The sequence below is a fragment of the Numenius arquata genome, chromosome 5, assembly GCF_964106895.1.
Source record: "Numenius arquata chromosome 5, bNumArq3.hap1.1, whole genome shotgun sequence".
Classification (NCBI taxonomy): domain Eukaryota; kingdom Metazoa; phylum Chordata; class Aves; order Charadriiformes; family Scolopacidae; genus Numenius; species Numenius arquata.
Window position 1 is genome coordinate 9073222 of NC_133580.1, and position 124070 is coordinate 9197291.

At 41.6% G+C, this 124070-nt stretch overlaps 3 protein-coding genes across 5 annotated transcripts; all 3 read right to left on the bottom strand.

The window, feature by feature from the left end:
• Positions 1-8712: 8712 nt before the first annotated feature.
• On the bottom strand, positions 8713-44261 carry TBC1D8B (TBC1 domain family member 8B). Of its 2 annotated transcripts, none has more exons than XM_074147028.1 (21): positions 44035-44261; positions 36140-36250; positions 32283-32401; positions 31306-31531; positions 30133-30373; positions 28519-28726; positions 26766-26933; positions 25583-25732; positions 21925-22075; positions 20332-20546; positions 19765-19882; positions 18780-19065; positions 17450-17579; positions 14061-14159; positions 12820-12888; positions 12370-12610; positions 11409-11474; positions 11030-11113; positions 10108-10164; positions 9708-9805; positions 8713-9382 (listed from the first exon to the last, which is right to left on the bottom strand). In XM_074147028.1, exons 1-21 carry the CDS (start codon positions 44162-44164, stop codon positions 8972-8974), a joined length of 3378 nt encoding a protein of 1125 aa, XP_074003129.1. In that variant the 5' UTR covers positions 44165-44261; the 3' UTR covers positions 8713-8971. The 2 variants fall into 2 exon arrangements, with proteins under 2 accessions (XP_074003129.1, XP_074003128.1); XM_074147027.1 differs by having other exon boundaries at positions 8811-9382; positions 9708-9808; positions 44035-44210.
• Positions 44262-51946: 7685 nt separating this feature from the next.
• On the bottom strand, positions 51947-92351 carry RNF128 (ring finger protein 128). Of its 2 annotated transcripts, none has more exons than XM_074148034.1 (7): positions 91946-92351; positions 64368-64615; positions 57927-57998; positions 57255-57337; positions 54564-54660; positions 53548-53716; positions 51947-52065 (listed from the first exon to the last, which is right to left on the bottom strand). In XM_074148034.1, exons 1-7 carry the CDS (start codon positions 92349-92351, stop codon positions 51947-51949), a joined length of 1194 nt encoding a protein of 397 aa, XP_074004135.1. The 2 variants fall into 2 exon arrangements, with proteins under 2 accessions (XP_074004135.1, XP_074004134.1); XM_074148033.1 differs by lacking the exon at positions 91946-92351 and adding an exon at positions 78727-79186.
• Positions 92352-94179: 1828 nt separating this feature from the next.
• RADX (RPA1 related single stranded DNA binding protein, X-linked) lies at positions 94180-120574 on the bottom strand. The gene is made up of 16 exons (XM_074148310.1): positions 119980-120574; positions 118799-118941; positions 116246-116438; positions 112910-113018; positions 112665-112756; positions 112452-112574; positions 111177-111284; positions 109355-109522; positions 108626-108786; positions 107923-108128; positions 106677-106745; positions 101262-101341; positions 98996-99289; positions 97579-97761; positions 96524-96672; positions 94180-94278 (listed from the first exon to the last, which is right to left on the bottom strand). The coding sequence occupies exons 1-16, from the start codon at positions 120572-120574 to the stop codon at positions 94180-94182; spliced, it is 2772 nt and encodes a 923-aa protein (XP_074004411.1).
• Between the last annotated feature and the right edge of the window lie 3496 nt (positions 120575-124070).

Genomic DNA, 124070 nt, shown 5'->3' on the forward strand with positions numbered 1-124070 from the left:
TGGCTGCAGGGAGGTTGTTTATCAGGTCTCCACGAAGATTGCTTTGCAACAGAGAGAAACCTTTTCCATTCAGGACTTCAATGCTGAAAGTCACTGTGAATTTAAGCCCAGCATTTGGAGCACATACAGAGACTGTACCAGTCCGCAGGACGCCGTTGGATTACCATGTACATAACTCAGTTTGCTGTAGTAGGTCCATTGTGGATTTTTTTTCCTTTTTTCTATACCTCAGTCCCGCAATTTTTTGTTTTCCAGGAGATTGGATAATGCTGCTAATTTACATAACACCACTTTTGCCTGAATTTCTTACTGTTGTTATACCAGCTCACATCGCAGCTAGTAAGATATTTGTCATGTTTTATTTTGGTTAACAAGAGCAGATAAATTTATATGGTTTTTACTTCCTGTAGCCAAATATTTTTCAGGTTACAGACAAAGAATCCTTACTCCTTCTTTTTTTGGCTGTTTTGTTTCCAGTGATGTAGTTGCATATGTTTCTATACATGAAAACAAACAAACAAGCATAGAACAGCATATGACGGCAAACTTTGTGGTTTTGCTAGGTCATGCTTCAATTTGGCAAACGTGAAATGTATGGTCATGACACAAGTGATATTACAAGCCCGTAGGGTCAGCAATAAATTGTATTTTTGTAAATTGTCAGTTTTTAACTATAAGTTTATATTTATGAATTGAAAAACCAGTTTATTCCTCAGTGGGTGTATAGTCAAGTGTCCCTACTGTTTGTGTCTTTCCAAAGGAAAAATGAAAATGTACATTTTTGGGGCGCTAGTAGCTGAGTAATAACTTTGGGCACTGTTAGAGCCCAAGTGTAGGTGATGAGTTAGGCCATTAGCATAAGCTTTGCAAGAAAATGGTTAGGACGAGGTCTATCCATCTAAACAGCAAAGCTCCACCTGGCAGTCAGAACAAGGTCTAGGGACGGGTTAGTTTGTAATCTCTGTCGAATCCAAGCAAAGCGCGCCTTTTTTTATTTTCTTTTTTGGCATTTGTTTGCTTTTTCCCTTGTGGGAGCCGCTTTCTTGGCTCTTCACACCACCGCAACACAGCTGGAGGCTGGTGCTCACTGATGGAACAGCCACCAGCAACCCCAAGCAGCCCTGGGTTTCAAGAAAAGGGGGAGAGTGGGAAAGTTAGCATGCAAAAAAAAAAAAAAACAAATAGGTATAGCTAAGGGTCCATATATCTATAGCATTAGATATCTAATGCTAGCTAGAGCTAGAGGTACCTAATGCTGTAGATACAGCTATATCTATAGCTAGCTAGCTCGCTTCCCCCCACCAGCCACACACGTTTTCTGTGCTGCAGCACGGGGAGGATTGCGTTAGCTTTGGGGCCAGGCGTGAGGTGAGTGCTTGGGCTCGGTAGCAGGGGGAGCAGAAAATCCCGACTCTTTCAGCCTGACTGAAACAGGTTGTGGCAGCCCGAGTTCCGTGGAGAGCTGAGGAATGAAACAGGAGGGTGACAGAGCTGCCCCAGTCCCGGGTTTGGCCGCAGCCTTCGGGGCCGGCGAGGCAGAGTGTGATTCACCGACGGTGACAGAGCCTGCCCCAGCCGTGCCCCGGCCCCGTTGCACAAGGGGCTGTTTCCCACTCGCCGGGTTTTTCCTAAGGAAGGGAACGGGGTTTTGACGTGCTGCATTGCCCATGGTGGCGGAGGGAGGACAGTCTGCCAGAGCAGGGTGGGAGATTTTGTGGGGCTGGTGTGAGGCAAGGGGCTGCCTCGGTGTTTTGGCCAGGGCAGGGGTGGCTATGCAAACAAAAGCTGTACAAGCCCCCGGCTTTCCACGGGGCCCCCTCCCTTGGCTAAAGCAGCGGCATGGGGTGGCTTTGGCTGGAGCATTTAGGCACACACCCCCCAGGGATGCCCGCGGTGATGGCGTGTGGGTGGCAGAGCAGCCTCCTGGCCATGAGCGGCATTCGGGGGAGCACAGTGGGCCAGAGCATGGAGCCGAGGAGGTGCCCGGCAGCACATAGCCCTGGGGCTACAATATGGGGCTGAGTGCCTTGGGAGTGCAACCCTGGGCTGGGACCCAGCCCAGCCGGCACACGCAGACCCTGGGCGCTGGGAAGGCTGAGCAGATGCTCTTGGGCACAGCCTGAACTGCCCCCCCCCCCTTTCAAACCCATAGAAATGACCGTGGCTACAGCAGGGTCGTGGGCCAGAGCCACCTCACTGCTGGCAGTGGGATGTGGAGCATCTGCCCTTGCCGTGTGGTCTGGAGCTGAACCAGCAACAGCCTCAACCCTTGGGTCTTGGAGCCCAGGTCCTGAGGAGAGGTCTTTCTTTGGGCTGCGGTGTCACGTGAGGGGACACAGCAAGGGCCAGCAAGGGCCTTTGAGGTGGGAAATATTTTTTTAAATTTTTTTTTAAAGCACTATTACTTTCAGGGCCTTCCCCTCCCCATTACCCAGGACGGTAGGGTGGCTTATGAGGTTGGGGCAGGAAGGGTTGCTGTATTTTGGGGGGTTGTTTGTGGTTTTGGGTGTTTGGGTTTTTTTCCCCCCAACCTTGACACATAGTGGGGAGGCAAATACACACCCATTGATGTTGGGGCTCCACTGTTGTACGCAATTTGTGGCCTGCCGTGGCTGGCAGGAGGGGAAGGCCATGCATCTCCCTCTCTTGCCCATTAGCCCTGCAATTGCCCCAACACACCGCCATGGCTGTTCTGCAGGGTCCCGTCGCCGTACGTGAGCCCAGGCATGACAAGTGTCCATCAGATGTATCTCGGAGGTGGCGGTGGTGGGGGACAGTGGCTTTGGGGGCTGTTTTTTTTGAACAGGGCTTGGTAGGGAGGTAGGCAAGGCAGAGTATTTTTCTGGCATTGCTGTGGCTTTGAAAGCAAGTCCAACCACAGGGGGTTGGGAAGGGGTTTGGGGGGTCGGGGGGAGGGGGCAGCAGGTGTGCCGGATGGGGCTGTGCCATGGACACACGGCCCTTCTGATGGCAGCCCTGGGCTGCAACAGGCAGGGAGGGCTGAGGCAAGGGGGGGGGCACTGCTGCCCCTGCTCAGAGCCTCTCAGCGAGGAGCACAGGAGGTTTGTGAGGATGTTTACACGTTAGATTGGCCTTGCTAAAACAAGAGACCTAAAATGCACTTTATCACGTGCCCCCCACCCCCTCCCCTTTATTCCCAGTGGCCTCCCCAGCCGCTCGCCGAGCTGCTGGCGGGCGGTGGGTGGCTGCGCCGTCCCCGTCGCACGGGAAGAGCCGTGTTTTCCAGACATGCTCCAAAGGACAAAATCCCACAGTCCCTTTTTGGGGCGTGCTTGGTCCCTGCTCCGTCTGCCTCCAGGCTGGGGGAAGGCTGAGTCAAGGCCGTGGGATTTTTGCCTTATACTGTCGCTCGCTCTCAAAAAGTATATGAATAAATAAATCTCTTTATTCAGGTTGATTTGTATTTGTTTACCTCGGTGTTAGCTATGACCTGTGTTTTTGGGACCCATTTGGAATTGAGGGTTGCTGGTGGGTTTGGTTCACGCTGCCCCCGGGTGCTTACAAGAAAACAGAAGCATGAGGTGTTGGTGACAGGAGGGCAGGAACGTGACTGATGCCGCCTGTGTCGGGGCTGGGCTCCAGTGTCGGTGTTGACCTATTAGTCATTAATGTTCTGAGGCTTTCTAGTACACAAGCACCTACATATAATCTCTCTCTATATATATATAGATATACAGATATATGTATTTTTAATATACATATATATATTACGTACATGTATATCTATATATAAAAATATATGTATAGGCCACACAATTCCAGACCTCTGAAAACACAGGCAGCTTTACTTAATAAAGTCTTGCACTTTTAGCGTATTTGTACATATAAGCTAAAGCCTGGTGGGTATAATCAGGCTGGTTTGACAAACACAGTGAAAAGTTACTGTATATATTGTATATACTCCATGTAAAAAAAAAAAAAGGAAAAGAAGAAAAAATCTTAGAATTGCATATAAATCTTGGCTTATTTTATATGATGTTGAATATAGATACATTTATAAATGTTACTATTCTTAAAAGTATTTTGTAATGGGGAAAAGGAAGTGTCTTATGAAGATGAACAGTAAAGATATTATTCTTGTCTTGAATCTATGTCCCTGCACAACTCACCAGAATGGGAGCCCGTGCATTTTGACAAGCTTTAAACAGATTGTATATAGTATTTATAAAAAAAAAAAAAAAAAAAGAAGATGAAATAAAATACTACTTGTAAGTTGTCTTATACAATATGTGCTGTTGTTATTCCCTGGGTGGTACGGGTCTGTTGGGGAGCAGAATCTGCTCCTTGCTCTCCAGGAGGCACAAGAGCAGCAGCCATTGCCTACACATGTGTATAAACAGCTGAAGGGATGGGGCTCAAGGCAGACTGGGATTTCCATGACCAGTGCCAGAAGCAATAGGGGCAATGCATATATTGGAAAGAACAAGGCATCAGCATCAGTGTAGCCATGTCTGCATGCTGTAAATGTTTTCATGTGAAAGCAAAAAATGAGTAACAGTCTTCTTCCTGGGCTAGCTCACTTGCCATCGCAAGCTCAGGCTCTATGCAAGGCTAAACTACTCCCAGGCTTCAAAATCTGTCTCCTCTTCATTTTTCCTCCGCTTCTGGGGAGGCTGGCATCCTGGCATGGTTTTTGGCTTGGTCCTTGCTTTAGAAAGCACTGCCTAAATGTGGCTTTAACAAGACCAATGCTCTTGAAGGAACTTCTGAAGCAGTCCATCATGAGAAATAACAGTGCCTCAAAGAAAGATACTACTTTTTTGTTAAGTGAAACAGATGTTTATTTAAGATCCCATTTGTCTTACAGTACCTCTGCATACAATATATTGTATAAAAAGCCAACCTGCCAACACAAATGTGTTGCCTTCTTGGTAAAGTGACAAAGTTATAGCAAAAAAGACAAATTAGCCTATTTTTCTGGAAACAAATTTGAGTATTTCCTTTTGTTTTAGTCCAGGTAACAACTGCAATCGCAATCAAGAACCTTGTACAGTACAATTGGATGAGAAACTTCTAATAAAATCAACATACAGCTATTTTTTTAGTCACTATGGTAGCAAACTCTTCTAAAAATACATCATTATCTATCCTTTAGAGTGATGAACAAGTGATTTGTTCTAGGAATGGACACCGAATGCTTTTTTCTGAATCACAGGGCACCATTTTCATGTGCCGGGAAATGCTACCGGTTGAATTACAAGCAGTTCTCCCCCACGGTGGAAAGGGCTCATATTCTTATTCCTATTAGTTGAGCTATTTCCTCACCTTGTGCGTTCAAGCCCTGAACTGGGCACAGACAGAGGTCAAGCAGCCAGGTCCTCCTGGTTGCCAGGGCTGCCACCATTCACCTGGGACAGTGACAGGCTCCCTGAGCCACAAGCCAAGACCCAGAAAACATCGTGGCTCTGCTGGCCACCCCCCGGGCTAACGATTACGTTTGACAAAAGGCATCTTATGTGCAAAGCAACAATAACAATGGCCCAGCCATGAGAAGGGACGGTGCGGTGCCTGCTAAGAGCCACCGCGAATGTTTGAGGGTAACTCACCAGGGCAGAGCTGCCAAGTCACACTGGTGACACTGCAGCAGGTAGTGCAATTTTAAAACTGTATAAACAGCATCACTAGTGTTAGCGATCTAGACCCTACCTACAACTGTCTATTTTGTACGGTGTTGGACATTCATTTATTTCCTATGATCAAGAAAATAAAAAGACAGATAACTTCATGAAAACTGTTACAGGAAAAAAAACCACCCACCATAGATTGTGAACTGACACATCAGTACCAGTACTCTCTCACGCTGCTTCCTCTTTGTGCATGAACTGTTCAAGAACACCTCTAAAAACTTCCGAGTTACAATCTGAATGGAAAGTCCCCCACCTTGGGAAGTGGCTGAGTAATTCTGGGTCAGACACTCTGCAACTCCTTGCTGGCACTTCTGCTTTGTTCCCAGCTACATGTGGCAGCCGATCTCCTGTCACAGATGTGTGCACACCCGCAGCAGCCTGATGCAACAGGATGTGAATCTGGGGTCATCTTTGCATCACTGAGAACTTCAGATGGCCAAAAAGCTGTATCGCAGCTTTTGGGGAGTTCTATCCCTGACTATGCAGGGCCTTGAAGGCAAGGCATCACCCATTGGGACTGAAGAGCTTCTATTGCTCTAGCTCTCCCGGTCCCAACTGGGCCTGTGTGTATTTGTGACCCAGCCTGTTCCACAGTGGGAAGGGAAGGAGCGGGACACTAACTCCAGAGTTACTCCACCCCAAGCAAAGCACAGGTGTCCCTCCGTGTTATGGCACACGGTGGAAGCAGCCCAGCAAACACACCTCTGGGTCACACTCCTTGGAAATAGCTGGCATTTCCTACATCTAGATCTACCCCCCTCCCCCAGGATCAGCTTGGGATCCAAAGGCTCCCAAAAGAAGAACCTGCCAGGGAGGCAGTTGCCTGAGTGCTGCCAGCCTACAGCCTGCAAATTAAACACAAACCCCATGCAGTTAATAAAATTTAGTGTTCCCCTACATACCCTAACTTTTCACCTTAAATCTATTTTTTTTTAATATATATGTGCTGGTATGCTCTCTTTATACATGGATATGCTAGCTGACAAGAGCTAATACATAATTGGTAACGGCTCTACAGTCTCTTGGATTGACACTAATAGAAAACAGTATTTTAAAAAGGTGCTCAGTTTTTCATAATGAGACCAAGTAATGTCACAAGGCTACTGTATTTTGCATGTTCCTTCAACTTCCACGGCTGCTTCCGTACTTAGAGCTTATCTTGGCTGTCAATCAGTAAATGTCATTGAGTTTTAAGACTTTCATATCTCTGGGCTACCTTGCTTAGCAAATAGTCCATATCTTTGACTACTTCTTAAAATTAACAATATCAGTCGTAAACTTACAAAAGCTTTTTGGATGGGCAGCTGCATCTATTTTCATGGGGCTCCATTAATTTCAGCACAGCTGTTCGCAGAAGAATTACTCACTGAGCAAACCTTATCTGAGTACGTCCTGGACCAGAACAACAATATCATCTGCTTTGTATTTCTAAAACAACATCAGGAAAACAGCGAGTAAATACATTTTTAAAAGTAACACAGTGTTGCCCTACTTTGCCTCAGAAACATAGCTATATGAATGGATATATTAGTTTTTATATAGTATGCATACAAATACAAATCAGTATTATATTGTATCAAGTGTAATAACTTGTGAAGGTTTCTGAAAAAAGCTTTCTCGTTTCTCACATATATGATATAGTTTTTGGAGTTACTGTTCATTCAATAAAACTTTATTTTACATTAATACCTGAGAGTATGGGGGAGAGTAGAAGAAATAATTCATAAATTCATTGCTCCTGATTAAAACTGTATTCATTAGAAGCAGCATGGGAACTTTAACACCAATTGCAATGATGGATTTCACCAAGTGCTTATAACATAAGTCCGAATCTCATTTTACTCTTCATTCATATTAGTATTGCAAGAAAAGCTTCTGTGAATGATGCCATCCCCATTCTGCTTCTTTACAAAAAAGCATGCACAGTATAAAAATAATGCTGCTCTGCAGAGGAAGATTGTCATACAAGCTCTAGAAACAGCCATTTTTAACTAGTTTAGCAGAAAGTCTCAGTTTACTTTTTTGTTGTTAAAATACAAGCTCTTCCCCTCTTTCTCTAAACCCATTCTAGCACCAGCTACTGATCAAGGTCAATATTTATCAGCATTAACACTGGCAGAGCTGGCCTCCACAGGAACTTTACTGTATCATTTTTTATATATTAAAATTTCAAGTCAGATTCCAAAGGATTTTCTTGTTGTCGCAAATCCTGGCATATAGACAATATTACAGCAGCAATAATCCAGAGAGCTATAGAAAAGAAAATATAATTACTAGGTTGAGGTATGGACTCAGGGTAGGCAAAGGAGCAATTGCAGTCTGTCCCTAGCAGCTCGATAGCCAGCATTCAGCTAACTATGAAGCAGCTAAAGGTGGTCTGGATTTGGGCTTTCCAAACACAAGCAAAACTATAAATTTCATCAACATGGTCCTAAAAAGCCAACAATGGCTCCTCTTGCAAGATGAATGACAACCACCACATGGTCAGACAGATTTAGCCACTGCTTTCTCTTGATTTCAACAACCTATTCTAGCTTTTGCTACACATGCTTGCTGGTGTGCAGCCTGGATAACCAAACAAGCTTCCATCCTTTTCACCTCTACTGTAGGAGGATTGGTATGAAAATGGGAAAGAGAACTCACAAATAGGCTGAGCTAGAAAAGGAGGAAAACAGCTGTTTGCTGCAAAAACTGAGATGTGGGCTGGGAGAATGCAGTCTGCAAACTGTCAACAAGGGGCTGCAATCTGCAAGAGTCCAGGACCATCCATAAGACCAAAGCAGAGGAACTGAGAGCAGGGCAACTTTCTTCTCTAACCTCACACTCTTGTGCCCACCATAGCCTCTATTCTTAGTCTTCACCCTGCTTTGATCCCAGTCCACGTGCAAGTTTGGAAATAACTAATTAAACTAATCTGGAAGACAACCTCTAACCTGTTGATACTCCTTTTTAGTGAAAATGGCTGGAAGTCATTCCTTTTATCACAGTAATAGAAATGAACCTGTCACCCACACTGTAAAAGCTGTCATTCAGATAGGCTTGCAATAGGTCACATCCAATATTTCCAAGCAATGTTGCATATTTTAATAACACAGTAAAGACAGTTTATTATTCAGTACTTTTTGGGGGAGTGAAAATTATGAACAATGCATGAAAGTGATTGTGCTTCAAACTATTTTTATTTACATCACATACCAGTAATCTGATATTTAAAGCTAACTCTTCAAACTCCATTCTCTATGTAAACACCAGACTCAGTTTCCATAGTAACAACCTTCATTTTTAAGTGCTTTATGCTGTGGTCAATTCAAAGGAAAAGAAAATTACACGCTGATTCTTGCTTTAAATTGTAAATTTTTAGCACTCTCTATTTTAACTTTTATGTCATGAGGTTTCTCAAAAAATCTCACAAAGGCTGGCTCGTTTAATAAGGATGCCAGAATCTGTTCAAAGGCAAAAGACCATTCATGGTTCCCTCTCAAACCCTGTGATCTGCTGCCTTCAGTCTGCTCAGAGCTGCTTTCCTCCTGCCCTTTTCTGGGGCTTTCAGCAGGCACTTCCACAATGGCAACTGGACTTTTGACTGGTGACGTGGGACTCTGCAGTCTTCTCCCAACTTCTTCCATTTTCAGCAGGAGGCTGGTAACCACCGCTATAGCCCGATATAACAGCTCCTCCTCGGGATCCCCATGGAACAGATTGTACAGAGTTTTTGAGAACTGGATGAACTGAGACTACAGAGAGATACAGAGGAGATTATTCAGCAAAAACACAACTGTCCTGTTTCACTACACATTGTGAGCTCAATCCAGTGCCTGCTGCTGCTGGGCACCTGATACAACAACTGCTCTAATGACAATATGGGCGTGGACCAGCTCTGATAAACCTAAGTGTGCCTGAAAGTCCCCCTCTTCATAAGCTTACAGTTACAGCCTAATGATTAATGTAAAGGTCTGAAATTTAACGGATCCTACAAATCCTTTAGAAGACTGCTAATAGGACTTAAAGGATAAACAGCAGTCAAAGACAGACTTAAACAGACTCAGACAGACAATTTACCTGATTCATTCTTGGCAAATCCTTAATGTTTTCTTCTTTTTTAAGAAGTTCATCTTGCCATTGCTTCAGATATGCCTGAATATCAACCCTCCCCTTCCCTACTTGAAAAAAAAGAAAAAAAAAAGAAGGAAGTGAACAAACAAGAACTAAGAAGTTCCTGTGAGGGATGATGAGCAAAAGAACCGGCTCCCTTCTCAACAGAGTGGTGGGACCAAGGACTAAACAGGATCAGAGTTTCCATTACCCTCTTACCCCGCAGTTCTAGACTTATAGAAGTGGATATAATGTTAGCACTATGCTAGAGATAACACTATTCAGTATATTTTGTCACCACACACTTTCCCATCTCTACTCCACCAAAAGACACACAGTTACCAAATGTGTCTCCAGAATTCTTTACCTTTCTCTGGGCTGCTCTTCAAGGAATCACTTTCAAGACTATCCCCAACAGGTGAAACTACAGTTTAGGGGGAGAAAAAGAAGAAAGAGTTATTTATTAGAGAAAGGAGGACCAATGGTTCATTTGCTTTTATAAAAAATTCCTTCCTTAAGGAGCATGACCCTCACTGACCCCCATGTTCTCAACACAGATCAGGCCAAGAAGAAACCACATGGTAAGTTTTGTATACTTTCTCTAAAAATAGAAGCCACCGTGAGGCTGGAGATCACAAAAGAAACTGCAACCAGTTATATCAAGCAAATAATCTTCTTAATGTTCATGGCCCATGTCTTGAACAGTGTTGAGAACGGTACTCATGTATTATAGATAAGATACTTTTGGATAGTTTTTAAAAACCAAAAAGGATTAGTCTTCCAAAGAAGTAAAACCACACAACTTTCCAAACAGAATATTTTATCGACTCCATAAACTTAGACCCCATAGAACTTTTTTCAGCTTACTTAGTTTAAGATGGAAGCAAAGGATTTTGACATACGTGCTTACATATCTCAAAATAATTATGGATTACAATATTTTATTTCTTGAGGTAGAAAATATCATCCCTTTATGCTTTGAATGCAAAAGTGAAATGGCCATCACATCAACCACCACGGCAACAGGTTGCCCATTACGCTGCAAAATGCTGACCAAATACACTCCCCTGTTTCCATGTAAACACCCTTGGCCTTTGAATTCAATCATCAGACCAGCTATCCACAAATTCTGTACTGCTTCGTAAAAATGTAACTATCTACAGAAGATCTTTGCAGAGGATTCGTGTTAACAGTGATACGACTTACTGGATTTACTAGTTCTCAACATAAGATAATTAATAGATTACTTCGAATAGTCTGCAAGCAAAGCCTCATACTCTGGAGCTTACCACTGAGTTGGCTGAAGTGGATCAGTTCTTCTTTTGAAAGATCACCACCTTTGGAAGGGCTTAGAGATTCTACTTCAGTAAAAGCTACAATAAATAAATGAATAAAGTGGTTTAGGGGCTCCCAAAACAGTGACAAAAAGCAAAAGCTTTGTACAGACAAATGGTCCCTATGAAGAGAAATGGTGTTGGAGCAGATTGGTCCTTCCCAAAGAATATATAACTCTGGAAGAAATACATATCTGCATTACAACTATGGGACTGTACTGTATCCAGGACTGGTGGCAACAGGAAGAAAAGTAAAGCTAAGGAAAAAAAAAAACACGCAAAGATGATAAAAGCCAGCAATAGCCCTCCCCGAATGCCAATGTCTCTCACTTACCTGGAGGGATGTGCAACTTAAAGAGAAGCTTGAGTTTGTCAGTGAAACTTCCATTATACATGATATCTGTTAGAGGAAAGAGGCAAGACAGTCTGTTCAACTGGACCAAAATTGAAAACACCCTCTTCACCTAATCAAATACAACCCAGGGAGGCTGGATCTGTACATGTGTTCTACCTTATGTGGAGTATAATTAGAGACGAAGCTTAAGGAAGGCAGTATCACCTGCAGCTGAGCCTAGGGTTTGCCTACACTGAGGAAAGAACACTGTCTATGACCCAACTAAAATGAAACCACAGCACCAAAGAAATATAGCACTAATGTCTTCTTAGAATTTTCCCTTTAATTTTTGCTTCCTGAACAATACCACTTCAAAAACAAGATGAAAGGAACAGAGTAGTAAATCAAGAAAACTTTCAGTTCCCCAGAGATACAAGGCATTGGTCATCTTGCACGATCTGTGCATGAGATAGCTTAGTATGAGGAAGCATTTATCATCAACCAGACAGCTGGGAAATGAGATCATACCATTTCCTAAATTTCTGGTATTTTGATGGTAAAGCCACATTTTAAATTTAATCTCAAATAGGAGATTATTCTCCAGGGGATTAATGTCTCAGAAAAGTTACTACTTTGTAAAGCATTGTGTTAGCTATTTCATGGTGAAATACAGCCAAGAAAATGAGAACACAGTTCTGTAACCCAAAGCCTTTATCATTCACCTAAACAGTGTAGCTCCTATTCTCAATCTTATAAATATACTTTGAGTATTTGGCTTGCCACTTTTAAAGTCTTTGCATTGTAATGTCACATGATAAAAATCAGACTATTTGACCCTAAGTTAAGAGGCTGGTCTCCTGAGGCTCTTTATATAGTGTATGGCAGGCGATATACACTCCTGGGCTACTCCCAGGATGGAGTTCCCTTGTGAATACGCTACAAACATGTGTTGTTCTCATACCAAGAACACAGGCAAATTGTTTGAAGTTTATAAGGCAATCGGAGCTCTCATCCATCAGTCTGAACGTCCACAATGCAAGTGAGTCTCTGTTTGCACAGTGTGACCAGGGGCTCAAGAGATGACAGAGAATCCTGAATTGCTGGCAATCAATCCGATACTGGTCAAGATATGGCAGACTGGCATCATGATGTTGCAAGACAGGACTATTTACATTCCAATAACAGGAAAGAAAGTGCTCCTTCTGCAAAGGAAAGATACAATGTTAGATTTTCTGAAATAACAACTTTGGGTGAAACGCAGGAAGTTAGCTATGTAATTTGCTTTAAAGCTGACATGTAAAACATACGTTGAATCCAGCTTCTACCTCAATTTGTTAAAACTGTTTCACGTTCATAAACACAGTCCACCATTAAGATGGATGTCTGGTAAGTGAGGAAAATGGCACATTACCTTGAACAATTCATAAAGCTCTTCAAGATCGCTAGGACTGAATTTTACATCCTGGGCCACAACACGTAGCTGAAACAAAAATAAGAGAAAATTAATTGATGAGTCTTCCCTCTTTGGAATAAGCCTATAGAATAAAGTAATGGGAAACTTAACCTTACATTAAAAGACACTGTTTGAATATTCCAGGTTTTGGCATGTTATAATTAGGAGTAAGAACAGAACTTCTTTTTATAAGCAACCAGAAGATTATAGACTGAAAGAAATAATTTCTCCCAAAAAAGGGAGCTTAAAGCTAGTCACATTACTTGCATACCTGGAGCCTACACTATGAAACTCAGGAGACAAAATTCAAATTATTTATAGTGATATAACATATAGCTTCCTGTATAATGGGCAAATGAATGTTCAGCTCTCAACAGGGAAGCTGAATCCTCATTTTTTAAATTTAAAAAAAAAATAAAATTGCTCACAGCTTTTTAAAACAAAGTTAGCTACAAGACCAGGTTCCATCTTCACAGTATGTATGTTTGCAAAATGAAATACAACACTTATCATCTTAGCACAATCAACAGCATTTAGTATCAGTTACTACAAGCTACATTTACTACAGAAAGAAGCACTGCTTTTACTATCATCAGTTATTGGAAATGAGCTGCTGAAGAAAATAAAGGAAGCACCTTGCAGTCTCCACCCTCTTGCAGGAGTCTGAACCTAAAGGATGATATTGGCAGCTGAAGAGCCACCACACCACACACGTGTTACCAGACATCCCCACACACCACAGACAAAATGCAACCCTTGTTGAATAAGTACAATAATCTCTTCTGTGACATTTGGGATTGCTTCCCAGAGTAAAAAAGCAGATGATTAATTGTTTTACTGTAGCACTGTGGACATTTTACGGCGCTCTATGCCTCCAAGAGAAATGCATTAACAATTTAACAACAGCAGATAGACATACAGGTCAGCCTGTTCCAATCAATGCAGTCTCAGAGGTATTCCAGCCTTTAGAAGTTGTCTGCGATGATGTTACTTGTGACAAGACCAGAAGGTCCTGCTGTGATTCACAGACTGAAAACATCACATGCCAAACCTCAGTTAACAGAAACCCTGTAGACGAAAGGGATTTCAGCACATAAAATGAAATATTTGGCCCTGGAAAATGTAGCTCTTCTCAGAATTTTCCAAAAGGGAACAAAATTTTATTTTATATTTTTTTTTAGCTCTTCCAAGTCACTCACCACATTCTGCTTGGTTGTAGCTTCTAACGTCTGGATCACATAAAGCCTGTTCCTGCAGCGCATGCTCTCAACATCCTCATATCGAATATCGCCATATCTCTAAGAAGAAAAGCTTTATTCCATGAAATCAACTATTGCTAAACACATCTAAGCAGATATTTTTTGTCTTTCTTGCATCTAAGTACAATTCAGGTATGGACACAAAGGAAGATCCCAGAAACTCTGAGCAAAAAATCATTTATTAAAGCACTAACATTCTCCCTAAAGAGTGTAACTTTTGAAAGGGCAAGTGTTTCAAAGAGTGATGGAGAAAGAAGAAACTGGAAAGTTCACTGTGTGGGAAGACAAAGGAAGGCATTTTACTGTGTGTCAGCTCTTTATCCAGCTCTGCTGTCACGTGGTGACTGCTTCTGCAGGGTAGCAATGTCTGAGATGTGTATGTTATCAGGGCTTGAAGTTCACTCTAGTGAACTTCAGAAATAAGCTGAAGTAATTTCTGAACCTCTGGAATTTCTGAAGGAGACAGGGAAGGTGTCTGCGCATTGAAGTAGAATAACTACATTTACCTTTAAAGAAAAGTGGGATAGTAGGCAAAAACTAGAAACAAATTCCCAGAGAAATCATGGAACAAATTATTAAACAACTAAAATCTAAATAGAAACGGCCAAGATAAATCAAAACAGACCAACATTCTTTATCAAGATCATGTCAAGTCAATTTAATTTCCTCCTATGAGGAAATTCAGTCTAGTGTGTAGAACTGGAACAGTGGATAAGACGCATCTTTACTTCTGTAAGTTTTTTGACACTCTTCAGCAACACGCAACCAGGAAGACATGGCCTAACCATGACCACCATGCACCATGTGCACAACTGGTTCCAATAACAAACTTTGAGAACAAATGAGTGATAAATGACCAAATGAGGCAGGATTTTCAAGAGTTTTTCCACAGTGTGTTCTGCTCCCCTTTTTGGCAATGCACTTTAAACAAGATATGAAAAACTGCAACACAGCCGTAAAGAGTCTGAGCACATAAGCTTTGAGGAAAGGTTAGAAAAACTGGTTGTGGTGAATCTAGAAAAAGAAAATATCAGAATTAAAGGGGTAAGTGATGAACAAGAACAGCCTAATAACAACAAGGAATTGCAGAGAAAACTGCAGTTGACTATCCTCGATAATGCTTTATGAGCATCCAAGAGGAACTATACTGAATATTAGGATATTTTCTGACAAGGGCAGAGACACCCTACAATGGGCTAAAGTTTTTACAGATTTTCTTTTGTTGAAGAGTTTTAACAACATTAGATGTTTTTCAAGGATGATCTGGCTGTATGCTGGACAGGGAGCTGAACTGGATGACCTGTGGAGTTCTCTTCCAGAACTGCATTTCTGTGTTCCTGTGAAGACCTCTACCAGCATTCTTCTGACTTGGAACAAAGAGGAAGCAGAGAAAAATTGCGTCTCTGAGCAACTCATTCACTGGTCTGGCTTCTGGGCACTGATATTGTGCAATGGCCTCAGTAAGAATATAATCTAACTGAATTACTGTGAGGTGACAAAATGTTACACGTTCTTCCTTTCACTAGTTACACATGACTTCTTCATACCTGATTGGACTGCCAAAGAACGAGTCTAAGACATTTGTGTCTAAGCCATAATGGCATGAAATGAACATAATTTTAAAAATTTAACTCTGTATCTTTTCACTTAATCTCATTTACCTTGTGAACACCCACGCAAAGCAATAGGATCACACAAAGAACATGTCTGTTTACTTATTCATGATTTGTAACTAGACCTATCTGCAGAATGACAACTCTCCATTGCAGCAATCTTCCCATTTCACAATTTGTTTCATTTTACTTCCACAGTGATATGAAAATAAAACCCTTCACCAGAACAGAATTGTGTTGAAATTAACTGTCTGGTCAAAATGGGAAGCAGGAAATTGACTCTCACTTTGTATCAGCAGTACTCAAACAAGAGGTTGTGACACTTACCAGCATTGAAGAAATTCAGTTTCAACTGAAGATAAAAATTTGCATCCAAAAAGATCCAAAAAATTTGCATCTCATTTCTATCTATGAGATAGAAATGGGGAACAGGGCTGTCAACTTGGCAGTGGGAGATTCATGTTCAAGGATCTGCCTAAATCAATGTTCAAAAGCCATACCAAATCAGAAGCTATTGCTTTGGTCCAGTCACCTGCCTGCAAAGGCAGGGGAAAAAGAAAGAAAATTTGTTTTGCTTTGTCTTTCAGTAATGATTCCATTTCTGTGAAAGCTTCAGCTTACACTTCAGAATGCAATATACAGCACTTCATTATTTACCATCTCTGTTCTTAACTCTCCTTCTTTTGAGATTCTTCAGACTTTTTATATCATTAGCTCAATGCTACAAAGACACTTCAAAAGAACTTGAATTTCTGATTCTTGTCTTTGTTCACCCAACTAAAGGCAAAGCCCTCTTCTCAGTAAAAAGCATAAGAGACAGTTCCTACATTGTACAAATTATGGTTACTTAATGTTTTCTGAGTCAAGGCCAGGACATTTTTCCAAAAGAGATGCACTGCAAATCTTCCACTAGACACACACGACTGAGAATCATATAAGAAAAAAAAAGAAAAAGTATCATATAGATAAAAGAAATTAGCTAGTAGAAAAAGTGAAACGTGAACAAATCTTTTCTCTCAACTTGCCTTTCACTTCAGGTGGGCTGAGGAGAAACCTATCTCCAAATGGATTAATACCCTGATACAAACCATGCCAAGGAAGGAAACGCCTCATGAAAATCTGAGGACAAAAGGAGAAGGAGAAGCCAGACCTACCTCCTCCCTAGAGCAGAGCTGCAAAGCTAGATGCTGCAGAAATCAGATGTGCAGATTGAAAGTGCTAAAAGATCATAACTGGTCTTCCACACTCAATGCATCTCTAAACAGTCATTTAACCCATACAATAAACTACTCAAGTACACAGTTTCCTGCACAGGTTGTTATGTCAAATGTTACCACTACCTGCAATGTGCAATAATCAGTTTCAGATTAGTAAATGCAAGGGCCATTTTTGCTGTACTTTGTCATTTAGCTGACATACTAATAAAATGAATGAGAGATGGCAATACATGACCTGTGATGAACCTAGGGAACTCCACTCAGGACAGCTTACCAACCACGTTCCAGGCAGTTAAAAAACCAAAACAATACAAAACCAAACCTATCCCAAAATCTATAAGGTTTTCAGTGAAGCTCAACAAAATACTGAACCCAATTTCTACCAATCTAGACAGATTTTCTACTCTAGTTTGTACAATGCAGCTGCACTATTTTTAAGGTAGCCCATGCAACATAAACACTGCATGGGATGTGAGAACATACCCACAAGAACACATACTTCATTTGACTCTCGGATCAAATCAGTAATGTCCACTTTTGGATGGTCACTCTTCGTATCACTGAGGTTGGAGCCCTGCTGCACAGCTGGAGGCAAAGGACTGTCTTTGTTAGTGACACTCTCAAAAAATCTGCACAAAGCAAACACACGAGAAATCAGCAGGAACCAGTTTATCACAACAAAACAATAACAACAACATGTACTGAAGAAAAAGCGTGCAGAGAATGGGAAACAGCAAAGAACATCAGAATGAGTTCTAATAGTAACAACAGTACACAAACATGGGAACCGGCTACCCGGAGAAGACAGATCCATCATGGAGGCTGGTCAATTCTTATGCCAGCATTGAGGAACACGTATCTACAGACTGATGGCCTCTTTTTCTTGAGGAGAGGCAAGCTACCATAATAATTTCTTAAATATACCAGCATCCTGCAGGCTGGATTAACTGTGCAACAGAAGTGTTAAAACCAGATAAAATGCTGACAGCAAGAGTTCAAAAGGAGTTCATAATAATCATCAAAATCTTGGGTGTCAAGTGGAAACAGCAGCTTGTTTCATTCACATGAAAATTAAAATTTCATCACACTTCTAGATTTCAAATTTTAATAGATTTAAACTAGGTGAATGTGCTCTGTTAGGTTTTTTAAGTGTTAAATATTTAAATGAGTACAGCTAGGTTTTACAATAAATACCAGGCCGCATGGTCTCCTATAATAAAAATTATATTTTCCTCATTAATTCTGTAGCTCTTACCCTATTCAAACATGCAACATTTAACCGTATCACTAAAAGGAAATTCTTATTATCAGTTCTTAACAGTCATAACTTGGAGGCTCCTATAGCACTGTCGTTTTGCTGTTTTAATACTCCTTTTGTCCTCACTGCATTTTTCTTGTCTTATTTCTATTTTAAGCCATTAGCAGCGGAGGTGCCTGTAGCCTAGACTACAAGAACTGAGCTGTGGAATACGTTGTCAGTAAGCTGATGCCTGAACTGTCTTAGTGTGCTCTAGATTCCCTCATCATTAAGGAAAGCCACCTTCTATAAGTGATATAAATTCGAAGTAAAAATCACATTGCTTCTACTTTAAAATACACAAAATGGCAATGGCTTTAGACGAACTTTAATGGAGGATGGGACTTTCAGAGGTTCCAGGCACACTTTCCAGCCCCCCCTTCCAGAATTCCAGCCCAAGATGAACACTTAATTCCTCTGAAGCCTTTGGAAGTCTTGGCCCGATGTCTTCTCAGCTGCCCCAGAATGACTTATCTGTTTGCGATTATAGCAGCTGCTACACAGCCTGTAAGAATAACAGTTGCACTGATACCTGTTGAGAACAGTGACTGCTTCTGCATCATCCTTACAAGTCAGCAACTTCTCCATGTTGTATTCCAGCACTGCGAGACCCAGCTGCAAGATTGCCTTTATTCCATCATAGAAGAAACAATCCACCACATTGACTGCACTTTCAATGGGCAGCACGCTGATAAAAAGGGTAAGGAACCAGGAGAGAGAGACCGAGGAGAAAAATGTCATGTCCGTCATGTGGTCTGTCAACTGAGGCAGGTGAACCCTGATGAGCTCCTCAAACACTGCCTGATCTACCAAGGCACCTGCAGGGAAAGGATAACAAAACCACCACCCAAATCTTAATACAGAGAAGCATACTTTTCTCAGAGCACTGGCCAGAAATAAAGCCCCTCTTCTCACACAACTTTGTTGTAAAAGCAGACACAGGCCCAGCTGCGTGGAACCATTGGCTTCCTTCCCTGTGCTGGAAGCTCTGCACTCTGTGCACGGCTCCAGAGCCTTGCCACATGCTGTAAAGTGTGTTAGCCCTTTCCTGAGCGTGTGGCTACTTCCAGTGATTCTCTTGAGAGCCCATACATCCCCTCTGCAATTAGAGAGAAATTTCACATCCAATTTTCTTCTAGGATATACACCTACAAGTAGTGAGTTCCTGAGATCAAAGACTAAGTCTGAATCTGGAGTAACTCTTTTTCCTTTATTTAAGCTAAGTTTCAAACGATAGTATGAATTCCAAATAGTTCTAATTCCAAAAGAACAGTCTAATAGGCTACTTCCCGAGTAGTTATGCCTAGAGTAATGACAATATCTGAAAATCATATCCACTCCCGCTTAAGGAGCCATCTTAGGACGTTCTCTGTAACTTCCATTTTCTACTTCACAATACTGAACCAAATGCAACAGTTTCTCTCCACTGTTCAGCTTTCAGCTCATTCCTTATTTGTTCTTAATGAATCCTCATTTACATTCAATTCTAGATAGATAAAAAGACAGACGGATGTTACCAATGATTCGACGATTGAAATAATCGGGTAGCATCCTTTCACACACAGCAACCAAAAGCCAGAATGCTTCCTCCTCTTTAGCGTACAGCAGAAGTACTGATGTCAAAATATTCATTGCCTGTAACATTTAAGGAAAGGAAGCATTTAGGAGGAAAGGTGGTGAAAACACAACTGTTGTCATTTGTAAAATTTGTTATTTCTGAAAGCACTTTGCAGCACATTCTCAGAGTGCTAGGACAACCTACAGCCATATCCAGTATAAGACTTTTACCTCTATATTATTAAATACAGCGCATAGTATTTAAACTACATAAAAATATTTTAAGTGCTGAAGGTCTAATAAGAATGCAAAGGCATATATGAAGTGGACACAACAGCATTTATCAACAAATTCAAGCAAAATGTAAAAACTCAAGTTACATAGTGGGATGAAATTAGCAAAATAAGTGAACCATTGAGCAAGAAACCATTACATATTTATGTGATTTATTTTGTGAGGTGCCACTATACTGACGTCATAAACTAATATTTAGGCAACCAACACCAAGAGTCTCAAAACTGCTGTACCTGACAATATCCAATTTGGGGGTTCCTGTATGCATAAGCTGTCAGAACTCTCCTGAGCGCAGAAATTCCTGTGTCACTTTGAAAAGCAGGATGCTCGGGTAAGGAGCGACGTAAATCTCGTTCAATTTCATCAGTAGCTAACGTGCATGTTCCTAGGGACTTTTCCACCAACTCAGTGTAATAACCAGGGTTGGATGCCATATCATTTACAGCACCTGTCAACACATTGTATTGCACAGTATTAGAGGACAACAGTAAAGTAGCTACATGATTGTCTGCAATTTGTATAAAAAATTTTGGTGACTACTGAGGTACTTCATGAATCTCCAGATTTTACTGCAGCAATATATCAGAGTAATTCTACTGAAATTAAGGGAATTACTCTGAAATGAAAATAAAAAAGCAAAACAAAATAAGGCTTGAAGGAAATCTAAATAACTTTCCATTATAATTGATTTTTACTTACTTTTTTGTTTCACTGGGGGCAGGGGGAAGCTTCCTTTCACCTACAATTTTGCCCAAGTTTTCTGGCAAACACAATACCTTTCCATTTGAAGAGCTGGGAACAGATTGGAAAAACTAGGCAAAGGACTGATATTTACGTAATTAATTCCGTAACTTTCACATCAACCCCTTCCAAGACGGAAATATCAGTCTGGTAACAGAAGCATAAATGCTTATGTAAATGCTCAAGGAACACTAGCAAAGATAAATCCGTGTTCACATATCCTCACATATAGGGTGAATGAAGAGTATAAAATGCATGTTATGTTAAACAGATCCTCTGGAACAGAAGGAAGCTCTGCCCAGGGGAACACAGTGGGTACAGCTGGCAGATAAGGTCCTGGGTGGCTCCTCAGAATCTGCAGCTCATTTTCTGAATCTGACACAGGCTTCCTGTATGACCCTGATCAAGTCAGTGGCTGTTGCTTTTCCAAGTGTTTCAGTGAACAGGAGTAGAGAGCACACAGAGGTGTTGTAAAGCACCGTCTTAATTCCCTGGGCCTCCATTTCCTCAAGTGAAGTGCTCTGACACAGGTGTGTTCTACAGAAAAAAGCCCCAAAAGCACATTCAGAGCTTTGGCAAGAGACCCCATGTGTGCAAGAAAGTCCACAATTCCTGTATATCTCACTCTTTAAACCAAGCAACAGTGTATAGCAAAGAGCTGCCAATAACTGGGGCCGAATTCTCTGTCAGGAAAACATTTTTTTGTGCATCTGGTAACACTATCCCCCTCTCAGAAAGCTTAAACCAAAACAATTGAAACACAGTCCCATAAACATGCTTTTCTTTTTAGCAAGTAAAGAGGCTTTGCTGAAACTGACTGTCCCCTGGAACAGCGTGTATTCTTTTCCTTATTTTTCCATTGGGTATGTTGTAAAAGAAACAGATGCAGGTTGAGTTTGAATCAATACAAAATAAATAATAGACAAAATTATCCTGTTCATCATTTTGAAGTGCACTTCTTCAGAAAGATTTGGATAAATTGCCAGAGGTAACAGCACTTTTTGTCAGGCTACATTCAGTCAGTAACTAGAACATCCATACAGCAGAGTCCACAAAATGAATCAATTTTACTTGCTATGCAATACCTGAGAAGAGTAGCCAGAGCTCTCCTCTTAATGCCTCTGGGATCCCTCTTACAACTAGGTCCCGAGTCTTCTTTGTTCGAAACATACTGACACCATGTCCACGTTCAACAAAGAGGATGTTCCAGGACTGTTCTTTCATTTTTTCTTTCAACTATGAAGACAAGCAGCATTAAGTAGACTGAAAGATTTTCCTCACATTTCAGAGAATAAAACCAAATTTTGCTCCCAGTTATATTCATATAAACTGGAAATGACAGCATTGGCACCCATATTGATATATGAAATAAATGTTGATGCAAATCAGAGCAAAATCTAACCTGTGCATAGTATAAGTTTGGCATATGCAAGCTCCTACAAGACATACTATTCTTTAAAGTATATTATTACAAGAATGGCTACACCAGATCAGACAAAAGGTAAATCTAAGCCAGTATCCATCTGATAGAAACCAACAGCAAGTGCCACAGGACAGTAAGGACAAGCAAACATCTTCAAAATTCTCCTCCACCCTCCAGCAAACAGAAGCACAGGCACCTCCTCAGCAGGGGCAATCTCTGGATTTAACAACATACAGCAGATTTTTACCTGCAAATTGCCGTCTGAACCCAGACAAACCTGCTGCCTCCTAACTTCATTTGAAGCCCCCTTGTTGCTGCATTAAGACAGCAAATAATCACTCCCTTTCACCTTTTTCAAGCCATTCCTAAGATCTAATTTTTTCCTTAATTCCCACTTGAGAATGATTCCAACCCCTAAATAGCAATAACTGTATGCAAGCTGGATTTTCATTTTAAATGAAGTCATCACTATCTATGTTATGTTTTATTGTTCACTATTTTGCTAAACCATTTTTTTTAAAAATAAACCAATAGGTAGACAGTCCTATTTGTTACCTCCAGATTGAACCATTCGCAACTTTGACACCACATCAGCAAAAACTACAATATTATCCAAGGACCAAAAAGTACTAGGGTCAATGGCCAGTGATAAAGCTGTAAGACAGGTCACCTGTGCAAGGTGCAACTGTGCAGACAAATTCTGCCATCACAGCTCTCTGAGGCGTTCCAAAAATGCATTGCCAGTGGTGACTAGGACTCGCGAGGTGATCATCCCCCTGTACTCGGCACTGGTGAGGCCCCACCTCGAGTGCTGTGTCCAGTTTTGGGCCCCTTACCACAAAAAAGACATTGAGGTGCTGAAGCGGGTCCAGAGAAGGGCAATGAAGCTGGTGAGGGGTCTGGAGCACAAGTCTTATGAGGAGCGGCTGAGGGAGCTGGGGTTGTTCAGCCTGGAGTAAAGGAGGCTGAGGGGAGACCTTATTGCTCTCTACAACTACCTGAAAGGAGGGTGTAGAGAGGCGGGGGTCGGTCTCTTCTCCCAAGTCACAGGCAACAGGACTAGAGGAAACAGCCTCAAGTTGTGCCAGAGGAGGTTCAGGTTGGATATGAGGAAGAATTTTTACACTGAAAGGGTTATCAAGCATTGGAATGGGCTGCCCAGGGAAGTGGTTGAGGCACCTTCCCTGGAGGTGTTCAGAAGATGGGTTGACATGGTGCTGAGGGACATGGTTTAGTGATGGTTTTTTTGGTTTTTTTTTTGTCAGAGTCAGGTTGATGGTTGGACTAGATGATCTTGAAGGTCCCTTCCAACCTAGATGATTCTATGATTCTATGATTAGAAAATTTAATATGTGATATAATTCGTATGGCAAAAAAAAGAGGTACATTAAAACTTCCTCTTCTAAGACTCTTTTTCAGTTATTTCCATGTAAATATATATATGTTTGCATGATACATACATACAAACAAATCTGCTTATTGTAACTTGGGCCAATTTTAGAATATCCCATTTTTTGTTGCTGCTTTGTGATAAACAGCGTAACATTTTCTTGGTAAAGGGTAAATCAATAGAAGAAGGAAAAAAGATGACATTGAATGAAAACAATAGAAAAGACAAGAAGGAAAATCAGGGTGAGGAGAAGGTTCAAGATTGCTTATGTGTGGTGGCAGATTTCTCTGTGCTAATTTGAGATCTCTAAAAATCAAACTATGAGAACAATTATTTGGCCGTGATGGCACAATGAAATCAAGCAAGTGATTATTTGCAAAGTCAACTCATTGTCACAGACACCTGCTTAATTACTCTGATAAATTAACATATTTTTATTTCAATGTGTCTATGAACTGTTCTTTGCTAACAGCAAAAAAAATGTACTAACTCTGTTATGGATGAAATAATATTCCACAGAAAATGAACAAGCAAAACAGGTTGCTTCCTTTTTTTGATTCATCATGCTTTGTTGCATTATACTAGTTGACAGATTTGGAACAGAACAGCTACAAATGGTGAAAAGCACACAGAGGGATGGCATGACATCAGTGACATTATTCTCCCACAGTTTCTCAATCTTTCCTCAGTTTATTTACGTGAGCTCCAAATAGCACTAGGAGAGAATAAATAATCACAAAAATTTGCAGGAGAATGAAGTTTAGTTGCATTAAGGAGGGGAATCGAATAGCTGAAAACACTTATGCCCGTATAGGTTTTACATTTAATCAAATATTTATCGACCAGATAGCATGTTTTTACAAACAAGCAATTTCTGTCAACAGAGAAGATAACACTGTATGCAGGTAGGACAACAATGTGAGTAAAACCTGCTTCACAGAAGAAAAACTGGCAAAAACTCCCCATTCAAACAAAATTGAAGTTACAGGCATTTTATCTGCAGAGTAGGAGGCAGAGATTGTAGAAAGAGCAAAATAGATCCTTTTAAAATTACAAGATTACTTATAAACTATTGACTATGCCCCAAAACGCAATTCAGTTTCTCTGGAGCAAAGCAACTGATGATCAGATGCTCCAACTCATGCAAGGCTCCAGGGCTGAGACAGGGTGAACGTTGCCACTGCATCTCTGCGCATGCAGCAGTAAGATTTAACATTAGTAAAGCAACTAAAGGTGCCAAAAGGAAAAACAGATTTAGTCCACTTCTGTTTAACGTACTACAAAAAGCAGAACTTAAAAATCTGGACTCCCTTTTCTCCTGCCCAAAGGGTGTATATAGTTTGATACTTCTAATATCAAAAATTCCGTAACTTAATTTACCCAATTCTGCTGAAAGACTTAATTTTAAAAAAAACCTTTCTGTCTTCTTGCACACACCATGGAGAAACAAAAATAGGATGTCCTACTGCAAAAAACATTAAAAAAAAACCAAAGAAAAAAACAATCTCCAGAGGATATCTGTTCTAGATGGAAGTGCAAAAGAATGAAGCAAGGAAGAAATGAAGTCAATTTCTTGATAACATTTTCCTTGCCCCCAAAGAGTTTGTAGCGACTTTGTATCTTGACAATTCAGATAGATATGAAACATGTTCACTACCACAAAACAAACAGCCAACTCTTCCCTGAGGGGTGGAAGAGCAGGAGGAATTAGCTCCATGAAGATAAGGCATATCATTATTGAACAAGATGAGCAGAAAATTGAATGGAGCCATGAAGAAGCACCCTGTGGACTCCAAATACAGAAAATGCAGATGAAAGAAGATTGGCAAAGCCCCAGAGGAAATCAGCACCCTTGCTGGAATATATTTTGAAGACACTTCAGTCCTTTCCAATTAAGACTCCAAAAACTGTTGGCCATTTTATCCCTTACCATTTTAGAGTCTAGATTCTCAGCGTCCTGAGGATGGTAGACAGTCATTAGGGCTTCTGTACTGACAGTTTTGCTGTTATCTCTCTGACCCATCTTTGACGGTCCCGCATCAAAATCCTTTGGACCATCAGAGGCAGAACCAGCTGCAACCTTGAAAAAAATTTAACAGTGGTGTTTACAAATGCCAAACAATCCTTCAAGAAGCAGCACTGATAGCAGAAACCATTTTGCTTCTAGACCATCATTGCTCATTACATTAAGTTACAGGTACCAGATACAGACTTCAAAATAAATGAAAAACAGCAATCCCTGCTCTGCACAGCTGGGCTTTCAGAAAGCTGCACTTAAAAAAAATAAATCCATCTCTTCAGCCAAAAACTTAATTTTGAAAGGACAAATATTAATAATAAGAACTGTAATAGATAGGGAGGCCTGACCATCCAGCACCACTGCAGTCAGAAGACACATTAATTTAAATGGAGCTATATACTGAACTATACAGAAATGCTGAGAACATTTAAAAAACAACATTAGAACCTGGATTGCTTTTCAAATCCTGATGGAAAACAAAGTAAAAGAACCCAAACCAGAACGCATTCACAGTAGTGCCATTGTTTAATGTATTCTTCTTCATAGGGGCACAGAGTTATTTATTTTTCCACACCTTAAAACCAGAGGTACATGACTTAGCACGGTATGTCAAAATAATCCACAGGAAAATCAGGGAAGAGATACAGCATCTATAATAAGTAATGCTTGGTAAGGATATTTTGTCATTGTCATTTCTTATTTCTCATGCATGAAACTACACATGCAGATTTCTTCACAGCTAGAATCTTACAATCATTCCATCAACTTCCAGAGTCAAATAGTCAGCTAGCAAAAACAGACACAGCTACACCTAATATTACATCAGACTGGCAGACTTTCGTTTTAATGTGAAAGGTCTGAAGGCAAGAGATGGGAACATGATTTTTTAAAGAGAAAAAAAAAGATTTAGACAACTTGAAATCTAGAGGTCCAGCAGACATTGTTACTTATCTTGTGTCTAGACTCAGGCTTAAATATAACTGTATTGCATTACACAGCAAAACACTGACAATGACACATAAACTCTTAGTAAGACTACACACCTTATTCTTAGGAACACGTACTAAGAAATTAGAATTAGCAGAGCAGTTACCTCTGTGTTTATGACATGTTGTGGACTTGAAGTTGCACTGCATTTCATTCTGAGCTTTGCCACAAGCTGTTCGAAATCTCTGACCTCCGTGAAACGAAAAGCTGTTTTTCCTTTGGTACTAATGCTGACTCCTCTGTTGGCTGGATCTGCTTTATCCACCCCTGTGACCTACAGAAGCAAGGATAAATAAATTAGGCAAGAAATTTTACCAGCTTACTTCTAAAAGAGAAAAATCTGTCTACATGAAACAGTTAGTATGAAGCACCACAGAAGCAGAATTAGTAACTCAAGTAAAAAACTCACTACTTTAAAGCTCAGTAGTCTGCAGCTATTTTAGCACAGGGTAATAAGTATTATGTGATAGATTTTTGACAGAGTACCAAAAATCTTTGAAAACATTTTCCCAGCTGTGAGTGCTGAGCTTATTTGAAAATCTTGCCTCCTTCTACCTGCTCAAGCTGTTACTTTTTTTCTTACCATCCAAAAGCAGACAAAACATAGCTTTTGCAAGTAATCAAATGAAACAAGTTTCACAAGAACGAATTTCCACTGAGAATACCCTTTCAAAGATAGCTGTCATAACACATGACAGCTGGAGCTGATTTTAATTGCCATGACGGAACAGTTACAGATTAGAGCAGTTAATACACTTTAATAATGCAAGTACAAGTAAGACAATAATGAATAGCTAGACTGACTGCTTTTGCAGATGTTTTTACGCTGTTATAGGTAAAGAATGAAAGACCCCTGAAATAAAGTAACTGCAGTACTGTAGAACAAATAGTGGGAGCCTGACAATCTACAAGCATAAATTTAGAGTTAGCTCCTTTAACACAGCCTCTTCTTGTTTTTCATGTTATGGAAGTCTCTATTGTTTGGGAGGACTATTTATAGACGATCAAATAAATTGCTTTATCTGGGCAGGGAACACCAAGGGTATTGCTGAAATTAGCTCAGCTTGCCCCCCTATGTCAGGCAGCATGTACACAGAGAACGTAGAGCAATTAACAGAACCTGGTTCATTTTCAGGCTACTGTAAAATATGTCTGGTGCTGATGAAGAGCTTTTAACACTGGAAGACTGAAATGTGGCAATGTCCCAGATCACATAAAGTCAAGAGACGGATGGAGAAGCTGGTTTTTTTTCCCCAGAGGTTACTCCACAGTCTAGCTGTAGTGCTCTGTAGAAATATGAATGCTGTGTCCTTCACAATACGGTCTTTATTGAGTGTGTTGAGACTATCAGCTGTAATGGCACTGAGACTCGTTCACTGACTGTCGATGGATTTTCCTATAGACTTTTGAACAGACAGCACTGTTGAGCTGCTGCAAAAAACACTGCACTACTGAGCTAACGAAGAAACACAGCAGAGCAATTCCCAGTCTTCAAGACCCTCTACCCTCTCCAATTATTTATATCTTGAGAATCTCTCATTAACTCAACATCAACAATTAAGTAAAAGCTTTTTCATTAAAAAAAAAAAAAACGGTATTAAAAATTTTGGATTCTGTACCCAGCAACAGAAATCAGAGTAAATACAAAAGGGAAAGAGCATACAGGGAACAAAGCTGAAACTTGAAAGCAGTTCTATAAATCTACAAACAGATTTCCTACATGCAGTATCCAAGGTAGAGGGAAATGTATGACATCATGTAAAGTAAGCAGATTCTAATGAAAATCTGCTATACTGGCATTAAACTACTCAAGTGCAAAACTTCTGGTATAACTGTCTCTGACTGGAAGTTTGCATTACCTCTCTTAATGGAATGATTACACTGCACAGGCTGCCATCCTGGCTAGCAAAACAGATGTAGTTTTCTGAAATGCACATTTTCCCATGGGTGTTGTAATGACTGAAAGGAACCCATAAGAAGCACTCATGAACTTCTTTCAAGGTCTCTTCTTTTGGTAGCCTGAAGAATGCACTAAACTGCTCACTGTGGGCACGGCTCTCTAGGCCTCTAGATTAAAAACAAAACAAAAAACAGGGGAGAAGAGAGAAAAGAAAAATTAAATAAGTTTAAAATGTCTTACAAATACAGAAGTTAAAAAAACCTTGGGAAAAGACAGTAAAGCATCATGGTGTCCCACAGTCCGTGGGGTCGATCTGGAGGGTTCAATGTTTTGCTTGAAGAGGCAACAAAGGGCAGGACCACAGACATCTATACATCCACTTAACAAAATACTTAAAACACTTCACTAAACAGGAACAGATTCAAGCATGTTCTTACACAGTAAAGCACTTTGCTGAATCAGGGCCTACAGGTAGCGCAGAAAAACATACTAATAGCCTAATCTGCTCTGTTTCCCAAGCCATCAGAGTAGTCCATTTAAACCTAAAACAAGTTTTGGCTTGACAGAGGTTAATTAGCTAGAAATGTAGCACATGTTGTAAACATCTGCCATGGGCTAATTCTTCACAGGTAACTGCAGCCAGAAACAATGTTTTGGTGGTAGAACAAGATCCCTCTCCAGCATTGCTACAAAACCGAGATATCAATTACCCAGGAAATACAACCCAAACAGGTTTTATTATCAGTGTACTATAAAACTAAATAGCTTTTTTTTTCTTAAACCATAGCGGCATGGAGCTTTAAGTAGGCAACATTTTCCAACAAAGATTTAGTCCCTTTATGTGAATTTAAATTACCTAACAACAGACTTGCTTTTCCTGGTTACTTTTCACAGTAAATAGCTGCGCTCCGCAGATCAAAACCCGAGCGTTTGAGTGAGAATTTGGACAGCTCTGAGGAAAAGGCAATTATCTGCTTCAACAGAAACCAGAACTGAAGAGAAACCATAAAATTACTACAAGGAATAATCACATACCTTCCTTGAGAACGAAGGACATTAACTATCAGGTTACTTACATACATATCTTTCCCACTGCCTAAAATACTGTCGTAAATAAGGAAAGCCATGCACCCATCTGCAACTCATTGATTTTATCACCCATTTCCAGTGGCAGAAAAGCCATGCAGTTATTATTTATACATGTTTACCAAATGATTTATTCTCCACATTCTCCTTCTTCACCAGGTCTCTTTGGAGACACTGCAGCTCCATTTTTAATTTTCTAATCCCAAATGCTGCTAGGACACCTTTTGAAAATTGAAACTACTATAAAGCCTATAGTTGAAGACCAGCTCTGAAGGTTTAATCACTTCCTGCCTTCATATAGACTTTTGATACTGCAAACAAGAAGTTATAATGCCCCACATTACTTTGATCCCAAATTTTAATGAGACACTTAAGAGAACACCAGCTTTGTTGATGTTTACATATCTCCTTGAGACAAGCATTCTCTTCACCTTTGCCTAAAACAGTACAGGGCCCAGAGCAGGTAAGACTCAAAGGAACGTATTACCTCTTGGTGATCTGCAGGGGGTCATGAAGGACTGGGTCATTTTCAAATGTCTCCTTGTCAAAAAGTCTCCTAACAGCATAGTTTGCCAGCTGCTCCATGAGAAGGAATGTTTCACTAATGTGCAAAAACATGGAAAAATAGTGATCCTCCCCATGAGAGCACACGTGAATGCTCTCTGTCAGAATCACATTGGAAGTCTTCTCAAGTTTTGATATTTCATCCCAGGAGATAATAAGTTTTACTGAAAATACAAATACAGGCAGATGTGAGTAACTTCTCATTAGCTGCTACCCTCATATTAAAACAAGAAAAGTAGTAGTCAGCAGCCCTAATAAAATATAATTAAGCGATGTGGTTAAATAACCCACTTGGAAAGGGCTATAAATTCATAAGCTCAAAAAACACTCTCTTCAAAATTCCTGTAAAATAATTTCACTAGAAAGAATTTTATAGAAAGAAAAGCATTAAAGAGACATCCTGTATGAAAATACAAACTTACATCACCTTTTCTTTGCTCTGATGTGAAACTGCAAATTGCAAACAAACATCATCATATAAGCTACCCCATTTTACAGTTTACCAATAGGGCTTCTTAAAGTAAATCGATCATGTATTGGCAAGAGGAACCGTGCCCAGTAGCTATGACATTTCCCACTACAAATGAGCAGTATCTTAGAAAGGATCCTACTTTCTTTATGCTTTCTAGTTTTCACATAAATACAGTTATAGCTCACATTGTTAGAGGCATTTGATTGGGCATTTCAAATTAACGTTACACAGGAAAAAAAGATATGTGCAATTATCACCAGTGCGTAGTGCACTCGTGAAATATCAAGTCTGTGTGTGAAGGAATAACGGTAATCCTCACAGACCAAATCAATGTGCAGCATGAACTAAAGATGATGAACATCTTTTAGTTACAGCCAACTGCAACATGTCTGCCTTCTCTCTGAAGCTTATATAGAGGAAGAAAACTAATGGACATTGTGTATTAAGTTACACAAATGTATTCATTTCCATAAAGTATTTTATGTTTGCAGTTTTTTCTATTCTGTGTTGACATCTGCTCACATTGCAAAATAGCTCCCTTAGGACATAGGAAGAATTCTTCCAAATCTGAAAGATAAACGGTAAAATGTGATGGGACCAAGCTTAGTATCGAGGCTTACTTACTTTCTGCTCCTAGCAAAAATGAGTAAAAGCTAAGGAAGTTGGTACTAAGATAAAGCCAGCCTTGACAGGGCACTCTGCCCTTCCAGTAACTGCACGAGTAATAGGTAACCAACTTCTCCTGCTCCGGTAAACCAAAACACTTTTCAAACTTCATAAGACCTTCACGGAACTTCTCAGGATCTTCTTCTTTTACAAAAGAACCTTTTCCCTCTTCAGCAATTAAACCCTAAAACAAAAGAACCAGTTACCTTATATATGCATCCATGTGGGTGGGTGTCATATATGCACCCATATGCATACAGCATGGCATTCTCCTAACAAGATAGTAAGTTTTAGAACAGGAAGAATAGTCTGAGGATCAAAACACAGGTCACAAATCAAATGTGCTATTTCAGACTCATCCACCAAGCTTCCCACACAACTTAGGCAAGCCCAGGTCCCCTCTTCTGAAATAGATGTATTTTCCCCACTTAATCACAAGAATTCCTGGGCTAAATATATAGCATATACAAAGTGCACCTTCACAAAAATATATCATACGTTTCCCAGGCATTATTAAAATTATTGGGAAATAATTTATCAACCGTTTTAGCCCACTATCTAAAGGAATTTGGTGTGTCATTTACCAAGAAGAGTTTATGTCAACCAACCGTACTTAACCATGGGACAGATAAACAAGAACCATGGAGTGTACTGAAGTTAACAGGAACATACTACTCAATAAGAATTACGTAGCATTACGATGCTGTCCTTTGATATTCTAAAGAGGACATACTATTTCATAGAATCATAGAATGTTTAGAGTTGGAAGGGACCCTAAAGATCATCGAGTTCCAACCCCCCTGCCATGGGCAGGGACACCTCCACTAGAGCAGGTTGCTCAAAGCCCCATCCAGCCTGGCCTTGAACACTTGTGTACATTTAGAGGGAAAAAAAAACTTAGCCTTTCCCAATTATGTTATGTGCCTGTTACTTACTCTTATCTTTCCCTGGACAAAGCTCGTAATATCTTCATTTGAATCAAATACTGATAAAGTCTTCATAACATTGTGTTCTAACCAGTTCCAGTGCTCTGTTATTTCTTCTCTGCTGGATCCTGATTGAAAGAGAAAGTTAGCATTACTTGAAACTAGAATAGGCTTTAAACTTTTCACTAAAAAAATAATCAAGAGAATACTTAGCAAATTCCCAATTCACAAAGTTAAATAATCAAGTCCAAATCACAAGTCTCAATTTTATTGTCCAACTCTTCTGTACACTAAAAATATATTTGGTGTACATTAAAAATGTACACTGCTGTGTTTTTATCTTTCAAGCCCTTTATATTTCTAGTCTTTACATCCAGAAGCACCTCAGCTTTGTCAACGTTGTGTGGCTCAGTGCTGTAGCCTGTACCGCCCCAACATGGACACGGCAGAGCATCGTTAGAGCACTCCCAGTCTAATAGTCTAGAAGGTGAGAAATGTGAGATCAAATTCATGAGAGTAAGAGGAAGATGAAATCTGATCCTTAGACATCCTCAGCTGTGATCACTGGGACACACAATTCTCCAGAGTAGAACTCCAAGACTTGGACCTGCTGTGCAAATCCCTTCTAACAAATGTAAGGATATAAGTCACACATCACTGTAACCAGGAAGGTAGCAAAGATTTACCTTTAGATACATGAAACAACTATTTGTGCTACTGACAACAAACAATCAATTGCTACTTCCTTGTACTCATTATAGGCCATGGTTTTATCTCATTCTATCTATCAGTTATATTTCTAACCACGCTAAAGCTTAGGCGACCATTATTCAGGAAACAATGTCATCCTGCCTGCAATAAAGTTCTGCTTATGATATAATTCCAAACAACACATTGTTTTCATGCAGTTGCAGGCTTCTGCAAGAGGAGAGAAGCACATCTGCACCCCATATGGAAACCATACACCAGAGCTAACTCCTGATGCAGAAAAAAAGGCTCAGTGATTTATACAAGCTGAAAGATCCTTGAAACAATGTTTGGCAGCACTAGAATTAGTATTTTTTTCTTCTGGACCCTCTGGGACTCAAACACATGGGAATAAGGACTGTTCTCTCTCCTCTCATTACATATGTGCAAGAGGAGCAGTAACTTAAAACAACTTATCAATAACTGTAAGGAATGTATTAACCATAGAGCAAAGACAAAATTAAACATACTGCATTTTCAAACACCTTAGAGAGAAGCCAACCTTGTTACTTTATTTACTTTACACTGCTTTTCAATCTAGGTTTCAGAGAGCTATCCCCTACTAGATGGTGAATGTCACTGCAACTTTATAGCAGAGAAAAAACCCTCTCACCTGAACTTTCCAGAAATACATTTCGATTACTGGTTTACTTTAAATACAAAGTAACACTCTTACTCACTAGTTACTTCAATAATTAGAGAAATGCGGTAGGGCAACTTCAAAATGCTTATGTTAATTCATCTTATTCTTTCCACACACTCAAGTTACAAATTATGCAAGTGGTAATTGGTAATAAGCAGAGATGACACCAGTGAAACAACAGTAGAGGTCCAGCAAATTCAATACTGAGTCAGTTCTTTAAAGACAGGTGGCTCCTCATCAGATGGTGGGAGGCAGGGAGAGGGAAAAAGAGGGAAAGCATTTACATAGGTTTGAATAAAAGGATTCTAGAATATAAATTAATTGGCAGTTTCATCCTCCACAGGAATGCTCACAACTAAAATCAGCCAGTGTAATCACATACTATCAATAACCCTAAGCAAGAACACACCTTTAACAACTTCTTTTTTCTCAATTTACTTTGTAAAGACTAATTAAACAACTTTCAACGGGCTCCACAGAATTAGTTAAAGTTGCCTTGGGAATGAATAGAAATTGTTCTAAATATGGGTGGATCCGCAACAACACTTTAAAAAATTATATGAAGTGTAATTAACATAGCAATTAAATTGCAAACTAATTATTTTTCTCAGACTACACATGTAGACCAATTATTTGAGTCACAGTGTGAATCAGAGGCACAGATGTGACACAGTAAAGATGAAACTTTTTAATAAATATTTAAATGATTTAAGAGCACCGCTTCAGATCCTTAATATGTAATAGCAGGAACAAAATGTAGTCTATTCAATTTCTTCACTTCACAGAAGGAACAATCTGTTTTCTAACACAAAGTACAACTACATTATGTAGCCTTTTGTTGTAAAGTATACTTGTGCGACGCAGAATTGATATAAATTCAATCCTAAAGTGAAGATTACCCTTTGTATTTTCCCAAGGGCTGACCTGATGACATGAGAATTCCCCAGAGTAGATTTTGAACATACTTATCAAAGTACCTTTTGATAGCCCACCACCATCAGTTCTGAATTCTTCAGAAGTAGTCTTAAAATTTTATTCACTGCCAATTCACAAGCTGTTCAAATTCTACCAACGTTATAAAGCTGTCCTTTTAAAGTGACATGTAATGAATTACATTAAATCATTATTAAACAGTTTTCTCACTGACAATGCCTTTCAGAGAAGTCCTTGCACAATGTGAACAGGAGCAGATCAGCATTACAGCAAGAAATGTGTAAACTATTCACTAAACACCTAAAAGAACAAATCTGTATTTTTAAAGTAGCTAACTGTATAGAAAAGACAGCAAGAGGCCCAGTTTTTCATTTAAGTTGAAGCAATGAGGATTGATAATAAAGCAATAACAGCAAAGTTGAATGTAACAACAGCACAGCGCTTACTAGTGGAATTACTCATGCATGTAAGTGTTTTCAGAACGATAGATTTCCTGCAAAGCTCCTCTTTTGCCACAGGCAACTAAAAGGAAAGCCCAGAGCCCAGAGAATTCTAGATGGAGTCTTGTTTCTTTAAAGAACACTACTACTGAAAAAAAATTAAAGCATTGAAAAATAAACTAAAATATATGGTTCTTTTTTACTGTAATTATTGATGTTTTCAATAAGCCTAAGAAATAGATTAATTCCACAACAATGACTTTTTAGCATTAGATCAAATGACAATATTAACTTACTTCAATATAACGACAAGACCATGCCTCAGAAAAAAAAACAATGATGCATGTACAGAATAAAAGAGTTCTCTTTTGGAATGGAGGTCTCTTTGGACACACAGAGGTTAAGCAGCCTATATAATGGAATTAAGACTGTTTTCAGGAGAAGCTGTAAAACTTAAAATAAATTTAAAAACCCACAACAAAATAAACCCATGTGCGATATCAGAAAGCATGCTCCAGGAAAAATCACATACTCGACTCAAGGTCAATTTTCATTTCCATTTCCTACTGATTAATAACACAACATGAAAAAGAGGAAGAACTTCTTAAACTACGAGAGCGACAGATATGAAGAAGAATTCAGCTCTGACCATGACTGGAAACCTGGCTCATTTTAACAAGCAATGATAAAGTAGAAATAAACATTTGGATAAGCAGCTCCTGTTATTCCTACCTACGGCACACTTAGTACTCCCAAGGGTCAACTTATCCCTGTCATCCTGAACTGTCCCAAAACACACTTGCAGCTGACAGAAGAAAAGATGGTTCCTCTGTTGGAGCACCAAGGCAGTTCTTCAGTACTTCACAGACTGCTGCAGAGAGCAGGCAATCGGAGGCTGTAATATGAAGAGTCCGTAGATACATCCAGAAAAATTGGAACCACACACTACTGTCAACCACAGGTTTTCAAATAACTCTGAACCACTTACTCATTCACAGGAATGAATAACGATGTGAGAGAACTAACCCAAAAATGGATCCCGTACTTTGCACCCTCATTTTTCACTTTATAAACTCAGTTAGCTTCTAAATCATAGTACGTACCACATGCAATGGACCAGTAGACTTGAGAGTCTGGTGTCTGATGCAGGATGCGAAATGGGGCGACTTTCGATGTAGAATCCAACACCGCATCTAGTGTTCCCACCAGAAGACCTGTTGTGTTCAAGAAAATGTATACAGCTATACATTTACAAACTAAGGCTTTTGAAATGTGCACTCACTTCTGATTCCTTTCTTAGTGAATAGGAATGCTACCCAAGTAAGGACTAATGAACCCCGAGAAACTGAAAGCAAAAAGTGCTCCCAGAGGACCCTCTTTGGAAGGTGATGATACTTCGATCCAGTAAAAGTCATTATAAACACAAACTGAGGGTGAAGAACTTTTTCAGGATGACCCCCTTGGAAGCAATAGCCATGTAGTACAGTAAACCAGAGGACAACCTGAAAAGCAGCACAGCAGTTCCCAGCCTTCAACGAGCACAAGCAGTAATTGAACTACTTCTTAATTAGCCATGTACTGTTCTGTTTTCCAGTCGCAGGAAACAGCTCTTATATCTGATTTTTATGAAAAACCCACCGTTTTTACATGCACTTTCTGTACATCCAGAAGTTTTGCTGCTCATGGCTAGAAAATGCCTGCCATTCTTCATAAACAGTCTGTCAGCCAACTCCTGCATAAAGTCTGGAACACTAATGTTTCATCCTATTACATAAAGTGTGTTATTCTCATATAGATTATACACCCAAGATACAATGGCCATCTCACCTCCCTGCCACTAAATACTGAAATAGTTCCTATTAAACAGAGTTCAGATGAAAACATACTAATTTCATTAATGACACATACTTCATCTCTCCATAACTTGGAGCAAAAAGTTTCCTGAGAAAATGAGTATGCATTTTATCTTGGTGGCCAAAATCATTCTTTCTCCACACTAATAAAAATATTAGCCCAGGAATCTTAAAAGTTCCTTTCAAATCTAAGAATCGGGCAAACCTAAAAGAGGAAGAAAACTGCATACAGAAAATAGATAAGCTCTTGCATCCTGATGCACAATTAATCGTTTTTCTTGTTGTTACAACAGAAACAAAAATACAAGCAACAATAACTTATGCTTTCTTCCTGGATTTCCTAGGCTTGCCATTCTTCTAGCACAGCCACATAAATGCAAAACAATCGCACACAGCTTGTATGCTCCTACAGAAGAACTGCAAAATAAGAGACAAGATTACCCAAAAAAATATGAGAGATGCAATTACCTAAAGAGATGCTGTAAAGTCGGTTCCGTGAACCGGCTGAGATGATGGATACAGGATATTCCCAAAAAAATGCTATTAGCATCGAGAGCTCATATGCAAAGTTAACATATCCCTCATAGCACCTCTAAGTACCCTTCCACGTTGGATGGAAAATGATCTTTTCATTCAGGCTTTTAATATTCCATAGAAGCATTAGATTTAGATAATTTCAAACGCGTCCCTCAAAGGTATTTCAGAATTTTTAGGTTGGTTTCTGATACTTTTCTTTCCACTTTCTTTCCATTAACCCTCTCTCAAATTCTGAAAAATATCAATTGTGAGAATTACAAGAAAGCAAAGTAAGACAAAATTGTGTAAGTCTACGCAATCATCCTCAGAACACGGTTTTCCTAAGGATACACTGTGTGACTCCCTTACTGTGGCTATTCAAGTTTCAGAATGCTTTTGCTTCTCTTAAAAAAAATGGAAGTGAAAAATCATGAAAAACACACAAAAAAACCCCAAAGACCAGTACATTACATCAATGAAAAATACTATCTTGTCTTGTTTGCAATTCACAGATTGTAAGTTACTGTTGGAAAGTAGATTTTTTTTGTAGTTTCTAACTGAAGTCAGCCATTGAATAGATAACCTTTATGTCTGTTTAAAGAGCTTTGGGTACTGAATGAGTCTGAGAGACTCAGACTCAATGAGATCACTGAGCTGATCTCAAAGTTGGCTTTGCTTCAGCAAATGTTTTATTATTTCATTCACAATTGTCCTAATAGCGTTTTCTGTTACGATATACAGTACAAGGACATTAGTCACCATTTATAAGCTTAATGCAACTGCTCAGCTTGAGAGAATGATTACAACAGCGCACTACAGAGCAGCGCTCCTCAAAATGCCGTAACGGCTTCCCTCTACTTGGAAGGTCATTAGATTTTAGACACAATAAACTGTATCGGGTTAGTATCAGTTCAACAGTCCCACTAGTCAATACTGCTTTGTCCACGAATGTGATATAGACTACAGGTTTGCACTTAAGCTGATAAATGCTCAGTACATGATGAACTAATTCCATGGCTATGAACACTAGCATAATTGTGAGGAATCAGCAGAGTCTCACCTTCTTACCCTAGTTCTGAAAGCGCCCTAAGAGCTGAAAGTTTTTTGAATACTGTATTATCAGTCAGGGTTTCCATAACTACAAGTTGTTGGGTGATTCTCAGCAAGCACTCCTTTAATTGCTATTTCCCAATGGGAAATGAAGGACCAGGTTCACCCCAGCTAGTAAGGTCACTGCTGAGCAGTTTGCTGGCACTCTGCTAATGCCATTCAGAAAAAAAATAAAGAATGATTCACTTCCAGGGTAGCAGAGATTTAAAATTCACCTGTACAATGACAAGGATATCAACTGTAAAATAATGGAGTAGGTAACAAAAAAATCAGTAACTGCTCAGCCCAGGCACTAACATTATCTCCACAAGGGAGGCAAGGGGGAAATGCAGCTCAGGCGATACTTGCCAACCCCTCACTAACGAAATGCAGTACACGTTGCTCTCAAACAACCAATTTTAGGGACAACCTACAGAAGGGCATCTACTCTCATCTCTGCTCAAAGCCAGACCCGACAGTTTCTACTGGGGACTCCACCTAAATCGTCCTTTTGCCTCATGCGGGGCATGACTTCAGCTGTAGATATGGAAGGAGATGCACATTTACATGGAGAAAGTGCTTTGCTTTTAGCAAACATTTTCGGTTTCATAGCTATGTGAGTAAAAGTCGTGGGAAATGCCCTACATACTTAAATAAATAGGGTAAAATGCCCTAAAAATAAAATAAAGGGCCAGGAATACAGAATAGCTTTGAAATAAGGATGTGTTCTTCCCAAGAGTTTCTAAAACAATTGGTCAACTAAATATCAACATAAGCTGCAGAGACATGCACCAAAACATATCAGCAATGAATTATGCTCTCATTTGTACTGATGTAGGCAATAGAGCCATGACAATAATTGCCCAGCATTTTGCCATTTGGGGGCAACACCACTTTGTTCTTCTATATTTATTTCACCAAGTACATCAAGAGACTACTCATATTCGGGGGTTGGGGGGTGTTGTGGTCCTTTACAACCCACAGTCTCAAAGATTATTTTTTTTTTTCCTGGAATAGCTGTCAGTTACACCTTTTTTACTGCTGACAATCTTCTTTATTTTAAATACGTATATCATACCCAGCAATCTGACTACTTCCTATCCTTTGTGGGACTACTGTAATGCAAACAGAATAATATAAGTTCCATTTTACCAATGAAGAATTGGAAGCAAAGAAAATGTGCTGCTGGCTTTTTTTAAAAGAGCACTGTTGTTCTGAAGCACAAGCCTGTTCTCTCCTCTAATGCGTAACAGTACCTTTGAGGTCAATAATTAATTATATTAAAACTGGATCAGACAGCCTCCCGATTTGCTACATGAGAAGTGTTAAGGGACATTAAATATTTATAAGACTGTAAGAATTCCTTACAAACAAAAATGTTCTATTAGCACAACACTGGTCGGGCCCATTACACTAAGGATTTTGAAAACTAGACACTTTGATGTACAACTGAGTTCTCACTCTTAGTTTATTTACATCATCATAAAAAGGAGCTGTTTGAAAATACTGTAAAAGCTTTCCCTGAGTGGCAACAACCACAGAAAGTGATATTCTGCAGCTACAGTTATTCGGCAATAACTTCTCACTTCTACAAACTGAAGAGTTCAAAGGCCAATCAGAGCAGAACCAAAGGGAAAAAAATACTGTAAAACAAGTAAGTTTGTGATAGATAGCTGTGGTGGGTTGACTCTGGCTGGACACCCGCTGCCCACCAAAGCCGCTCTATCACTCCCTTCCTCAGCTGGATGGGGGAGAAAAAATATGATGAAAGGCTTGTGGGTCGAGATAAGGATAGGGAGAGATCACCCACCAATTATCATCATGGGCAAAACAGACTCGACTTGGGGAAATTAGTTTAATTTGTTGCCAATCAAATCAGAGTAGGGTAATGAGAAATAAAAACTAAACCTTAAAACACCTTCCCCCCACCCCTCCCTTCTCGCCGGGTTCCACTTCACTCCCGATTCTCTACCTTCCTCCAAACTCCTGTGCCTGCGAGCCAGCCAGCAATAAAGCAGACAAGCTACATCCTTTGAAAGGCAGGAATACCAGCAGGAGCCTTCTATACATTCAGGATGGCAATAAGTGCTGCAGGAAATCCAGTACTTCAAGAGTCAGGGTTTTTTCCCTACCGTTCCAACCTCGGCACATAAAACAAGCAGGGAAGACTAGTTCCAACCATGTATTTCACTGATAAGTTTTTCTCCTCTCACAGTTGCATTTCACTTAATTTTCTCAAGCAGAAAGAGGTGAATTGATACAATTGAAGCAGAAAACAAATAATTAGTTTTCTGACATTTCAGTGGAAGATTGGTATTTTATGACACCAAATACTCGTTTGTATAACTACTCCAGGAATACCCACCTCCTAATTAAAGTCCTGTCTAAACTATAACCAAAGAGACTTCTTTGTGATGAAGATGCTTAGTCTCACTAGACCCTGGTTACAGCAGATGCATTCACAACACAGGTTTTGTGTCATCACAACCGTGCTTCAGCAGACAGGCCATTTTGCCTAGCTATATTCTTATCAATACACTCTAGAAAACCTGAGCAGCTCTCCCACAGCAACTCTGCAGAAGACAGACCAACCAGAGGACATGGTGACATGGTTGCACTGCCAGACATACAGCAACATACTTTGGAGAGCCTATTGCATGCTGAATTATCAGGAAGTAGAACCAGTCAAACAGGTTACAGTACCGGTAGCCTTAGGTAAGCTCTAAGAAAGGAAAGGGAATGAAATGTAAAGGTAAGCAGGTGCACACCCGCAGGAAGAGAGCCAAGACTGAGCCTCAAAACCAGCACAAGATATTTCTGTCCATTTTTATCCACACCAGCCAACTCAGAACTATGCTGTGTGATGGCACAAGTCAGAAGAGCTAACCGTAGCACCTACAAACTAGTCCTGCTGTAACAGTCCAGAAGGGTCATACAAACACATCCAATTGCAGCCTTTTCTCTAAACCTAGGACAGCACCAGAATTCCCAGTCTTCCTTCCAGGTAAGTGTCTCTGCTTTCATCTATCTTTTTCTCCTTGGTCTGCACCTTCTCCAGCTATCGGCTGCTTCCTCAAATCTCCCCTTCCTTAAAGTCTGTCTTACCAAGCGTACTCCTGTATTCTTGGGAATCCTTTGCTACTGCCTCCTCAGCTAGTCCCCATTACTGCTGTTCAAACCCTGCAGCACCGTTCAGCTTTATTCCCATTCCTGCCTTGAGGTGTTGCCCCTCTCTTCCCTCAAGACACAGTCTCCCACTGCTGCCTCCCTCTTTTACTCTTAACTCCTCAGCCCCTCAGTGCTGCCAGCCACCTCTAGCTTTGTCCCACCAGCTGAAAAATGCTGTTCAGAACAAGATTGTACTTGGCACATTTGCAATGATCTCAGAAGATAATAGCTGTTCGTTGTTTTTTTCTAAAGCGCTAATTTTCTTGAGTGACACACAGCAATATAAAATTAAAATCAGGCACAGCAAATTACTCTATCTTATACCTAGGAGGTTTGAATATTTTCAAACCTGCAAACCCAAATGTAACTGCATTTTTTCCCATTTTTTGTTAATCTTTCTTAATCACAATTTTAATTCAGTAACACCTCACTTTCTTTGTTTCTGTCCAGTGAAAAACATAACTTTCACAGATGAAATCTGTATGAATCTGACATTATGAGAAAAACTACAGAAATAAAATGTGCAATGCCAGATTAAAAAAAGCATACTGCAGGAATTATCCCATTCAAGTGTTTTTCCACGCTGTCAAATGTCATCAAGGACACAAGACTAGTGATAGAAGCCTCACTTTCAACAAAATCCAAAGGGCACTAGGAGGCCCCAGCTGCCTGTCCAACTGTCAGCCTACAAGGATGTTTTAAAATGAACACCTAATTCTAGGTCTTACTGTTTTCCTTTAGTCACAGTTCTTAAATGAATTTTATCACACAGAAAGACAACCCTCATACCAACTCAGCTTCCTTGGCTTCCAAAGATACCAGGACAGTAGATATAGGACAGAGAATGGCCCATTTAGCCTAATGACCACAAGACTTCCAAGGTTGCAAAATATCACCCCTGGTTCTAAGTCGAAGCTTAACATTCATCCATCTATCTACCTATCTATCTACCTATCTATAATATTATGACATACCTAGAAGAAAATCTGGGATTTTTTGATGCTTTCTTTTCACACTTTCCTTGTGCCCACCAAGTGGTTAAGAGGCCAATGAGGAATGCCCCACCTCCGCCTGGGAGGGCTATATCTACGTGTGAAATTCATGAGCCAAAAGTCTGGACTTTGTGTTTTTGTCTGGTAGAATGAATACATGTTTCAACAAGACAATTATGCCTCACATTTAATACAGCTTGCTTTATGATAACACAGTAAGAGAGAGCCTAGAAAACCCAGAGAGATGCAACTCATGCAGAACACCCAAGAACCATATCCCACCCAGGAACAACTTTACTCTGCTTCCCTGTAGCATTTCTCTTTGACAGGGTCAATGACAGACACCATCAATCTATGAAGGAGTCAGGTCTAGTCTGAATAGCCACCACCACAGCAGAGGACTCAGTGGCAGCTGGGGTCCCTGCAGTGTGTAATGATACAAAGGCAAGAATTAAAAATAGAAACTCAGCTCCATACCTGGAAGTTCTCATGAAATAAAGTTTATTATATGGTGGTCAATGCCTTGTCACTTTCCTGACCCACACCTCCTGACAAGCTCCATCAAAGCACATGCTTGTTTTTAAAATAAGTGATCAGAAATGCCTGAGCAGGAGCTCACTTCAGGCAGCCTCAGATGCATGCGGGAAAAGGGATTTGGAAATGAGCATCTTGCCAAAGCAAGGCAGATCCGTCATTTCTTCCGACGTCTCCTCTTCCAACGAGCTACAAATCTAACTCTGTCAGGGTGTCCATTGGAGCAAAGGGCTGTTACATTAGGACTAAGTGTTGGGCTACGCTGACCTCAGCTCCATGTACCACTCCCAGGGCGGCTGCTGGCCCCGGGCAGCCCGATGCCCCTGGCCCTGCCGGGATGCACATTCCCACTGGGCTCCCCCGCTACCACGGGCACAGCAGGGCCCATCCCACGGAGCGTGCCAGAAACTTCATCAGTCCCTGGAGGTGTTCAAGGGGCTCTGAGTAATCCGGTCTAGTGGGAGATGTCCCTGCCCATGGCAGGGGGGCTGGAACTAGATGATCTTCCCTTTCCAACCCAGACTATTTTACAATACCTTTTACCAGTGGGATTTCTTTGGATGTGCATCTCTCATGCAAGGAAAATAGGAGAACGGAGGAAAAAGAGAACCACATGAGAAACCCCATGAAGGTCAAGGGCTCCAAAACTCGGCCAGGCAATACCCCCCCCACCCTCCCCGCCTCTCTAGAGCCGGGGTGACCCAGGACCGGCAAACGGCCACCCTCCCCCTCCAGCCCTTCCTCCGACCCCTTCTCCCGCCGGTTCCCTAGGGACCGGGCCTGAGGCGACCCCGCCGCCGAGCCCCCGGGAGACCCTGCCCCAGTCCCCCAGGGGGTGGGCAGTACCTGCCAGCCCGCCTCCGCCCTCCTCGCCGTAGCCCCGCCGCCTCTGCAGCACGAAGTACTGGTTGGAGCGCTCCTGCACCCACAGCTTGAGGGCATTTTTCAGCAGCACCTCCTCGGGCTTCAGCCACATCGCGACGGCAGCCCCCTCACTCCCCGCCGCTGCCGCCGCCCATGCCCGCCGCGCCGCCCGGCCTCCCGCTCCCACGTACACAGCCCGGCTGCCAGCCGAGCCCGGGGAGCAGGAGGAGCGCCGCTGCCCCGAGGCATGCTGGGAGATGTAGTCCTCTCGGGCGGCCGCCCGCTCGGCTCAGCTGCCTCAGGACTACAGCTCCCGTCGGGCCCTGCGCGGCCGCCCGCGCCGGGTGGTTGGAGCCTGCCCGGCCGTCAGGAGGGAGGACGGCGAGAGGCCGCTCGCAGCCCGGCGGGGCTCACCTCCGCCTGGGGAAGCGACCCGAGAGTTGTGGCTCCTTCTATCCCACAGGCTCGAGGAGGGATTCGTCCTCCCGCTCCCTGCACACGGCACCTCCCCCGCCGCTGTCCCGGAGCTGACCGGCCCCAACTCTGCTCCTGTCAGGCAGGGCCGCAGTAGCATCCGGCCTCCCCCACAGGCCTCCAGCGTGTCCCTAAAATGCCTTTATAAAGCGGGGTGGGTTGGGTTATTTTGTTTTTTTTTTTTTTCCTCTCGGTCAGTCAGAGAAGGCCCGTTCTCAATTTTGGCCAAATGTCATTCCATGTCCGTATTCCAATCCACAGACAGGCAGCACCAGAGACTTGGCTTTTCTGTTTGTTTTCCTGTCAGCACTAAGCCTTACACTGCAGCAGGAGGCCAGGGCACAGAAAAAATGAAACCCACAGGAAAAACCTGCCCCACAAGGAAGGGAGCCATGGCCCCCACCTCCATCGGCTACAGCACCCCAGTCACAGGGCCTGTGTGTGTCCCCTCCCTGGTCACAGGCCACACTGGGAGCAGAGGAGTGGCCCCACCAGCTGCAGCAGCAGACATACTGTCAACATTGTCTTTTTATAATGTGAAATGTAAATAGGCAATCTCCCTCATTGCTTCTATCACCCAACACGATTCAGCGCTAATTTGGAGTAGACATTTTGGTTGCCTTAACAACAACTTGACTTGCGGTCTCAGTATTTTCATAATTTGTCTGCAAGACCTCCAGCATTTGTCCTCAATGACTAGCTCTTCAGATTATTTGCAGACTGACTTTACCAGTTGTTCTGTGCTAGAATAAATCAATCTATCCTGTTAAGTAACAAGACAGCGGCTTTCATGGTTGAAGGAACTGCACTTGAGTATCTGCTCTGACTCCTGTCTTCTGTTGCCGTCTCCTCCTGATTTAAAGAGCAGTTCTCTCACAGCCAGGTTTCAAAAGAAGTCAGGTGCTGGAACTATTCTGCCATATATACCTGGCAGCCCAGGATGTCCCAAGGCTGTGGGACAACTTGCTTTCCATGAGCACTGTTCAGCACAACGTAACTCCCAGTTGCCCATTAAGTCACGATCACAGGTCAGTCTGCCCATTATTGAGCCCCCTCTCTTGCTGTTTCTTCTCCAACTTCTTCACTATGTCCCAAAGATCTCCAGATCTCTCCCTGAGACCTTAGATTTGATAAATGGTACCTTTTCGGGGCTGAGCAAAAGCACAAATAAAAACCTTCCAGGAGCATAAGCCTCACTGCCGCCGCCTCCTCCGCTCCAGATACGTCTCAGGATTACCATCTTTTCCCACTTCCATGTTAGATTCACTCCTGGTCCTGACACAATCTGTCATTCAGTACAAACAGAACAAGTAGGACATTCCCATTTCCCAGGAACTTCTCTGTGGTTTGCTGTCCTGTTGGATCCTTCCCTTAGCACTCTCTTTCCAGCATAATTGACCTTCCTAAGATTTTCAAGAATAATGCTTTATTGAATGTGTATCATATGAAAAATTCAGCACACAGTTGGTTACACTCAGCCTCTACTTCGAGCCCTTTCTAAAAATTATGCGCATCATGCACTAACTACAGGATGCAAACTTGGCACTTTTGCTTCATCCTGTCTTCCTTTCATCCCTTTCAACAGTCCCAAATGTGCTTCACTACCAAAAATGCTTCTGCCAGCACTGATCTATTTGCGAGCAGAGGCACAGCGAGATTTTGCCAAGCTCTCACCGAAAGATGTTTGGCGATGCCCGTCCAGTTCCAGCTGCGTAAGGAACCACCTACCCAAAGGCACTAGTGTGAGAGCTGAACCGAGTGTGTGATCGCATTTAACTCACTGGAAGGCTTCAAAAACAGGTGAATTGCACTGCTATGAGACTCTTTTTTTCTTTTCTTTCAATCACTCATTGCACCACAGCAAGGGAAGCTGTAGTATTAAAAGGTTTTATCTTTGGGACTGAATATAGATTTACATAATGCTACTATTCTTTTTACCTGTTTTTATAACAGAGTAGAAAGCAACAAATTTCTGATGCTTTACCTTTACTAGACAGGAAAAATGAATTAAAAGTCATTAGCCAGCATGTGGTAACTAACACAGCTAAAACATTAATGACACAAGGCAAACAACTCCTAGATAAATGAGCCCATCACTCTTCATGAGGCAGTTTCTTCAATCCCCCCCACATGAAGTGACTGAGAGTAACAGACATTAGCAGGTTCCTGGAGATTTACCAGCTGAACTGACAGAGTGATTGCTGCATGGATACTGCTCTTCTAAGAGCATTCCCAGAGAGAGCTTTTACCATTTAATTTTCCACAATTAGCCAAGCCCTTGGATAGGAAATACCCATTAAGGATCTACACATGTCTTCTAATTCCAATGCTAATTGTACAGAGAAATGCCCTTAGCATTTCCGACCCAGAGCTTGGCTTTTGGCATCTCACACACACTGGACATGTTAGGACATATGTTACTTTCTTATGTAAGATTCAAACTTTGTTAATTAGATAAAAATTTAACAGTAAAATGCTACTGCTTGGAAAACGTCTTGTTTTGTTTTCCTCTCCCTTGTTCAAGGTCTTCAATGTCTTTTTTTTTTTCCAGTTCCCTCAGGCACTGGATTCTTAACCGAATACTGTTTAGATGCAAGAGTGCGCCGCTTTTTGCTTGAAGGAATTTATTTATAGGCACTTAAATTCTTTCTTAATCAGTGCACAGTCATCCTACAGTCTAATCAATGCATTCTACAGCAACAGAGATCCATTTAGCACTGCAGAATTTTTCTTTCACTTTATTAAAGGCCTCCTAGAAATGGTAAATTACTTCCCTCAAGTAACCATAGCCAAGATTATATAAATAGATAAATAGCTATATAAATACATTTTGGCTTCACTCAGTTTAACCAACAGTTGAACACCCAGTGGAGAATTACATAGTTGTTAATTCACAATGGGTGAACACTGCAATTTGGTTTCAAGTTTCCCTTAAAGCCAAAATTAAATTGCCAAATCTAGTAGATTTTCTTTCATCTATTCCAAAATGCGAGGCATTACACCCCCACAGGAGTGGAACTCTGTTCCAATCTGCACAGTAAAACCATCAGTATAAACCTGGGTGAAAAGGCAGGGCTACCTGGTGAGCTGCTGTATGTTAACCACAGAATGAAATTACATTAAATCACACAGCCAACGTAGACATGTATATTTATTCTGTCCAACTGTTAGGTCATTCGACAAGTGCGGATCTTTCCATCTATAGACTGAGATGGACCAAGTTTCTCCATTTTATGAGAAGAGTCCAACTGCCCTTTTGATTCAAACTGCTTTTGTGTGTTTGCAGCCCCTCATCACAAGTCCTGCTTTTCTCTTAAGCAAAAATCTCAGCTATAACTACATTTCTATAGGGACACCTGAAAATTTTCATCGGTATGAGAAAATAGTACTATTTTGATTTGGGATTTAAAATAAAATCCCACTGCTGTAAAGCCTGAATTACAAGAAAGCACAGAAATCCAGCACCAGGTGACAAGGCTTCCTCTCCTGTAGGGATAAAAAATTTTTCCCATTCCCCATTTGAGCCCATGCAAGCGCTTGAGTGAGGTGTCTAGATCAGAGCTTTCCCGTGGGAGAGATAAGTGACAGCAGTGAGTAAACACCCAGAGATGATGCTGGAGCCTGTTCTGCTTTCTCTTTGGGAGCAGAATAATTGACATATCTGCATGACTCAATGGGAATATTAACAGAATCAAGAGGCACACGTTTTTAGCAACCATTACCACTCGTGGGCACATAATTTCCAGCATCTTACATGAAAACATTACTGTACATATAGCAAACCCCAAAACTATTGCAGAGTAACAGCAAGCTTGCATCACATTTCAGGAACAACCCCGTCCCCAGGCACATTGCTGTTTGCCTCTTGCTTAGAGGACAGTCTATCATGCCATAGTGCACATACATATGTGTACCTAACACAGAGCCATTCAAGCCTTTAGCATCATCAAAAGGAAAAAAAAAAAAAGTCTACTGCACAGTGCTTTAAGCAGGGTCAGCTAAAGACAGATGCTACCTGTGGAAACTTGAAAATACAAAGTGAGAGTGGAGCTTTGAAATTTCTTTAAGGCAGGTAAGACTAGCAATGTTCTCAAAGGGGAAAACCTCTGCAGAGTTCAGTGAAATAAGCAAGTGTTTTTTCCCCCAAAGTCAGACAGCAACAGACCCAAGTTCAGCATCACAGGCTGTGTGCATGAAATTTGCACACCATTTTTAAACAAAACCCCTTGCATAGTTAATATTTAGAAATAAATTAGCACACACAAGAACATGGCAGACTCTCAGGCTAAGCTGCAAAACCAGAAAAGCATTAAGTTCTTCTGCTTACCAGTAACTCAGATACTGTCCAGGTACAAGTGCTGCATTCATTCTTTTAGCAGTACTTCACATGCGCTACAAGAATCTTAAAAACCTGGAAATTAGTATAAGTGCCTTGAGCTCTGTCATGGTTTAACACCAGCCAACAACTAGGACCATGCAGCCGCTCACTAACTCCCCCCTCTGCCAGTACAATAGGGAGAAGAAGGAGAAAAGGAGGGGGGAAAAAAAACATCGTGGGTTGAGATAGACAGTTTAATAGAACAGTAGCACAAGAGGAAAACCATAATGATGATGATAATAACGGCAAAAGAATATACAAAATAAAGTGATACATGATCAGTTGACCAGCTCATCCCAAGCAGCGATTGCCAACTCCTGTCCCCCAACCCACCCCCAGTTACATGCTGAGCACAGTGTCTCTGGTACAGAATATTTCTTTAGCCAGCTTGTCCCATCTACGATCCCTCTCAGCTTCTAAGTGAAGCTGAAAACTTCCTTTGACTAATGCAAACATTACTTAGCAACAACTAAAACTATGTGTTACCAACATCATTCTCATACTAAATCCAAAACACAACAGCTACTAGAAAGAAAATTAACTTTATCCCAGCTGAAACCAGGACAAGCTCCAAGCAAGTCCACATCTTTACAGAACACATACACATCATCTGATCCTACAGCAGCAGGAGTTCACTGACATGAACTGCTGCACCCCCCAGCACCCTCAGGTGCATTCCTTGAGAAAACGCTGTATATCCACCTGACCCTTAGAAATATCAGTACTGGAAAAGAGGCAGGTTTATTGCTCTTCAAAGACAGTAAATAGAAAAACTTGAATCCTATAAACAAAACAACCCAAATGTGTAAATGTTAAAGCATTTTTCAATGTATTGAATTGATGAACCACTGCCTCGCCCCCCCCCTTTTTTTTTTTTTGAAGGTCAAATCTTGTTCTTATTAAATACAGAAAACTGGCAGCTGATTTCATGAGAGCATATCATTGTGAAATTCCACTACGTTACAGCTTACACACCACAATACATTTATAAAAGATAGTTGAAATGAAAAAATGAAGTTAAGCATTCAGAGGTTGTATATTTACTGCTTGGCTGTTACTTTCTCTGCTCAGCACTTCAGAGGTAGAACAGAAATGTGATCACAGCAAAATACAGCTTCAAAGTAAAGTCCAATTACACTAAGTTTTGCAATTTGAGCCCAGAACCAACCAATGCTTCCCAGACTAGACTGGGAACTGAGATAAAAAGCAGCAAAAGACTAACTACTACCTAACTGGCCAGGGGAGTGACAAGTTTTTACTACATCTAATAGTATAGTACAGAACAAAGGGCATTTGATTGTTTTTAAAATGCTTTGTCTTTCAAAGCAAGCGTAAACTGTCGAGTAAGGGAGGGATGCTGAGCAACCTGGCAGAGGCAAGTGAGATGCAGCCTGTCTGATCTGAAGAGTTCACGTGAGACAGCCTTGTGCTGAACGTGCCTAGAACAGTTCAGAGGGGTATCAAGCAGCTCCCTGCACACACCCTAAGCTGCTTGGTTTTTCTTTTATATAAAGTACAGTTACTAGGCTTAAGCCTCTCAACACAATCACAATCCATGTAACAGTAGCACCCCACACAGAATTAGCATTCCCTGGTAATCAACATTTAGTGTCAGTCAGGGTCATCAAAATATAGTTTTATTTACAATTTCATATTCAAATTCAATACAAATCATGAAATACTTACAACAATTTTAATTATACTATAGATAAGAAAATGCATTGCTTTTCCCCCCCAGATTCAATAGTACTTTATTGTGGGCTTTAAGACAAAGTTTTGCTAACATTAGAAACAAGCCATAGATACAGAGTTAAAAAAAAAATAAAGTGCATCTGTAAGATGTCCTTAATTACCTTCGCTGGGCAAGGCCCTACACTTACTATTGAGGCACCCCATGTTCCTCCTCGACCCCAGTTCAACTCCCCACCGATGACAGACAACTTCTCCCATCCTCTGTTACGATTACAGGATGCCAGCTCTCCTTGCAGCTTTAGCGCACAGACAAGACAGTGCACAGCAACAATCCAACATTTCTCAGAGGCTGGATCATTTTCTGAACAAAACACAGCAGATCCTCTGGGAAGAATCTATCTTTTCACCTTTAGTTCAGTCTTCCTGAAGTTAGCCCAGACTCAAAAAGCCAGGACTCTGGCGTATTGCTGGTGCTAGAGACGGTTGTTACTCCAAAAATCATGGAGGATCTTTCAGACTGTCTAATATTAACAGGTTTGAGAAGTTCCTACAATTGCTCCCTTTACAGTATTGTGCAAGTCAGATTTGGCCTGTCATCTTGAAGCTCTCTTTTTCCCTTTAGGAATGTGTGGTTGGCAGTTTGGAGTTGAGAGGTAGAGTATCAATCGGTTTACTAGAAAACCAAAGACACTGTGGGCAAAATCCAGTTTGACAGGCATTAGTTTGTACTCTCTATCAAATTAGTGCACCTGCGAGAAGGATAAGCAATCCTCTGATGGTTAACCTTATCTCCAGGGAAAGTGTGCAAGTATCATTCCCAGTATTGTTCCTGGAAAGGGAAAACAATACAAGTCTCAGCAGGAGCAAATTAGTGCACAGAAATATTAAATACAGTGTTGCTTTAAACTAAACTGTGTCTGGTAGATGAGTATTAGACCAGATCAAAATAAATTTGTTTACAATGAAAATCCACTTGAATTAAAACAATAAACAACAAAAAAAAACAAGTCAAAAGAATTCCCAGTAGAAACAGCTACAACAAGGAATCTTCTCCTTATTTAAATGACTCAAACACTGAAGAGAAGCTTTGCTGAAGATGGAACTTTTGTTAAAATCTGATGTTTTTCTTTATTTTTAAGACAGCTTTATCTGAAGAGTGCTAAAACTAAATTCCACGTGGGAGATGCAGTTTTAAGAATTGCAAACCATACAATTATGATTTGAACAAGTCCATTTGATCTCAGCATTGCCAAGGCAATATTCTTCTGCTACAGTCTTGCAAGGTTTGGTGTATGCCTGACAGCAGCAGGCTCCTTGCAGAAGGCTTACACCATGTTGCTGGGCATGTTCTTAGGACTTGACTTCACGAACTTGTGTTTCATCTGCCTCAAAACTTGGGTTGTCAACATGGGGAAGGACATTCACACTGGAGGGCTGGGATTCGTTGTTTACAAGATGCATGTTGTCATCTGTCCAGAACAAAACCAAGAGAAGACAGGTTAAGAAGTGTCATAGGAAAGCTCTACAACCTTAAAGCAAACCATGCTGCTTTTATTTCCCCAAGCTCACTGCAGTGGTCTTTTCCCAGCACTTTTCTTGCGGAGTGGGGAATCCAAGGCTGTGCTCCAGCTACTGCTCTTCTGCTGCCCCTCATTAGTTTGCGAGCCCATTCTTGACACTACTCATCATTTCTAGTGGAATCTGCTCAGCTCTGGAGTTCACTTCTCACTAATGCTGAGCAAGCCCAGGTTGTGTGCTCAAATGGCAGAAGGCTGTACAAGGCTACAAAATCCAACTAGGAGACTGGCAATTCTCATGTCACTTTAGGGCTGCTGAAGACAGGCACCAGGAGCCACTTCTAGAGACTAGAGTCAGGATAAACTGAGGGACATGGGCTGATTCAGAGAGAAAGGCCTTCTCCCTACAGACTAACCTTGTTAGGCTAATGTTAGTGTGTGTCCTTGCCACTCAAAGTGAGAATACACAAGGGCCTGAGCCATATAACTCATCCAGCATCACTTCAGTTGCTTACAGGGAGGCAATTTTGATTTCTGACGTTCAGCTTATAGGAAGTGCCCTCTGCTCTACTGGAGTGCCTAACGGGGCACTCCCATACACATGGCACTCACTGGAGCAAGGTGTCCCACACGAAGCAGGCAGGAAATCCTGCACTTCCCTATCAGCTGGGTTTCCCGCAGGAAATCTATGCAGACACAGACAGAGCAGCACTTTCACCTCTGAAAACCTCCCCACTCACTCCTGTTCCCAGGGCCATTCCACAACCTAGAATATAGTTACTTTCCTTCGTTTACCTGGAACCTTTCAATCTTTAAAATCAAGAGCAGCACTGAGCATGTGTTGGCAAAGTTGAGCACTGAAAAGACATTTTCAATTAGTTTGCTCTTCTTCAAAAAGATAAGGTATTTGGAAAAGCTGATAGTCTTTTCCAATTAAAATTCTCTGAAAGTGTTCAGGGATGACTCAGCCTTGGCAAAATCTGAAATTCAATTGAAGTATTTATCATCTCTATTTTGCATCATCTAAGCTACAGCAGGGCTGACTCCCCAAGTTTTCTGTAAGTAATTAACTACTTAAAGCAGACAGATCTGGTGGCAAATCAACACTCACTCTTCCAAATGAAATCTCCAAGGAGACAATAAGATGAGGGATATCTTCAGAAAAAAAAACTTTGGCCTTTTAAGTAGTAAGCCTCCGATTTTCAACTACTCTTTCTATAGACTTCGGTTTTTAATTCATGTTTAGCTTGTGTTCAATTTCAAAACAAAGACCAAGCATCAGAGCCAAGTACCAAAACAAAAGGGGAGATTAAGATTACCCTGAAAAACAAGGTATTCAGGCACTGTGAGATGTTAAGGCAAACACCCCTAATTCACATTATAAGCAATGAAGTGCAATGCAATCTAGCAAGACAGATGAAACAGTAGACGCACTTTCTGGTGGTGCATGTTCCTCCAGCACAGATTCATCTGCTCCTTGTACAGAAGCATATCCAGATGATGCTGTTTCACTATGATTATCCTCTTCATTAGCTGTAGAGATATTTGATGTCCTACTGGATACTGTGGCTTGCACAGACTCAGTGCCTTCTTCTACATCCTCCTTTGTGAAAAAAGGAGAAAACAGTTAAGTTACAACTTTGTAGGAAGCTGCATCTTTCCAAGAGACCAATCCCTGCAAGGACTGGAGTCTAGTGAACTTTTACCCAGGGAAAAAAAAAAATTAAAACAAAAAAAAAAGCCCTGCTGTTAACTTCCATAGGCAGCATCATAGGTGAAAACCAGTTACTGCCTAATTCAGTGGAAAGTTCAGATGCAGCTTCTACATTCTTAAGCCAGCTCTTCCCATTTACTGCCCAGTACCAGGAAAATAGATTCCTCCTTCCACTCAATGTAGGTCTCCCTCCCCCAGGCAAACTCTGGCATACATTTTAGCTGGTCCAGGCAGTGTCAGGCACTGGCAACAGCATCCTCCTCTGGCACTTGCCACAATGAGCACTTGCAGAACACGTCAGAAATTCCTTATATATCCTAGGAAGTCATGTGGCTCCAGGAAAGTCTTACATGCTAACACATTTGCTTTACAAGGACACCGTGTACTTAGTAACTGAATAGAAGCTGGTTTCAAGGACAGTATGAATGGTCAAAGTCTGCCTGAAGCTTTGAGAAACACCCTAAACTGCAAGCACAAGAGCAATTCTTTAGTCATACATTACAATCAATTTTGGTTGACATTCTGCCCAAGGCTTTAGATGATTCCAACTCAGACCAGGTCAACTGCAGGCTTTGCTAAAGGGGCCACAGCAATTTGTCCTGTAGCATCTGACCACTGACACAGCAACACTTATCACCTGCGCTCTCGAGACAGCATGAAATAGCTCAGTATGTGGTTACTATGCTAGCGTAACACCAATAATGGCATCTGCCACTAAGGCAGACTACAGGCTTACCTCAACACCCAAAGCTTTGAGTATGTCACATTTGCACATCGGGCATGTCCTGTGTTCCAGAAGCCAGGGGTCAATACAGCTCTTGTGAAAGAGGTGGCTGGTGGAAGAAGGTAACCAACACATTAGGTTTCACACCAGGGAAACTGTTTATGTGGCAGCTGTGAAGGCCTATTTAAAAACACTGAGAATGTATTCATTCTAGAATGGATTACCTTATTTTGCCACAAGTTCTAGTTGATAGTTATGGATAGCTGATCTCTCAACCTGTAGCTGGTTTATGCTTATTAGCATCTCTATACAACTTGTCAGAATTCAGCATGATCAACTTTGCTACAGTCTTAAGCATTTGGTTTTTGTTGTTTGGTTTTTTTTTTTAAATCTGTGCACAATACATTCGCAGCTGATAATTCACTAATACAAACGTTGACATCTCAGCCTTAGCTTTAAGGTTAACTTCTATCATGCAGATGCAGATGACTAAATATCACTTGTTTCTGTTAAAACTACATAGAAAAAGCATCTCAGAGTTATGCCTTCAAGACAAACTATGCTCCCACACATTTACTTTGTCTATGCAGTCACTGTGTATTCCAAGTGGATATTTGGCAGGCTGTGTACTCGAGAAAATAAATATAGTTCAGCCATCACAGATGCAAATGCGTGCTCCTATGAAGACACTCAATTACACAATGGGTCTGAATTAGGCCACAGATTTAGGAGGATGACTTGAAATCCTGTAATCTGCCTGTTCCCTCAGCCTGAATAGAAATAGCAAGGCAGACAGGCACTGCTCAATATTAATCAGAGCTCTATTATGAGACAAGTGCAGAGATCACCCCATCCAGTACTCAGTATCCTATGCCCCACTATGATACCAGGATTCTCCAGCCCACATAATCTGCACCTCCTTCCAGCTGCATCAATGTAATGTCTAGAGTACAACCTGACACTTCCTTGATGCATGACTAAATATTTTAAGTACTTGGACTTAATACTTGTGTATCTCTGCTACTATAAATGCCTTCAGTTTGACTATCTGAACAAGAATGTCTTCTGCAAATACACACACCCCAGACACTTAGATACCACTGATGTGACTCACAGGAGCATTCGATTGCTTGCTTCTTTCGTGGATATAGTTAAATGCTTTCAACAAGTAGGGTCTTGGTATTGAGGTCAACCACCAACATCAAGAGTATGTTCTTGCAGTAAATATCAATTTATAATTCATTGAGAGAGAATTTAATATGGTTGATACTGGCAGAGATCACCACTGGTGAAGATTATCAAGTAAATGCAATCATCTTAACCTAGTGCCTCTTAGAGTTACATTTGGGTCAAAGAGGAATGAAAGATCAAAAATGTATGTAAAAGCAGTCTCAGAGCAAAGCATAACGCAACAGACTTGTATATACAGAATACATGCAAAAGAAGTTAGTCCTGTCTTAACCCAATAAGTCATGCTTTGTTTGCAAGTTAATATCAAGATTAGCAAGGTTTATAGGAAAATAATGAGAAGTCAAGTCTCCTATCAGGCAAAAGTATCTAGAGCCTGTCTAAATGCTTCTGTACTCATGGGACTCGTTTCATTAGTAAACAGGACTACCCACGAGCATAAACCTGACAAGACAACTGAATAATCGTTAACACACATCCCTGAAAGCTTATTAGGTTTTGGTTTTTTCTAAACTATTAAGCATTAGATCAAGGAAGTTTGTTGATAACACCTTAACAGCCAACTTTCTGGTATCAAAACATCTTAGAAGTTGTACTGCTTGGGAGCAGAGAAAGCTCTGGCAAAACTGTAACCTGGTGCAAAGCTAGCCCTGGCTCAGATTTGATAGTGTTTGATAAGTAACACTGCTCAGCAGCTACAGATTTTTCCATTCTTCAGAACTTGGTTTTTCCTATATCAAAATTTTTCCAAGTGCTTTTTTTGTAACACTCAAAGGGTTACAAAACTCTTCCCATACAAGATTTGTGCAGTTCACACTGCAGCCCTCTGATTTTAGAAGCTTTGCCAGAGTAGTCCTATCCAGCAAGCACAGGGGGAAGTCGCACAGAACAAGTTTCCTTAAGCCCTGAAAGGGCTTCCTTGCTCATCTTAGGAGCAAAGTCTTAGTGCTACAATACTGGGCTTCCACAGAAGCACAGCAATGAGATACTACAGTAGAGAATTTTAGAAAAGTAAACTGCTATAGAGCTATTTTGGCCTTTAGTTCAGATGCATAGAAGAACAGAAATGCTTTCTTCTAAACTACCAAAGTTAGCATGGTTTAACAAGTTTAGCAGGAGCACCATCCTCTTAGTAATCAGTAAACTAAGTGACAATAAATGGGCATAGTTTTGCCAGTTATCTGCAATTTGGAGGTAACGATCTCACACACCAGCAAAGGAAGGTATCTTTAAAAAAGCCCTGGCATCCCCTGGAGAGGCACTGTGGTCTGCCAAGTTATATCTCTCAGTCCACTCACAGGAGAAGTTATGAATACAGGCCATCAGGGCACACTACAAGCGTGTATTTACACAGTTCCTGTTGTTCAAAACATTGTTTAACAGAGATTCAAGAATTCTTGCTGTGCAACAGCTTGATTAAAGTTTGATCAGCTTTGTTAACACAGCAGAAGGAACAAGCAGTAAGAGGCATGCTTCCAGATTTTGGCTTAAGGAGCAGTTTGGAAGACAACTTACTTGCAAGTCAGAATACGCACTACTTCGTTGGGCTTGTACAGCTCAATGCACACAACACAGCTGTCTCCATCAGGACCGGTTTCCTAAAGCAGTGAAATGAATTTACAGCATTAACAGACTTTGAAAGCTTCCTTTGAACTACAGTCAGATTTGCTGCAAAAGGGGTCTATCTGAAGTAATCCAAGCTCCCTTCTATAATCTTACATAAACACATCATGTGGATTACTCATAGTCAAGCTGACACTTTAACAGAAGCATTGAAAGTTTAATCCCATGGTTTAGAAACCCAGCTGCAAACCATCATTGGATTATTTGAGGCACTACTATAGAGGTTTAGAAACTGCTACCTGCAGTTTTAGTTACAAAAAGAATAGCCAGGAAAGCTGATTAGATATACTGATTTACCTTTAAGCATCCATGCCAGCAAATTAGGACCTCTCACCTCAGCAAGACTACAAGCAAGCAGCTAAAAAGATATTCTGATTTATGAGAATGTGCAAATTGGAAAGTTTTGCACCCCGGAAAAAGACCTGAAAGAGGAACTGTCTCCACAAGAGACAGTTACAGGGCTCAGAGGGACTTCTGCATCCTGCTCCAGTACCAAGGACCACTCTCTGAGTGCTGTGCAAGGGGTGTGCCATAACGCTTGGAAAATTATAGGATCAGTCCTACCTTGTCCCCTTGCTTCAGGGTGCGCAGCTGTAACTGCTCGATGGCCTTCTTAGCCTTGGCCTTTAGCTGTCGCTGTAACAGAAAGTGGTCCTGTTAAACAGTCATTTTTCCCTTAAGTGGTGGCTACTAACAATTACCATGGCGCTTACTGCAAGCAGGCACCAGTTTTATAACCCAGATGTTATCAAAACAAGCCAAGTAAGCATGACCATGCTATTTAGAGACAACATGAAACCAAGCTTCAGGACATATTGACTCTGGATGACACACCAACAAGGCATTTGCATATGCTTTGTTTTTACCTAACCTTTTCACAAAGCCCAGGAATTTCAAAGGTTTCTTCTTCTTTGAAAAGATGCAAGGTAATACCTTGATCAGATTAGACCTAGCCAAAACAAACAGAAGCCTTCAAATTGACTTAGTACAGAAGACTGAACATCGAGTCCTACAATCAATAATTTTAACTACTCACTTTATGACAATTTCCTGGCACAAGCTCAGGTCCTGATGAAAGGTGAGATTCTTTACCAATCAGCTCAGCTCGCACCAACACACCCTGAACTAGTCCTCTGCCATTACTACTTTACAGAGCACACAAACAGCTCAGGAGCCTCCTAGCACCGACCGCTCCTGTCAAGTGGAAGAATGCAGTTTTATCTCAATATTGGTTCAAAGTAACATGCACAAAGGAAAAAAAACAAAACCAAAAAAAAAAAAAAACCAGAAAAAGTCTCAGAGCTATTTTTCCCCCTCTCCATGACATAAGGCATGAAACAAATGCAATGACAAGCCCCAGGTGGATTACCTGCCCCAGGCAGCTTTAATGAAAGCAGAGGAGGAAGCTTTTCCCTTCACACAATAATTTGCCTGCTGCTGTCAGGATGGCAGGGCAGAGATGAGCAGACAGCAGAAGCCAGTTCGCCTGGCAACTGTTGCTTCCCAGCTGTCACTGCAAAGCATTTAATTAGCACTGGAGCCAACATCTCAGTTTAAAGGTCACAGGTTGGTGCTGTTCCACCAACACAAAGAATATGACTGTCCTCCTCCTCCTTCCTGGTGCATCTATTGCCTCGGGACATGGCGGTATCAGAAAGTGCCATCCCAACATGGCACTTGTCTTGGGGACAGACTGGACTCAAGTTTTACAGCTAACCAAAAATCCTCTTCCTAATTCAGCTGCTCAGTGCAGGAACCCTGCTTTCCAGCATTACTTCCCCTCATGCATTTTAGTTCAGTTACAGAATCTTTTCTGAGATGAAGGTGCAGTGCTGGTGGCACAAGTGCAGAAGGAACAAGTGGGCAGAAGGCTGCTGCTGCTGCCACCCAACAAACTCAAGGAGAGCTGGTAATTCAAGTCCGCATAAGATTCCCTGTGCTGAAGCAGTTAATGTCAAACAAGTTAATTCATATGGTTCACTGTGATCCTGCCAGACAATTTGGGTGCAAAAAGACCTATTTGTGTATCAGTTTTGTTTGGGGATCCTAAGATATAGCATCAATATGCACAGATGAAGGACACAAGTTTTCAGGTATATTTCTTCGGAACAAGAACTAGTCAAGTTTTCTTTGAAGCTTATAAAGTTGTTCTGCTGAAGACAACACTATATGTTTCTGTATGTCACTTAAGGTTAACTTCAGAATGATGCTCCCCTTGGCATGTTTCAGACTGAAGCCACAGAGAAGCAGCCACATACTCATCTGGTAAACAGAGGCCCCCAAAAGTTTCAGCAGCAAAGGTGGTACCATCAACAGAGCAGGAATGCAGCAATGTTAGTACTTCTCATATGCAGCCAGAACTATCTGTCACTGCTGCTTGTTATTAATTGAAAACTAAACTTTCTAGGAATGTACTCCCTCATCAGTATCTAATCTACACATCTAATGTCAGGCCAAGCATATTAGACAGGACCCAACTGGCTGTATCGTTAATAATTTACTGAAACAATATTTTAAGTTTTGCCTGAGCACAAGTTTAATTGCTCTTCATGAAATGCACCAATGGCAAAGTCACCTTTAACATTGATTTTGGTAAGTACAGCAGAACACCCCTCCGGGGAGATGGAAAAGGTTGCAAGAGGAAGCTTTCTACTGAGTAGCCTACCAGGAGATCTAGGATACTCGAGTTTGGAATGTCAAAGTGTTTTGTGAAGCCAAGTTTTTCAAGCAAACATTAAATGTTAAAAGTTTAAAACCCAGCAACTCTAGAAAAAAATAGCTAAGTTGAGGCAGGAAAAAAAGAAGAGAAGAATCAAGAAATTACAAAGCAGGTCAGGTCCCAGCTTCTGTCCAGGCTCTGGCATGTCTGAAGTAGAGAGATACCTAGTGGGAAAATTAGGTTTGCTGTTGCTTCATCCTCTATCTTCCCTAGTCCAACACTACTGATTTTATCTCCTTCTGCATAGGAGTGCCATCCTGGCACTCTGCAAGCACAGTCATGGCAATGCAGACCAGCAAGCTCTAACAACATCAGGCACTCCTGCTTTTCTCCTGTAAGCTAAGGAAGTTCTTCCCCACAGGTAGCTACTGCCATGAAAACAGTTCTGAATTGTGGAAAGTTGAGCAACTCACCTCCTCCAAAGCCATTAGTTAGGTCATTTCTCTGCTGCAACATCTAATCTTTATGAAATCAATGGAAGTGAAGACTTGAGCTTAAATTAGAAACCAGGCCACAGATAACATCTCTGGCCAGTTTGCATTATTAAGAAAGGTTAATTTATTGAGGAACTGAATTTGCCAGTACTCTGCTGGCTAGAAAGTTAGCAAGCCACCTACCACGCTGCTCTTGTTTTTCCACCTTCTTGCTCACAGACCTCACGATGCAGTAAAAGATGGCAGAGGTGGGGACTTGAATTTCAAGTCCAGAAGAAAATATGCATTCAGATAGGAACTAGCAGGTTGTAAACAGTTAGCTAGCTGGCTCAGGAGGAAAAAGCTACTCTATTTTAACTCTGTTCAGACAGATGTGCTACTAAACTTGCATTTTCACTTGGACTGCAGGACAACATGAAAGGCTCTTCTCAGTAGTCACTCAACTTTTTAAAGAAACCCTTTGCAGTTTTACATTACTGACTTGCATACAATTCCTGCTCAAGCTGAGTAAGAGACAGGGTCTGCTGCCTTCAAGAAAAGCCTGCAGAGAACATGTTTAAAACCTAGGTTACATGTGATCAAGCTATCAAGAAAAAGTGCTTTCACCAGAGGAACCAAGTAGTCATACAAAGAAGTACAGAAACTGTATTGGCAAACAGTGCAGTTTAAAGGTACTCAACAGCCTGACTGTCTATAGAACAAGAGATTGCTTCAGAAAGCACTGAAGATTTTTCTCAAGCCAAAAGAGAAGGGAAACATATTGCCAATATGTTAATACCTGGAAACTATCCAATTCAAGCAGAGGTTGCTACTAGTCCCATGCATGAATGAAACATGTATCTAGCCAGGCTCTTCTTTTCAAGAAGCCTTTGCAGAAGAGACAAAGCACCTAGAAAGTGTTCTCCCCTCTTTCTGTTCTACCCCTCAGTAAGCAACTGGGACTCAGACTTCATTGCCCTTTTCAGTCCAGGGCAAGAACTCTCCTGGGGCTGTAGCTCAGTCCCCAAGAACGAGCCAAATATTCAGGAACTTAAACATAAAAGGAGACAAGCTGCATATAACATATCACAATTAGCTCATCATAGCACTCAGAGCAATTCAAAACGCATTTGTTTTGATTCAAGTGGTCAACTGACACTTTAAAGGACTCCTCACACAACAGCAATATAATCCCACAGGAAAGGTCAAAAAAGCAGACATACTTTGAAGAGTAGTAACACTGACTAAAGGGATACGTTCAGAGCAGCAGTTCACTTCTGAAAGGAAAATTTTTAATACTTAACTATCAACACACTTGACTGTGTCCCAAAGGAACCTCCCAAAAGAATGTATAACCCTTCAACATCTGTGCAATAAAGGAGACAAAACACACTCCTTTACTCCACCAAATAACAGGCTGAAGTCCAGGCAATCCAAGTTTGCGAAGGGCTGAATGATGACAGGAAAGCTCCCCATCTAGCATGCAAGCTGGTAAGTTGTTTGACTAATATTCAGTATTTTATAGAGCCAAAGCAGTTAAGTCTCAAACTTTGAATATACACTGAAAATCCAATCAGCTGCCTACCAGGGAACACTGTAGCATCACCTTTTAGTAGTTCACCTTCACTAACAAGAACTTTCTTGTTATTCTTTGCTTATCTAATCATTGTGAGGTCAGTTTTTAGATGCCATGGTATAAAAGCAATTGAAAACAATTCTGGATTGTCTTGAGTTTCATTTTTACAAAACAGTACCTTTTTACCCCCCAATAGCAGAGACGCTTTCTTCTATTCTTATACTTTATAAAGCACATTTTAAGGCTCCTTAATTCCAGTTCAGCTGAAATCATGTGGAACTGGCACGTCATTTATCAATGTTATTTTTCGATCTACAGTAAACTCCTTGCGCACACAGAACCCAAGGTAGAAATAGTTTGTCAAGGTGCTAGCCAAGCAGACTGGATTTTCCCAGTATCGTCTACCACTGAGGCATTAATAACATCTGTAGCTTGTTGAAAGCCTGATAGCTCAGAATAGATCTGGACTTCCAAAACCACTGTTAAATACCTTCAAAGGAGGAAAAGCTTTCATGTGATTTGATAAAGTGTACTTTGCAGACCAGCTTCTAGAGCACCCAGTTTCTCCTGCACAGGTTTGTTTAGCATTGAACAGAGTTCTCATACCAGGGCAGATAGCAGGGAATGAAAAAGGGAATTCATCAGCAGAAGACAGTGTGCATCTCCATCCGCAGATGTCAGGAAGAGAACACCATCAAGTTAGAGCTCCAGGTCATCCCTCATGAAAGGTACTACAGAGACAACTCCTGTTGACACCCAGGAGTGGCAATGGGACATCTCACAGGCAGATGACAACTTCCAATACTGCTCTTTCAGCTATTCCCTTATTGTATCCCCACTTCCCAGGTGCGACACAACACCAAAATGTGCACTTAGAGGAGGCCTAGTCCAGAAGCTGAAGCAGACCCAGCTTAGACAAGGCACAAATACAGTTTCATCTCACTGTCAGATCTCTAGTCTCAGTAAGGATACAGCCAGCTGACCATCATCCACAAGATTACACTTAGACAACAGGATTTCAGAACACAAACTGGACTAAGTTAGGTTTTGCGATTACTTGAGAGAACCCAGCATTCAACTCTGGCCAATACCTGAACCCACCATTCAACGCTGGGAATATTGCTGCCATTCACCCTAGCTAGTCTCCCTGCCTGCCAAGAACATCGATGGTTCTATCTGTTAACATTTTAAAGAAGCCTAAAAGGAGCCTGTAACTGGCCTGAATTTCAAGACCTGTGTCCAGCTTTATCAGCCTATTTCAGAAGGATCTTGCTGAAGAGGCCCAAATTCTCCAGGACAGCAGAGAAGCTCAGTAGGGCAGGTCTTCTGCAGTGGCAGAGAAGTCTGTCACTTTAACTATCTAACCACTGCTCCAGAAATAATTCACATACTCTGAGCCCAGCTAGAGTGTGATGCTCGTGCTATTGCTGTCTGTAGGAAAGGACTCTGTAACAACTCTCCTTTCAGAGTCCAGGTAGATCCTGCAAGAAGCACTGCAAATATCAATGGTCCCCTTCACAACACAGCTGTAAGAACAGCCTGTGCCTCCCTGATCCTGTCCCTGCTGCTGCCCATCACCTTTAGCAGATGTCATGCCAGTACTTTATTCTCACTTTTAAGGCTTTTGACTTAATACCTGCTACTTCAGGGCTACAGTGGGACTGATCAGACTGAAGACAAAGCTATAAGCACAGTCCTACCAGCTGATCAGATTATTGCACTGAAGAGAGTTACTTGGAAACTTAACTCATTAGCAACTCCCTGCCTGGGGTTCAAGAACACAATTTAACTGTGCTTTTTTTCAACGCTTAATTAAGGCTGTCATCGCAATTCTCAGAAAGCAGCTTTCAACAAGCAGCAGTTTCCTAACTTGTGGTCTACGGAAAGGCAGCCAAAGTCATGCACCGTTTTGCAGACGCATTTGCAGTCGTGTGTCACATTATAGCTCACACCCAGGCACTGCGATGTGGGAAGTGTGAGGGTCAGCTAAAAGCAGTTTAGCGCTCTCACCGCCTCCAATACATCAGCGTTACGGCTGCACTGCAGTTCAGGGAGTAAAATTTGTAGGAGACAGTTAGCTAAACCTGATCGGCTTTCTCCAGACAGTTTACTTTTTGCCTTTTTCTTTGAGAAGTTTTAGGCTGCTTAAAGGTATATCTCAGCATTTTAAAGACCACGCTCATTCCTGGGGAATGAACAAATCCAGTAATTTTGGTGCTTGACCGGTATTTTGCCCTCAAGATCTACATCATGGAGGTTCAGGGTTATAAATAAAGCAATGGCACACACAAACTCACCTGATTCCTGGACTGGGCCCTTGCGATCCTGAGTCGCCGAGCAGAATAAAAAATAAAGTAGCCCATGGTTGCTGCTGTGACAATGAAAAATGACACCGAGATGAAGAAGATGGAGTATTGATTCATCCAAGGACCGTGCTTTTTCCCCACTTCAATGACCATAGTCACTTTCATGCCACTCTCAATCCGGTGTAAGATCTCCATGCCTTTCAGGTTGCCAATCATAATTGCAACGATTCTTTCAGCACCTGCAAAAGGAGAAGGGAAATCCATGCTCAGTTGTATAAGAGTAATTGTCTTAGATGTTCCAGTTCAAGTGCTACAGAACAGACTGGAAAGTTTCTAACTAGCATTTGCAGATTCAACATGAGCTGATAGAATAAGTGCCATCTCCATGTGCTTGATCAGCTGAAAAATATGCCCAATTACCTATGGGCTGCATAAATGAACCATATTTAGAATTCATTCCTCTCCATAGCACTCCTCATTCCCATACAGGATATGCATTGTCATTATTTTACATTCAACACTTTGGCAATTTACACTTTAACATACCTTTGAACTACATGAAGTTAACAGTAAAGCCTACACAGAATGAGGTCACTAGGGATTGTGGTCTCTCCAGGAGCTCAGGGATGCCAGGTACACAGCTGGTGGCTTAAGGACTCTTCCTGTAATGGATCTGACTCCCTCTCTGCTCCACTGCTACTTCCTAACACCTCTTTTCTAAATTTGACAGCACTGTTGAGTTCTTCCCCAGACACTGAGCAATCAAAGCCATAGATCAACCTTTGCTTCTGTATTTTAAGAAGCAATTGAGAAATGTTGGAGTGAAATTCGGTCGAGAGCTATAAATGCTGTTGTGGGTTTCTAATGCAAATTCAGAGAGAAGCAAACATTGAGGTGTGCTCAGCTTTTAAACAGTTGGTGGCAGATGGCAAACTCCATCCAGATTCTAACAACAGATTTCATTTACTCAGTTGGCCATGATGACAAGCCAGAGGAACCAAGGGGTTTATGGTAGGAAGAAATTCCAAGCAACTCTGGTCACCAAGCACAGACCAGAACAAAGCTGCTTTCATTGTGGTGACAAGGAAGTGCTTGAGGACACTTGATACTATTTGCAGGAACCTTAGGCAGTCCCAATAGAACAGAGAGCCTTCTAAGAGGGGAAAAAAAAAAAAAAAAGGGAGAAAGGGAGACAAGTACATTGTTACTGGCCTCTCTCTAAACTAAATACAAGAAATGTGGATTCGGAGACTACCTCATCAGGACTCTCACTGCATTAAATCACCAGCTGCACAACATTCATAATAGATATTGCATGGTGAAGGAATAAGGACAGTTACAGAAGTGCTATTTTTAGCTAACCTCCCAGCCAAGGAGGAGACCAATTTTTTTCCCCTCCATTAATAGAAACCTTATCCAACTTTCAGCTGTCAAAAAAGCTAGAATTGGTGTTAAACCACAACGGCTATAATTTAAGCGCTTACTAGTTTTCCAGCTTGTTCACATAATGCCTTTGATCCAACATGGCTAAGCATGATGTCTAACAACTCTCCTCAGTGTGACTAAACTCATCTTTTATTCAGAAAGCTCCTTGTAACGAGAAGTACATCACACAGAGAAAAGGAAAAAACAAAAGTCAGCCAGACTGCCACTACTGTCCTTTATGATGAACTAGGGCTTATACGACAGTTATAAAATCAGCTGGAGTCAGGTGTTAGAAGCAAGTAAAAAAAATTAAGCAAGGGTCAAGTCAGAAGCTGTGACTTACTTTCATAAGCATGGAAGAAACCGTGGAAGAACAGGCTGTGACAGCAAGAAAATAAAAAGACTGCCAAAAAAAGCTTGTTCTGCCTTATTCCTCTTTGCTTCTGCATGTCTCACTAGTCAAATACAGCTTGTGGTTATGCGCAATATAAGGTGTAGTATAGGAATTCCTGTTAGTGAAATGTCACCATCAGCCTGCAAAACCACTGCAAACTGCAAGTTACTAAGCCATCAGTTGTGAACAAATTTCACCCTTAAAGAAAGAAATCTTCCATTTAAGTTTCAGTCTAATTGGTTCACCAGGATGTCATTAGATGACAGTATTAAGCCTTTTCCTGACACTTTTCCCCCCCAAGAGATTTCTCTCACAGTTTCAACTCTGCTCTAAATAAACCTGTGAGTGGCCAGCTGCTAGCTTTGACACTGGAGTGACAAGTGCAGAAGTGAGAGAGTGGCCATTTCCATCAGCACCTGCACTACTTCCCCCCTTGGAGCAAAGCCCCACTGACATACATCAGCATCCACCTGCCATATTTTATAATACTAGCTCTTAGGACCAATTTCTAAAGGCAATTACAGATGAGCTAACCAAATGCCTTCTGCGAACAGCAGGGGAAAGGGAGTCCAGAAATTGCATCTAATACCTGGCCATCAGCAGCACAGGAGTTTGGTCACTTCAGAAGCTCTTTTTGGTCAGGGACTGAACAAGGCTCTGGCACCATCACACAGGGCCTGCCATGGGGGCATCACCCCTACCTGTCAGAAAACAAGGCCTCCTTCGCCCGCCAAGAAGAGATTCAATGATGCCCTATTGGCCCGAAGCTAAGACAGAAACCCAGAATCCATGTTTAGGACTACTGCTGTGCTTCTAGAATAACAGCAGCTAGGATCACCCCCACCAGCTGCTAGATGGGTCCCATCACAACAGGTACTGAAACATGTTACTGTGGCCTGGAAACCACCAACCTAGACAGAGGCTCCTGGCAGTGCTTAGGCATCTTAATGGAAACAAGCTATTTGAGGGGACACCTACAGATGTACAAGCTCAGCAGCTGCCCTGAACTGTCAGCTCCCCCCCTCTACCCTAACTCCAGCAAAGCAAGAGGGAAGCCAAACAGTTTTGCATGGCAAAAACCTCACAGAAACCCAAGTTTCTTGCCTAGGCATCAGCTTTTGTGATTCACTAATACTTTCTCTAACAGTTTAAGGGACATTAGAAGGTGAGATTAAGCTGCTGCCTGTTTAGCTAATAATGGGCTCATAGCTAAACAGAAGCAAGATCTGTTTAGTTAAACATTTCCCAGCCTCTCTCCTTTCGCCATCTCCTGTGAAATCGGTGAGAGAAAGTTATTCAAGTTTTTCAACAAATACAATCTGCTTCTCAGATGTGGAGTTTTGCAGAAGACACTTCCCAAATCACAAGGCAGGCACGCTGGTCAAAATCTGAAGGATGCTGTTTTGCAGATATGGGTCGGCACAGACGAGGCACAAGAACTCAAACCGGTTTCTTGGGGCGGGAAAGAGCTGGGACCCAAGCATATTTGGCACACAAGGAGAGTGCATGACTGGGATCAGAGTTTTACCTTCCTGTATCAGGTTTACTTAGATGTAGAGTGGAGTTGCATCTATTTATATCAATGTATATTAAACTCTGCCCTGCAAAGACTTCACTTGTTCTGCCATTGCACTTCTGCTCCCTGTAACATGATGTTACAGGTTTGGCAACTCAGCAGAGAAATGTAATGTGCAAGAGCTGCACAGAACCAGGAGCATTAACTTTTGCACAGTAAACACCTGCTTTTTCACATTCGTTAAGGAGATTATTGTAATCTAGTGATACTGTGTGCTACAGATAAATCTACTCTGAACCAAGCAAGTTGTAGGTCCTGGAGAACAGTCACCCCACAATATTTAGCAGATTGCAATGTAACTGAATCAATGCCTTAAGAGTAGTCATTTTTAGCTAAAAAAAAAAATAATCAGTCTGTTCATGCATTAAAGCACATCAAGGCAATGATTAGATCAACCAAATCCCCTGCTTTAAAACAAGGTATGGCAAAGCATTGCTTGCCTGATTCTTATTAAATATACACAATGCACAGGATGGTTATAGATAGATGGTGATAGAACTTCATGTTTTTGAGTCATTGATAAGTCTCAGGCAATTAGGCCCCTATGTGTCATTGCTCAGTATGGTGGGACTCCATAGCATACCTCAAGGCAACACTTGCATTGCAGATCCATGCTAGAGCATTACGCTGATGCCTCCAGGGTCTCCGAATTCTTGCACAGCTATCATCATAAACCCTCTCCCCACAGAAGTGGCTCAGAAGAGTTGTCACAGTGTTCAGGGTGAACAAAGCTGCAAACCAATTCCCACAGGAGGGGGGATTTTTCAGACTTGCCTACTTTTTTTTCCTTCCTCCCCCATGCAAGTGAAGGAATGAGAAGCCCTAACAGCTTAGAGAAACTACCTTCTTCCCAGGCATATTAGGCATATTACAATTACAACTTCTACAAAAACTACAAGCAAGTTTCTCTGGGTGTTACAGTGAATTTATTTTTTTTTTTAAATGAAAAGGGAATTGGTTTTCCAAAGTTATTAATTATTAATATTCAGTAATGAGTATTCCTTTCTTACTTCTCTGTTGGGACCTGTTGAAGTTGTCCACCCTTTCAGGTGGTTCTAGCACAGCTTCCAGGTGGTCTGAAGTTCACAAAGTGTCAAGGAGATTCAGAGATTAAGGAATGCACCAGGTTTTGTAGTAATTAGAGGCAACATGACTGAAGGCTTTCTGCCCAGCCCCCAGAACTGTTAAAGCCTTTTATAATATGGAAAGAGAAAACAAAACATTACAAGGGAGCTACACTAGCACTCCAGGTGGAATAAATACAGCAAAGTAAGACTTAAAAGCCCAGAGACTACAGCCCCAGCACCACAGACTTATAGGAAAGTTCTGCCTGCAAGACCCTGCAATGGTGACACTGAGCTTGCTTGTGGTCTTGACTTGAAGTCTGTGCTACCTGGGAGCACAGGAAAGCCCCATCAGCCCTACAAGAGCAGCTGCTAGCTATATCTGGAAACATAACTGGCAGATTTCCTCACCTGGAATGTAAGTTGAATGCTACCTTAACAATCATTAAGATTTATCCCTCATATCCTGCATCTCCAGCCTCACAGTCAAGCCACTCACTGCATGAGAAAGAACATCAGAACAAGTACAGGGCACTACCTAAGCTTCACCCATTCACAGCAACCATCCCTTCAGAGACAGCTTTCGTAAGCAAATCTTCCCCCAAGGAGAGCAGGGAGTTGCTATAGCAGTGTGTTTTCCAGGGTAAAATCCTGGATGCTCCGGTGCAGGCTTCTACAAGTTGAAACCACTCCACACACGGCAGAGGGCTCGAGAGGAGGAAAGGAGCCTTTCTGTGCACTCTGCTCCTCCTCAGAGCTCCAACCCGTTTGAAGTCAAACTTTGCTGTCGCAATTTCAGATCTTTGCCTTTTCTCCCAGATGTTAGGAAAAAGAAAACTTTGCCCCTGTGTTAATCTTAATGCAGCTTTTGCACTGTGCATTTAATAAAACTGAAGTACAGCCTGGAAACGGGAAGAAAGAAGCACCGCCAGTCATTTCAATCTCTGCTGTGTTATCAAAACTCTGTCAAGTTACTAAGGCCATATTTAAGTTCACCAGCTAATGAACTACCAGAAAACAAGTTTAACTTTACAGAAACCTTTTTCAGTGTTTGAATTTAAGGAATCTTTATTGTAATACTATGATTCGTATTTACCACTTGAGTTCCATAACCAAGAAAACCAAACTGGCTCAGCCTGCTAACCACAATGCCAGCTTTACAACCGAATGCTGTTCTCTGGTACAGCCCATTTTAGGGTCTAATATAATAATACCTAACAGAAAATATCATGTGCCTTCAAAACTTAAGCAAAAAATCAGTTATGGAACTTGCCATCTCTGCATACTTTCCCCTCCTCTACCACTGACTTCAAAACTCCACCTAGCACCACAGAGAACTTTAATTCAATCTAAAAGAAATATTTAACATTCTTTCTGTGCAATACTCTGAGGTGACACTGACAAACACTGTGTATGTTTTTCCGACTCTTGTGAGGTCCTGGCAAGGCTTTTTGCAGTGAATAATTAACTTCCAGCTGTTTGACAGCTTTGCATGTCATGGAAGCCAACTCAAGAACTCCAGCTCCAAATCAGCTCCTCTAGCCTCACTTAAAATTGGTTTCTCAGCTTGTTCAGGCACTGGAAGTGTTTTACATTGTTCAAGCATGCTTTAAACCAACTAAATTCAGCTTCAGGTAAGTCATGAAAGACCTTTTCATTTCAGTTTAAAAGCCTCAGTGTAACTTGGGGGAAATTCTATTGATCTTTATTTTCTCAGATAGCAAAAAACAAATCCCTGTAATGGCTCTTACCACCATTTACCAAGAACAGGCTGTGAAAAGCATGAAGGGACCCTTTCCCCTTTGGGAGTGGACCTAGCTACAGCATAGTCTGGTGTAAACATTTGAGGAAGGCAATAGTTTTGTAGGCGTTTTTAAGAAAGGTCTAAAACATGGTAAATAGACAAGTTATTTCCGAACACAGAAAAAGCTAGCATGCCACACGCAAGCTCCAACATACCACGTTCGATAATTTTTCTCCCCCTTTCTGAAAGTCCAAAGTGTTGCATCAGCAGAGTGAAATTAAGCACCCAGAGCTTTGCCAGTATTATTTCACTTCGTCCAGAGAGCACCTTGTGCAACCAACACATCTGCTGTGGCACAGCCACAGCTTCCTCGCCCCGGGAACCAGCACAGCTCACCCATGGCTTGGCCCAACGCCTCGCTCGGGTCTACTCGCTTGGTGGTATCAGCAATCCATTTTGACAATGTTTTAACCAAATATCCAGCCAACACTAAGTTTTTCCTTAGGATTCAACTGGGTTTTTAATGTTGAAGAGAAACAGTTTCACAGAAGTCACTGGAAGGGGAAGGAAAGGAAACGGTACAGCAAACCTATCTGAAAGTTAAACATTATCTTTCCCAGTGTAGGAGAGGTTTTCTGACAGGTTAGCCGTGGCTCGCTCATTGGAAGTTGTTTAATATCACAGTGGCAGAGTGAGTCTAGATAAACTAAGAAATTTAGATTTTTTTTAAAAAAGGATGACCTTTTTTGTTTTACAAAGGAATTAAACAGCAATTCAGCAGACAACCCATGAACTGTTTTCTCTGAATGCTTTAAGAGGACTTAGCAATGTAGGATGCAATTATTAACAGATTAAAGGCTGCGGGCGTTTTGCTACAGCTGAGTAAATTCTGCCAGAGGACTATTACAGGATGAAGGATTTTGTTTTTAAAGAGCTTGTATGATCTTGCAGAGAAGTCTTCAGAGAATGCAGTCACACAAGAACGGTTCAACGTACCACAGCAATAACCCATCACACCCCCTTTCCGCAGCTATATAAAGCCCTAGCTGACCACCATGTAAGCCACGTGCTCAGAAAAAGCAGAATGGAAGAAATTACATTTGATTTTGATTGCTTCATATACAAAAAAAGAGCAGCAAAAAATAGACTTCAGAGGTTGAATTCTCAAGCAAAGGATAGGCTCTCCTTCACCACAGCAAAATCACTGTCTGAAGACTCTTTAGGGAGATGAAATGCAAGCCCTGGTCTTGGTCAGATGGTTGCTGGATCTTTGCTTTTAGCTACCTGATGTGGTGCTGGCAGCACAGAAGATCAGCACTAGCTGTGCCTTCAGCTGTAGTCAAAGGAGCTTGTAGTATTCCCCTGGCATCCCTCCAACCCCCAACATCAGCAAAAAGGCAGTAGGAGATCAAGCCATCTCCTGTACTTTAACATGAAAGACATTGTCAGTTGACTCTCCAACAATTTCCTACCGGATTAGCACACCTGGATCTTCAGACAGGTAAGAAGAATATTTGATGCACTTTCAGGTTTAAAAAAAAAAAAAAAAAAAAGGTTTAAAGGCTTAAAAAAAGGTTTAAAGGTTTTAAAAAAAAAGATTGCTTATCTCACTGTATTGACATAGTAGGAAACAGGGGATTTCTGGTGGTTATCAAACAGGCTGGTACAAGTTTACTGTTATCTGTTACAGTAGAAGGGAAAATAAACTAACAGCATAAACAAACTGAGCCAATATTACAGACACAATGTAATTCACCTCGGATGAAAGGCCAGCGCTGCAGACAAAAGCCGTTGTGTCTCAGCACCACACCATGAGGTGTGGGGTGCAAGGGCTACCTCCAGCCTCAGAGGAGTGCTATAAAACCAGTCACCCGCACACTAGCCCTGCTCTCATCAATGGCACAATGTTGACAAAAAAGAAAATAAAAATGATTGCTTTCATCCGCAGGCACGAGGCCAAGTCTTATCAGCAGTGCAGGTCTGACCGAGCAGCACCCATCCCAGCGCTCATCCTCCATTGCAGACACTGACCGAGGAAACATCATCCTCACGCCGAGATTGCCCTGCGATATGCTCTCCCCTTTGCAAGAAGGGACGGTGACTGAACTCCTGGTTCCAGGAGCAATTTAAGCCTGGATAAACTGACACATAGGTAGGCTTGTCCCTCCCCCTTCTCCTGCTCTGCATGCTCTCCACCCCAAACATTACCTGGCACCAAGATAAAAGAATCTCTCCCTTCCAGGCTACTTTGCAGTTATTCAAAGCAACAGCCCCTTATGACCCCAGCTTTTTGATAGAACTGTCTTCTTCCTCACACTATCACCTAAGCTTAATGAAATCTACTTTCAGCCTGCTTTACTTGGCAGCTGGCACTACGCCTGATCTCTTCCTCCTCAACATACAAGTCTTTCAAAGCACAGAGGTAAACATTCAAAAGCAAGGTACTCGAAAAAGTTGCAAAAATTGGCAGGAGTGCACAGGAGCAGGAAGCAATAGCTAGAGCTTTAAAAATAAAATAAAAAAAAAAGGTAGGTTCACATTTATTAGTGAACTACACTGCTTGGGAACTACCACCCACATTTGTCCAGGGAGACTCTTTGGTGAGGTTGGCCTCTAGATCAGTCACCCAACGGTTGATGTGGATAAGGAAGATTTCCACACTAGAAAATGTGGGGAAACTTTTTACCAAACAGGCTGGGTGTCAAAAGGAGGACATGAAGACCAAATGTAGTTTTACATGACATGAGTTTCCATGGGTCCCCAGGGGATACTGGAGGTGGAAAACAACCCACACGCCATTTAGTTTAAATAGTGTAAAAAGTTATTATTTGCCAAGCGAATCCAACAATTACCAGCCTTTTTTCCTTTTTTTTTTTTTTTGCTTCTCAGCCCTTGAGACTTATAAATGCTGCCAGGCCCTACATCTTAGAATATTTAGAACATGAAATCATCCTTTAAAACAGCAGCCAAGACAGTACGCTTATTAAGGGCACCGAGATGAATGAGATCTGTAGGACAGCTCTCTTCACATGCTGTTTGGTCAGCAGCACTTGCAAGAGTAAAGCGTCATCTTTCAGTCCAACAAACAGCATCTAAAGCCCTCTGGAGAAACAGCGATCAACGTTCCCTAATGAAAATTCTTCAGTGAATTTACTCAACAGCTTTCAGCAGCTTTGATTTAGTAAATACATCGCTCACCCTCTTCAAATGAGATTGAGCTCACAGCTAATATCCCTTGCTCTCAACATACTCGTAGCAGCTAAGTGCTCACTGGAAACAAGCAAGTTTGAGGAAGCTAATGATAAAATAATGTAAGTCAGCACAGTGTAAGCCAGAAGGCATCCGTCTGCAGAAAGTCACATTTGATACAGCGGTGAACAGTGCTGAGCCCGACCCACTCTTCACTCACAGGCACATTCAGGACTGGACACAAACAAGCACCATCATTGTTTTAGGGCCATATGTCCCACACAATGAAGCCTCTGCTACCACAGCTGTCACTTAGGATTCTAATCCATCCTTTCACATTTCAGCAGCCCAGTAAACGCAAAGAGCAAGGGCACTTCACAGACCTGTTCCAGGCTATCTCAGGGTTGGTGCCTACCCTGCAGTTTTCAATGGCACAGAGGTACCTAAATCAGACCAAAAAGAGCAAGGGCAGGGATCAGAAGCTGTCAGGAGCACCGATTAGTCTATCCTCCTCTTAGTGGCTCTCATGCTTGCTCACAGAACCCTGCGCTGTGGGGCAGCCCCAACTCACTACCGTGCACCCCCCATAACCTGCAGGTGGGGATCAGGGTCATGAGTGACACTCCCTGTACCATGATCAGTTATCCAAGTGCCACTACAGCCGTGACGTTCATCTCCTCTACACCAGGCAGCCAGGAGACCTGAACCGAGCACATAAAGACAAAGTTGCAGCACATACACATCAAATTAACTATTCTCAGATTCCAAGAGCTATGAACTCCAGGCACTACAGGCTGCCAATACATGAATGGACCCCCTGGGCCTGGATTGTTCCTTCTCAATAAGGAGCTGCTGGTAGGAAGGGCTAAATAACCCGCAGAGGCTCACCCAGCCGTGCCCAGGGAATATGGGTCAGCAAGTGATGTTACTTAGACCTTGCATCCTCATTCCTAACCTCGGATGTGCCCAGCACAAGCCTTCACTCGCTGCAAAGGAGAGGTGCACCATTTGCTTACCCAACATTTACAAAGCCTCTGCACGGTCTGCCTTGGGACTACTGCTCTGCCTCAGTCTTAACAGGAAGAGTTTTACAGCTCACATCAGCCTTTTAACATCACAGCAAAGTTTTAGCTTCTTTCTTCAGATCATGCCTCACACAAACTTGAAGCAGAGCACAATTATACACTTTTGCCATACACTAGTTCCTCTAAGCATATGGAGATCAGCCTTCACCTCAGTGAAATTCCTGCAGAACAAGTTAAGTGGCAGTGCTACATATTTAACCTTTCCTTCCCCTTTCACCCATTGATGCGAGTTTACACTTGAACCAGATCTTGTCAGCCTGAGACACGCTCTTACTGTTTTAGGCAGAATTATTTAGCTGTGTTCCCCCAGAACAAGCCCTCTGCAGATCAGGTGATGTGCTCCTCAAGGCTAGAGTTACACAGCAAGAGGGAAAACAAAGAAAATTATCACAATAGCTTTCTGACCTGCAAAGAATCCTTCTTTACCAGCTGCAGGGAAATACTTAACACCAAAGAACACTTTCCATGGTTACCACCATACCCTGACCCCAAAGCCACCCAACAGCCTGGTTCTACCTTAAGTCAAGGTCCACCTTTAAAACAAAACAACTCTCCTCGTGCACTTTTTGCCCACACACTGCTCTTTTTCTCCAATCAAATGCCTTTTTCAGAAGGTCAATATAGATTACAGAGAGGTGCAGTTATAAGCACACAGAACTGTACTTTGAAACCCTGCTCAGCCTGCCACAGAGTGGTACCATCCTCTTAAAATGAGCACAATTAAAACTCAAGTTTGCTAATTGATATGGTTTTGTGCTTTTAAAAGTCCAAAGTAAATACTACTTTGGACTCCAATAAATCCTTGACATTCTATGCATTAGAGAGGATTAGTCAGGATTTGATCATATCTGATTTGGCTATATACTGCATTCTGTTGTTTTTATTGCCAGGGTGGTTTGCTTTTTGCTGTGTGTTTTGTTTTGTTTTTAAAATTGGCACACCAAAAAGTTTCCACACAGAGCACTGATATAAGCAATAAAGAATTCATCAGACTAAACATGATGACTATAAGGAAAAAAAAAAAAGCCTGTGGAAGCAGGATGACCAGGACAAACACTGCTGTCAAGTACAGGCACGTTTAACTCTCTAAACAAGAAAATTGCTTCAAAAGCTGAGCTTGACAGCCCCAGAAAAAGGCACACTGTACTTTTAGATAAGCTTCTGTTAATAACTTTGTGTTCTGTTGCCACCAAAGTTCTGCAGAGAAAAGCATGTTGTGCCACACATTTTATCAAAGCCCACCTGCAGGGACCTTCCTTCTCTGCCAGGCTGATGACAGCTCCCATGCCCCGCTGGGGAGAGGGGAGCCCTGGGGGCAGATGATGTACCCCCGGAACCTCGGGAGATGCGAAAACCCTGAGGCTGAGCTCCCCCTCTCCTCAGCAAAGCCACCTCCCGCTACTTCCCACTGCCTCAGCTTGGGGGAAGTGCTCAGCCTGGTTTGGTTTCACTTGACAGCATATGATGGCCCACTTAAAGCAGAAATGAAGCCAATGAGGAAACCCAGATTGTGAAGTCACCATTAGCACAGATATGGCCGTTACAGCAACGGCAGGAGTTGCAGCTGCACAAAAAAACATTCTTTAATGAGCAGGGCTACCTTCACCACTGCCTCCAGAAGAGCTGGAGCACCCAGCCCACCACGGAAGGCCAGAAGAGGAGACCCATCCCAAAGGGCCAGCTCTTATCTCTTACGTTTGAGCACTACATCTCATCAGTATTATACAAGCAATACACTGCACTCAGCAAAACGAATTAGGCTGATGACTTGTAGCTTGCTTCCTCTTGGCTGTGCTGTGTTGAAAGCCTGCAATGTTTGTCAAGTCTGACTGGAGAGCGTTGGCTCCCAGCAGGGACACAGGGCAGGGGTGGCCCAAGGACAGTGTGCCACCAAAACCCCATGAGCAGAAGGAAGAACATCGCTGTGGGAAGAGGTGAGACCGGGGACTCACAGATGACTGCAACAACAGAAAAAGGTAACTCAAATCCAGAGAGGAAGAAAAGGGAGGGTGGAACAGGAGAGAAAGTGAGGGACTAAAACAAGGACAAGGAATAAACACAACAGTAGCAACAAGCTTAACCCAGCAATTGTGCTAGGACATGGCAAGGAGGAGTCACGCAGATGAAATAAGAGGTTTGACAGAAGCTGTCTTCTCCAAGAAGTCCCTGGCCTGTTTGTCTACAGTTCAGCTGTGAAGTTTCAACATGCCCTCGAGCCTGTAACCCATCATGTAGGATAATCAGGACAGCTAGAGCCACTCTGACATAAATCCCTCAGCAGAAAGCTTAAGGACAGCACGGGAAAGGAGGGAGTTCCTCTTGGAGCAGACCCCGCAGAGAGCAGATGGCTCGTTTCAAGAGGTAGGTCCTAGGAAGATTAAGATGCTGTAGGTTTCCCAGTGGCCAGGATGGAGAAGGGGGCAGGAGCACATATACCTTCCCTCAAGAACAGGTTCAGCAGTGACCTACCCAGGTCAGCAGTGCCAAGAGAGCTCCTCAGAGCTGCAGGATCAGGCAGGCACGGAGTGAAGAGGGCTCAGGGCAGGGATGCTACTGTCAGTTCAACGAGGAACTCACCCAGCAATAGCCAGATCTCGATAGCCTTCATCAGCAGATGATTTGATTACATAAAGCTCTGCCTCATAAAGACCAGAGCCCATCCAGATTGTATGTTTTAAATTCTTAAAGTGAAGCACTGACATTCATACAGCTCATTAAGATTGCGCACAACAAACCTCCAGAGGCAGCTACTGTTTCCTTGTCTCACCAGAACACTTACCTCCACTACTAACAGCCAGAAATCCTCTCCACCCCTTCTAAGAGGGATGCTGCAAACAGACAATTATTTTTGGAACCAGTCAAAGCTTTAAGACTGACTATTCATTTTCACTGTTGCATTTCTCTCCAGAGGATGTGCCTTCCCAAAGCAGTGCCACTTAGCAGAACACCACCAAACCCATCAGGTGTTACAGCCAAGGGCTGGACAGAGCCACCAAAGCCAGCTCCCCTTGCCCCATTGCCCACCACAGGCAGGTCCTCTGCTCCTGCTGTTACCCAGGAAGCGATTACACAGCTTTCAGCCCAGGGCTGTTTCTCAGGAAACACTAGCCTGAAATACAGCCAAATCTGATTCTTCATTTGAAAGATGGGCAGTTTGAGGGAAAACCCACTGCTGGCAAGTGGGTGGCTTTCTATAGCGAGAGAAAAGAGGCTCCGTCATCAGCCTCCACAAAATGGAAACAACCTTTAAAGGGCTTTAGCCACTTGCGTTGAAAGTGGCATTTTGCTGGTGAAAAGTTACTTATGGAAGACTCTCATACTCTGCTTATTTCTGAGCTGGTTATGGGGAAAAACCTGTGCTTGAGTGTGGAAACCCAGCCCATTTCAGAGCCCAAAACCACACTCCGCAGACTTCACAGGCTTTAAAAAAAGCCAGTGTCCATCAACTCTGGGCAGCTACCTAGTCATGCTAGAAACCCAAACTGGAGGCACCATTCCCACCTTCGCTCCACACACACCTGCAGCCAGCACCCAGCCCACCCAGGCCAGAAAGCGCAGGCAGCCGCCGGCTCGCCCTCAGCCCACAACAGCAACCTCAGCCATCAGCCATCGTTACTCATTAATCAGAGAAAAATCCAACAACAGCAGCGCCTTGAACAGGACCGGCTAGTCCAGGCAGAAACTCTTCTCGTGCGGGAGAACCAGAAAGAAATTCCGGTCTCCTGCTGAGCATCAAAGCCGGCTCTGTTCAGCCGGGGGTTAACCCAAACCGGGGCCCTCTTCTCCCACCCCAAAGAGGGGAGGGAAGGGGCAGCTCCCACCGCACGGCCCCCTCCCTGCCTCCCCACGGCTCCCCCGCTGCCGGCGGCTCACCGTGGTGGGACATGGGCAGCACCTCGTTGCCGGTGCCGCGGTAGTTGTAGATGACGGCGGCGGAGGCGCCGCGCTCCGTTGCCAGACGGATCTTGTCGGCGAAGGTGCAGCCGCCGCCGCGCTGGATGAGGGCGAGCCAGCTCGGGGACCCGCCGCCGCCGCCGCCTTCGGGCGGGGGGGCCCCGCTGAAGTTGGTGCGGGCGCTGCAGGCGTTGAAGGAGTCGCGGCCGTCGGGCAGCACCAGCAGCCCCGCGACCGCCTGCACCGGCGAGTCCAGCCCGTACAGGCCGCTCTCGCCAGCCTCCCAGCCGCTCCGGTTGCGGTCCGTGCTGTCCTCCCACGACACGTTCAGCCAGGCCGTCCACACGGCCGGGGCCGCTGCCGCCCCCCCGCGGGGACCCGGCGGCGGGGCGGCGCAGAGCAGCGCGGCCAGCGCCAGCAGCGCGGCCCCCGACGACATCCCCGTACGGTATGGCCCGGCCACGCCGCCGCCGCCGCCTAAAATCGCCGCGGCCCCGCCGCCGACACCGCCCACGGGGGAGGAGCGGGGCCGCCCCCGCCGCCGCCCGCCCCGCCCGCCGCGGGAACCCCGCCGGGCGTCCCCGGCCCCGCCGCACATCCCCGCAGCGGGGACTCCGCGGGGGTCGCTGAGCGCTGCACCTACGGGCGCCCCGACGGCGGTTTGGGGGCACCGGGGGACTCTCCCTCGCCGGGTCACCACCCCGGGTTGCAGTCCAGGGGGGATGCGGTGGGTCTCCCGCACAGATCACCTCTCAGAAGTGATGGTTGCTCCTGACATCACCTCCCGGGGGCGATGGGTGACCCCCCCGGATGGCTCTCAGGAAGGGTGGACCCTCCCCCAGACCCTCTCCCCAGCAGCCTGCCCCCGTGCCCGCAGTGGACACAGCACCCGGGGTGCTAGTGGGCTTGTGGGCACCCCCTGAAGGGGCTGACGCCCCCCAGCAGCCCCCAAGCACAGCGGCCCCAGCCCAGCCTGCTTTGCACCGTTGAGTTAATATTTGCAGAACGCTCAGCGCCACGCGGTATTAGTCCTGCCTGAAATGGGGTTGTGGAGTACCAGGTTAGCTGTGCTAACTCACTGGCCGTTGTCCTCTGTGTCATTAGCCATACACTATAAACCGGCCACTTCGACCAAAAATGCAGCTTTCTATTTATGTATTAGTTATGTTTGCATAGTTAATTATTATTTGATCTGTGTAGCTCGCAATGAAAAATTCATGATTCCTTAGGACTCTGCAGCTACTTTTTGGACAGCCAGCTGCATTCAAAAGTCCCTTGCTGCTGCCCATGCACATTTTTGCTGGGTTGTACTGCTTCAGGCAGTGGGGTCAGAGCGCTTGCAGAATTGCTGCAAACATGAGCACGACATGCTGTAGAGCCCTGCCAGGGAATTTGAGGCAAGAAAGGAAGATAACAGGAGGTACAAGAACATTTGAGCTCCTCTTCTCCAGAGCTGCTCTTCTGATTGAGAGGCCCTGCCCCTACCAACTGCCCTGCAGGAATTGCCCCCAGCACCAGGAGCCGCTCAGACACATCCCCAAACGGCCCTGTGTCATTACGCGTAGGCTGGGTCTCTGGATGGGAGCCCATCATTTAGAAAGGATTATTCCTGTGCAGTGATTACATGTACAAGAGCAGCCTATGCAATCACCAGCAAAATTAGTGTAAACACAGCGTTAAACACTTTCTGATATGAGTCGGCACCGCTTAGTTTTCAACACAGGTTTTTGGCTGATTCTGAATCCATGTGGCTGATAACCGATAACTCGGCGTCAATCTACGGCGCACGGTTTCCTGCACTTGCACCTGTGCTAAATGCAGGACAGCGAGCGTTGGGCAGTCAAACCCAGCCCAGGTTTGAATGGCTACCTGGGAGCAGGGGCTTCGAAACCAACCCCCTCCTCCAGCGCCCACCCCTGCCAGCACGGCATCCACAGGGTTTTGTAACTGAGTAGCACAAGGAGATGAGAGTTTGGTTTGGTTTGCAGAAATAGCAGCGTGCAGAGCAGGTAATGAAGAGCAGATGAAGCAATTGGCTAAAGATCAATATTGCTACATATACAAAGCTTACTAAGTGAATCCTTTTGTCCTAACCTAAACAAACCTCTCATTTTCTCATTTCACATCTAAGTAGGTGACTTATTTTGACAGTAGCATCTCTAGCTATAATAAGAAATATGTCTGTACGCGATCAGAAAGACATGCTTTTGTTTTGAAACCTGTTCCATGTACGTGCAGGGAAAAACTTAACAACACTCTGAAAATATAACCAAGCTAAATTTATGCAATGAACAGCAGCAAAACCGTTCACCTTCAAATGCCTCCTGAGCTTTAGGGATGTTCAGCTCTGGTGTTTTCACCCTAACAAAATTGGACCAAAGGCAAAGATTGGAACAAAACTTCCTATAGCTCTAGGGATTTTGAGCATAAGGCTTAGCCACAGCCTCTTGCACTTCCATACATTACAGTTCGTAACACGATGATAATAAAGTGACGGCATGGGTGCAGATGTTCCAGCTGTGTGCGGGTGCGAGGGCGTTCCTGCGGCAAGCAAGCTGATGGGGAACCAACCTGCAGGACATCATGGCGGGTCTGTGCTGGGACACAGCTGCCCATCAGCTCCAGCCTGGATTTGGGGGGTACTAACGAACCGCACTGCTCTTCGGCAACTGTTGGGAAATGTGCACTACTGCCTGGTGGTAAAATGTTCACAACACAGCTGGTCATCTCACCAAAATGAAGATGGAGCCTAAATTTGAACTCCTCGCTGTGCAGCACAGAGAGCAGCAACAAGAAAAAAAACAAAACAAAAACCACCCTAAATGAGATTGTGGGTATTTCGCTGCCGTGGCATTATTTTATCACCCAGTTTGTGACTCCTTGCTCAGGCACTTGCTTGAAAATAACCAAGTAAGCGAAGAGCAGGCACAAACAGAAAGCTTGTTCACCGTGGCAGCAGAATTTCTCAGGTTAGCAAAGCAAAGGAAGTCAAGTGTTTGTATTGGGGCAAAAAAGCGGATGCTGACAGTGGTCAGCCCTTCCGAGTAAACACTGGAAGACACCAGCCTTGCTTGGCTTGGCAGGGAAGCCACCTTCAAGAGGCCAATGGTCCCTGTGCATCCCAGCGTGGTTAGTGGCTCCCCTGGGCCAGCACAACCGAGGGGAGCCGGGTGAGGTGGCTGGGACAGTGTCAGGGCGCAGAGGGACACCCCAGCAGAGTTAAAACACTATGTTCTAAAAACAGCATGCCAATTATACCTATTTTAAGCTGCATATTGCACATTGAGAGCTGTCTGGGCTCTCATTCATTTCATCGTCTTCCAGAATGATCATTAATAAGCAGATCTGCAGCCTTACTGAAGTCTATCCTTTACTCGTGTTTAAAAAATATGGTTTGTCTGATGGCTTTCAGCTCAGTTACCTGCAATTCACAACAGAAAAGGTGCATATTGAGTAGCAATTAAAAATAGCCACTGCTACCAGGAAGCCTGGAGGGACCAGGCAAGAGGAGGGCTGGTAGGGTTTTTTTCTTCCTTGACATAAAAAGCTGAGATTTTATTGTTTGGAGAAAGCACCTTTTGTTTTGGAGAAAGAGACCAGAGATTGTAGGGACTGTGACGTTGTAGTTCAACGTATTAACAAGTATTGCAACTTACTTCTGCTACATTTGTTTGCAAGGGCTTTCTAAAAGTTTCTGAAATTAAAAGCACTGTAGCCCCTGGTGACTACAGGTGGCAGAATGACAGGGTATGCCGCATAAATGGGCTCCCACAAAATCAGAAGCAGAATTATGTCTAAAATAGGTACAGAATGAAGGAGTTTCTGGCAGAGATCCGGTTCTTTTTAACCTTAAAAGATTTTTATTATTTAAAAACTTATGCTGTATAATTTTGCTTTTCATTTTTTCCCCATGGCTTATTGGTGGGGGCTCTGAAAAGCTCAGAAAGTAGTGCATGACTTTCAGACAAACAAAGTGAAATCCTGGGAACGCTGTCACTGCCTTCTACAGAGATAGACCCTATCATTATCTGGAGCTTTATCCTATTTGAGTAAATATTTAAACATCTTTTTTTCAAGATAAAAACATGCGTATGCTAAATATTGCTTTTTAATGTCAAGCCAGATCACTCAGGGCATCTTGCTGATGAGAGACCTGTATGTTCATGCCCTTCAAAACTACATTTGTTTCTTATTCAAATACCCAGCCCTGGATCTCTGTCTTTGGAGGAAAGCTCACAAGGACATAAGAAATCCCTGTTAGGACAAACCTTTACCAAGGCCAGCACTGAACCCTCCAAGAGCTGTGTATGGATCTGAACCATGTTTCTGAGCCTTCTCCACTGAACAAGAACGTGGAAAGGGGAAGCATTTATAAAAATGGAAAAAGCAATCTAAAGGAGCGCCCTAAAATGAAACCCAGGACTGAATGTCATGGGACAAAAATATCCATGAACAAACACTACTCTGAATCACAAGTTAAAGACAACAGATGTTGCCTTTCCTTATCCAAAACCAGCTTGTGTCCATGACCAGCAATGAAAGGAGCTTGGGCGGGCAACTTGTTCCAGAGTAGGCAATGGTGTGGCTACAGCATCCCAAGTTTCTAAGGTAGCTGAAAAAAAATAAAGGTATGAGAATGGAGCTTGTGGTGCTGTGTCGCTTTACAAAAAGGACAGGCTCAGGCCACCACAGAGGCTGGAAACCTTCCCACCTCCTGCCTGCAGGGCTTAGGAACTTCCAGGAGCATCTGAGGTGATCCTTGTGTCTAGATGCAGAAGACACATGACGGTTATCAGTTCCAGCTAAATTTCACTATGAATCTTGGAGGTCGTTTGGCTCTAACACAACTCTCTGTTCACTGGATGTGGAAAAAAAAAAAGTGCGTCAGATCACCCTGTGCGCTGGCACCGAAGACTTTCCCTCAGCTAGCCAGATGTGCGCAAGAGTCCCCGGTGCCAGGGAAGCAAACAATGTTTCTCCGTATTTCTGGCACAGTGGGACCAATTGTTGTGACAGCACTTTCTAATAAGAAAGGCCAGAACTCGCCAGACAACACATACTTTTGGTCTAGTTTGGTTTCACATGGAGCTGAAGCACGATGCTACTCAGGCCTGTTGATTCAGTGGTGGTCTTTATTCAGTGACAGTAGAGTTTCCAAGCAGGGGACTGAATCAGTGGTTTCCTTCCCCTGTAGTGCATTGGGCAACCTCCATCCACCCAGGGACCGAGATTTTCCATGCATGTAATGCAGTTGACCAACTGAGGAGCATCAGGTGACTGGAAGCCTGCACACATCTTCAAGAGCAGGACATATTGACACTTGGCTCTTTGAGGAAGAAATGAGTCCAAGTCAAAATGTTTGCCCTTTCTGGCTTCGTTATGCAGAAACTATGGGGCCACAGACAGCAGCTACTTGCAGGAATCAGTAGCACATCCCTGAGGACCTTTGTCATCCAAGGTACAAGTGTGCCTAGTTTCAGTTCTGACTTTATCTCCACCAAATCTGCACAGGCCTCTGTGAAAAGCCCTCACCACTTCCAACAGGGAAACCTTAGCAGTGACTCCATCTGGTCCTGATGAACCTTGTTTAAAGGACTGCGAGCTGAAGGCAGGACTGCTCTGAATAAGATTATACAACTGTAAAAGCTCAGCTTTTACAGCATAATTAGGATGTCAGCATAATTAGGACGTAAGTTGTGACAAACTTCAGTGACCCCAGTAACGTCAGTGGGAATCTTGCCAAGGGCCTTGACACGCCAAAGACTTGCCAGGCTCTCTCGTTCCTTCCTTCCACCCCCAAGAGCTGCTGACAAGCTGCAAGAGTCAATGGCCACCCCAGCAGAGACACCCCCAGAAAGGGGTGGCCAGGAGCGCTTGGTGCTCGCTCCCTTTCTCAGAGGGCCATGGAACTGTCTAAACCAAACATCAGCTCCAGACTAAACGATTTGTTTTAGGACATACTTTTTTCCTGAGATTTATTTTTGGCACGTGACTTCAAAGCTTGATGGGCCTGAACCGCGAAGTGGGGAGCTGGAGGCAGTGCTCCTTCCTGTCCCAGGGGATGGAGACCTCGCACACTGGTTGAGGCTCAGCGATGCCTTCTGGTGTACGCTTCTTTCAACAGCTCCCCCTCCTTGAGATGGAAGAAATTGTAAACCACTCGATTTTTTTTCTCAGTGCTTTGTGCATCTTTGCTCAACTGCAAAGGTGCTCGTGCCACAGCTTGGGAGAACATTGGGGAGAGGGCAACCCACTGCCTGCAAGCCCTTCTCCAAGTGTGGAACAGACCATATTCAGAGCAAATAATGATATTTATAGATCCCCTTGATTTATGTACAAGTAAGATTTGTATTTCAGGTTTTTTTCATTAATGTTTTCACTCTTCAGGGGGATGCATGCAGTAATGCACTTTGATGCAGGTGATCCTTTTATGGCTCCACCAACCCAGCTGGAAAACCGCATAGAAAGCAGCAGTAAATTTTATCTGAAAACAGTGGCTACTATGAGAAAATTGATGGCCCACGTTAAAATATCTTCTAAATAACTTCTAAATATCTACTTTGCAATATTTAGGATGAATATCTAAATGCACCTATAAAAAAGGTGGCGTATTTTATTGTGTACTTGCTGACCCAACATTTCCATGTGCAGATGGCACAGTGTAGAGTCCACTGAAATCAAAGGAAACTGATTTTGTAAGGTTTAAGGTTATTTTTTTTAAAGGCCCTGGATAAATCCTTTGTTAGAAAGCCAGCTGGACTAGGAGGTTAAGTAGACAGGACAGTAAATAGCAATAAGAATCTTGAAAGAAACCAAAGGCTGATCCCAAAAGAGACTTAGTGAAATTTGGGTCCAAAATGTATTCTGAAAACCTCTGATCACCTCCTGCGTAGATCACCTCCAAAATCTGACATTGGTTCATTTTTTGTTTGGTTTTCAAAGGAAACAAGATATACAATCATATTGTTTTCCCTTTTGCCCTCATCCCTCCTCCTTCCCCATCTACTCCCTGTGGATAATTTTCCTGCTTGCCTACAATGATGACCAATTTCAGCCAAACTCAGCTGAAAGGTTGGAAAATTCAAGTTTCCCACAAGTTTTTTAAGATCAGCAGCTGGTTAGAGGACAGAAAACCCCATCAGTTCCTGTCTCATGAGAGACAGAAACCTGACGTTCAGCAACCATGTGCTGTCTTTGAACTGCCAGCTCCTGACTACCTCTGCCCAGGGAGAGTCCCACCTGCGACAGAGCGGTGTTCATTAGTTTGAGGAACAAGGAAGCAAAAGGACTCTTGAACTTGTGGTGGGAACAGAGGCAAAATCATAGGGATGGGAAGGGGGAAAAGAGGAAATCGTTACCCACATGAAGTCAGAGGGGGTATAGGGACACAGGTGTCAGGACAACAATCCCACTTGGTTAGTTGTTTTGCTCACAAAACAACTTATTTACTTCAAGTACCCGCTGTCCTGCTTCTACATGTGGCCTGGTCTGGGTAGGACCAGCGTTCAGCTTGGCTGTCCTGCAGGGCCCCGAGCACCAAAGGCGCATTGCACGCCAGCACAGCCCGAAGCTCTGGGATCTTCCAGGAAGCAAGAAAATGGGTTTGAATCCCCTCAGGTGGTAAAAGGAACCAAACCCAGCTCTTCCCTGGTGTGAGTCAGCACACTGAGCTTGTGGAGAAAAAGGTCTCCACCACACCCTCTGTGCCTCACCAAGAGGGACTATCTCAAAACACGGTGAGAGATAATGCATGAAGTGCTTACATCCAGCCGGATTCCAAGCTCTGAGTCTTGGCCTGAGCCTGAGCAATGCCCCAAGCCATGGGAGCCTTCAAGGACATCAGACTTTAAACTCAGTCTCCGTCTTGAACGTTTTCCTCTTAGCTATTTACGGCCAGCTCCTTGCCCGGGCAGTTACGCTCAGGCACTTCACAGTTTGCCTCGTCAGCTTTCATTGATCCTTCTGAGGTGTTTCACAGCGGTGCCAGGCTGGAGAGGAGCTGACCCTCACCAGCACGCTCTGCAGCGTCTCCAAGGACTCATTTCACTCATACCTGCAAGTGACGCCCAGGCTTCCACCGTTACATTTTTTTTCTCTTCAGTTTTTGGGTTGTAACAACTAATACAACTTCAGTCACAATGGCATGACTGATAAGAAAGGTTATGCTGATAGGTGACTGAGAAAGGCTGTGCATGTTCTATAATACATTACATGCTTGTAATTAGAAGCCAGATTGACTGCCTCGATTAGCTGCAAATATTTCTTTTGCTCTTTGTTTCCAGCAGGTTAAACAGAGGTTGCCACCTTTCTGTTTTAGGGAAATGGTCAGACAGCAGGTTGGCTTCTTTTTCTGGTTCTAGCAGTTAAAGTTTTGCAAAGCCTCTCCTGAGTTTTGCTAAACTGAGGAAGCTCATGAGAGAGCCACGCTGTGGTCCCAGGACAAACCTTCTGCTGGTTTTCCAGAGAAGCTGCCTGTATATGTTCATCACCAAGTTTATGGATGACCAAGCGGGTCACAGTATGTGGTGACCTGAAATAAACTCAGTGCTCATCACATTGATTACCTGAGAAGCTAAGGAAACAGTACTAAATACCAGCGTGGTGAGGTCCCAGGCTTTGATGGCTCCGTGTTCTGGGGGCTCTTGGAAAATCCCAGACCTGAATGCAGCTCTGGCAGCCTGCACTCTGCAGAGGTGAGCAAAGCCCACAGGGATTTTTATGGTTGCTTACGAGCCTTTCTGGAAGGAAAAAACTGTCTGCTCTGGAGATTGGACAGTCCAACCCAGCTGGAGACAGCTGCCCAGGGCTGTATCTGGTCGGGTTTTGAGTATCTCCAAGCATGGAGACTGCACCACCTCTCTGGGCAACCTGCCACACCGTTCAACCACCCTCACAGCAGGGAAGATTTTTCTTATGTAATTTCTTGTTTGTGCCCATTGCCTCCTTTTCTTTCTCTGGGCACCACTGAGAGGAGTCTGGCTCCATCATATTTACCCTCCCTGGCCCCACCAGGAATTTGTACACATGGATGAGAACCCCTCAAGCCTTTTCCAGATGGATCCGCCCCAGCTCTCGTAGCCTCTCCTCGCAGTGAGGGCTCCCACTGGTGAGGGGCTGTGTGTGCTTCACCCTTCCTGCCGCTGCCCTCGCCGCACCCACACCTCTCATGGCATCAGCGACGTGAAGCCACTTAGACAAGTTTTTCAGATAATAAATGGAGGAATTTAGTCTGCTCTATGAGAACGTTGACATCGTGGAGGCATCTGGACTGCTGTTAGAAGAGCCACTTACTTCACAAGGAATAAATGAAAAGGGAAATTCATGGCATCTGCTTTGGATGGACATTCTTGGAAGTTAATTTGCTTTCATATGCAGGTCCCACAGGCTGTTCAAAGCTAGGACAGAGAGCCCAGCTTTTTTTACAGTAAACAGAGGAGATGACTCAAAATGTGGTGCAAAACAGAAATGACTCTGAAGATCAAATAAGCAATGATATTTTAGAGAGTTAAGATGGGGAAACTGAGCAAGATTTTATACCAGTTTTCAAAACAAAAGATAAAACCAAACTCCATTGTCAGGCATTTAGCCTACAAGTTTATAATAGGTATTGCACCCACAGCTAATAAGATCCTATCTCAAAATACTTCTGAGATAACAAAGGTTAGACTTTGAGGCTACAGAATATCCTGGAAAAAAGTTGGAAGGAAACACAGATCCACAACAATTTTTTTCAATTACTGGCAGAATTGCTGGTTATTTCTCTTGCACAGAGAAACTGAGATATCTGCTTGCTCCTGTTGTACAGTTCTGCCGGGGTACTGTTCTTCATGAGTCTTGGAGGCTTTAACCAGTAAGGGTTCCCTTTCACTGGGGCTTAGTAAATCCCTTGGAGAAAACCTTTCAGAAAACACTTGATATTTTATCTTAGCTGCTATATTGGACTAGTATCCAAATGACACCAATAAGGGTGTTTTAATTTTATTATCTTTTTTTTTCTTTTTTTTTTAATACTAGCTCCAGTCTCCTATTTTCTCTTGTAAATGAACAAGAAAAAAGGAAGAAAATCACAGTGACAAGAGGATACAGCCCTCTACCGACCCATGGCAGCACTGCTGACAAAGCATCAGCCCAAACCAGCTGCTTCGTGACCTTGCAGAGCACCATTATTCTGCTACCGGCTGTGGTCTGGTATTTGTTACTAAAAAAGGAGCCCCAAAATACCTTGTTTAAATTTGGTTATGTTTCAAAAACCTGATAATTCCTGGAACTTCCATTTAAGTTTCAAGGAGTGGTGCTGGAAAAATGTTGTTACAGATGCATATTCCATCTCCTCTCCAGAGAAAATCAAGTAAGTGCTGAAACTACTAAAAAGATAGCAACAGCTGCGATTGATACAATGGTACAGAGACTAAGGTTATGCAAATGACACAAACACCTACAGAAAATCCTTCAGGTCGAAGTAGAGCATTTTCCCACCAGTGATTCGTGCAATCAGAGAGGAACGGGAAAGTTGTTACTAATATCTTGACCTCTAAAATTTTCCATAGTAAAAGCAATTAATGTATCAGTTTTATCTTAGGGGTGTGTGTGTAACAACAAAGCAATACCCAGTAACAGGTAAAACTGATGGCAGGTAAAAGGAACTGCAGAAGAGGATGAGGAAGGCGTCACCAAAAGGGGAGTTTTTTTTTCTCTTTGTTCCTTCCCAGCAGCTTTAAATTACCAACGTTTCCTGCAAGCCCGGACTTTGCCCAGAACAAACTATTTCATTGCTGTAAGAGTGAGCGGGTGTTTTACGATGTGAAATACATGCATAATATCGTACTGTTGTAACAGAAAATAAGGCTGGCTAGAAAGCTCTATTGATTTTATGTTGAAGTCAGCAGGAAGGGAGGAGGACGGGAGGGCGGGAAACTGCAGCCAAGGCCCCGTGGTCTAATGAATAACCAAGGTGATGGGGTTCCTGTAGCCCTGCGCGGTGGCAGAGCCATACAGACGGTGACTGAAGGGCCGGCCAATAACCCCGGCAGCTGCTGGCCCTGGTTTCATCATGAGCTCGCAGATTGCTGGCAGCAGCAGGGCAGATTTTCCTTTCGCTGCTCTACCAACAGGGCATCTCATCTCCAAAGGCCCAAAAGGCAGAGAGGATTAATCCCCAAGTCTTCTCAGACCTCTCTGGGCGATGCCACCACTGGCAGATTCCAGCCAAGTGGGAGATTTCTTTCCCCACCCCTGCGATCAACTCTACTCTATAAAAAAAGTAAATCATCTCCAAGCACTCTTTTGCTCTGAGCGCTGTGCTGTGATGACCACCCCTCTCCCAGGCTTTTTCTGTTCTACCTAAAGAATGTGCAGCTCCACACTTTGCCCCGAGGGAAAAAAATACAGAGAGGATGCTTCCCCTATACGGATTAGATGAAGAGCTCATCTCACTGAAGTATTTTGCTCTCACCGTGTTTAACATGTGACTACTGCACTGATTTATAAACCCTCTCTGCCACCAAACAGACCGTAATATCCACTTTAGTCGTATAAGATGACTACAGGAAATACTCCTATAAAAATCAGTTTGTCTTTGAGAAAACTAAGTGAACTAAATTAAGAAAGATGGGACTTCATGTCTCATGAAATACACTCGGGCGACATATCTATTGCTTTCAAGATTTAAAAAATCTTTTTAGTTTTGGAAAAATAATCTGAAAAATTAGGGTCAGCTTTCAGAGCTCATCCTAAATAACTATCTTATTCTTGAGTCTAGTCTAACTCTTGGGTTTGTGACATCCCAGTTATTCAGCGTCGAAAGGAGGTTCAATCCCGTTCTCCTCCGCTGACCTCTGGGGAAGCGGGCTGCCCTGCTCCCGCCTTGGGCCAGTTGGAGTCACAAGAAACGCAGCTGGCACCAATTTTGCAGCTACGTAAAGCCAATCTAATTCTTTCCTTATTCATCCAGTGTTAGTACAAGCTGGCACACTCCAAAACCAAATAATAAAAGCAAGTTAATCTGAATCTTGACATGCCGGCCACTGAAGTCTAAATCGCTTTCTCCAGAGGTAGAACAAAAGCTTTGGTTTATTGGCTACACATTTCCTTTAAACATTTAAGCTCTGTTTGCAAACACTAGCTCTGTCATGGTCTCAGGAGAGTCAAAGCTGGCTGTGGAGTACAACAAGCCACTGCACTTTCAGCGCCGAACAGCAGAGGTTTTATTGTGTTGTGCAATACTTTGTTTAGGATACTTTTTTCTTTTCTGAGCTGAGCCTCGTGTGCTGGTTAGGTTCCTAAAGCACCTGTGATGCTCCTGCAGGGGCACACCTGAGGCTCTGGGCCAGCCTGCCCAGACATGGGCTCCACAGCAAGACACGTCCTGAAGTGGGAACCCCAAAGCAGCACCGGGATGTCAGCAGTAAAATGTTGGCTCATCTCCGGATTAAAAATCTCTGTTTGCTCACAAAATCAGACGTGCAAGACTTAAGCCAAGTGCAGCTCCACCACAGGAATTTCAAGGCATTAGCTATGTATATGTATGCTTTGTACTAAAATGCCTATAAGACAGGTTGACCTAGAGGAAACACACAGAAATAAAAGCCAAGCAATACAGTATCACAATTACCTTCTCAGTTCTTCCCTAATGACAGATCCATAGCTATTAGGGCCAGAATGGGCGACTACAATCATTTTGTCTAACCTTTCATTAAGGAATTTGGGAATCCTAGAAGAGGCTGACATCAGCCACTATTCAGAAAGGATTAGCACAATTTAGGGAAAAAAAAAAAAGAAAAAAAGCAAGATCTGGGTTGCAATCTGCAAAGCATATACCTATGCTGCAGGCACTTGTAGGTTCATTTGTGCGCTCTAATTTCAAAAAATAAACTCGTGCCTTCAAAGCAGACACTACGGGTTTCTCCACGTCACTGTCTAAAATAAATTGCGTGCTGTACAAGCAGAAAATGGAACTAACTTCAGAGACTCACCAGTTTGGCTACACTGCACCAAGCTCAGAACGTAACAGCAGAGTACTTCTTACTAAGCACTGAAGTCAAGGCTCAAATTGCATAATAAATGTATTTTCCCACTGAATTCCTGGTGAAAGCAACAATCATCCACAAACACAACTGCTTCCTTATAGCCCGGCTGTGCTGCCCTGGACCAAACTGCAGAGAAACGGTCAGGTTTCAGCACTTCACGCTGTGATACTCACCGAGGTGTGACATCAGGACGGTGCCGTTGCCTCTGTCTGCTGCATTGTAGATCACGGCTGCTGTTGCACCCCTTCTGGCGGCCACCTTAATTTTTTCAGCAAAAGTGCAATTGCCTCTTTCAATCAGTGCTATCCACGGCGGTGTTGTGATAGTGAACTGGGTGTTTGCATCGCAGGCTTGAAGATTAGCAGATTTAGGAATGCCCACAAGCCCTCGAGCACTAAGTAGAGGAGAATTTAATCCATACAGGCCACATTCGCAGTGCTCGGACACAGTGCTGTTGCTAGCACTGTTGAAATAGAATAAACTTACAGAGGCTCTCACAGAAAACGCCTCTGTAGTCTCAAATAAAATACTAACAATCTCCAGGAGGCAGAAAAAAATGAACTTATCAGTCTGCTTCATTGCTTATTCAGATAAGCACAAAATGGAGATGTCTACAGGTATTTTCAGCTGGTGGTGGTTGTTGTTAGCCCAGAGCCTACTGAGGAGCTTGAAATTTCAGTTCCACAAGGAACTTGACACCACCCAGGTTAAGTCCCCGCGGTGTCAGTGAGCTTTTCTGGAGTGGGGGCTGGGATGGTACAAGTGACACACCTGCTGACTGTGCAGGTATTGTGACATGCGGGCTGAAGGACCTGTAAGTCACCGTTGGCTCTAACTTTTGCTCCTTTTTCACAAAGCATGATTCTCCCTCTCCTTCTCTCTCCCCCATTACTGCACAAATTCCAGCTTTGATGATGCTTCCTAAGAGATCGCTCAAGGCCCCGCTCCTATTTCAACCCGAACGTCACTTCAGAGGACAGGGTCATTTTTCATTCAGGGATGTTAAGCTCAGGGTTCTCACTTCACAGTGCAATCTGTGATGCAAATGATCTTGTTAAAAAGTTCAAAAGTGGAGGGAGGAAAATACTAAAAAAATTTACCCATCTTATGGACTAAGATAACCACATCATTCCCCATATTTCACCTTTCAGATTCTTTCAGTCATCTACTCTCTCAGGTCCAGTTTGTTCTGGGGTTTATAATGATCTGTTCTTAACACAAGAGATGTAGAATCACCTAAACCGATCACAGAAGCGAACTACCTCTTTCAGCTCATATTCATTCTCTAGCTGACTTTCAAGATTTACACTGAGATGTCTGAATAATTATCATACAACTCTCCATTTCTGGATGTAGATTCTTTTTCTGAATTCCGTCAGTGTTGTATTCCATACCAATTACTAGTATCAACTCTTGTTTTCTTATGTTAGAGCAGAAAAATGAAAAACTTTCTAATGTTAGAACTCTGTAGGCCATAATGAAAATAAATGACAAATTGTAAAGTCATCAAGACCTTTTTCCAGTTTTTCTACAAAAGACATGCTGAACAGTCTTGAAAGCCAGGAGAAGCTGCAATTGCTGGTATATGTTTTGATGGAAGCTCGACCTAGTTCCTCTGTAAAGATTCTTTGAAAGAGTAAACACAAGTGTGGCGAAGATTCCTGGAAACCTGAAACAGCTTTGAAAGTGAAAAGAAAATGGAAAGAAATAACCCAAGACATTTACATATATTAATTCATTTATTTATATTTTTCACTTTTCAGTTTTGCACTAGTTCTACATCACACTAATTCAAAACTGATATTACCTCTAAGACCTATGACTTAGCAAGTTTTATACAATCCAAAGTACCATCAACTACGTACAATTTACCCCCCTCTGGTTTTCTTTGAAATTAATGCTGGAAACATAAGAAACATGGAAATGTAAGATTTTAGAGTACAGTTCTTCAGTTGTGTATGAATTCTACAGTTAGGGAATGTGCTTTGATTGTATTTTACCCTCAGCAGTGGTACTATACAGCAGCAACAAAGATGATCCTTATGACATTTTTTCAGGAGTAAAGATTCTGTATCTTGGTTTAACATGGCAAAATTAACATGTTTGTTATGATGTGACAGACTCGGGGTGAAAAATACCTTGGGTTTATTCTTGGTCAACAAACACCAAATGAAATAAAACAGTAGTTTCTTTGCAGAAAGGACCTTCACCCCCGTGCTACAGCACTGGTGTGGCAGGGAGAAGGGAGACAGAGTAGGTGGAACCATGTATTAACACTGCAACACTTCAGAAACTGAAGTCAGCATATTAAGTTCAGCGTAACTCAAGGGGATGGGGTAAGTGCCTCCACAGAATGACCCAGAGTATTGAAATTCCAAGTCTACTACAGGCATTGGATTTTGTCTAGCTATACACAGAGAGCCTGTGCTTCTAACATTGGCATTCTCATTCTGCAAAAGTATCTCTCCTTCCCAGCTTTTGCCATGAAAAACTTCAAACACCACTTCTGTAAAATAAAATTACATACTTTAAAGTCTCAAGTGGATATTATACATATTCCACATAATTCTGATATTTCTTTTAGAGTTAGGAAGTCCTAACATGGAGGATGAAATGATTAATGCTTCGTTTAAAGTGTAGTAAGGAGTGCAATGTGGCAAACAGCCTTTGCTGTGTTTCTATTGCATGGGATGGATGGAGCGGCCAGAACAACTGAATAGAGTGGCTCTGTGACAGTGTTAGCCACATCAGTCCTTTCGTACAAAGATAATTGCTTTAAAAATTGTGTCTAGAAATAATGGTTTCATTAAAATTAGACTTCGACCTGAAGTATATCTAAATAAAAAATACTGGCTGACACAGTCAGCATGGCTCAGTTTGGTACACGAAGTGCTGGTGCTAATCTCACTCTAGAGCAATGGCCTCTAATCTTCACATACCCATAAGTAACAAAATTACACAAATAACATATTGCAAGCAACACCGTGCTCTTCTTGGATTGGTATGTTTTCATTTGCCTTCTGTGGCGAGGTTACAAGCTACGCTCAAAGGCATGGGTTGACAAACATTGCTCTAGAACTAATACTGTATGATTCATACAAAATATAAACACACAATACAGTCACATTTAATTAACTTTTAGTCCCTCTGCAATTTAAGTTAAACTGCTCTCATTAATACATTTTTAAACTGTAAACCACACTAGAGAGACAGAGTAATTTTGTCACTTTCTTTAGCCCTAACAGGCTTTTAGTTTTTATCTGAAGTTGCCTATGAACTTGTACTATAATAAAGACAGTTATGTTTCTCCTTCAATTACCATTAACTGAAGTTAGGGTACAGAATTTAAGTACTTGAAGACAAAGTCCACTGTCCCCAGAACAGATGAGTGAGCTACTGGTTGAAAGAAATACTCCCCAATTACCAACATGCTGCTAAAATGTGTCTAAAAGTTTCTCACAAAGGAATAAATCCATTCCTATAAATTAACTCTGTGGGCTTTGGTCAATAATGGTAAAATTTAATTGGCAAGCTTCCATAATTCAATCATTTCTTCTCAAAGAATTGAACTGAGACCAGCATTTCACATGGACAAGTTGTCAAATAGCAATGTGTTTAAGCTCCTGCTTGAGAATAATTTCCTACAGATCCAGTCGTATAAATGATTTGAGGCTGTTTGACATGAAAAGAAAAAGTGGGACTTCGTTCTGAACTCAGCAGGAGCCAGCTGCTACTTAGTACATAGGCAAAAAGTTGACAGGATTTTATAGAGTCTCTTGCTCTTGTGGAAGTAGCAGCTTCTTGCAGCTGCTGAGCTCTTTGATGTACTCAGAATATAGCCACTACTAAAAAGAAAGAGGACAGTGGTGATCAACAGAAAAAAACCTAATGGTGTGACAAACTGTGTATCCTGTGATGCTAAGCACTCCTTAAAGACAGTTTTTCTCTTGCAAAGCTAGAAGCAAGTTCCACTAACAAAGTTTCTTTTTTTAAAATATGCCATTACTTTTTTATTAATAAATAAAATATGTTAAAAACTTTCGGGTGCTACATTCGCTATCCAATACTATATATACAAAAGCAGACATATAAAAACACAATAGTTGATCTTGTTCAGGTAAAAAGAACTGAAAGTGGCTTCTCGGATCACTGAGTCCAGTCCCCGGTACTAAAGGCACCACGGTATTTAATCCCTTTCACAAACCCAGTAAGCTTCAAGCCTGAAGAGCAGTTAGGCTGCCCATAGTACCTCCCACCAAAACGTCACTATAGAACATAACAGCTCTAATCCTAAAAATTATTCTAATTTCCAGCCTAAATTTATATCACAGCCAGCTAATTATTTTGCAGACATTGCGTTTAATATTGGGAAAGTCTGCCTCTCTTCTCAGTTCCCACCCCGATATATACATTTCCTGTGCATGTACGTGCACAGAAAAAAGAGAAGATGACAATCAGACTTATACTCCTTGGTATCCTATCAAAAAGTAAGCTCACTGTATTGCCTATTCATCCTTCCTGAACATTAAGTGACCAAGACATTGTGTAATCCATTTCAAGACTGATAAAGGGAACAATCATCCTTCTCAGTTACATGGATGACCATTACAATTGCTCTAAGAATCATAATTTTTTGTTTGTGTCTGCTAGTTCTAGAAAAGTGCAATGTGTAGAGGGTGTATTCAAGTTACAGCAATTTTATTTCCCTCCTTTTGAACAATATAAATTTGAAAAATAAGTTATTAAATTGCACCGGACTCTGCCGGCTCCACACCAGGTTCCACAGTCTTGTAGATTTTGCTCAGAAACACTTCTACCTTATCATCACCCAAGTGACAGATGTCCAAGATGCAGACAACATGTTTGCCATCTAGATCCATCGCTGCTTTTACGATTTCATCTAGAAATTAAGAAAACACATTTTAAAATACATACAGAAGAAAGGTATACTGAATTCACATTGTTTTCCATGCAGTAATGTGTATATGTTCAACCTTCATTCGGTGAAAAACCTCACTCTATTAAATTCTGGCCTACGGGGATTTATTTTCCTTTTGGGAGGATTTTATTAGTAAATTTGATCACTAGAAATGACAGCATCAGAACTTAGACAGGGAAAAGCTGAAATATTCATTACTTAACCATTAGTGATTCTCAGATTTCATAGTATTGTTCAGGGAAAAGTAAAAATGTACTTAACTTAAATCAAGTCTGTCTATATAAACATGCAGGAAAACATGATGCTTATATAGCACTTTGTAGTATGATAGACATTATTAGTGTTCACCATATTTGTTGTGAGGTGGCGGTAATTAGAAGCATAATCTGAAGGAAAATAATTCCACAGCAGGCAAATACTTCAGTTTGTTGGCCCTGTAGGTTGCATTAAAGCACCTGTTCAAAGTGACATCAGTGAAATGGATTGACTGATTGACAGTTATTCCACTCTACTTCAAAGCAGATAAAGCCAAATATACACATACTCAGCCACAAATACTGACTTCTATGTCAGTAAAATTTTGCATCAACAAATAACTGCAAACACTATCTAGGTCAGTTAGGAGTTTGTGGTTTGGATATTAAAATACTAACTTCACAGTATGAGAACAGCTCCCGTAAAAACTGCCTTGAAAGTTCAGTATTACATTTATTTACTAAAGGTGGGCACATAGAATTCACGTATCTTCCACTGAAGAGGTGAACGATGTCTGACCTACAACAGAGATTTCTATAGAGGATTAACTCTTGCACTGAAAGATAAAACAAGAAATGATAAATAAGTAAAGTCAGTGAAAGCCAGTCTCACTTGAAAGCGGAAACATGTCACAAGTCCTTTCATTGCTAGTGGCCTTCTGCTGACATGTAGAGATGCAACTCATACAAGATAATAATGTATCGTTTTGAACGTCTTCTAGTTGAAGTAAGTGGGGATCTTCAGGACAAAACAGTGGAAGAAATGCAACATCTATTGCTACATCGTGGTTTATACCTGTTGAAAAAAAATATTTAAGTTAGCAGAAAACTTCATCTTCAGCCCATTAGCAACTTCAGGCACCATTTCTTCTTTTTTTTAAAACAAACAAATTATTGCAGGCTGAACCTTGATTTTTATTTACTTGCTCTTTGTCCATTAGTTAATAACATTTCTATATATATATTGATATGATGTTATAACATACTATGATTTATGGCTAACAATGCTGATAGCTCAGAAAATATGAAACCAACATTGGAAGCCATTTCACACTCCTTTTTTACTTTATCACTGCTACAAAGGCAGAGAAATTCATTTTACAACCAGTGTATCTATGCAGTATGCAGTGCGGTACTTGTGCTACTTTCTTCTTGAATATTATATTGTAAGTCCCAGGATTCTAATGACTGTAAATATTCAAACACCTTCTCTACAAATCTCCCTTAGCAAATAATGGAAACTTTTAAATTATGGGAACTTAACATCAGCATCGTTAAGGTAGGCAATTTCCTTCTCCTTTTAATGGGAACAAACAGATACACATCAACTTGCATATTTATATTTTAACAAATAAACATCAATCAACTGAAGCTTTGTGCTAACCAGAAGCAGCAAAAAGCAGCTGATGAGTATGGCTAAAATACAGCTCTTAATTTTCTAGCATGGAAGAAAGGCACCTCAGGAGCAACAGTACTCAAAAACACAGCTCAATGAGAATAAAGCTCAAAAGAAGCATTTATAGTTGCCCTTTTACTTTTAAGAACACTAACTTGCTTCTGATGAACACCTCTCCAACAGGGAAGTCAGCTGACAATCAAATGCAATTTAATAATTTACCTGATGATGTCAGACTGGTTGAAATGGTGAACAGAACCTACCTCTAATTGTAATAATCAATAGCTTAAGGACTATGCTCATGCTTCAAATGATACACATAAACCTATACATAAAATTGCAATTACAGGAAATGTTATACTAGAAACAAGATATTTAGTCATTTCATTTAAAGGTATTTTTTAATTAGAACTACAGCTTTCCAGTAAAAAATTATCCTAAATCATGACTCTAACAAAAATCTAAAGTGTCAATCACCTTTCTAAACTTCAACAAATACTCAGAATCAACTGTTTCAGAATCATTTGGTTTCTGACAAACCTTCAAATCATTCTCAAGTTAATGCAGCAAATAGCTAAGATCTTATACTGTTCTTGCTTAACCTTTTTTAGAAGCCGAGCTACCAAATACTTACCCAAAACTGTCACTTCGTAATACCCAAGGCCACTGGCACTTTTGAACTCGTTGATATTTTTATCTGTTCTGGTTTCTTTTGGCTGGTGCACTGCTGCATGAAGGTTGTACTGTTGCATTAGTAAGTCTTTGTGCACATAATCAAATTTACGTGGGATGCTTTCTGGGAAAATTGTGCTGTGATGCAAATACTTCATTAACTTGTCTTTCACTTGTGCCCACAGGTCACTCTGCCATGAATCACGAATTCTTCCAGTGTCTGCAGTTTCAGGTATATCACTCATTCTTTCTCGGTCTATTATAAACACAGAAAATATTTAGTTGCTTATATGCTCATAGAATTGTATCACTTCTCTGCTAGATGAGAAATATTTTCATTAGAACATTTCTATTATGAAGACATGGCAGAACGTTCAAAACATACAACACAACAAATTAAACTGAGGTTGAAGCGTGAGTAAACTGGTAACCTTTGAAGCTAGACTTGTAGTAAAAAAGCTTATTTCACCACTGAAGAGCACTGGCGTGGCTTGTTTTTGGAGAGCACATAATTTGTTTAATGAACAGCCAGAAACCATGAAAACAAGTTTAAAATAGGTACAAGTGAAAATAAACTTTTCCATCCCTTGCACAATAACTATATGCTTCTATTGAGGACTATGCTACATTTAAAATTTCTTGCTATAGTCAATGACAACTCTATTATTCTTCCCTGCTACAAGTAACTTGAGGATTGTAAACGGTAAAAGCTTATATAATCACTTCCAATTTTGAAAGCAAGTGTTAAACCCCACTTTTTGAGCTTATCAGAAAGCTCATTTCAAAATATTCCCAGTATAGCCTTGTCCAGAGAAGGGCCACCAAGATGATCAAAGGACTGGGAAGCCTGCCATATGAGGAAAGGCTGAGAGAACTGGGTTTGTTCAGCCTTGAGAAAAGAAGGCTTAGGGGCTACCTTATCAACACATTCCAGTATTTAAAGCATGGCTACAAAGATGATGGAGATTCCCTTTTTACAAGGAGTCACATGGAAAAGAAGAAGAATGTTTTTCACAATGAGAACCATCAGGCATTGGAATAATCTCCCCAGGGAAGTGGTGGATTCCCCAACATTGGACACTTAAGATTCGGCTGGACCGGGAGCTGGGCCACCTTGTTTAGATCATACTTTTGCCGAGAAAGGTTGGACCAGATGATCCTTGAGGTCCCTTCCAACCTGGTACTCTGTGACTCTCTGATTCTATGAAACTTGACACAACATATGCAAGAACAAGGGAAGTAAAAGTCTCGCTGCATCGAACTAGACAACACAGGACAGAGAGTTTAAAGAAAATTGACACTAATACTGTGAGAAAAATATGTGCCTATGTTTAGTAGCTACATTTACTAACATATTCACATAATTACTGCATACTTACATTAGATGAGAGATTGATTCATTTATTTTGGACTACACTCAAAATAACCAACTGAAGTTAAATAGGGTTTCACACGCAGTGAGGAAATATCAATGTAAATGATATCTTAATTTAAGAATAAAAGTATCTAAATATAGCTATCTATATCTATCTAAATATTTTAGATATAAATATCTAAATAAAAATATCAAAATATAATTCTCTACTGCAATATTACTTACTACAGTTAAAAAAACGAGACACGTATTTTACTGTATGTCTTCACTTTTTGTTTTCTTTTGAACATGCATGGAACATGAGTTTATTTTTCAATTGCAGAGGAAGAAAGGAAAAAGTTAATAACATTAACTTAGAAAAAATCCCCAAACCAAACATCATTCTTATTACTAGCTTGTATATTTCACCCATTTTCTCCCACCTCTTGTACTTGTCTTTTTAACTAGGTACTCACATAACTTTCGGGCTACCTTCCTGGAGAGGGACAATTTTATTACACGCAATTGACAACAGAAAATGTGAGGTCTTATGCTACTAGGTGCTTCTGAGGTACAAAACTACCTTAAAATTTGTATAAAGCAACACCAAAAATTTATTTCCCATTCTGGGAAACAGCCCGACACCGTCCTTCCAGCCATCCTGTAGAACACATCAGGGACGTGACTGTGCAGAATGACATTAACGATGCATCAGTACAGTGGCTCCCTACAGGCTGATGCAGCCAGATTGTACAGAAGGGCTGTCTTGACAAAAAAAGAGTTATAAGGATATCTTTGTTGCCTGTTTTGGACCTGAAGAGAAGAAGTAAGCTTAAGCCTCCTAAGGTTAATGTAACAACTATTTCCAACATACCTGTGCTGTACTGTAAACTGTCTGATACAGCCTGTCCATTTTTATCTTGCACAAAATCTTCATGTCGAAATTCATCCAAGCTACGAAAAAAGAAAGTTATAGTATATATATATATATATATCTATATTTAAAACCTATTTAACCTCAGACACTATGCAGCAAAAGTTCAAACCTTGACAGATTTCTAGTGATAAATGATACAAGCTTGAATGAGTAAGCACTAGTACCTGGCTTCATATCACAAGACTTGTAATATAGCAGCTTAACATAACAAGACCTACTACACTCAGTAAATCAGTTTTGAAAAGCTTAGGACAAGAACTGCTGTATTTCTTTGCTTTATGAAGTACATAGGGAAGTACTTTGTGCTCAGAAAACAGTGTTTGTTGCCCTCTACTGGGCACCTATTGCAATAGCCTGTGTGACACTAAAAGCTGAACATCAGAGATGGCCAATAGGTTTATGACTTGATTCTAAAAAGCAGCTTCACAGCGTGCTGCTGCACCACCATATCAGCACCCTTCAGCAGTCACAATCAAAGGATGAACCAAGTCATCGCTCTACAATCCAAAATGATAGAGAAATTCCAAATATATATTTTGCTTTGAACATACTACCCTGTTGTAACAATCAGTTCAATCAAGCAAACTAGATTTTTGTTATACTTTCATTTTTAACCATGAAATTTTGAGGTAATGGTAAGCAACCATTCTCTAACAATCTCTGATGAATCACCTACGATATTATCTAGGAGAAAAATGTAACAGAGACTCTGCAGCTACAACATGGTAAAATAAGCACTTAGGCCCATTTATTCCTTTCTTCCTTGCTCCATTCCTCTTATAAACTCACCATGATGTCTGAATAAACTTAGGAAAAAGACTCTCTTGGTTATCTTGCATCACAAACAACTGAGACCCAGGCAAGACTTTGTTACGGTACCATTAAAATTTCAGACTACCAAAGTAGTTACTAATAAAATATTGTAACTGCAAATACACAGAAACAATATACAGAGAGTGAAAAAGGAACAAAAGATGAACATGCTGTTTTTAGTGGGACATTCTGTATTTCTGTCATAAGGATTTACGTGGGGTTTTTTCCAATTTTTCTCATTTCATACTAGGATATTTCTTGAAAATTTCATGTCGATATTTCATAACAAATGGAAAATATCTAAAATCTAATGAAAAGATAAAAGAAAATACATTGTGGTTTTTGAGTATGAAAGCCTACTTTATGAAATGCACTGTCATCATGGTGTGGGCTAAGTACTGGAGTGACCTCCTTGTGATCTCCAATTCTAGGCAAAAAGAATCCTCACTTAAGCAGCACAAACTGTGCAACTGAGGTTTCAGCTGCCTAATTTTGTAAATAAAAAAAGCTGCCATGTAGAGAACTTTAAAACAGCACGACCCTACTTGCTTCCCACCCCCCAACCAAGCTTCTAAGCGGACTTGTGTCGAAAATGTTGGTAAATGAAAATTTGTATGTGCTTGTATGTGACTTTGTAGTCCAAAGTATGTTTCAAATATTGGGGTCCAGGGCAACCTCAGAAATATACACGCAAGATGTCAGATCTAAGTTTATGCAGTGGTATTTTTATGTTTTCTGATGAGAGGTAGCAGGAAAGTTTGTCTCTTTCTAAAATGATAATTCAGTAATTACATTGTGCTTCCTATGGTATTATTTCCAGATAAAAAAATGTTTCCATGAAAATAGTATCTTGTGAAGAATTAATTCCTTTTACAAGAACCATCATGGAAAGTAATTCCTGTGTATGTATAACAATAAATTAAACATTTCTATACCAGCTACATTAATACATTTTCAAGCCATTAGAAGACATTTTCAAAAGTATTAACAAAAGTAGTGTAATTAAAAATTAGTGCCCACAAAACTAACTTTCACTTGCACTTCTGAACAAGAGACATGAAAATCTAGTACAATGTTAGGAAAGGCTTGCTCAGAAATCAACGTGTCAAGTTCGATACTCGCCAACCTCCCTCTTCATTAATGCAGAGGATTAAACCAAGTCATACTGATGACAAGTTGGTATTATCAAAACGGGTCTTTCTCTTTAAAAATTGTCTAGTTTTGGAGGTGAATAGGCTCCGATTTAGAGCATATGAAAAGAGAGACTCTGAAAAATATGAAAATAACTTGTCACATTTTTTCTCCACTTCTTTCACAGATCTGTAGCTGGGATGACCTCTCCTACCTGCCCAACGTGTTATTCCTACAGGACTGCTTTGTGCTGGATGTGTGTACAGCATAATTTCAGTTAGGTTCCTAAGGGAAACCTACTTGTCTATACACACAGTTTATATGCTTCTCTGCCAGGCAGTATGTCTGCAACCCACCTGATAAAACCCAAATCCTTCCACTTACTGCAATACACTGTGGCTGTTGTACATCTAAACACCCACATTCCTATTTTGCCCAAGCCAGCTTTATGAGAACTTGTGCTGTGCCAAATGTGCTATTCTCAGCCTGCGTTCTGCAGGCTCCGCTTTTCACAGATGGCCATTTGCAAAAAAAGCCTGTATTCAGTATTTCCAGATGCACTGGTATTCACCTTCTCAGTCATTTTACTTTAAGTGTTGTCAACAAAAATAGCATTCATCAAAATAGATGGCAGATGAATACTTTTAGAAAATATTGGGAAAATAAGCATGTCTTGTGCTTCACGCCTATTTCCTAAGCACTGAGACTGAATGGGATAAAAAAAAATTAAGAAAGAAAATAGTTACAACTTGTAGCCATGCCCAAATGAGTCAAGGTATTTAAGTGCCTCAAAATAACAAAACCAAACACCCCACTCACTGATATAACTGGTAAAAGCCTCATTTATAGACTAGTTTGAAATCAACTCAACTGTGATGACACCATTATGGTACACGCATCTACCACGGCAAGTAACAAGAATAACCAAGCAGCCTTCTACAATATTTTTGTTGATATCTACCAATTTCTCCCTGAAAAATTCTGATTTATGTGAAAAAGGGGTCTGAAGGAAATGTCAAATTCTGGGAAACTTTCAGTCATGCAAACCTCAAGCTGAATTTCCCCATATTATAGAATCCTCATCCCTTAACTCTCATCAGAGGGGAGGGAAAAAGGAGAAAAGGGTCTAAGTTACATAAACATTTAGAAGTGAAAGTGCAAGGTTAGAAGCATACAAACAAGTTACTTTCAAGCAGCGTAGAGTGTGAGCATGTAGTGCACTGCAGTGCTAAACTTACAAAGATTAAAATGCTAAGAAAACTACTGTGTTTTTTTTCACTTCCACATAAAAATAAGGCTTTTTAAAATTCCTGATCTTTCCTCATTCACAATAAACTATCAATTTACTACCAATTTTAAATGTACTTTTAAGCATTTAATATACACCAAAGCAATTCTTTGGGGTATATTAATTAAATGCTTAAAAGTACATTTATGTTGAATGTCTCTCCTAACAGGTATATAAATATCAACAATAATATTAAATTAACCAGTTTCCTCTTACCTTGTTCTTTCTGAAACCCTTAGTAATCAGATAAGTAAGTTACCTCAGAAACATAGGAACTGAGGCTGTCAATAAAGAGCCTTAAGATAAGCTATTTCTGTTTAAAAACAAAAAAACTTTAAAAATGCAACCACATCCTGAAAAATTGCAAAAAATACTTGACACAAAATAATTTAAGATATAATATGTATTTAAAAATATATCTCCACTGCTGTTATTTTATCAATGTATAAAATGTTTCAGTGAGAGCTGACATTCTGCTACTTCTAAGCAACAGAACAGAAAACAATGCAATTTTAAGGTCTGTCAGGCTAACCTATTTTAATTCTGCAATTTGGAGAACTCAGCACAACTTCATAGTTAATTACAGAAATACACAAGTTACCTTTTAATTATATAGAGTGAAACAGCTTTCCATAATCCAACACAGACTTTCTCCTCCTTTAGTTGGGGTTCTAGCACTAATGGCATAGAGTGGACACACAGGGAGCGAGGAGAGTAGCAGATTGAGAAAAGCAGAGAACAAAGTAAACATGCCTTAACTTATTGCTTCACTTTCAAGAAATGGGGAGAAATTCTTCCCACCCTCCACCCTCAAGAAAAAATGGAACATTTCTCAGCAAATGAAAGGAAACAGGATTCGTCACATTCAAAAAAACCTGATTTTCCTGTGGATTTGTGCCACAAGTCCCTGCAAACAGCTGCACCACCTGCAGAGATGTGGCCTTAAAGGCAGGTGTCACGCTTTTAATAAATGGCCTGCAGAGCCAGGCAACAGTCTCCCCTAGAAAATGCGGTATCTACCAAGAGGACTAGAGGAAACAACAGAAAATGTGGCTCAAAAGATGCCAGTATATCTTACAGGAAAAGCTTTTGCAAATTAACTTCGAAGAAACGTTTTTCAAGAAAACAGACATGCTTGTAGGGCAGTAATACTGGCAGAATGGTCAACAACTTAGGATCAACTACATTACTATTGTGTTGCTCTACCCCTAGCACCATCATTCTTTGTATTAGTGGGGAGGGAAGAGGTGCTAAAAGTAAACTAAGGCGGCAACTGAGGGGCATAGGTACTCATGACACAAGCCCAAATCACCGCTGCCAAAAAACCCAAATATCCGAAGTTACTGACATCAAAGAGTTCAAACATTCAAGTTACCCGCTGAGTTTGGAACAAATGACAAGAATTTATGGCCCTTAAACAAAATGCAGGAAGGAATGTAGCTTTTTACTCCAGACTAGCAAATAAGAATAACGATAACGTTCAGTTTTCTTAATAATTTCCCATTTGTAGTTATTTCATTAGGTTCCAGGCTTATCAGGGCTCTGGAGTTGAAACTCCTACCTGTGGGGTTTACTTATTTAAATCCTTCTCTGGATCCAAACTGAGTTCAATAAGGACTGAGTTTTAGGTAGTAGAAAGAGCCAAGTGGCTTCTCAGGGACAACCATGCTTACACCTCTGTAGCACCAAGGATGACATACAGCTCAACCCTCACTAGCAAGTCCATTAATGGTATTACATTGTTCACTCTGCCAGCTAGTTAAGCATCCCTCGCTCCCACCTTTGATTTTGTTACTTAAACTGTAATCTCTCTGAAACAAAAACTACATATATTACTCCGCTTACCATTACGGACCCCTATTACCATACATTCCCTAAGCAGAACTAGTAACAATATAAAAATATGTTTAATAACACACTCAAAATTAAGTTTCAGAATAAAATAATCCAATATATTTGAACTGGAATCAGTGCAGAGGAACCGAATAGAAAATATTAAACCCTACCCTGATCTCTTTCATTTCACTTCCATACAAATTCTTGACCTGTAAAAGTTTCACTTCAAATATCTTTGTTTCATCATTGCAACTATTTAACATAATTAACTTCACATGACTCACCCAAATTTTCTTCTTGCAGACCGTGTGAAATAGGGGTAAGATGGTACAGGAGTAACAGATGCACTTCCCCTTAAAGTAGGAAATTCACCATTATTTTACAGTATTTAGTTAAATGGAAATACACAAAGCAAAGAACACACGTGTTTTTCTTTCAGGCAGAATGAACCTAAGATATTCAAATGTTGGAATTTTCCTTATGGAACAGAAATCCACTAACAAGTTTGCTGTAACACTGCCAAGACAGAATTTCTATCCACCAGGGTTTTCTTAGTCTTAACTTTTCATTCAATCCTAATTACATTTCATCTCATTTTCCCTCAAAATATTCTGAATACCCGCCCCTCTTGCCACATTATGACTTTTAGATGTGAAAATGTGAAAAGTCGAGAAGAAAAATATACCCTCTACATGAGAAATCCACTACAAAAAAAAAAAAAAAAAGACATGACTGGCAAGATTTTTGCAACATTAAATCTGTCAATATATACACCAGGTTTTTAATACTAAGTATGGGTACATTAGATTTTGCACAAACACTGCAACAAAAGACAATCTTATACAAGCAGATATTTTACTCTTGAACCTAATACGGTTGTATAAGACAAATTGTCTTTGGAATAACGTCTTATTCCATTTCCTTATATCAGATTGATGTCCTTTGTCTATGTCTGAGTAGATGCAATACAATTTCATGAAATCCCATCACAAGCAGAGCCATAGTACTACAAGTTATTTTGAGCCTTTAGGTGACCACCATCTTCTCGCCTCTCTGATAATAAGTTACAGCTACATGCAGTACATTCTATTAACCAGAAAGAAAAAAATAAGGTATATTTGAAACTAAGGAACAGGTATATCAGATCCTGATTCTGCATTTTCAGTGAAGAAATCTTATTTCCTCACGCAACTGTAACTGTTGCTTGTTCCACGGCTATGTCACTAAACTATATATGGTTCAAATATTAACTGCTTTTATTTCAAATCTGTGAAATTAACAATAAAGCAGCATTAATATTAATCAGAAGAGAGCACTGCAAACCAGACACCTGCTTTAAACAATCTGTCATTAGCCTGAACAGTGTAATTGTCATCAACTGATGCTAGGAAAGGTACCTAACTACCTTTTAAAGATTAAACTATATAAGCTTTTAAAGCTTTCTTATATATTTTCTATGGTCTGGGCTCTGAACTCATTTCCGTAAACGCTTTTTAGAACATCCACTATATATTTATGAAGAGAACTTACTGTTGTGCATCTGTATTTAATCTGCGCGGTATCTTTCTCTTGACTGAACTCTTTTTTGACAGCACAGCTTGGTGGTGTTCCCCAGGAGGGCAATGTGGCCCCAGAAAAGACTTAACTTCTTTATTTTGAAGGTTGGCGTTTTTCCCCTTGTGAACAGAGTCTTCTTTGGATGTAGCAGAACTCTCAAGAGACCGAGAAGTATCTTTCTACAACAACAGTTGATTGTTTAAGAGTTTCAAAACATTTCGAGCTATTGCTTCAACTCAAAAACCTGCAAGTTTTTAAGTAACTTACAAAGGAAAAGAACAATTTACCTACCTTCTGAAAGTCACGTTTTATCTAGCAGAAATTATCTTCTAATCATATTAATAAGATAAATTCTGTCTAGAAAGTGACAGAGACCATGTTGCAGTAGTTGACTTTCCCACAATCTAATTTACATTAGGCTATCCAGTCAAACTAGTAACTTCTACACAGTTAGGTAGCTTTAAGGAGGACTGTCATAATACTTTCAGAAAAGCACTGAATCGTTGCTTTTTAAAAAGTTCTAAATTATGACTTTCAAAAATTTTGCTCTCAAAATAGCAAACGAAGTTAATCAAGAGACAATATAACTAGGTTCTGAACTCAAATGCAAAATTCTCCATTCTAATTACAATCACAGTTGCTTAAATGCTTTAACATTAATTCTCAAACACTGTACCTGAACAAGTTCCACTCCTGAGGCTTCTCCAGCTGCACTGCTACAGCTGATGTATCTTATGGCACTAATTATTCCTTGGACAGCAATGCGCTTGTGTTCTCTGTAGTGCAAGTCTTGAATCTCTTTACCTGTTTCACCTATGGCTTTCAAAACGGATTCAACTGCAAAAAAGAAATTTCCATAAACAAGTTTTAAAGAAATATAATATCAAAGTGTCTGAATGCAAGATTCAAAAGAAAAGATAATTTGTTATTAAATATCAAATTGATTTAAAATTACATTTCTGAAGAATTTTACATCTTTTTGTTGTTCGCATCACATGGAAAAAATTTAAACAATGAATCTTTTTAGGTCACAAGCATCTTTTGGTATGCATTATCAGATAGCACAATTTCTGTTTCAGGTGAAATTTCTAATTCACTGTATTCTTCAGTATAACTGTCTTTAATTCTGACTTAGCAGAATATTCAGACTAAAACTTAGGGGCAGATTTGTATCTCAAGCAAGCTGCTACAGTTCTGCAGCTACTGGTGCCATGGCACCTTCTGCAAGACGAGGATTTAGCCTATGATATATTTAGTCATGAAAGGGAGTTTTTCTTAGAAGACACTCTAAATTTGTGTCATCCGTATAGTAAATGTGTTGATTTTTAACTGATGCTTTAAGAGCTTGGATTAAGACTGAACTGAAAAAGGCTACAAATCTTAAAAATATTTGACGGTATGATACCTTTATTTTTTTTACAGTATTTCAAAAAGTTATTTGGAGGTCGTGGAAAAGGATAATAGCCACCAATGACAGTTTTCTTCATTTGATCAGCTTCGCGTTGTGTTTTAGTCCACTGAATGAAGTTTTTCACTTTGGTATCCTTGGTGTATGGCTGGCCCTTGTGCCACCCTTTTAAAACAAAAATAATCAGGTATCAAAACCAAAGCAGGTTACTGTCATCCGTTGTTATCTTGAAACTATCATAAACACTAGGTAGAAAAAAACAAATTAAGAAAAACTGTACTAGAGAATACAAAAGACATCTTTCCACTAGTCAACAGTGTTTTATGCAATTAGTATCTTGAATTCCTTCAATAACACTAGCATGTGACACTGAAAGTTAGAAACATGTTAAACAGTAGAAAGAAATAAAACAACTATCATAAATGCTACTAGAATGCTTTCTCCCAGGAGCATCCAAAAGAATAAAATGATCAGAAATTGTTTTATTAGCAGGAAAAAGCAGATAAATCATTGTCATAGGGTTCAGCAAAGACCGTTACTGACAGGTAATTGGCAAGGTATCTATTCATTGTTGGCTGGTTTAAAACCAAGATATGGACTAAATACCAGTTTTATCAAATAAATTGTAATCTAACCAGGTCTATGTCTAAGACAGGACCTGAAATAAATCTTACCCAATGGTTTGCAATCTCCAGCTGTAGTTCTCATTCAGGACCCAAACAGACATAAAATGAACCAAAGCTAGGGTGGGGGAAAGCTCAACTATTTAATTAGAAAATTAAGCACAAAATATACTGAAGGAAAGGAAAGAGAAAAAACAACCTCTCAAACCATTCATTTAGGAGTAAATGAAATCATTAGAAATGTATTAACAAAAAGACTAGCTTGCTTTGCTAGTCCAATTAAATACAGAACATTCTACCCAGCTTGTCAGGAAAGACCAAGTGTATAGAACTGACTACCTTCAGGTACTTTTTTAACACGTATTTTTCTCTATTCCTACTTGTCAGCAGAAAGATTCAGAGTGGGTGACTGGTATGTTTGGAACACTGAAGAAATGAGCTGGATAAACAAACACAGGAAAGATACACCTATTGCATCTTATACTCCCTTGCAATTAGGGCAGTACATCACTTGCCTGCAACATTGCTACAATCTGCCTCCCAATGCAAGAAAAAATACACTACGAACACCTATGCCTGGTCCCGCCTGTGACATGCTGAGTGGCGGTATCCAGTGTATAGTATCACAGGGCCATAAAGAATATCGTAACTGCAGACGGGAGCATTCAAACAAGACCATCTAGACGGAATGCTCCTTCAGTGCAGCCCAGCACCACTTCCCTTCCCAGACCACGTGGCCTGCGTGAGACCCCCCAGATTGGCAAAGATTACACATAACAGCTCTCCAAATATTTGGTGAAAAAGATTAGCTAAGATTAAACTTAGGACAACTATACCCTTTTTTTTTTTTTTTTTTGTAATAAGGAAATCTGTAAACCAGAAAAGCTGTAAGTGATTTTTAATGTTTTTAAGGAAGTGGTAATCTGCATTGCTACACTCTCAAAGGATTAAAACAGGCTGAAAGAATTAGTAAACATATGACTTAACCTAATAATACTTAGGTACTTTTCATGAGATACACCCATTAATGCCTCACAAGAATGCAATTTGCCTTTTTCTTTTTGAAATGGTATTTCATTATTAGCTGTCATTTCTGACAGGGAAACTAATACTATGGCTGATTATTTTGTCATAAAACAAAAATACCCTTTCCGAAGGAATGAGAACTATGTAAAACTAAAACTAGTTTAAGTTACCTGTAATGAATATTTGACTTTCATTTGAAGTTGTAAGGTAAATTGTGCTGGAAGGATTCTCAGTGAGGTCCCGTACCACTCTCATCTGGGTACACACCAAATATGTCACTGGATAGAAAAAAAAAAAAACCCTTCAGGTTTTTTTCCTGATATTTCATTGATTTTAGAATGCCAAGACTGACATACACTGGATTAATTTTATTAAGTGCTCTAAAAAAGACATTTTAGTTCCTGACCCTACAAATGGTTCAGCATGTATTGAGCCTCTTATAGATTACAATGTGCAGATGTAATTAAATTCTCAATTTAATAACTATGCAAGGAAATTTCAGCATACATATTAGGACTAAAGCATAAGATATTTCATCAGGAGGATATCAATGAAACAAATAGTAAAACTATGGATATTAGATGGCTGTGTTTCTTAAGGATAAAATCATGGAACGCACAAGAAATCATGACATGCCACTGCAAAACTTCTAAATAGAGTACAAACTCACTCTTCTGTTAGTATCTCAGTTAAACACTGGAATGTCATTCTTTGCCATTTCCTCAGAACATTCAAGATGAACGCACCCATAATCTTAACAGGGCTGCATAGTTGGTCCTGCATTACACGATATTAAAAAAAAAATGCACCAACCACTGTTAAAGGAAGGATGAGTGCTTGGAGGAAAAGAGAAAGAAGGCAAGAAGAAATATTTAAAGCTGTTTTAAAATCCTTAATTGAGGATGCTCCAGTTTGAAATTTATCATTCTTAGCTCACATGCAGTAACTAACACAGCTGGGTGATAACTGCTGTTTGGCCGAAAAATATTTATTCGAAGAAATGAAGTTTTTCCGCTTTCACCTCTCCCTTCCTCCAATCCTTCTAAATTACTCCTGTCTATAAAAAAATACTTATTTACAGGAAAAAAGGAGTAATAAATTTGACCAGCTGCCTTCTTTATTTGCCCCTGATGCGAGAGATGTTGCCACAGGTGCTTCACTTAAGTTTCTGTTTGAAATTAATGAGATAAGGTGAGCCCCAGGCACAGCTGCCCATCTATTTATTTAGACTAACTGGCAGATTGCAACATGATAAGAGTTTCAAATACTGAAACTAATTTTTTTTTTATTTTTAAATTTTCATTTCTGATCAATTGTTTTCTGTTTGAGGTGATAAACCATGGCAATTTTTTATTCAGTGGCAATTATACTCAGAATTTGAAATTAGCAAGCAACTAGAAAAACCCTATAAATAATTATTAATAAGTATAATAGAGAGATAATACTTGGGTGAATATGTTCAAACACATCTGGCTGAGAAGTCGCAAATAATTCCAGTATGAATGGTTGGTCTGAGGTCCCATCAATGGCATGTGCCCAACGATAGAGCCAGAAGTCTTCACCATGTTCTATATAAACAAATACAAAGAAAAATGTATAAGCATTTATTCAGAAAGTTAAAAATTGATAAATTCTGAAAGTCATATTTATAGAAAAACCTCTCTTTCTTGCTCGTTCAGCCCTTCCTACAAATGTCACAAGACCAATAACATCACAGGAATGATTGTTTGGTAAGTCATCCAGTTCCGACCTAAAACAAAAACAGAGCAAAAATGTGGGTATCAGTTAGTAACAAAACATACAGCTTTCTCAGAAACTTTTCAAAAAACATTTCCAATTAACATGTGGTGTAATTTAGTGAAATTTAAGTTCCAGCTTGACAACCAACAAAATTCTATTTTACCTTGTGATGAACCGATATTTAACTTCAGGCAATCCCCACTCTGGCTTAACCATTTCTTCTGGAATAATACTTATTTTAGTAGGAGGGTCTCGAACATTAAGGCTGATTTCTGACAAAGAAAAAAAAGTCAGTAACATTTAAGGCATGAATACAAATAAAAAAAAACAACCAACAAAACCTTAAAAAAAACCCATAAAAAATCAGGATAAAGTTTCTTAAATGAAGTATTTCAACTTTTTCTCACTGCTTGTGAAATTATGAATCAATTTGTCTGACTTTATGTTTTCATTAAAATAAAGTAAGGAATTCAGGAACAGCATTCAACAATGCTATTTTATAATCTGAGCAATGTTAAACTTTCCAGTTCCCTTCAGGAGCCAATTAGTCTGATTCAGCCAGACATTTTAAAAACCAGCAACAGAAACAAATACTACAATACTGACTAGATACAAAGTACTTTTTACACTAGCTTCATTCTCAAATGTCACTATGATCTAAAATTGACTTTGCAGACATTGACGTAAAGCAGAAAACAGAACTATCAGATGAGAACTTCCACATCTGATACCAGTTCAGGTAGTTATTAATATGGCAGAAATACACTACGGCCATGGAGAAAAATGAAATGGCTTCTCATGTCTATTGCACCTCAAAAACTTAATAAATTAAGCAGACTGTTTATATGCTGAATAGCAAACATGGTGGAGCATTGGGTGAAGTGGGAAGTTCTGCAACCAGATAAAAATACAGACGGAACGTCTTCAGCATCTAAAATACACAAGGTGGTACTCCATTGTCTTTCCCAGAACAAGACAAATCTTGCTGGTATGAAAGAGACAGATTCTGATGAAGTTTCTACAAGATGTTTGGTTTGGGTAAGGGATTATTCAAATAATGTACCCAGAAAAGTAACGTATACAATTTTTTATATAATTATATCCAGTCCCTCACCCTAGCAATGCAACATTAGGAAGGTGTTATACTTGAAATCAAACCCTCTACTTCAGAATTTTCTTTTGGCTACTGCTTTCTAGAAATGTATTTGTAGGACAACTGCGATTTTGCATATGGTGTTTTAGGACAGTGTCTCGGAGAAAATTCCTGAAATCAACACTTTCCCATGCATCAAAACCATTTATGAATTGTTTTGTCATTTCGAGATTAGATGAAAGCTATATACTCAACTCAGGACTACACCCTGGGATGATTCAGAAGCTAAGGTCAGTCCAGGATATTCAAACCAGCAGTTTTTGTCAGTACCACATAAATTCAGTGATCTGTGAAATACACACGTTTCCTAGCAGTGGAATTGAAGGTGCTGGTACTAACTATTTATGCTCCAAAGGTTTTGGGTCCTGAAACAGCACCTGTCAGCATGTCATACAATGCTGCAGCTGCAAACAGAAGCAAGCAACGCAGAACTTGCTTCACAGAAATCTAGGAATACGCCAGAAGCATCCTGTCTTGCAAGAACTCTTACTTTGGAAAGCCCTTTCCCGTGTGGCCTTGTTAACCTTCCAGATATATTTTACAACATTTGCCGGTAAATGGTTGTAAGGAAATACTGGAAAGTTTGATGGAATTACAAATTAGATAATAAAAAAAGTAATTGTTACTTATGGAATTCAGTGTAATTGATTGCTTTAACTAGCCAGCTGAACAACTTCTGGAGCACTGCATGCTTAAAAAAACCTGAAATATTGTCCCATATTGGGCATATAGAGCTATTTGTATTAATGGAGTAATTAGTGAGGCATTGAATTTCATTTCCTCTGAACAAAAAAAACCCAAAACCAACAACCATGCACCAGGAGTAGCATAAAATCAATTTTATAACTGCTCTAGAAATTTTTCTGGATATACGGTTCTCTTTAGATTCTCTTCTCACAGGATATATGGTGATACCACATGGTATTATGTGTTTTGTAAGTTCATATTAAGACAAAATCCTGAGTTTTGCGCTGAGAAAGGAAGTACTATAACAAACATACATAAGTATGAACCAAAGGTTAGTAATTTCTAGTTTATCCGTGGTCTGAAAATACACCGTGGCACTTTATTACAGACTGACTTTTAATTCTTCCATTACGCATCTATTGCCATTTACAGCCCACTGGCCTAATTTTCCATCTTGATCTCTCCGTTAACATTTGTATCCCAATACTGCTTGCACAAATCAGTAGTGTAGTGTGAATGAAGCCATTGAAATGATTTAATCTTGCCCATAGAGAAAGTCACCTCAGATGGCGTATTTTATTCTGTCCTTTTCCCGTAGAAAGGGTTTATGGCAATTACAATTGCTTTCAGGGCTCGCTTGTAATTATCATCAGCTTCCCTCACTAACTTCCATTCCTGGCTAAACACTTCTTTCTCCTGCCAACTCATCACAAACACTTCAGACATTAAGATCTGGTTTTAAGGCAAATGTACATTAGGCAGAGAACACATTGCTTCTAGCAGTGAAAATACTGTTTATTTTCATTCGCTGTAGCAACTGCATTAGGAAACTGTCATTTTTAATAAGTTATACACACAACATCCTTCACTAACATGCATATTTGCTTGTTTCAAGGAAGTTATTTGAATTTTTTGAATGTTAGCTGTTGGTTTGTTCTGAGTATAAAAGAACAAAAGGGAAAAGAACTCATGTTCAGCGAGGTAGGAGAATAAAAAAAAAGATCAAATCCGGTTTGGAAAGGCTATTATTGTTATATTGCAGCACTTGTATTTCTGTAGCATAGATCCTTTGAATATCTGTTACACTAAACAACTGCAAGTAAGAAAATACTTCCTCATAGCCAAGGAATAGTCTTCATATATGTACTCCCATAGTGTTGCTGTTTCAGCGTAGACAGCAGTCATCAATGCACCCTTTTATTCAGTGGAGCTTTGCAAATACTCCGGCCTTTGACCACATACACTAAAATCTAAAGTCAGATCAGGTGACAATGTGCTTCAGTGAGCTGGAAGAAGGTGTGAGCAGTGCACAAATGACACCTGTATTATGAAGCAGGAAGTAGGTTGAGATTAAAATTCAGTACCAGAAGCCTGTCTTTATGAACCCAATACTTGAAATCAGAGATTAGATTTTTATTTATTTATTTTTAAATAAAGGTTTTAACTAATTGTGGCAATAAACTTTGTAGACATGACCCAAATATTAACAGGGAACAATAAGAACTTAGATGCTAAGACACCTTTCAGAGCTAATATTTAAGGATATATACCTTATCAATTAGTCTCAGCCATGGATTACTTTCTATTTTATTTCTATAAAGAGCTGCCTTTTTACAGTTATATTTCATTGACTCAAAACAGGTTTCTGCAATACTTAACCGATTGTAGGAAATCTCTTCATCTGTGAATCCCCTGGGGTTGGCTGTGTTTTAAATGGGTAACTGGTTTTGATAGCATACTGTTCAAGAAGTAGTACCGTGCCAACCTTTATACTGTTATACCATTCAGGACATAATGAATTCCACAAAACCATTGACATCATGCCTGAAGCATCAGCAACTTCAAAGTAAGCCTAAAGAAAAAAAACAGACAAAGTACATTCATCTTTTATTTATCATCATTCTGGTATGTATTTATTTTCAATAATGCATCAGCTACTTAACTCATGAACAATTTCTCTCATGTATAAATGGATACAGAGTATGTTCCAAAACTTGTACTGAATACTGGAGTTGAAGAAATTAATAATTTCCACAAAACAATTTTTCTACAACTACCCCAGCCCAAATTCTTAGCTTTTCCGTGCTCAGTAATGGTAGGTGACTCTAGTTTCTCTCTATGGTTTTTAGAGGAGGTTGGGGAAATACCACGCACAAGAAACAATACTGAAAAGATTCTTTTTTATCAGTGAGAATGCTGTATTTAGAATAACATTTTAAAATGTCCACAAAGGAAAAAACATATTTTGGAAGTTGAGATGCTACAGGACCATTTGCCAAATATTCTTGATCAAAACATGATATAAGTCTGATTTTCAAGAAAAAAAAAATATGCAGAAAACAATCTGCACTGCAAACCACTATCTTCTCATTGAAGTTTTTCTCATGACAAAGATTTCTACCCAATTTTTTTTTTAACCTGGGCAAACTTCGAATCCATAACTGAGAAGATCACTGAGCAGTGAAAAAGATTTTTAAACAGTCTTCTAATGGTCTTAAAAGGTGGCAATCCACTGAAAAATAACCTCAGCTCCATAAAAATGCTTCATTTTATCCATTCATCTGTCAGCCTCAAACAATCATCTACTTTGGTAATATACTAAAAGAGTGGATGGTAGTACGAACAATTCTTGAACACATCTAACATCTCATGTGTTTTTCTCCCTTGCTGCTTCTAAAATCCTCTTTTCCTTATTCCAAGTTCAATACAGAGATTATCCAAATCAACACTTGTTAGTTCATTCTAATATTCCTAATTAGTCACGAACCATGAATCCTTAAAAGTAAACCATTATAGCACAGAATATTTTGTTATCCCATTGGTTTTTATATATTAACAATAATTCAACACGCAACACTATCTAGAAAAGGAATGCACAAAGCAAAAAACATGTAAGATCTGTTTCCTTTAACTTCTTGAGCTGAATCAACTCCGGGTATTGATTCTACACTTAATGCCAGGAAAAGTGAGTGATGAACTGCCATGAAAGCTACAAGTATCATCTAGACTGTCTACTGAGAAATACCTCCAATAAAAAGACCCAGATTTTTCTTCATATGCAAAGGGAACAAAAACTTGGAATAAGAGAATACCAAAGCCTTTCACCTCTCTCTCCCCATGGAAGAATTTATATGCATTATTGGAGCTCTTTGTAAAGTGTTGCCATGCTGTACAGGGTCTGGCTGGGTTGGAGTTTATTTTATTTGTACCAGCCTGAACAGTGCTGCATTTTAGAACTGTGACTAAAATAGCATTGATAACACACCAGTGTTTTAGCTGTTGCTGAACAGCGCTTGCATGATGTCAAGGTCTTTCTCACTCTGCCACCACAGCAAGTAAGCTAGGGATGGGCAAGAGGCTGGGCAGGAACACAGCCGAGACAGCTGACCTCAACTGATCTTGGGGAGATTCCATGCCATGTAACATCATGCTCATGTAACATCATGTAAAACAAGCTGCTAGTCTTGCCAAAGTACCCATTGTTCAGAGACTGGCTGGGCACTGGTCTGCTGGTGGGAAGTGGTGAGCAATTGCCTTTGCATCACTTGTTTTGACTTTTTTTCCCCCCCTTCATCTTATTAAACTGTCTTTATCTCAACCCATGGGTTTTTTCTCACTTTTGCTCTTCTGATGCTCTCCCGCAGCCCTCTGGAGGGGGCAGGGGAGAGCAAATGACCAGCTGGCAAGTGCTTAGTTGCCAGCTGGGACGAATCCACCATACCTGCTATCTCCATTTCTAAATTGCTCTACACAAAGTAGAATAAAACATATTAAGAAAATCATTAAGAATTTTACAGTAAAACAACCTATCTGGAAGTCACCAGGTGTGAGAATTAGCAGATACAAATTGTTAAAATTTTTTTGCTTTTCTTTTTTTCCTTCAGACAAGACAAACTAACTCCAACTTCCAAAGCATAAAGACCAGAAACATTTAGGCTGTTAAGCTACTAAAAACTCCAAATATTTCTATTCCTTCCCAAAAAGCTCAACTACAGTAACTGAAACACATCCACCAAAGTTTGTACATACGATCACTAAATTCACCATTTCCTACTCTAAAGGGCTTGGCATTTTGGTAAAGGTAGTATTTTTAATATAAAGTAGCTACAACATAAATCTTAACTTTATATGCCTACTATATGGGAATAATGATTTCTAAATGTCCTACAGCTATTTGTTTGAGTGTTAACCTACGTATTTATCCCTCTTTACCTGATAAGGCATATCCAGTTTTTTCTCTGGTTTCCCGTAGTACCTTAGTCTAGATTTGTGCAGGACTCTCACAAGAAGTGGATGGAAGTGAGCTCTGCTTCTCCAAGTCATTTCCAGCTGACCAAGAGAAGTCAGCTTGGAGACTAAGGTTGAAGAAAAAAAAGACCAAAAAAAGAGCATTCGTGATTGAACATTTAAGTTTTCAGGAGTAAAATGCACAGATCAGGCCATCACATGTATTTTCTTAATGTTTCTAACATTTAAAAAGGCTCATTTACTGACATTATTCACCATGAAATCCTGTTCTGAGCTATCAGCACACAGCACAGTTTTGTTTATTTAATTGAAAATTTAAGATTTAATCTAAAATGACATACAAGCGTCAGACGAGCAGAAGATCTACTACAAAAGACATAGGCGTTAAATTACAAGGCCATCACACTTTTGCAGAAGCCCTGCTTATACCTCCTTCCTCACCAGAGTTCATGGACTGGCCTGAGTCCCTTGGCACTGGCTGCATTTTGAGTGGCAACTTCCAGGTGCATTCACTCCCACAGACTAGCCAAGAGACCACTACTGGAACAGCTGGTTTTGTGTGATCAGGGGAGACCTTATCTCTCTCTACAACCACCTGAAAGGAGGCTGTAGCAAGGTGGCGATCAGTCTCTTTTCCCAAGTAACAGGTGACAGGACAAGAGAAAATGGCCTCAAGTTGCGCCAGGAGAGATTTAGATTAGATATTAGGGAAAATTTCTTCACTGAAAAGGTTGTTAATCATCGGGACAGGCTGCCCTGGGAAGTGATTGAGTCACCATCTCTGGAGGTATTTAAAAGATGTGGTACTAAGGGACACGGTTTAGTGGTAACTTGGCAGTGTTAGGTTAACGGTTGGACTTCATGATCTTAAAGGTCTCTTCCAACCATAACGATTCTATGATTGACACTTCAAAAGTAACACGAACATGTAAACTGTGACAGGTACGACACATTTGTATTGGTGCCTAATGCAATCGGAGGGTCACTTCGGACCAGCTGCACAAGCAACCGCACCCTCTCACCTCTGCGGGCACCTTCGAGGGCTCCAGCAGCGCAGGCCTCCCTCAGGCACCCAGCTGCCTCTGGGCCGGTTGTCCACCTCCACCCCTTCCCCCTTCCCCTCCCTCCGCCTCCTCCCCGCTTACCGTCGACGTCCACCTGTGCCTGGGGCTTGTCCGCCACCCACATGTCTCCGTAGGGATCCTCATTATTCCACAGCGGCAGGTAGTGCTTCTTCTCCCCGCGGAGGGGCGGCGGGCGGTGACGGCGGGGCGAGGAGGGGGCGTCTGTCCCGCCGCCGCCCCCCGCGGGCTCCAGCTCCTCCAGGCAGAGGAAGCCGTACCGGAGCCGCTTCTCATCGTACAGGTACGAGCAGCGCCTGAGGCGCAGGCGCGCGCCGGCCCGCAGCTGCGCGCGCTGCACCAGGCCGTTGAGGCGCGGGGCCAGGTAGCAGCGCTGGTGGCACGCGCCGTCCGCCAGCGTCACGTCGTACCAGTACTGCGGGGCGGCGGCGGCGGCGGGCGGCGGCGGCGCCTCGGCCAGGTACCGCTCCACCGCCACCACCGTGAGGGGCGGCGGCTCCGCGGGGGACACGCTCAGCTGGGAGGAGCCCCGCACTTCCTCAAAGACCTGCTGCAGCCAGGAGGCCCCGCCGCTCGCCGGACCCCCCGCCGCCGCCCCCCGCCTCTCCTCGGCGGAGCGGGCGCCGCCACCGCCGCCTTCCGGGGTAGGGTCCTGCATGACAGCCCGGGCCGCTGCTGGGGAGGGAGAGGGCGGCCTCGGCCTCCCGCTGTCACCGGCTGAGCGAGGGCGCCGCCATGGCGCGGGGGCGGGGCTGGGGCCGGTGCGCGCGCGCGCCGCGTTCCGTTCAAAGCTCCCAATGGGCGCGGAGGGGGGAGGGAAGACGGTGACAGGAAGGCGACGGCGGGGAGAGCGGGTTCGGCTGGGGCGGGGGTGTGAAGGAGGAAGCAGAAGGCCCCGGGGAAGAGGTGGGAGGAGCAGCCCGTGATAAGCAGGCGGTAGCGGCGGAGGGAAGGGGTTCCCGAGGCGGTGGGTGGCACCGCCCCGCTTCGGGGCTGTGTGAGGGCGTGTTCCGCCGGTGGGCTGGCACCTAGAAACCGTTAGAAACCGAGCCTGGGGCTGCGGCGCGGAGGGGCCGTTTGTATGTCCGCTGCGGTGCTGACCTGCCGCCCACCCTCTTCTTCTTGTGGAGAGCCCGCGGGGTGTCCCCCGCTCGGCGTTGGCGAGGTACGGCATGGCAGCCGGGCCTGCCAGCCTCCTGCGTAACAAATAAAAACAAAATAAACAAATAGCAAACAAAAATCTGGCAAATCAACAGATAGTTAGAGGACTGGCACCACAGCTGGGCGTTTGGCTACTGGGACTATGGGACTCACTTTGAGAAACCAGGTCTGCTGGGGACTGGTGGGGTCTGTCTGCCAGAGAAGGGGAAGAGCGTCTTCGGTCATGGCTTCCCAAGCTGGTGAAGAGGGTTTTAAGCCAAAGTTGCCAGGGGAGGGGCATGTCAGGCCACCCTACTCCTGCCAGTTTGATGCCAGTGCCAGCAGTAGATGCCCAGAGCCTGGGGAAGGATCACAGGTCAGCAGGAGAGCACCTGGAGTGCAGTGCAAAGGAATTCCAGCCAGTAAGTCAGCTTCATTGGGGCCCAACTCATATGCCTCTGTGCAAACTCACGTGGCATGGGGAATAAACAAAAGGAGTTACTAACACCAAGCTGTGTGGAGGGATCAATATGCTCGAGGGAAGCGATACCACCCAGAGGGACCTTGGAACAGGCTTGAGAGGTGGGCCTGTGCAAACCTCATGAAGTTCAACAAGGCCAAGTGCAAGGTCCTGCACCTGCGTCGGGGGAATCCCAAGCACAAATACAGACTGGGTGGAGAATGGATTGGGAGCCGCCCTGCTGAGAAGGTCTTCAAGGTACTGGTGGATGAAAAGCTGGACATGAACCAGCAATGTGTGCTTACAGCCCAGAAGGCCAACCACAGCCTGGGCTGCATCAAAAGAAGCGTGGCCAGCAGGCTGAGGAAGGTGATTCTACTCTGCTCTCATGAGACCCCACCTGGAGTACTGTGTCCAGCTCTGGGGCCCCCAACATAAGAAGGACATGGACCTGTTGGAGCGAGTCCAGAGGAGGGCCACAAAGATGATCAGAGGGCTGGAGCACCTCTCTTGCAAAGACAGGCTGAAAGAGCTGGAGTTGTTTAGTCTGGAGAAGAGAAGTCTCCAGGGAGACCTCATAGCAGTCTTCCAGTACTTAAAAGGGGCTACAGGAAAGATGGGACGGGCCTCTTTTATCAGGGAGTGTAGCTATAGGACAAGGGTTAACAGTTTCACACTGGAAGAGGGTAGATTTAGATTAGACATTAGGAAGAAATTCTTTACTATGAGGGTGAGTGAGACACTGGAACAGGTCGCCCAGAGAAGTTGTGGATGTCCCATCCCTAGAGGTGTTCAAGGCCAGGTTGGATGGGGCTTTGAGCAACCTGCTCTAGTGGGAGGTGTCCTTACCCGTGGCAGGAGGTTTGGAACTCAAAGATCTTAAAGGTCCTTCCCAACCCAAACCATTCTATGATTCTATAAAATAGGCTCTTTATTCCCTACATCCCGTTAGGGACTTTTTGCTGCACCTGTTCCTGATTCTGTTTTAATTTAAGTGGATGCATAGTACTCATTATTGTTTCTACCTGAAGATTTATGTGTTCCTAGTTGTAATGGAAGCATCTCATGCTAGTTCCTAAACTTGTATTTATCTTTTTTCATAGTTGCAGCATGTTGGTAATCACAATCATCCTGACATTGAAAAAGTCTCCTGGGTCTTTCTCTGTTGTTTCCAACAGCAATGGTTGAATTTCCATCTATTGGGAGAAATTCTTACTAATGGTCCCCAAGTGCGTGACCTTTTTTATTTTATTATTGATTCTTATCCCACGGCTACTATCAAGATCGTCTTTTTCTTCTTTATGATACCATGATCACTTAATGATATTAATGAAACTTGTGGGGATTAAGAACTTTGTATTTAATACTTTACTGACACTTGCTAATATATGTATTTTGTTTCTATCAAAGGAAACATTAGGCTATAAAGCAGCAGGACAGAGTGAGGAGAGAGGGGTAAAGATAAAGGGATAGGAAGAAGAGAAGCAGTTTCCAGTATTTATAGAGTCAGTGGTCCAGATAGCCTTTGGAAATCCAGGAGACCAAAGTGGGGCTGCAGCTTAGGCAAAGCTGCTTCACGCACCGGTCCAGCAGCAGTTCTCTGAGCTCACAGCTTGAGAATGATTGTATTTGTAGTCTACTGCCTTTGCCGCTGTGGATCATTTGCTTTAAGGAAATTGGAAAACCTGTTGCTTGAACCATTTAAAACAGACTGAGAAACTAGACAAAGGGGTATAAAAAACCCCAAGCCTTTTCTGGCCTTTAGACTGCCCTAGGAATGGCATGAGTTTATGGATTTTTATGTAACAGTGCACTCAGTGAGAAAATTTAAAACAAATAAGTCATTCTTGATGTTTGTGTTGAAGCCAAGGTATTGAGTAAACTGTCTTTTTCTTTTTGTTTCCCCTGTAAACACATGACCTGTTGTGTGGACTGATAAAATGGTGTTTATGATTCAAAAAAACCCAAACATGACCCAAATGCCTTTTTACTAAGGTTGCACAGGATGTGATTTCACATCACATACAAACCTTACCTGGAGAGCTGTGGTGTAGACTTTTTTTTCCCCCCCCCAGCTCTTAAATGAATCTGTAGGTGTAATGAGGAAATCTGTGGACTGTTCCCAGCTTCTCTCCACTTTTGTCTTGCTTGTGATACGACTTGCAGAAGAAACGTGTTTTATTTATTGCAGAGGTAATTGTTACATGTACATCTGTTGTCAGGATTTTTTATTATTTTAAGTCACTGTGGTTTCAGTCATGAAAACTGTGAAGCTGAAGCATTTGTGGAGTGATAACAGACTGATAGCAGAGTTAATACTTTATAATTTTGGATAAGTTTGTATGCGTTGCAGTTTGAGATACAAGATAGTTCCCTCTCTTAGGAACTTGCTCCTGTTAACTTCTTTCTCACCAGCAGAGGTCTAGCTAACATACCAATTTCAAAACTGGAACAGGTAAGTCTCTTTTTCTGATGGCATATCAATAGTACGTTTTAATGACTGGCTGCATCCATGAGTTCCTCTAGATGTGATTTCCCTGCCATACCTGACCAG

What these genes read in the sequence shown, in the direction of transcription:
- RADX (XM_074148310.1), bottom strand. Translation starts at nt 120,574, where the DNA reads ATGCAGGACCCTACCCCGGAAGGCGGCGGTGGCGGCGCCCGCTCCGCC. An exon ending in GTTTGAACATATTCACCCAA is followed by an intron (nt 111,285 to 112,451) that starts GTATTATCTCTC and finishes TTTTCTATCCAG; the next exon opens with TGACATATTTGGTGTGTACC. An exon ending in TGGAGCCGGCAGAGTCCGGT is followed by an intron (nt 94,279 to 96,523) that starts GCAATTTAATAA and finishes TTTATTTTACAG; the next exon opens with AAGTGGTGTTTGAAGTTTTT.
- RNF128 (XM_074148033.1), bottom strand. Translation starts at nt 79,186, where the DNA reads ATGTCGTCGGGGGCCGCGCTGCTGGCGCTGGCCGCGCTGCTCTGCGCC. An exon ending in GCTGCCCATGTCCCACCACG is followed by an intron (nt 64,616 to 78,726) that starts GTGAGCCGCCGG and finishes CTCCTTTTGCAG; the next exon opens with GTGCTGAAAGAATCGTTGCA. An exon ending in GGGCCCAGTCCAGGAATCAG is followed by an intron (nt 57,999 to 64,367) that starts GTGAGTTTGTGT and finishes TTTCTGTTACAG; the next exon opens with CGACAGCTAAAGGCCAAGGC.
- TBC1D8B (XM_074147027.1), bottom strand. Translation starts at nt 44,164, where the DNA reads ATGTGGCTGAAGCCCGAGGAGGTGCTGCTGAAAAATGCCCTCAAGCTG. An exon ending in CCCAAATTGGATATTGTCAG is followed by an intron (nt 19,883 to 20,331) that starts GTACAGCAGTTT and finishes TAAATGTTACAG; the next exon opens with GCAATGAATATTTTGACATC. An exon ending in GCAGTCACTGTTCTCAACAG is followed by an intron (nt 17,580 to 18,779) that starts GTATCAGTGCAA and finishes TGCTTTGTGCAG; the next exon opens with ATTTTTTGAGAGTGTCACTA.